The sequence below is a fragment of the Solanum verrucosum genome, unplaced genomic scaffold (assembly GCF_900185275.1).
Source record: "Solanum verrucosum unplaced genomic scaffold, falcon-dt-bn FXZP01000236.1, whole genome shotgun sequence".
Lineage (NCBI taxonomy): Eukaryota > Viridiplantae > Streptophyta > Magnoliopsida > Solanales > Solanaceae > Solanum > Solanum verrucosum.
In genome coordinates this window covers 439416-568495 of record NW_026020806.1, presented here as the reverse complement: position 1 = coordinate 568495, position 129080 = coordinate 439416, and the positions used below count along the sequence as shown (strand labels likewise).

The window sequence follows — 129080 nt, the reverse complement described above, 5'->3', positions numbered from 1 at the left end:
TCATATCTTTTATGACGGCAGGGCCTAATTTTTTTTATTTTTTTAAAATATGTTTAGCATTGGAATCTGATTAAATTTTAATTTATATTTTGCAGGATCTATTTTTAAAGGTGCACAAAATAAAAAAAAATTGAAAGATATAAATTTGAGATCTCAACTATTTTATTACAATTGTTAAAAGGGTTAATCACATGAGTAGCGTGTGTAAGATAATTAAACTCGATTATCTTTTAAGTCCATAAATTTATTTGGTTAATAATTAAAATTACATTATGATTACATGTACGATATTAGGGTTTTTACAAGAATTCCAATAAATTCAGAATTTTGTGAAGCACATATTTTATTAGAAAATAATCCAGACAAAAATTGATGAGAAAACGACTTAAAAAGTAGAACATTCGTGCGTTTTGACTAAGAATATTCTAATTAGTGGAGTAGGTTTAGTGATCTTATTAATTACATGTAATAATAAGCAAAAAAAAATGTCAAAAATCACAACTATCATTGACTTTGGCCCTTTCCAATTTTTATCATAAAGTATAATAAATTTTGAGCAAATATTGAACACAATTTAATTTGACAAACCTCCATAATTGTTGGATGAAGACAATCCACTCTCACAAAACATGGAATGAATTATAAAATTTGTTGACAGTCTCTACTTAATTTGTAGCTAAATAGCTTTTGCGGCAATTGATTAACGATAATAGCTTAATAACTGCTTAATATGTATTTTTAACGATAATTAGCACTCTTTATAAATGTCCTTAAAGTCTATGGCTATATTAGATCCAATAACAATTAACTAATATCGGTAAAGATTTAGCACTTTTTGTTACTGTGCATATTTATTGACGCTAAAAGTTGTTTTTGTTATATGCATGTGTCTACTTATTCAAGTTTATACAAATTTAAGTATTTACTTGTGAAACACCCAAAATCTAATATCATAAATATCAGCTAATGTCAAATTAAAAAACATGCCAAATATCAGTTAACGTCAAATAAAAAAATATGTTCATGTATTATGCTCTAATCTATCATAACTCAACTATCTATTGGTGGATTAATATTAAAGATTGACGTATACTCACAATTATAGGATGAAGACAAATGTTTTGATGACATTGAAATGACTATAGAGTATAAGCTGGAAAAGAATGAAAGCACACCATTTTTAATTATACAAAAAGGAAATATGAAAAAAAAATTATAAAAATATAGGTGAGCTGAGGTGGGCACACCCCCACCTACTGTACCATATAATCATTATCAATCATATTGACTAACCAATAGTGGTTTATTTTGTATTTGTTTTGAGTCCGATTAATTTAAATTCGCTTCGAAAAAATCACTCTGGAATAAGATTATCTTTTATAACAAATGATTTTATTCCCCTTCATTATATTTCTGAAATTTTATGAAACGTTTAATGACTATTTCTACAGATAGTTTAATTGAATTGGTGAGATTTTTTTTTTTTAATTGTTTCATATGAAAAATTTCTTTTAATGAGAATTTATATTTTTATCATGCATTTTTTAGCGAGCTAGTTCAATGTAATATGAATGAAAAAGATCATAATCCATGGCATAAATTTATCATTGATTATCGATGCAAACAATCTTTGTTTCTGATTGTAATTCTCATAGCTCGTATCAAAAACTTGTAATTAAAGATAAAATAGTATCGATCACCATCATAACTTTTTTTATAGTGATCCATTTATTTGGTAACTCAACTTATATGATACAGAAATCTGGCATTATCAAAAGTATCTTCTGTATTTGTGTTTAGGGCTCAATTAATTTAATTTCATGTTAAAAGTTTCACTTTAAGAATAAAACATATCTTATCAAAAATAATTTTATTATCAATATTTGACACGAAACTTCTAATTAAACATGGTGTTATTGTGTTCACCATGTGGTCTAATGTTCACACTAGATGTGCAAGTACGACTTTTTTCCCCAATGTTTTGACTCTTTCTTTCTCCAATATTTGACTAAACTAGTTCAATTTTTTTCAACTAAAAGACTTTATACAATAGATAGAAGTATTTATATCTACTAGTTTTTGTCACCCCAACTCTCACTCTCCATTTCATATTATTTTACAGGATTATATATAAATAGTTTTAGGATAATATTTTTTTTTGTTTATATACTTACTAAATACTTATTTTTCGAAAAACTATTTTCTTTAATAACATTTTTCTTCCTACCAAACTCATCCATATATAGGTTCTAACTAGTGGCCTTTTAATTAACAGTTACTTGTAACAAAACCACAATTATAATTGTCTTACTGGACAAACTAAGCCCATAATTTTTTAATTTTTTTTTAAAAAGCTCATAATTTTTTTTAAAAGCCCATAATTTCGATGGGTCACTCCTCGTCATCAAACTCTTAAATTAATTTCACCATTTCACTTATATATTAGCAATATACAATGAATAAAGATAAGGAATAACAACACAAAAGCCCTTAAAGTAAGCAGTTTCTGCACGAAAATCACCACATTACAACGACAACAACAATAATATATTCAGTATAATTATATTAGTAGAGTCTGAAGAGGGTGGTGTATACGCAGCCTTACAGGCTTAGTAAGCACAGTTTCCCTAGAAAGAAAGATTTCCTCTCTTAAAGATGTGTTCTTCCGCATTACCTTGTAAAGGTAGAAATGTTGTTTTCGATAGAGCATCACTCTAAATAAAATATATCAAAAATCAAGTATATATGTAAAACAGATATAATAGTGAAGAAGTCATGTTGAAAATAATAAAAGAGAGAACAACATTATCAACACAAATGAAACAAGTAATACTAATTAAATCAAAGAAAAAGATAATAAGAGAGTAATAATAACAATACTAATACATTAATCATACATCACTCAACTACTTACTAACCTTCTACCCTTATCATCGACCTTCATATCTTCATATCTATGCTCATGCCTTCAATAAACTGCAGCTACGTCATATCATATCTAATCACCTCTCTTCAATACTTTATATCATATATAATATAATAACGCATATATTATATTTATTGTATAAACAACTTCTACATAATAATTCATGCATTTTAAGTACATGAACCAAATATATACTTCTTTATGCATGTAACAAATCCACAATTAAAATTGTCTCAATATTGGACAAACTAAGCCCATAATTTCGATGGGCCAGTCCATATCATTAACTTATATAATCCTCTTAACTTTTTAAATTAAAGCATAATCCACTTGAGGGATCATTGAGGATAATGTCTCTATACATCATCAAACACTATGAAAATTACAAGTCTAAATTATTTGGCTGAAAAAAACAAACATATGTAAACAAATTATTTTTGGATTGCTACAAATTATCATGCTTCTAGTGTTCAATTATATTAATTTAGTTGACCCACCTTCGTTTAATTTGTGTCTTAATTTAACTTGATATAAATTTAAGAAAATACACTAGATTTTTAAATCTCGTGATGTTAAACTAAACATATATATATATATATATATATATATATATATATATATATATATATAACGTTTCAAAATACCCTTTAATCTTATGATCTTAAGCATGTCACGTGTGATATTGAAATTAAAGAATCATCAAATTAGAAGAAGACATTTTTTTAAATAGACTAAATTTTTTTAAAACAAATAAATTAAAACAATGATAATATGTTATTTTTAAACCAACAACCAAACACTCCGCACATAAAAATAAAACTATATTATAAAAATTAAGTGGTGTGTATTTTTCTTGAATAAAGAAATTGTAATGTGTGTCTGTGTGTACATCCAAAGTAATCAAATTCTATTAATTGATATGTACGAATTTCTCCACTCTAATTGGTTAATTATGTCCAATCAAATTGCTTGAAGATTGTACCAATCATTTGTAAATCATTCAATTTATTTACCAAAAATATTTAATAAAAACAAAAAAAGAAAGATGGCCCATTTTTAAATTGAGAGTTAAAACAAAATTAAAGTAAATATGCAAATCCATAGATAGAGAAAGCATTGATTTGGACATATATTGGTCACTGATAATAACATTGTGAAATAAAATATTCCAACTTACAATATACTACTAATTATCTTGTGATTTCACTTCATCAAATATTTTACTACTATTATACACTTTAATTAAGTTATAAAATTTGTTACGTTTTTAGAGTTAGTATATGAGTTCTATTTTTTTTTTAATTATATAGATTCCTAGCTTCCTATTGATCTTGATTAGTTCTATTTTAAATTTTCTTTCTTTTCAACTCACTATTATTTTTGTTTGTAAATATTTTTCTTGACTTTTGAAATTTCAATTCATGAAGATAATATTTATAAAACATGAGGTTCTGATTAGAATTTTTTTGGATCACCCTTTTTGTGAGTTTAATTCATCCTAACTATCAACTATTTAATTTTTGTTCGATCTATATCACCATATATTTATGTATTAAAACACACCTCGAAGCTGGTTAGACCAACTATTAGTTATTCACTTTTTCTTTTTAAAACTATCATCGCCATCTATACAACTAGGTGTGTTTTAATACAGTTCTGATTTAAAAAACGGAACAATGACTATAGTTACGGTATGAAACTCGCAATAAAGTGATATTCCATATGTTTTTTTTACTATTATCTCTCATACAAAAACATCAAGATCATCACATAATATAATACATTGAGTTGTGGGTGGATGGGTTGAGTGGGGGTGGGGGTGGGGGTGGGGGTGGGGGTGGGGGTGGGGGTGGGGACTCAATCAACAATTACATAAGGAAAATCACCATGATCATCTTTTGGTGAGTGCATCCTCTAAGTGGCTTGTGATTTTCTCAAATCTTTCTGATAAAAAGAAAGTTTGTAATTTCTTCAACTTTTTTGAAACTCTAATTTGTGTGCTGAAAATTGCCTTCACTGGTCTATGATCTGATAATTTTGATTCACCTCTATCATATAATTGTTGCTTTAACCCTTCTCCATACCAAATTATTCTATCACACCTAAAATATAATAAATAAGAAGAAAAAAGTTAGCATATATATAGATATTTACTCACAATAGATTTTTCTCTTTTTAACGACAATTGAGTTAATGTCATTGCATTCAGAGTCACTAAACGACATTTATATAGAGTGTTGGTTATAAATACTCATATTAAATATTACTACTGTTGAATATAATATAATGAAAATTATATTATTGCTACTAAATTCTTTATTTGTTGTAGCTATATATGACATATTTATTAGTGTATTATTTGAATTACAAGTAATTAAATAATACAACTTACCATGCAGGAGAACGTTTCTTTTCTCCTCTTTTGACCTCTGATCTACCATAGTATTCACTTGAATTTGGATAATATTTGTATGTAGGAGCAAAATTGATTATCCCTTCTTGCCAACCTTCAAATACTTGTCCATCCATGAGCTCCATCCTCAACTAAACATTTTTCTCATGAGATACATTTTTAAAGTATTAGTTCTAGTGCCTTAGCTTCGAATAAAGGATCGCTCAGTACACAAAGTATTTCATGTTTATATTGCGTATATTTATAAGAAATATTAGTCGTACTTTAAGGAGGTGTGACGTACACACTTTATCCATGCAAACATTAGTTACTAATTCTACACCTCAGACTTATGTCTTGTATAGGTCACACATATACAATTTTATATCATTGCTTCAAGCTAATTAAGACAGTCTATCCTGATGCAAACGTTAGTAACTAATTTTACGCCTCAGACGTATGAGTTATGACTTAGATAGGTCACACGTACAAATGCAACTTTATATCATTATATTGCACCAAGCTAATTAAGGTTTTTCTAGCTTCGAATCTCCTAAATGTTAGCCTCGTGCACAAAGCATCATACATTCATGTAGGTTTTAGCGAGTGAATGGACATCAACAAAGGTATGACTTAGGCATGCATTCTACTCTGATACTAGAATTAGTGGCTGATTTCAACTTCTATAGGTCACACGAAAATAATTTTACTTTGCTCCAATGCTCTCCTTCTGACTTCAAATTTCCTAATTATGTAATTACAAGAAAACAATAACTTTTTTTTTGGTATTTAATTCTTATAATAATAATAAGGTACCTGGTCTTTTTCCAAGAGTGCATTCCATTCTCCTTTTTCCACTAATAATCTTGTAGTTGATTCTGGTAAAGAAATTCTGTAATTCAAATCTCCAAGAAATATCACACGGCTGCAACCAATCAATTCAAATTAGGTTAAAAAATTGATGTCATAAAGATATATACATATTTATTTAATTTTTAAAAAATTAATATATTTTTTTTCTAAAACTATTAATGTAAAAATAATATTCAACTTTCTACCATTAGGCACAGAAGAAGGAGGGGAAAAAAGAAGGTATTTTTATATACAACTTGTTGTAGGTCAATTCATATTTAATTACCAAATTGCTCAAGTTGGAAATTATTGTCTTTTCTTTTGTACTATTTCACTGTTTAGCTACATATAATAACAAGATTATATAATAAAGGTGATTAAATTAATTAAGCATGAAAAGTAATTGTGATTCGATTGATGATGACTATATATAACTAACGACAAAATAATGTTTAACTCTTCAACAACCAATAATTAATTGGTTGTTAAGCTTAATTTTCTGGACTTACTCATGTCTTATTACCACAAAATATTAGTCATTGATTAGAAAATTAACTAATAAAAATTGATTAATCAAAGTAATCGTTAACTTACCGTTTCAAACATTTTAAAATAAATAAATAAATAAACGGTCTAGGGTTATGGTGCATATGACATAAATGATCCCTCAACCCTTATCAGAACTAGATGTTTCAAGTTCAAACTCTATTGATTTTCCTTTTAACGAGGTCTTGTGCAAGTTGAATCACTACCACTAGAAGCTAAATGGCTATGATATGAATTGTCGAGGAAGATATCAAACATCTGATGAAAAATTAAAATAAAAGATTAAATGACATACTCATGATCAAGAATCTTTGTTGGCAATTGAAGTGAAGGGCCTTTAGGAAAAGTTGCTCTTGAAAATATTTCACCAACATTTGAATTTCTATTTTTCTCATCTCCTTCTCTACCACCAGAAGCTAAATGGCTACACACAAAGCATAAACTTGTTTGATGTAATTGAAATCTAACTGATACTGCACCCTGCAAAAAAAAATAAAATTGAATCATAATTAATTACCAAATTAAAAGATATTAAGACTATTCATTTTCTCAAGAGAATCAAAAGAACAAACTTCCATTATTTTATGAAATATGCTAGAGTTAGCCATTTTTCATAGTAACGCTCTTTCTATTTCAATTTATGTGATCTTATTTTACGAAACACGAGTTTCAAGAAAGAAAAAAAGACTTTAAAACTTATCATTAAAAATAAAATGAATATTTTAAAGTGAAATTGTTTCCAAATATTAAAATGTATCTTTTTTAAGAATAGAAAGACATGCCATCAACATAAAACGAGACAAAAGGAGTAGAAGTTAATAATTACTCATTAAACATAAGATATCTCATTACACTACTAAAAAATGTGTGAATTTCTGAGCGACGTCTCGTCAAAAAATGGCTCATTAGATGAAAATTTGATGAAAAATTCACGATTTTTTAAGTAGTGGTAGAACTATTTCTTTCTTGGGAAGTAGGATTTTTATGATAAAAACAATATTATTGAATAAAAATTTGGAAATGAAATAATAATAATATTATTAATTAATTAATTACCTTGTTCCCTAAGCAACCCATGATACCACATCCAACACAAGAAACACTAGGGTTTTTAATAAATGATTGTAAATCATTTCTAACCCAAACTGAAATCAATATTCCAACCATTTGTTTACTAATAATACAATTAAATTCTTGTGGAAATAATTTCCCATTATTTCCAATATTATTTTCCTTTCCTTTCTTGTTCAAAGCTTCTCTTATTAAACAATTCCATTTTGCTAAAATTCTTCCACTTTCTGATCCAAGAACGTTTGTTGCTCTTAGTGGCACTACTTCTTGAAACCTTCATTTTAAAAAAAAAATAAAAAAAATCATATCAATATTATTTTTGAAATTTAAAAAATTTATATTAAAATTCATAAAATACCCGAAAACGTAGATGTCACATGATGAGGTGTGACACGTGTTAAGCAGATCATCTACATTGAAGTCATCAGTCGGTACAACTCCTCCAACATTCCATGTATTAACGAAAACCCTGTGAAATTATATATGAACTATTCAGTATTCAAAATTTACTGGCTCGATTAGTTCCAACTCCCTTCATGCATTATCATTGATCTTTTGATGAATCATATATTCATCCTAGTATCATGCCCTTTTTATTTAATATAGAATTATATAAAAATAATATAGTAATAAAATAGAATACATATGTTTCAAGAATATAATTAATTAATTAATTAATTGGTTGAGTTCTAACAACTAATATCTAATTTGTGGTTAAGATGTTAGTTCTCTATTAATTAATATAATTAATTAATTACCTGTAGTTTTGAGTTTCTTGAAGATCGTGATTGAAAATAATATCATCAGAACTTACGGATCTTTTATCAAAATGAGGGGGAATTTCTAATAAATATTCTGAATTATCACTTGGAAAATCTGCCACAAAATTTGTGCTCCCCAATCTCTTTATGACCTTACTAGCTACCAATCTTGGCCACATAACCTTGAACAGAAAATAGAGAAAAATAAAAATTAGATATTAGTAATAATAAATATATATATATATATATATATATATATATATAAGAAGACAAAGAATTCAATTATCCAATGCAAAATTAAAAACCAAGAAAATCTAATACTTCCAACATATAATTATAGAAAACATACACGGTGTGATTCTATAAGTAGGATTTGGAAAAGAAAGAGTACTACTGTATGTATGCAAACCTTACTTGTATATCTTGTAAGGTAGAAAGAATGTTTCTGATAAACCTTTGATAAGAGGTAGGATTGAAGCTACAAGTTCGATAGAATTCTATAATTTTGATCCTTACCTTGTATTTGTCTTTGAGAAACTTACTATTATAATTCAGAATTCAGTAACTTAATTAAAAAAGACTTGATCAATTCTAGAATGATAAACTTCAAATTTTGAGTCTGTCAGTTGTTATGAAATTAAGTAGATGCTCACAAAGAGTAAATGTTCAAGTTGTATATATAAGGAAGATTAAGATATATACATATACTGAAAACCACACACAAAGAGAGATAAAGAGAGAGAGAGAGAAGCATACTTCTTCTTTCATTGTTGAGAAATTGTATTGTAAGTAATTATGTGTTGAAGAGAGAGGAAGAAAGTGGTCAAGATATGTGTATATATAGTCTTATAGAGAGAGACACTAGTAAATTCTCTTATATAAGAGAGTTCACAATTTGCTTGCTTTAGCGTGTTTCGGGAAAAAAAATTGAAAATTATTTTTTTTGTTCTATTTTAATTTAAATTAGTGTATAATATTTCTTTTGTTTTACTTTATTTAATTAGTGTATTATATTTTCGATCCGTTTTAGCTATAACTTGTAGTTTTAAATTCATATTCTTTAGTTATTGCTTTATCATTTTTAATGTCGGTAATATTTGTTTATATCTTGTAACTACTTTGAGTAAAAAGTCAATGATCAATGACGAAAACTACTTTAATTATGGACATCTTAATGGACTTTTTCACATTAAATTTTCGCAAACAAAAAGTAATTAATAACTTAAAAAATCTAAAGATCATATTAAAATTTAAACAACTTTCTAAATTTTATCTATATCACATTAATTAATATTAAAAAATAATAGAGGCCCGTACTCGCACATGCACCTGTGTCTAGTAAAAGAATATAAGGGGGAGAAAGCAATATCATGCCATGGGAGGAACTAATAATAATAATAAATAATATATATATATATATATATATATATAAGATTAGGTTTAAGGAGTAGAGGCAATAGTATCATGACGTTATGATGATGATAATATACATATATAAGTACCACTCCTTTGTTTCTAACTCGATGTTCGATATTTGTATTAATAAAATTCGGGTCTTAGAATCCCCAAGAAAGTATAAGCTAACGTTATGATGATCATATCACTTTTTAATTCTTCTTTTTTATTTGATGATACCTAAATTAGGGATCGACTAAATTTAGATTTGCGCATTTGTTCATGCTCATTTATAAGGATATATAAGGCTTTCTATATGATTTTTTTTCATTTTACGAACTTAAATCTAAGATCTCCTATTAAAGATGAAAGAACCATCCCACCACAATTTCACATTAAATAACTACATATATAAATAAGATAAAGTTAATTTTACTAATAAATAAATAAGCAATGTTAATACTCCTATATTTTTGTATCTCAATTTATGCGATGTATTTTATTGGTCACAAATTGAAAGTTTTTTTTATAAAAATTATGGTCTAAAATACATTATTGATATTTGTGTGATTATAATTAAATTATATAATTAATTAGGTATAATGAACATTTTAAAATTAAATTAGATAAATTTTAAAAAATCACATACATCAAAATAGAGAGATTTAAATTGTTAACTAAACAAACAGAAAAAAAAAAATAAGACAAAAAATTCAATGCATAAGTTTAGTGTGAGAATTTTAAGGTTCTTGTGTTTACATGTGGACTGAAGATTTATTTTCTACAAAATAGAAGAGACTCATTAAAATAGAAAAATTAGACAATTACATTCAACTATATATTAATTTTTTACCCTAATCTTTGAAATTCATATCATTCTATATCTAGAATCATATCATCGATAAGTTACGTGTGTGTCGTGTTGTCTTGTAATCAACTCGATCTCATCAATACTTCTTCGGCCTACATGCATATACCTCTTCTCAAACGCAAACGCACCATAGTTAACCTCTCACGCCTCCTCACTAAGACATTTATGTATCTTCTCTTCATATTCCCAAACCATTTCAGTTTATCTCCTCTTCGTATGTCGAACATTTATCTTGTCCATCACATACGTCATTTCCACCTTATTTTGAATACCTTTGCTTCAAATTTTATAATCTCTCTTATTATATCCACACATTCATCTCAATATTCTCATTTTTCTATTTTTCTTTTCTAGACGTGTGAATTCTTGACCCATCAATACCACACTCCATACAACATAAGACATATAGTTAAACTTTATATTGTCTTTTTCTTGTCTATTTAATTTATGATAGGGCTCCACATCCTTAAACTCTTGCGTTTGTTAGTTGATTTGAAAGGTTTTCTTATTTATTTTTTTAAGAAGAAAATTACTTAGTAAAGCAGGTGGGATGGGTCCATTTTTTTTTTCCATTTTTGTAGAAAAAATTTGCAAGAAAAAAACACCCGTTATGCACCAATTATAGGAAACACAATTATGCTTACGTGTCAAGACATTATTTGTTGGAAAACACTAGGAAACTATATTTGTGCCTCGATAATGTTTAATATTCTAAGCTTCTAATTGGATATCTCGATTACATCTTTTCTCCATTTCCTCAAGTGCATATTTAGATAAGTGGCACTTGTTATATTTATAATTTAAAGGTCTAAATTAAATTAATTTAACATGTCTTTGAACCATAGTTAAAAAATAAATTAGGAAAAGAAATCATTATTTTTATGATATATGTTTTACCTCTGAATTAATATCATTTTCCTAATCTAAAGTTAAAGAATATCCTTCGTTTTTTTATTTTTTTTTATATCTGACCAAAAAATGAAGCAAAATAACTAAGGAAAAAAGAGGAGACCAACTTTATTTCTTAAAAAATAGAAAATATTCTAAATATATTTTACAATTACTATTATACAATATCTTCTTTCCTCTCCATTTTGTCTTTATTTTGGCATAATTTATTTGTCAAATACTTTTTTTTTTTTTACTAATTAAAAAATACTTAAGACTTTTTTTTCCGTGAAAGGTAGTTTACAAGATTCAATAAGAAAAATAATGGTATATGTTAAAATTAATTTAGAAAACTTGATCTAAAATGTATTTTAATACTAATTTTTTAGAGATTATCTCGAGTTATTTTTTTGTATTTTGTATCTTCTATGTATTTTTTTTATTTATTAAGGATATTCTTATTTCAATTGATTAAAGTTTTAAATAAAATTATAATTATATCAACGAGAAATCAGAAAATATAATTAAATTGATGATATAAATGAGGAGTTAAAATTAGTGGAAGATGAAAATTCTCTTATCAAAGTTGGTGAGTGTTTTCCTAATTTGTTTTTAACTATGATTAAGAGGCTTGTTAAATTAATTCAATCCAAACCTTTAAATTATAAATATGACAAATGTCACTTATCTAAATATGCACTTGAGGAAATGAAGAGAAGGTGTAATGGAGATGAGCCAAGTCCGTCCTTTTGCTTCAAATTTTATAATCTCTCTTATTATATCCACACATTCATCTCAATATTCTCATTTTTCTATTTTTCTTTTCTAGACGTGTGAATTCTTGACCCATCAATACCACGCTCCATACAACATAAGACATATAGTTAAACTTTATATTGTCTTTTTCTTGTTTATTTAATTTATGATAGGGCTCCACATCCTTAAACTCTTGCGTTTGTTAGTTGAGTTGAAAGGTTTTCTTATTTATTTTTTTACGAAGAAAATTACTTAGTAAAGCAAGTGGGATGGGTCCATTTTTTTTTTCCATTTTTGTAGAAAAAATTTGCAAGAAAAAAACACCAAGAACCGTTATGCACCAATAATAGGAAACACAATTATGCTTACGTGCCAAGACATTATTTGTTGGAAAACACTAGGAAACTATATTTGTGCCTCGATAATGTTTAATATTCTAAGCTTCTAATTGGATCATCTCCATTACATCTTTTCTCCATTTCCTCAAGTGCATATTTAAATAAGTGACACTTGTTATATTTATAATTTAATGGTCTAGATTAAATTAATTTAACATGTCTCTGAACCATAGTTAAAAAATAAATTAAAAAAAGAACTCACCAACTTTAGTAAAACAAATATCATCTTTCACTAATTTTGGCTCCTCTCCTCACTAATATCATTATTTTTATGATATATGTTTTACCTCTGAATTAATATCATTTTCCTAATCTAAAGTTACTATTATACAATATTTTTTTTTACTTTAAAGATTATACAATATCTTCTTTCCTCTCCATTTTCTCTTTATTTTGGCATAATTTATTTGTCAAATACTATTTTTTTACTAATTAAAAAATACTTAAGACTTTTTTTTCCGTCAAAGGTAGTTTACAAGATTCAATAAGAAAAACAATGGTATATGTTAAAATTAATTTAGAAAACTTGATCTAAAAAATGTATTTTAATACTAATTTTTTAGAGATTATCTCGAGTTATTTTTTTGTATTTTGTATCTTCTACGTATTTTTTTTTTTATTAAAGATATTCTTATTTCAATTGATTAAAGTTTTAAATAAAATTATAATTATATCAACGAGAAATCAGAAAATATAATTAAATTGATGATATAAATGAGGAGTTAAAATTAGTGGAAGATGAAAATTCTCTTATCAAAGCTGGTGAGTGTTTTACTAATTTGTTTTTTAACTATGATTAAGAGGCTTGCTAAATTAATTTAATTCAAACCTTTAAATTATAAATATGACAAATGTCACTTATCTAAATATGCACTTAAGGAAATGAAGAGAAGGTGTAATGGAGATGAGTCAAGTCCGTCCTTTTGCTTCATTCTATTGACTCCTAAGTCCTAATTATGGTTTTTAATTAGTTTGTTTCAAAATAATAATAAGTATTTATATTTCAAAATGATAAAATTATTGTATTTCCCCCCTAGATAATATGTGTCACGACCCAAAAATGGATGTGATGGCACTCGTCGTATCCCACCAAAACAAGTCAGCCTAAAACCCAATCATTTCCATAAAGTGCGGAAATAAAGCAAAGTTCAATAACAATTACTATTACGAAAACAAGTCAACTTAATTCAATCCCCAAAACCTGGTTGTCACGTGCACAAGCCTCTAATGTAAATACTAGAATTGAAATAAAATACGCAAGTCTCAAATGATGTTGTCTTTCAAGTAAAAACAAAATCATAAACAGGAGTAAGGAGGTTCGCTGAGATGACAAACAGCTACCTCTCAGATCTCCACAGAAAGCCTCGGAAACGAAGAGAATGGAAGGTATCACGAAGATCCGGGCTCGTAACCTACAAAAGATTGTAGAAGCAAGGGGTGAGTACCAAACCACACGGTACTCAACAAGCAAACCTCTAAACACAAGTTAAGGGTACAGAATACGGGTACTCCTTACACCCCATCCTAACCTCCATAACTACAACCTGCATAAAACCAACCCAACCTAACAATTCACAGTTTACAAAGCATACAACTCAACAATAGCACTCTAACAGATCATATATTCTCAATAACAACTCAATATTCATCAATAATTTCACAGAAAGGCACTCACAAGATCAGCAACACACAAGATCAAGTTCATTAATAATAAAAATGTGCAATGCAATGAAATGCAATGTCAAGTATAGTGATGCATGTCTGACCTAATGATACACACCCGCTGTCTCTCAGTCCGGGACCCATGGGGGACATATCTGTCCATGCATCCATCGCGGCGCGCGATACGTCCCTCGAAATATAATATCCGTCGCGGCGTGCGACACGTCCCTCGAAATATAGTATCCATCGCGGTGCGCGATACGTCCCTCGAAATGGTACATCCTCTTTAATTTCTTATTCTTTCTCAATGCACATAACACTTGTCACAACCACGTCTCAGAACAATGCAAATGACATGTTCACACAAATAATGAGGAGATGACCATTTTCATAACATTGCACAAATCACAACTTCAACGATGATTCAACAAGTCTTTCAAACAATTCTCAACACATTACACAAACAATTGATCACATTACTCCCAAACATATACCACAAGGAAATACACGAATTCCATACGCTTAACAAGGGTTTAGAAATCCACTTGCCTCAATCGATCAAGAATTCACTACAGGACTTGAGCCTTCCCTTTTCGTTGAACTTCCAACTCAAAGCAATCTATTCAAATATATAATCACAATAAGATTTCAAAACTAATCAACACCCATATTACTATCGGTTTAGCCTAGACCCGAAAACTCACTCAAATCTATAATCAAGTTCTTAAGTTTCAAACCTATGATTATGTCTCAATTTTCCAATATCAACTCTAATAGGTTTCGTATGATACACCTAATAACTGATTTCATATCTCAATATATCAAAGCTTGAATCATAATGTGATAACAATAAGAAAGATCTTAAATCGAAGTTCAATACATAATCGGTGACCTTTAACAACGAATACTTACTTTTCAAATGATAACACAGAACCAGTATTGTTCAAATCTCCCAAGAAATATGTAGAGCACTAACTAATTCCTTCAAAACATTATTTTCCAATAATTACCTCACCACTACTCATCATTAACCCTCCAAATATACATCACCAACTTGTCCCCACTTGATTTGAACGAAACTTGAACTTACCATTTTCTAAAAATTTAATATTTCTAACACTATAATATTGGTAAGGTTGTGAACAAGGTAAATCACAGTATATAAATTTTACCTGATTCTTTTGGAGCGTAGTACTCACTTTATTGGAAAACTCTAAACTTTGCAGAAGACATATGTATACATATATTTTCCCTTCCAATTATTTCCAACAACCCAACATAATGATTATTTTATCCACATAGTATATCATTAATGTTTCATGATAAAACTTCATTAAAATTTGTGCACAGTGCAACAGATATATTCCACTTACCATTCTTTTTCTTTTCCTTTTTTTTTTAAATCTCATCTATGTCTATAAAGAACCCATTGAATACAAATTACAATAAGTTATTCACTTCCAACAATCACATATACATAAACAAAGCTTGAAGTTTGATTGGAATTACCCGTATTCGTCAGTTTCTTGTTGAAGCCGCAAAAGTGAGTCTCCCTCTAGGGTTAGATTTTTATATTTTTTTCTATAAAGAATTATTAATTATGTATTAAAAGTGAAAAACAATTCACTAACTTAATTTAATTATATGGAACAAATGGTATAGGGTCTTAAATATATGATCACTTTAGCCCATTAACTATCACTTAAGTTAATTATCCACAATTCCACCTCAACTAATTAACTAAAGTCAACAAATAGTTCAAAATTCCTAAAACTGATTTTCTGGGTCATTACATTATCCACCACTAAAAATCATGTTCGTTCTCTAACATAAGGTGAAAGAAAGTACCTGAAGCTTATAAAAGCTGAGGATATCTGGCACGCATGTCAGACTCTGTCTCCCAAGTTGCCTCTCCCACTGATCGGTACTTCCATTGCACCTTCACTGAAGCAATCTCCTTGGTCCTAAGCTTTCGAACCTGCCTGTCCAATATAGCTATAGGTTCCTCCTCAAATGTCAAGTCTGGACCCAACTCCACTGAATCGAGTGAAAGCACATGTGACTCATTCGGAATATACTTCCTAAGCATAGAGACATGGAAAACAGGATGAACTGCCGACAAACTAGGTGGCAAGGCCAACTTATAGGCCACATCTCCCACTCGACTCAAAATCTCAAAAGGTCCTATGAATCTAGGGCTAAGCTTGCCCTTCTTGCCTAACCGCATCACACCCTTTATAGGTGACACTCTAAGCCAAACATGATCGCCCTCCATAAATACTAAGGCTCTAACTCTCCGATCTGCATAACTCTTCTGTCGACTCTGGGCTGTCAACAGTCTATACTGAATCCTACGGATTTGCTCCATAGCATCTCTAAGCAAGTCAGTATCCAAAGAGTCCATCTCTACCGAATCAAACCAACCAATCGGTGACCTACATCGTCTGCCATACAACGCCTCAAATGGGGCCATCTGAATACTAGAGTGATAACTGTTATTGTAGGGAAACTCTGCTAAGGGTAAATGTCGATCCCATCTAGCACCAAAATCGATCACACATGCTCGGAGCATGTCCTCCAACACCTGAATCATCCGCTCGGACTGACCATCTGTCTGAGGGTGAAAGGTTGTACTCATATCTAGCTGAGTACCCAAACCATGTTGTAATGCCTTCCAGAAGTGAGAAGTAAATAGTGAACCTCGATCTGATATAATAGAAATAGGAACCCCATGTAGTCGCACAATCTGACTGATATATAGCTCAACTAACTTCTCTGCCGTATATTTCACCCGAACCGGAATGAAGTGGGCAGACTTGGTCAGCCTGTCAACAACAACCCAAATGGAGTCATAACCACCCACTGTGGTAGGCAAACCCACAACAAAGTCTATAGTGATCCGCTCCCACTTCCAAGTAGGAATAGGCATCCTCTGAGATACACCCCCGGGACGCTGGTGCTCACACTTGACCTGTTGGCAAGTCAAACACCTAGAAACAAAGTCTGAAATATCCCTCTTCATCCCACACCACCAGTAATGCTGACTCAGATCATGATACATCTTCGCTGCTCCCGGATGGATAGAATATCGGGAACAATGGGCCTCTTCAAGAATCAGTCTAGTCAACTCTCCCGTCTTGGGCACACAAATCCTGCCTCCGATTCTCAAGACACCGTCAGAATCAAGGACAGCCTCATTGGCTTCCCCTTTCAATACTCTGTCTCGAATGAGACATAACTTCTCATCATCAAACTGGTGCGCACGGATCTGCTCGACTAAAGAAGACTGAGCCTCAATAAAAGCAATCATCCCATCACTCTCCTCTGAGATCTGCAACCGGACAAGACTATTAGCTAACCTCTGAACATCTCTAGCCAATGGCCTCTCCTCAATGCTAAGTGCTGCAAGACTTCCCATGCTAGGAGTCTTCCTACTCAGAGCATCGGCAACAACATTGGCCTTCCCCGGATGATATAAAATGGTCACATCATAGTCCTTCAACAACTCAACCCACCTACGCTGCCTCAAGTTCAGATCCCTCTGACTAAAGATATACTGAAGACTCCGATGATCAGTGAAGATCTCACAATGCACCCCATACAAATAATGACGCCATAACTTAAGTACAAATACTACAGCCGCCAACTCCAAATCATGATTAGGGTAGTTCTTTTCATGGGACTTCAATTGCCTAGAAGCATAAGCAATCACTTTCCCCTTTTGCATCAATACACCACCCAATCCGACTCCTGAAGCATCACAATACACAGTAAAGTCTACACCCTCCTCAGGTAGAGTCAACACAGGAGCCGAAGTCAACAAAGTCTTGAGCTTTTGAAAACTCTCCTCACACTCATCAGACCACTGAAAACCCACACCCTGTCGAGTCAATCTAGTCAATGGAGCTGCAATAGTAGAGAAACTCTGAACAAATCATCGGTAATACTTTCCAATCCCACAAAACTCCTAATCTCGGTAGGAGAAGTAGGTCGCGTCCAGCCTCTAACTGCCTCAATCTTGGCCGGATCTACTCTAATACCCTCCTTGGACACCACGTGTCCCAAGAATGCCACAGAATTAAGCCAGAACTCACACTTTGAGAACTTGCCATACAATCTCTCTTCCCTCAATCTCTGAAGTACAATTCTCAAGTGTCGGACATGGTCATCCTCAGTCTTGGAGTAAACCAAAATGTCATCGATGAAAACAATCACAAAAGAATCAATGTATGGTCGAAACACCCCGTTCATCAACTCCATAAAAGCTGCAGGGGCATTAGTTAACCCAAAGGACATCACTAAGAACTCATAATGCCCATACCGAGTCCGAAAAGCTGTCTTAGGGATATCTGATGCCCTAATCTTCAACTGATGATACCCAGACCTCAAATCAATCTTAAAGAACAACGATGCCCCATGTACCTGATCAAATAAGTCATCAATACGCGGAAGAGGATACTTATTTTTCACTGTTACCTTGTTTAGCTGTCTGTAATCAATACACATCCTCATAGTCCCATCCTTCTTCTTCACAAACAGCACAGGGGCACCCCAAGGTGACACATTAGGGCGAATAAACCCTTTACTCAATAAATCCTGCAACTGATCCTTCAACTCTTTCAACTCTGCTGGAGCCATACGGTAGGGAGGAATAGAAATAGGCTTAGTGCCCGGCTCCAAATCAATATCCCTATCGGGAGGAACACCTGGAAGATCAGAAGGGAATACATCGAGAAACTCCTGAACCACGGGAACAGAATCTATGGAAGGTGGTTCAACACTGGTGTCCCGAATAAAAGCTAAGTAAGACAAACACCCTCTCTCCACCAATCTCTGAGCACGAATAAAAGAAATGACTTTGCTAGGATAAGAGCCATTAGCACCCTTCCACTCAACCCTCGGAACACCAGGCATTGCTAAAGTCACAGTCTAAGCATTACAATCAAGGACAACATGATAAGGAGAAAGCCAATTCATACCCAAGATAACATCAAAGTCTACCATCCCAGAATGATTAAATCTACCCAAGTGTCATACCCCGCTAGAGAAACAAGACAAGATCGATACACTCGATCCACCACTAAGGGTTCACCCACGGGTGTAGAAACACGAATAGGTACAGTCATGCTATCACATATCATATCAAATTCAGCAGCAAAATAGGTGGACACATAAGAGAATGTAGACCCTAGATCAAACAATACAGACGCAGATCGATGGCATACTGGGATGATACTTGTAATAACAGCATCAGAAGTCTCCGCTTCGGGTCTCCCCGAAAAAGCATAACAGTGGCCCCCTCGGCCACCTCCAGCCTGGGTGGTAACTCTACCCCCACTCTGCTGAGCTGCAGAACCACTACTAGAAGCTCTACCGCCTCTACCTGACTGAACTCTGCCTCGGCCTCTACCTGGTGGTACCGGTGGTCTAGCCTGAAATGAAGAATTAGGTTGGGACCCTCCACGACCCCTCTGAGAAGTACACTGTCGCATCAGGTGATCGGGATCTCCACAAGAAAAACAAAATCTTTGTCCCGGGAACTGTTGTACGGACCCTGAAAACCCACTATAATTGCCTCGCCCCATAGGTCGTTGCTGTGAACCGTGACCCACGTTATAAGAACCCCGAGGTATCTGACCACCCTCGGATGTCGGTATAGATGCATGAACGGGTCCTCGCTGCTGAAAGGGACCACTCCCTCTGTGTGATCCCCTGCCTCCAGATGAGGCACCATGAAACTGACCTGCTGTACGGACCCTCTTAGGGTCCCCAAACTCTTCTCTCTCCATCAATTCCGCCTCTTTAGCGGCACTCACAATGGACTGGAAGGAAGCCCCCTCTCTCGATGCTCTAAACACAGCCGATCTGATGGAGAAAGTCAGCCCCCTCACGAATCTACGGATCATTTCCGTCTCGTCTGGAATAATGGCCAAAGCATGCCTAGACAACTGGCAAAAACGGCCTCATACTCTGTAACTGTTAAGCTGTCCTGTCTCAGATTCTCAAACCTCAAACGACTCTCCTCTCTCACGCTCCAAGGGATAAAACGGTCATGGAAGGCACTGGAAAACCTCTCCCAAGTCACTGGAGGAGATCCAACTGGCAAAGCCCCCGAATAAGTTCTCCACCACTCCCTCGCTGGCCCACGAAGTTGGAGTGTAGCATATCGAATCCCATGTGACTCAGCTAATCCAACAACCTCTAACAACTCTCGGCATGTAGTCAGAAACTCATGAGCGTCCTCACTCTTCCCACCCTGAAACTGAGGTGGGTCCATCTTTCGAAATTTCTCATACCTACGCTGCTCATCCTCTGTCAGAACAACCAATGGTGCACCTTGACCCCCAATTGCTGGTGCAAGATCATTATCAACCATGGGATCCTTTGGTGGCTGCCCCACCGCATCATGCATAACTGGAGCTTCCTGCTGCTCTTGGGTCTGAGCCCCCTCTCTAGTCTGAGAGTCTTGTGGTGTAGTGGTCGCACCACCACCCTGAGTAAAGCTCTCAAGCACACTTAACACCCTCAATAATGTATCCTGAAGCAAAGGTGTGACTGCAGGCTCTGGAGGAACCTGGTCCTCTCTGTCATCAATCTGAGGCTCAGGAGAGGCCTCTCTAGTACGACCTCTAACTGGTGCTGCTCCACGGCCACGACCTCTGCCTAGTGTCGTTCCACGAGCACGACCTCTAGCTCGGGCTCTACCCCTACCCCTAGCTGGGGCCTCAACAACTGCCTCGGGAAGTGCCTCCCCTCTACCACCAGTAACAGTCGCTCTAATCTCGTCATCTGTCAAAAGAGTATACAATAGCTCAGTACTAAAGAAGGTAACCACGCACGATGAGAAAGAATGAACAAAAAAGAAGTTTCCTAATAGTCTTTATAGCCTCTCAGAGATAAGTACAGACGTCTCCGTACCGATTCTTGAGACTCTATGTAGACTCGGCTTGTATGCACGTGAGACCTATGAACCTGGGGCTTTGATACCATTTTGTCACGACCCAAAAATGGATGTGATGGCACTCGTCGTATCCCACCAAGACAAGTCAGCCTAAAACCCAATCATTTCCATAAAGTGCGGAAATAAAGCAAAGTTCAATAACAATTACTATTACGAAAACAAGTCAACTTAATTCAATCCCCAAAACCTGGTTGTCACGTGCACAAGCCTCTAATGTAAATACTAGAATTGAAATAAAATACGCAAGTCTCAAATGATGTTGTCTTTCAAGTAAAAACAAAATCATAAACAGGAGTAAGGAGGTTCGCTGAGATGACAAACAGCTACCTCTCAGATCTCCACAGAAAGCCTCGGAAACGAAGAGAATGGAAGGTATCACGAAGATCCGGGCTCGTAACCTACAAAAGATTGTAGAAGCAAGGGGTGAGTACCAAACCACACGGTACTCAACAAGCAAACCTCTAAACACAAGTTAAGGGTACAGAATACGGGTACTCCTTACACCCCATCCTAACCTCCATAACTACAACCTGCATAAAACCAACCCAACCTAACAATTCACAGTTTACAAAGCATACAACTCAACAATAGCACTCTAACAGCACTCTAACAGATCATATATTCTCAATAACAACTCAATATTCATCAATAGTTTCACAGAAAGGCACTCACAAGATCAGCAACACACAAGATCAAGTTCATTAATAATAAAAATGTGCAATGCAATGAAATGCAATGTCAAGTATAGTGATGCATGTCTGACCTAATGATACACACCCGCTGTCTCTCAGTCCGGGACCCATGGGGGACATATCTGTCCATGCATCCATCGCGGCGCGCGATACGTCCCTCGAAATGGTACATCCTCTTTAATTTCTTATTCTTTCTCAATGCACATAACACTTGTCACAACCACGTCTCAGAACAATGCAAATGACATGTTCACACAAATAATGAAGAGATGACCATTTTCATAACATTGCACAAATCACAACTTCAACGATGTTTCAACAAGTCTTTCAAACAATTCTCAACACATTACACAAACAATTGATCACATTACTCCCAAACATATTCCACAAGGAAATACACGAATTCCATACGCTTAACAAGGGTTTAGAAATCCACTTGCCTCAATCGATCAAGAATTCACTACAGGACTTGAGCCTTCCCTTTTCGTTGAACTTCCAACTCAAAGCAATCTATTCAAATATATAATCACAATAAGATTTCAAAACTAATCAACACCCATATTACTATCGGTTTAGCCTAGACCCGAAAACTCACTCAAATCTATAATCAAGTTCTTAAGTTTCAAACCTAGGATTATGTCTCAATTTTCCAATATCAACTCTAATAGGTTTCGTATGATACACCTAATAACTGATTTCATATCTCAATATATCAAAGCTTGAATCATAATGTGATAACAATAAGAAAGATCTTAAATCGAAGTTCAATACATAATCGGTGACCTTTAACAACGAATACTTACTTTTCAAATGATAACACAGAACCAGTATTGTTCAAATCTCCCAAGAAATATGTAGAGCACTAACTAATTCCTTCAAAACATTATTTTCCAATAATTACCTCACCACTACTTATCATTAACCCTCCAAATATACATCACCAACTTGTCCCCACTTGATTTGAACGAAACTTGAACTTACCATTTTCTAAAAATTTAATATTTCTAACACTATAATATTGGTAAGGTTGTGAACAAGGTAAATCACAGTATATAAATTTTACCTGATTCTTTTGGAGCGTAGTACTCACTTTATTGGAAAACTCTAAACTTTGCAGAAGACATATGTATACATATATTTTCCCTTCCAATTATTTCCAACAACCCAATATAATGATTATTTTATCCACATAGTATATCATTAATGTTTCATGATAAAACTTCATTAAAATTTGTGCACAGTGCAACAGATATATTCCACTTACCATTCTTTTTCTTTTCCTTTTTTTTTTAAATCTCATCTATGTCTATAAAGAACCCATTGAATACAAATTACAATAAGTTATTCACTTCCAACAATCACATATACATAAACAAAGCTTGAAGTTTGATTGGAATTACCCGTATTCGTCAGTTTCTTGTTGAAGCCGCAAAAGTGAGTCTCCCTCTAGGGTTAGATTTTTATATTTTTTTTCTATAAAGAATTATTAATTATGTATTAAAAGTGAAAAACAATTCACTAACTTAATTTAATTATATGGAACAAATGGTATAGGGTCTTAAATATATGATCACTTTAGCCCATTAACTATCACTTAAGTTAATTATCCACAATTCCCCCTCAACTAATTAACTAAAGTCAACAAATAGTTCAAAATTCCTAAAAATGATTTTCCGGGTCATTACAATATGTTTTTACAATCTCGTGCATTTCATATTAGGTTTAAAATCACAAATTTAAAAAATCTTTTAATATTTTTTCTTAAATTATATGTTAAGTCAAAATACACCATATAATTTTTTTTTAAAAAGGACTGATATATTTCTTTGTACTTAATTATTTGGTACTTGTTGAGCTTAACTGAAAATAATTTTGAAAATTGATAAATAAATATAAAAGAACAATGTCCTTAACATATCTCAATAAGGAACTACTCACTCCGTCCACTTTTATTTATCATGTTGCGCTTTTCAAAAATCAATTTAACTAATTTTTAAAGTTAAATTAGATTACATTAATTCGATATTTTTAAAAAAAAATTAGATATTCAAAAACTACAAGAAAAGTACTATAAATGACATTTTTTTGCATATCAATATGATGAAAAAAATACTTCGTAACATGTTGGTCAAAGTTCTTATAGTTTGACTCTAAAAAAGAAAACCATGACAATTAAAAATGAACGGAGAGAGTAACGATTTTAATCATTGGCAAATAATTATGGAATTAAGTGATCGATGGTAGAGGTAATAGTAGGGAGTGAGAAAGAAAGTCGAATACAAATAATTAATAATAATTCAAAATTAGAGGAAGGTCAAATTACTATGCGAAAGAAATTCAATTTATCCTCCAATTAAAACCTTTAATCATTAATTGCAAGACATATGGCTAAAGACAAATTTAGTCTATTTTAATAATAACATATGAGAGAATATTTGACCTCAACTATTGACAAATGATAATATCGCATAGTTTACAAATAAATTTGACCATCTACCCTTAAATAAATAAAAAGAGGTTGGAGGGAGAGTTAATCAAGATCAATAATCTTTTGTGTTAATTTTGTATGATAGTGGATTATAATTTGAATAGTGTGTACGTTCATTATTTTGAAATAGTATCACCAAACCTCAAGTACTATAAAATTAAACAGAATAATTAATTTTTATAATGTAAAACTTACGTGTAGATTTAGACTAGAGTACATATGGAAATATATGATTTTATTTTTTTAATATTTTTTTCAACTATTTGTATTTATTTAATATATCTCATGACTTGTATGGTAATATTATATTTTCCATAAAACATGCACCCTCCATTATTATCTCTAGAATTTTGCAAATTGCTTTGGATTTGTTGACATGGATGAATATTAGCCACATGAACCAAATCTCAAATCTAAATTTTATAGAATTAATTTGAGGTGAGGGAGTGAAGAAGAATATAATCCAATTATATTCAACTTTAATTTATCACAAATTGCCTTTTTTTCAGATATTTTCTATTGGAAATCTAAAAGGCAGTATGTAGGTAAAATAATAAAAATGTATATAAATTAGGTAAAAGAATAAGTTTGCTTCTATCCACCTTTGTTTTGGCAACTACACAATTTTTTATTGGTTTTGGTTAAATGTGTTTTTCTTTCGGAAAGCTTTCGGCACATCTCGATTAATTTTACGGGATATCTCTCACCAACCGCCTTTCACACCAACAACAGGTATCTAGTAACTCTGTCCATCAAAGTTAGAACATATGAAAAGAATCGCTTAGTAATTTTTTTGTCTTCGCTATTAGTTAAATGTATTTTTATTGATAAATCATAAATTTAGGTGAAATAATTTCACAAATGAACAATATTATTTTTTTGATATGCTGTTTTTAAATTTAAGGAAACATTGTAGTGTACTCATTACGAATATGCTAGTTTGAAGTGGACGAGTACGTAATCGAGTTTCATGCCATCATGTCTTAGCTAGCCTTTTCTTTTTATAAAATCATATTGTCTGCCTTGACTAATTTCATAGGATACCTACTACATCCTATCAGCACGTTGTGAGACACAAGTGTTACAATTGCATAGTTGTGTTGCGTTAACCTCTATTCTGATTTATAAGGTTATTTCTCTCTATATTATGTACTCTCTTTTATACAGTGAATTGTTGCTCTTGTGGAAGTAGTTAGGTTACCCAAACCACCATACATATTTGTGTCTCCTTGATAGATTTCTCGTTTGTCTTTCGAAATTTGCTTTGCTAGTTTACTCATGACACCATATTATTCCAGTCCTAACAAGTGGTACAGATGAAAGAAATCACAATAATCAATCACAGTATCTCTCTATTGAAATATGTTTATGAAGTTAGACTAAATAATATATTCAATCCTCAAGATCTCTATATTGAAAAATATGAATATGAAGCTAGACCAAATAATATATTCAATCCTCAAGATCTCCTCCTAATGTAACACAAAAGATGGATTCATTAGTTTTCCAATGAGGTAAATGCAGAACCAATTCCTTCTGTAATTTTACAACATAACATTCCCATTCAAGAACTGCAGCTGAAAAATTATCCCAATCAAATTCATACTCCATGTCCTTCATAGGTTTCGAATGGTCAAAGAAACGTTCCACGAGTTGAAGATCCTTCAGAAACACGGACTTCAGACGATCTATTTCTGCCTTTTGTGTCTGGGAAGTCGGAGTTATATTTGGAGACGTTCCTTCGACTTTTGTCTTTAAATTGGAGAACTTCCAGAGATAGAACTGCACCATCTGCCATACAAAGAAGTCGAATATGAAATCCACCAACCAATTCATCAAGACATAATAGTCGAAAACACACTTGAAATGTCACTTTTTTGCGAGTTTCATACATGAACTATCAGGTGTTGGTGTTTGTATTTCCTACCTGAACTATCACCAACTATTTATCAAAACATATCGTGAAGCTGATCAAATTATGTGCTGAATACAATCGCCAAAAGGTGCATGACGACTTAATTTGCCCATAAAATTTCATCCACGAGGCAGCTGACACATTAATTTCAAAGTGTGTTATGATAAATAGTTAGGAAACGCAAACACCTGGTTGTTCTGGTAGGAAACTCGCAAAAAAAATGATACTTCAAGGTGTGTTTTTGACCATCATCCCGTTAATCAAGTACTAGTATATATCTTTTGAATGAGACATTTGAAACTTCGACTTCAAAAACCTTCCTATCAGGATCAAAGAATTGATGAAAAACTCAGTAGGATTTTTGAAGAATGACTAAACAGTTAGCAATTTCATTTTACATGATTTCTGATGATATAATACTGAAAAAGCCATACTAATCTTTTCAAGGACAAGATTAAAGGAAGGTACCTGAAGTGCATGCATTATATTAAGAAATTGGGGCTCGAACATTTTGCTTTCTCGTGCTATAAGTAGTGGTCCTGACAGTAACTCCAGTAAGTTGTAAGATGAATCTATTATTGCTGATAAATGGTAAATCTCCTGACATGGATAGATATCGAATCCAAGAACATGCAATCTTCCGCAGCGTATATCAAATCCGGACAAGAAACTTGAAGCTTCGTCTGGTGGAAACCAGTACATATTGATGGATCCTGGCATGGGTATATATGAATGCAACTTGCTATCCGCAACACCCAATAAATCTGGTGAGAGAGATGAGATGAGTTTAGGATCTTCATCATAAGATGCATCACGGCTGAACCATAAAGTAAGTGTAATTCGCTCCCCTTCAGTGATCTGTATGGAAGAACCAGTGAATTAGAAAAAGAGAAGGGAAGCAACAAAAGAGGGAAACTGAATCCTACTTACATCATATGCTGAAGAAAATCATATCGATGTTTTTCAGAGATATCAACGAGAAAGCTAATATGGGGAAGCGCATAAGAAGATGAAGATTCATAAAATTAATGAGAGATACATTGAGATGATTCATCAGGGAGAAAGTTGATCTAGTTACAACTAATATGGAGAAAAGAAACATCCATTTTATCTAAGGAATGATTATTGCACACTCTGTAGTTGTTTCCCAAGCCGGCCAACCTGTTAACCATATGCTTAGACAAAGTATGGCATGATCTTAGTTTTTTTGCTGAGCGGAAGCACCCTCCGTCTTTGCTCACTAGCATCACAGACTAACCAGAATTTCTTCAAGTTCACTGATTTGTCTATTTATTAGACAGACACTTCAATAAATACCATGAACCGAGGGTCTATAGGAAATAGCCCCTCTACCCCCACAAAGTAGAGGTAAGGTCTGTGTACATCCTACCCTCCCCAGACCTCACTTGTGGGATTACACCGGATATATTGTCATTTTACTTCAATAAATACCATGCAAGCAGAAGTTGAACCAATTGAGTCTCTCTCCATTGATAGTATGGACGTGGTTAAAGAATAAGATTATATCTTTTTTTCAGTGCCAATCTATAATTTTTTCAATGCTGTAAGGCTTTTCATCAGCAGAAGATGACAAGATTACCGCTTGTGTCTGGATCTGACCAGCATGTGTGTAGTGCCAGTTAAAGGCACGATGTATTTGTACAAAATTAGGAGGAGAATTTGTCTTTATCCAGAAAAAGAAAAAAAACAAACGGAAATAGTGTAAGAAAGTGCAAAAGCCCCTCGAGTTTTCTTTCTTTAGTGTACTTAGGACTACTATAAAATTAGAAATATAAGTTTGTTTCCCCTACACAGAAAATTGTGGCCTGTGGTAACTATGAAATAGACTAGTGTTCCAAATGAATGAAATTTCCTTACCAACTTTAAGCTCCTCCTTTAAAAACAAGTAATAACTTAATGTCTAAATGGTATGATAGTGAGCTCAAAATGATCAGACAACACAAAAGATTAGGCGGGTATTGAGATCAAGGAGTCTGGCTAACTGATGCACCACATAGCTGGCAGAGTATTCAGCTCTTTCGTTTATATCAGCCATAACTCCGCCTGTGTGAGCTCGTTCACATTGCTGGTCCCACTACCGGCAAAAGGAGGAGGGTTGCTGAGGGTCAACCAGAAACAACCTCTCTACCCCATATAGGTAGTGGTAAGGTTGCGTATTACATGGGATTTGTTGTTGTTGTTGGTTTGTATCAGCCATAATGGCAGTGCATTAACAATGAATACAAAGTAATGCTAACTTAAGGTAACAAGATCAACTTACAATCCACCCCAACAAAATAAAATAGGAGCGACCATTTACTTTAAGTGAAAGACAGATTTATGCAGGCCATCCAGATTGAAGGGTTAAGCAACGGAGCGTACAACATAACAAGCTGAAATCAAGTCCATAACAAAATAAAAGGGATTGGAGTCAAGTGAAAGACACACACAAAGAGGTTCTATCTTTTCTAAAAGAAGAGAGAGGATACCTCATCAACAGAATGTATATTCCGGTCATCAGCCGTGTACATGATAACATCCTAATGAGATAGAATTATCATCAGTAAGGAAGAGCAATGAAAAAAAAAAAAAGGGGGGGGGGGAGGTGGGGGGAGAGAGAGAGAGATATCAAGATAATATAATATTAACATTTGAAATATCGATCTTTACTGTAGAGCAATAAACTATAGGCAGCTAGCAAATTATAACTTGCATCAGAAGCTGACAGAACTAACAAACTTGTTCAAGATTTACATTACATTGGAACGGAAAAAGGATTTACATTGCAAGCAACCATACAAAATGCCAGAGAATGTTACATATTCTAGATGTAGCTTAAGTAGTCAAATGCACCATCAAGTCCACAAATCACTTACACCAGCCATGGGCACAATGTCTGCAGGTTCTCCATCCTTGAAGTGAAAGATACCACCTTTGAAATCTGCATCATAGCTGTTTAAATAACACACTGCCTTCAACAAAAGAATTAAACATTTTCAGTCTGAGTAAATGAATAAGGACCTCAAAAGTTCTGACGTAGCTATGATATAACAGTGACTCTAGCACCTCTCATTATTTTAGTGTTCTGCAAATATCAGATATCCTAACATCCACTAACAGACCAATATCCATAATGAACCCATTTGATTAATCGTCTCTGTTACCACATTTTGACCTTATGTATCACTACAAGGCAGAAGTTATATTCATTCAGCACACTAGACCATAAGAAGCTATAATCCAGATGGTAATAGCTTTATTTTCCTCATTTTCAAAAAAAAAATATTGACATAATATGCCACTTGATATCACGCCAACATGACATGTAAGATTTCATGTTGGATATGAGAGAAAACGGTCAACCTCTGACCAACCTTCTTAACAGCACTCATGCCACCACCAGACCATAACTAAATTCACCTATAGTCTTCTTTTATAATCCAACTCCGATGACTAATAGCATGGCCAACCTTCTGAAAGCCAACAGTGCCTTTTTAAAAATAAAAAAGGAGTGCTTGTTTTAGAGAGTTGAGGTGTTCATCCAAGCTTTTAGAGGAAAAAAAGTGTTTTTGAATAGTAGCATAAGCTGTTTTTCAGAAGCTGGAAGTATATTTTCCCAAAATGAACATTTAGAACCTTGACCAGGCACAAATTGTTGCTCTAATATTGCAAAAGTGCTTTTCAAATTGTTTAGACAAACACAACCTGCTACTCTCCAAAGTACTTTATTCGAAAAACAATTCTGACAAAAAGCACTTCAATAAGCAGATTTCGAAAGCTTGGCCAAACACAGGCTAAAATCCAATTTGATATATCTGCAATAGAACTTTTGTAGTTCCGCTACCTCACCTTCTCTATTTCTAGATCATCTTTAACTTTGTATATAAGATTCTTTGATCTCACTTGCACTAATTTTTACAAAGACGGGAAAAGAGAGCCAAGTATTGTTCATGTAGGTGGGAGGATGTCAAGATAGAAAAAAGAGAAAAACGGAAGGAACTCTCAAGGAACCAAATGAAAGAGAAAAGAAAAAGGAGGAGAAATAAAAAGGATACACTTCATAAAGGAGAATAAACAAAAGAGAACATACTTCATAAGAAATAATAAATACATATATACAATATGCCAAAAGTGCAATAAAAATAAATTGGAACTCATCACACTCCAAGATGATCACTTAACACCTTCACATTCTTATCTATTTCTCTCCAAATAACTCAAAAAAGGGCAAGGTGGAAGACAATCATCCTTAACCCCTACCAAGCCTAAGTCCAACAAAGGTTGCAACATAGAAAATAAGAGACACATCTAAACCAATGTTTTGCCCATAAAACACAAACTTACAACAATCTATTATCTACTCATAAGATTATTGCTGCTAGGATAGCATTCTAGGTTGCATACCAAGTAAAGAAAGCTAATATATTTGGTGCACACATTTTCAAGACATGCTTCCATAAGCATTATGTAGCACATCCATTTAAAAGAACTGACGAGAAATGCTTCATGTTTGACATTTTCCAAAGCATCCAATCATCTTATTAACAAAGTAAGAGCAGATGGAAATTTTCTGGAAATACTTTATCAGTTCATCCCATTCCTAATCTTGAAGAAGTATAGCAAAAACATACACTCTAGGACATCTCAGAATTGTTCATCATAAAAAGATTAGCCACCATGATTTCAGTGATTTCAGAATGCATACATCACATGTTACAAATCTCTAAATGCTGAATTCTCAGACCAGACATCATAACATAATCGAATATTGGTTACTCTCAACTACAAAGCGGACTAATATTGGGAACTCTTTCCTTTCGTGATCCCCTTCCACAAACTCACACTAAGTGGGTCTATCATTTCCTGCAAAAACCATCTGCAATCAAAAATCCATACTTTGCAACTATAACTTGTTTTCATCAAGCATCATCTGCAAAAGCAAGTCTTTATATCCAATTATCCAACTATGCATGGTTTAAAAGTGAGCTTTTGAAGGCTAAAACTACACAGAGGAACCACCTTTTCACTCAACAAGATGATATTTTTCGTCTCCATTTGTTCAATATTCCTACTACTATCTCCAACTTCTAGAAAATTGACGATAGGATCCAGAATAAGGAGGATTATATGGGTATACTTGAAAGAGCAGACGCACATCCCCTCAAAGTAACTATGGTTTCTTTCTACCTTCCAAAATCTTCAACTTTCTCAATTACCACTTGCCATAATTCAATCTCTCTAAATTCTTACCCGAAGGCATCCTCAAATATTTGTTAGGTAGTCAATCCACTATGAACGTCATGAACTAACCCAACTAGAATGAGCTCTAACTTTGCCATGTTTGATATGAAGTCCATATACCGCTTCAAACCACACAAAGTTTCTGAGGAAGCAAAACTGTCTGGAATATCATACAAAATAATGAGTGTATATCCACAAGTAAATAAGTACGAAACTGACACATGGTGTCCCTATCTGTTATCCAACCTAAATCCACTTATGCAGCTACTCTTACAGGTCTGTCACTAGTTTACTGTAAGATTCCCATGATGAAATAATACAGTAACAGAGATGATCCCCTTGCCTAATCCTCCGCCCAAAAAGTCAGCTAGTGCTTCATTAATCATGAAAAACAAAAATAAACCTAAGTGAAGAATTTAACTATATAACTCTGTTGTCAACTGCGAGGCCTTTTGGTCTTCATTTCTAGGAAGATACGACACATCTTGATGATATAGATCATATTACTATGTTATACTGGATGAATATGGGCACAAGTCAACTTTTGTTCTCCAAACCAAATGTGAATAGAGGCTGTCAGCTTTTGTCTGTCCTGCATATTCACCAACCCGAGGAAGGGGGAGAGTGTATTTTCTACATTTATTGGCTAACAATTGAAAATCAATAAACAAGTATCCATCACTAAGAATCATGTCTAGCTGGCATGAAAATGTTGTTGGTTTTATCAACAAAAACGATTTTGAGAAACATGAATACTAATAAGTAATAACAGCAATCTGCAAGACGAAGCAATACATTGTTGATATCATAAAACTAACAATATGTAGCAAATAACAACGACAGAAAAATACAACAAGAAGTAAAGAACGCACCGCAAAATCCCGTTGTTTAAGGTAAGGTCTATTATCATCACTGTGCCAACCGATGCTTGCTCCTCTACACCAGCTGTAATTCAAAAGGAACATTAGACAAATAGCTCCATAGCAGTGAAGATTTTTATTTCACTACGATCAAAAACAAGAAGGATAAAATCCTGAAGGAGAAACAATGTGATTGATGATACATTGGGGAAATATATCTTCTACTGCGACAAGAAATGGTTTAAGTTGTCCAAGAAACTCATGTTCTATTACCAAACTGACCCAAAGTCTTTTTCTTTGTTGAACAGGTCACCTCTCTATATCTAATGGCTTCTCTCAATTATCAACTCTAGAAATTGAAAAGGCATATACAACGATATCAGCTAAATAGCTGCAAAAGCCTGTATATAAATCCTATTTATTCGTTCTCCTCCATCCAAGTCCATGTAGTTAGAGGTAGACAAAGTTCACATCCTAAACTAATCATCCTCCTCTATCCATGCTTGAGACCAGAGGCAGAGCCAGGATTTTTAGATTATGGGTTCTGAATCACAATTTATTTTGCTTACCGAAGTCTGGATAGACTATTTATACATATTAAATGACTTTTTTTAATACAATACAGAGTTTGAGCCTAAGATACTTGATTCCGCCAAACCCGTAGCCACAATGTTGTCTCCGCAAAGGCTTGAGACGGACTATGTTTTACCAAGTTCAATTAGGCAGAGTTCACTATAAAAAGGATATGATCATAAGTAAGTTTAGAAGGGAAAGAAATGGAGTCTCAACCTGATCAGACCAGTGAATTCGACAAACAACTCGTACTGGCAACCAAAATACTCTTCTGCTTTCTCCCTTAGCCTCTCTACCAAACACCCATAAAGCAAAAATCAAAGATTAAGCAAAAATTATCAACTTTATACTGAAATTACACAGTAAACAGAAACTACAACAACAACATACCAAGTGTAATCCCACAAGTGAGGTCTAAGGAGATTAGAGTATACGCAAACCTTACCCCTACCTTTGTGGGGCCGGTAAAAGGTTGATTTCTCAAATAATCTCTCAACTAATACTCTCTCCGTTTCAATTTGGTTGTCCTACTTTTCTTTTATCCGTTTCAAAAGACATGCTTCTTACTTCCTTTTTTTGGCAAATCTTTAATAACTTGCATGTTTAAAACCACAAAACAAAAAAGTATTTTGATACATTTGATATATCCTTCATTTAAGACTACAAAGATTCAAACTTTACTTTCTTAAAGTCCGTGTCAACTCAAAACACGACAAACAAATTGTATTAGATAGAGTAGTTATTATCTCGAAAAGTCACATTTATTCATGATTCCAAACAAAGAAAGATACTTTATAAGATAAATAAACTTTTAGTCGAGTGACCACCTGAGAAATCAACTTCCCAATAAACAGATTAAATTTCAAGAATAGAAAAATTAGAGCAAAAAATTTAAAGAAACCTCTGATTGGAATGATTGGCATGATCAAAGGGGCGCAATTAGTTGCAATAAGATGAGATAATGTTGTAGAGAACACATTTGGCCTATACCCTACTGTACAACAACTCTTGTGTATAAACTCTAACTCCTGCCATTAACAAAAAAAAACATTAAAACATCACATATAGTATGTAAAATTATCAAAAGAACGAATCTTTTTTTTTCATATTTTTACTTTTTAAAGTTTGTAAATTTGGGAAATTGGACCTTGCAAAGATCTAGAGGAAGAAAGTTATGGAGAATGAGACGAGAGTGTTCACCATCTGCCATTATTGGAACTTCAACAACAGCTTATTTTAGGGCCACTTCTGAACTTCCCAAAACTTGTATTTTCGTTTTTACGATTGATATTTGCACCGAAATTCGATTAAATTATATATATTTTGTTACGCTAGTGTAAAATAAATATTAGTAATAAATTTTATATAATATTAAGTAAATAAAATAGGCAGACACGTCAACTGCTGCCTAAATGGTAATATTAAATTGTGTAGAAAAAATATTACTCTTACCTTAAATTATTTTTTGTTAAAAAAAGAAAAACACAACTGCAAAACCTGATTGGAACTGATCGGAGCAGGCTTCATATTCAATATCAGGTTTGTTTTATTTTATGATTGTAGTTTTATTTTTCACTAATTATTTTCTTTGTTCTAAACAAAAGATTTGATTTTTATCAGCTGGGTGTGATCTAAATTGGCTAAAATTGTATTGGGGTTTCTGTAAAAGTTTGTGGGATTAGTGTTATTGGTGGATTTTTAGATTTGGTGAAAAGATTAGATTTTTATCATCTGGGTGTGATTAAAGTACCTAAAATTGTGTTGGGGTTTATGTAAAGTTTATGGGATTAGAGTTATTGGTGGATTTTTAGGTGATTTGGGTGAAAAAGATTAGATTTTTATCATCTGGGTGTGATCAAATTACCTGAAATTGTATTGGGGTTTCTGTAAAAGTTTATGGGATTAGAGTTATTGGTGGATTTTAAGGTGATTTGTGTTTGTGAAAAGTGAAGCTGCCATAAAATAGTAGTGAATGTTGCACTAATCTTTTAGCACAGAAAATAAATCACCATGGATTCATATGAATCAACAAAAACAGTTTTATCAAGAATTCAAAGTTTGGATCCAGAAAATGCTTCAAAAATCATGGGTTATTTACTTATTCTAAACCAAGGTGATTAAGGAGATGATTAGACTAGAATTTGGTACAAAAAATCTGTTAATTTCTATTATAAATCAAGCAAAAGCTTGTTTAGGACTTTTTTCGAACTGTTCATCTGCACCTTCGACACCTCCTTTTAGTTCCGTTTCAAATGCAAATAAATTCAACCCATTTCCACAATCTTCCCCTAGAATCATGATACCGAACAATGGGTTTCATTCTTCTCCTTCTTCTTCTCCATGGTCTGGTGAACACTGCCGGTTTTCTCAAGAAGTCCTCGACCAGTGTCGTATGATGTTGTTGTGAATGGTTCTGGGTCTTCAAGCTTTTATGGGTCAAATTAAGATCAGTTGTTTTACCCAATTATGAGTCCAAGTGGAAGAAGTGATACGATGGGTTTTGTGAGGAAAATCAAGAAAAACAGTTTCATCTTAGGAGTTGTTCAGTGAATGATGTTTTTTCTTGGTGGATCTGATGACGATGGTGGCGGTAATAATGGGTTTGGTTAGAGGCCTTGCATGTATAACGCTAGAGGATTTTGGAAGAATGGAAATGGTTGTATGTTTATGTATGGTGGATTTGGTGATTTACCAGATCAGTCTGGTGGTGCTATTATTGGTTCTCCTAGCAATGTTGACTGTTTTGATGAGATTTTGCATGTGAAAGCGTTACAGCAACAAAGATTTGCTGCTGCTTCTCAGTTTATGGCTTCTGGAGGTCGTCATCTATTTGCTTACAACAGATGCATGAACATTTCTAGACACTAAGATCTTATTCATTCCTTGTCAAATGTTTACAGCCGACTTAATCTTTGGTTTACTCACTGGCAGTGTTGATTACTTAAATGCTTTTGGAGATGCCGAGCCTCCTGTCTCTTCGATATCTCTCCTTGTTTCAACTCTACTAGTTTTCACAGTTGGTTTAGGTGAATGACATTGCATTGTATATTCCATCAAAGTTGTTGTGTTCTTAAATATTGAAGTGGGGATTTTCGATATTGGAGAAGGCAATGATATGCCAGCAAGAAAGTCAATGGATAAGAAAATGATGAGATCAGAAAATGATTGTCCCCTGTATTACTTTTTGGACTGTTGGACCGACTCTTTATCTGTTCCATGGTACACTAATCTACTTCCTTTCCATGACCATGAGGATACACTATCAGCTATTCTAGTGTTCTCAACTTCTTTAAGAATCTGTTACATGGCCTTGCATTTGCACAAATCAATTGTTGTACTGAATTCCGTTGAGGAGTTGGATCAACCATTTAAATGTAATCATCAACCAATGCTCTGGCTTGGAAAGCAAAAGGGAATATTTGTGTTGCATCTTAGTTACGGAAGTGTTATCACACTACTCCCTAATGGAATTGAGATAGCGAAGCATGTTTCACTTTACGAGAGTGATAGTTTTTATCGTTGCCATTGCTGTACTTGAACCTTGAGAACAAGGTTTGTATTCAGGAGGGAGGTATTGTTATGAACGGGCCAGGACCAGTATGGGCAAACCAGCTCAACACCGAATTAAGAGACTATGTTTGGGATTCGAGTTGATAAATACAACTTGTGGGAGTAAATTAGACTTATGCAGATTGTTGAGAAAAATGTCTAGTCCTCTCATCCCCTTTCTTTGAGTCTAAGCTTTACATCTCCTTTCTAGTTATCCTCTTCAATAGTTTCTTTGTTTTACTAGTCCATTTTTGTTCTGCAATTTCCTTGTGAGTTCCATTTTCCCGTTGTAACTTTGAGTGTAGTGATTATAATATTTGAATGTTTCTATTGTGAAATAAGAGTTGTTACAGAAAATATGTTGTTGATAATGCTTGCTTATCTGGTGAATGTAGATCTGATACGTTTCCTGTAACAATAAACAAATGGAGAGAAAGGGTGAGAAATAATTTATGTGGTGAAAACCAATGGAATATTTGTGGTTGGAAAGATTCAAGCAACAAAACTAAAACACATCATCAGTTAGAAGAACATTGCTAAGATGGGGTTGGCAGTAGGTTTTAGTTCTTTCATTTTTTTCTATCTGATCTTCTGTATCCATACCGGATTTTAGTTGTTGGCTTTCATATAGTGCTCCAGAGTTTTGTTAGTTCGTTGCATCATCCAGTATTTTGTTAGTCTGGATTTAAAGTTTTTATATCTTTTTGAAAAATAATATGGAGGTCTTTGCTTTCTGTTTTCTTGCATTGACTTTGATTCTGACATAGAAAAGTAGTTTACTCTCGAAGGAATGATCACAATATCAACTAACATTGGACATCCACATAGGCCGTGAAGTTTCATGTTAACAATGCATTTGTTTGTGACTTTCTACACACTTGGCCTCTCGGCCAAAAATATTTACAACCCCTAGCTGATGTACATAAATTATACACAGCAACTCACATATATATATATATATATATATATATATATATATTATACATCTGCCGGATACTTTTTTGCATGGCGGTTATACTGTGTAAAAATCCCTTTGTTGTTTTATAGATGTAGATCAATTTGGGGTGGGGGCGGGGGTTAGAGAATAACACAGAAGCCATTTCTGTAATATTGTTAGCAAACCTTCTCCTTACAACCAAAGAATGGAAAATATTTCACTCACCTACCAACGTTGAAATTTTTTTGCCACTCTCCAACCAAAACACTGGAAAATAAGTAAGATAACCTCTTATTTTCCTTCATACCAAACACACCCTGAAAGTTTATTTAGTTGGCTTCTTAATGTTTCAGTTGTTGACTTCTATTATATGTTAATCAATGAAAAACTTTAGTCTCCTCTAGTACTCACATCAAAGTAATGCATCGCTGCAGATCCAATGAAACATATCGTGAAGATTTTGGCGTTATTGCTTGCAGTAACTGCTGTTTGGATAGGCTTGTTGCAGACATCAACTATTCCGGAGAGCTATACCTGGCTGGTGAGCTCTTATTGATTGACCATCTTTCTGTTACCTTTGTCATTGACATTTTGTTAAAGTTTCTTACTTTTCAGTGATTCTTAGTTTACTGCTATCGTTGTTGCAGTTGCCTTTATACCTCATTGTGTCCCTTGGTTGCTATGGTCTGTTAATGGTTGGCGTTGGTCTAATGAATTTTCCCACATGTCCTCAAGAGGCTCTTTTCTTACAGCAGGTAAAGTTGCACTTTTGATTCAAGAAATACTGCCTACCTCTGTTGCTCGGACTCTTCAAAAATGTTGACCGGTTGGTGCTGGATCCTCCAAAAGTGGAGAAGGGTGGTTAACATTTTTGGAGAATCCGAGCTACATAGTTGCCTACTTTTCTGCTAGCTGACAAGGTTATTGTTAGTGAAGATAGTGCCGGGGAAACAAGGGCTTCGGCTTCTTAGCATTTCATTGTGAATAAAAGGATCATATCATTGGAAAAAGGGTCCAGGGTGATGAAAATCTAACTAAAAGCATATCTTATCGTTGTTCATTTGCTGTTTCTTCTGTAGGATATTGTTGAAGCCAGGGAATTCTTGAAGAAAAAAGGGGTAGACGTTGGTTCTGATTGAATGTTGTTTAAGTCGTGATCACGGTTGTTTAACATATGGAGAAACACATACAGTGAAGATGAAGAACACAGTCAGTAGTATGCTTCAAGTATGAACATAACTATCCTAATCTTCTAATGCGGATCTACGCCATTCGACAACTGACCCTACTCGAACATGTTTTTATTTCTATTTCTTATATAATACTCTAATATCTTCTTTTTGAGTTCTGTTTTGAGATAGAACATGTACATCATGATCATGATGGAGGTACCTTTTGACCCATTAAGGCTTCAAGCTAGTAGTTGAACTCAAGACCAAAGAGAACAAGAGCCATTGACTCTGTCTTGGTTGTTTTACCAGTTTTTAATCCTCTATTTTTAGCACCTCTGTTTTGGTTAATCCAGTGTATGTTTTTAAATTTTATTTTTAAATACTTATTTGATTGAAATCCTTGAGTCGAGAGTCTATCGGAAACAGTCTCTCTATCACCTATGAGGTAGGGGTAAGCTCCTAGTGGGACTACACCGAGTATGTCATCATCGTGGGAGAGTTGCCAATATTTTAAGGGAGAGATGAGTATACATTTGGTTAAGCCCCTGTCTTTTCTTCTCATTAGGTGATATATTTCATTTGTTCAACTTAGGGTTGTGCAAAGTAATGGTTAAATCAATAACACGAACCGATAATTGGGTTATTGGGTTAATTGTATGGGTATCGGATGTAGCTTTATGTTACTGGTTTCATCTGAACTCAATACTTTTAACATGTAAATTACAACAAAGTACTTAGGCATTCCTCACTCAGGCCAGATTTGGGGGAAGGGCCATATGTTGATGTAGACAATACCCTTATGCAAGCATTAGTTGTTAATTTCACGGCTTGAACTCGTCATCATATATGTTCGATCGAAGTTTCTAAAGTTTGAAGTATCAATCTTTTATCATTGTCTATGTTCTCAAAGGCAACACCATTCTCAAAGCTTGAATTCAAGACCTCGAATACAATTTCATTTCTAACGCTCGAATTCAAGAGATGTAGTAAAGAATAAATGTGTATATTTACCACCCCACCCCACAATTGGCAAAAGATAATAATATGGTCTTTAGATTTCCAGCAGTCACAATCAGACACTTTGGATTTTTGACAAATGGTCCTCACAACATGACAAGAGAGGCCTAATAAAAACTTATAATAAGACATAATGAATAGCAACAAACATGTTTAAAGAACACACAAAAGTATAATAAATAATCTTTGTACTATTCATGCATTTATTAAAAAGTTCCACAAAAAAAGTACACAAAATCACCAACAAGTTGAATATAAATTAAAGGCCCAAACAACAAAATACATCAGCTAGAACATGGCTTGGGACCCCTATATAGGTATGACATATATACATACCCCCAACAATATATCCTTTTATATCCTCTATTCACATGTGAAAATAACAAAACCTCAAATGATCATCATCATGTGACTATATAGAGAAAAACTCAAGGCATTGGGTTTTTTTTACATAAAGGATACATCATCATCCTCCTTCAACTTTGATCAGCTCCGGCGGTGTTGTTTCCCGTGATGGTGGTGGGATCCTCCAAATGTAACGGGGTCAAAGGCTCGGAGTCGTTCAGCTTCCTTAGGATCAATCACACACTCAGGAGGAGGGACCTTGTACCGAGTCTTGTCGTAGCAGTATGAATATTGCATTTGCTTCTTTCTGAAATTCTCCATCTTTCGTCTTTGGTCAAGGGTGATACCGGTAGGGATCGATGGAGTTTTTGGCGTAGCATTGTCACATTTGGATGATAGTTCGATTGGATCGACTGCACATCCGTGGAGGAGGAAATCGGAGAACTCAGCGATATACGGGGCGTATTTGTAATTGACTTTGTATTTTCCACCATTTGTTGCCCAATTAGAACCATCCCATATTGTAGCTATTAAAGACATTGGCTTAGATGGGAAGTCACCACCCATGGCTTTTGTCCTCTTGATCTCTCTTATGGGGACATTATCTACATAAAAGCTGCAACAAGATAAAAAACAACACAAATACAAACAAAACAGAATCAGGGTGGCATTTTTGAAGAGTCCACAAAGTACATGACAGCTATGTTGCTCGGACTCTCCAAAAATGTTGCCGCATCCGTGTCTGATCCTTCCGAATATACACTACTTTTGGAGGATCAGACACACAATAGGCTGCATTTTTGAAGAGTCCGAACAAACCCAATGCAATCCCATACGTGGGGTTTGGCGAGAGTAATGTGTACGCAGACCTTACCCCCATTCCTTGTTGATGTTGGCATCACATGAGCCTGACCAGCCCAAAAGGGCACAGCCAAGTCCAAGACGAGCACAACCGTCATAATAGGGAATTTACCATCTCAAGCAAAATAATAAAAAGAAACAAACAAAAGATTCCCATAGTCCCATGCCAACAAAAGGGTATGTTAAGAAAGGCCTTGTCACTCATGTACATTCATTGACACAAAAAATCAATCCAAAATCTTGTGACAATATATCAGAACAATATTTCTAGTCACACATTGTTCTATTAATTTGATTCTTCAGCTTAACTATGAAAAACTTGGTAATGATTCTCGTACTTCATACAAAATTGGTTAAAAACAGAAACATGTGTATCACAAAACACAGACATCTAAATGAACCTTTACTCATAAAGGAAACCATTTTAACATCATATCAGACAAGAGATCACAGCTCAGAGGACTAAAGATTGTTCAGAACAATAGCTGGATGTGAAAACTCATGGTATGAAAAGCAAAAAAGTTGTTACAACCTAACTCTCTAAAAATGTTGTCGTACTCGTACCCCCTGTCAAATCCTCCAAAAATCCACTACATTTCGAGTCCGAGCAACATAGGTTACAAACCACACCAGTGGCAGAACCAAGATATTCACCAAGGGGGTTCAATATCTATGATATATGGTGTAATTTTTCGACCTAGCTCCGCCCATAGACCACATACATGATCAAAATTAGGAATAAAACATTAAAAGGGCAGAGCTATTAACTACTAGTGTAACTTACATGATCAAATTCTCAGTCCAAAGGATACTGTATTGATGAAAATCTTCAGAAGGATCAAACCAAAGTCCATATCTTTCTTCTCTGCCAACACTTGTGCTACCATTCCCATAAATATTAGTCTGAATTCTCCAATCTTTGCCTCTAATATTTCCCAAAAACTCAAAATCAATTTCATCATGGTTCTTCTCAAACATGTCCCCATTAGACATCTGTCATCAACCAAATTTAGTAAAAATTCAACAAAAAAATCAAGATTTTAGTTTTCATTATCAACACAACTTGAAAATTACCAATTCCCATTAGATGGTTAAAAAACCATTCAAAAGGAGAAATTTACAAAATTAATTAACACGTTAAAAATCATCAAGAAAAGTGTGAAAAGATCAGAACTTTCACCTCTGGGAAGCAAAAGCTACTGATAATTTATTATAAACACAATTTGAAAATTACCAATTTCCATTAGATGATTAAAAATCCATTCTTTAAAGGTAAAAATGTTAAAAACTGAGGAAAAAGGTGATAAATCTATTAGCATGCAAAAAATCATCAAGAATCCATGTGGGTATGAAACAAAAATCTAAAAAGATCAAAACTTTCGCTCATGGGAAGCAAAAACTTCTACTACTTTACATAATGAAAAATATAACTTTTAGCTCATTTCATTAACATAACACAGACTGAAAATTTACAAATTAACATCAGCGGGAGGTTAAAAATCCAATCTTTACACAAGAAAATTTTACAAAATAAATTAACACATGAAAAAATCATCAAGAATCCATATAGGTGTGAAAACAAAAAACTGAAAAAATCAAAACTTTCACTCATGACAGGCAAAAAACTTCTAATTTATATAAAAAAAAAAAAAATCATTAGTGAGTTAATAATAACTTACATAAAATGCAACAACAACACCAGCTGTATAATCTGCAGGTAACTTAATAGAAGCACTAAAAAATCCATGAAAATAAAGGTCTTGAGACACAAATCCAGCCCCTGTAAAATAAATCATCCATTAAAAAACACAAAAAATAAATAAATTCTCCTCAATAATATTTATTTTTTTTAGAAAAAAAAAAAAGAACAAACCTGTTCTTTTATCAAGAGAAATATGAACTGATTTTCCATCTTTAAGGATCATAAGATTATTATCACCAAATAAATGAGAGTAGCCTTCATCAAAAGCTAAAATTGGCAAATTTCTTGAAAACCCAGAAACCAAAACAAGAATACAAGATAAAAATATGAAAAAAAACATATAATAGTTCACCATTTTTATTTTTTATTTTGTTGGGTATTATTTTGTTTTACCCCTTTTATCAGTTATGGACACCCAAAGTTTAGTTCTTTTTTGTTGTATTTTTCTATAGAGTTGTAATGCATGAGAAGTGGAAAAAAAAAATGAAGTCTCAGTCTCTACAGAGGAGAGGAAGAAGAAGAGAAAAAAAAGGACTAATTTTGATTGAGAAGAAAGACCAAAAAAAAAAATGGAAGAGAGGGTATATTATATGGGGTGGTGAGACTTTTTTAGGTATGAGGTATTCACAACATTTTGACCCAAAAAATAAAAAAATTAGTAATAAAAAAGTTTGGAATTTTGAGTTTTTGGTTATAAAAAAAACTATTAGGGAGTATTTTTCTTTTAAATAGAGTTGTAAGCAGCGTTTACGGCAAATCAATAGATGCATGATTTCATTTAATTATATGTTACTATTATTTGTCGATAGAAAATCTTAATAGTTTAGTTGATTAATTATTATTATTATTATATATAGTGATAGTTTGGAATCTTTAAAAAAAAAAGAGGAGCCCCTTTTATAGTTTTATTAGATTCCTATTAAATATGTTTTTTTTTTCTGGCTGTGAAAAATGGATTAAATTTTCTTTTGTTGATTCTCTTTGTATATTTTAAAATTAAGTGGCTATAAGAAAAAGAGATTTATATTAATTATAAAAGAAAATAAACAGAGGCAAGAAGTTGGGGAAAAAGGAAAATTAATTCATCCTTTTTTGTTTTTTACAACTAAGATAAAGAACTAGTGCCAAGCAATTAATTATTCTGGAAGTTTCTTTTTTCTTTTGGATGTTGTATTTTCAAAAACCACTAGGGTAACAAATTTTTAAATTAAAAAGTGACTTTTTTTTCTTTATTTTATAATAGTTGGCAACTGTGTTTTTCTTTTTTGACAAAATAAGAAGGAAATTTGTAATAATAAGTTTATAAAATAAAAACTGGTTTAAAAATGGACAACAAGAAAAGCATGAGAATATAGCACATAGAATTTTGGAAGATGTAAAATTATCACTAAAATGAAATGTATATTTTTTTTCATCCTTCCTTGTTTTGATAAATTGTAAGGACAAATTCAGAATTTAAAATTTTTCAATTTCTATAATTATCTTAAATTAATACAAAATAACAAATATTATTTAATACATTTTTATATATAAGTTAAATAAATCTACTAAATTCACATGAACCCGTAAATAATGCTTTATATTCACCCTGCCAAATAAACCTCCCAAATAAAGAAAAATGAAAAAAAAAATTGGTGAAATGAGGAGAAAAAGAAAAGGAAAATAAGGAAAAGGTAAACTTGGATTCTGCAAATTAATTATTACTAGCCTAACTTGGAATACTTAAACATAGAAATAAATAACTATTTAATTAAAATCACATGTTTTTTGCTGACTCATTAGATGTTTGTACCTCTAATTAAAGTGATGTGAGGAGAATGTCTTTTGGCCTAATTTTAATAATGAGAAAAGAGTGGCATTTGACTAATCAAAGATTTTCTTATTTGACTAATAAATACTTAAATATAGTCATTATACCTAATTAAGTTCTTCATAGACTAAATTTTCTTGTGCCTAGTTCATTTTTAGTAGTTAACTCTCTTAATCACATCCATGTGATGATAAATTAGTGGCTCTAATTAAGCATAGAAAATTGTAATTGGTTTAATTCTCATGTTCACTAATAATAACATATTTTGTACCGTCTCATAAGTGAAGTTTGAACAGGGTATGATCTATGTTGATCTTATCCTTATCTTTATAAGGTAGAGATGTTTTTGAAATACTCGCAATTCAAATTATAAGAATAAAAACATCAAAGTAGCAGAATGCAAAACAAATATAACAACAAATAGTTATACACATCTAGATGATGAGGCTAGACACCTCCTCTCTCCCACTCATATTTGCTACAAATAGTTATTTAAAAAATTATGAAGAAAAAAAATATTATATTTTATCCATAGTGTTAATAAAAAAAAGATTTGTATAAGTTATTTGTTTTGTTATAACTTTGTAAAAAAATATTATGTATGAATATGATAGAACATGTGACTCGATTGTTGAATAGTATTTAACTTCTTCCAAAAAGCATGTTTTTAGAAAAAGCTTCTTGCTTGATTGATTTTTCTTGTGCCCAATTCATATTTGATAATTATCACACTTAATCACATTTTAGGGATGATAAAGTAGTGGCTCCAATTAAACATAGAAATAATTTGGTTTGGCAACTAAAGTTGGCACCTAAGCTAATATAGATGAGGACATCCTTGTAGAATAAATTATTTAGAAAAATCATGAAAGAAACAAAAAAAAAAGATTTTTAAAACATAATTAGAAAAGGTAATTCCAATATCATGCTACTACTTGTTACTAAATTGAAACAGTAAAATTATAAGGACTATAGTCTATAACCAATTTTTGAACTTTTCTTATTGTAAAATTTTATTATTATTCCCAAAATCCCAACACATGATAATACCTTTGCAATTATGATTATTTTCTTTACACAAAACATGAATTATGGCATTAAGGGGCCACTTGATTCACACATGGAAAAGCTACAATTTTGCTAAGTTTATAAAATGACATTTATCGACTCTCTATTTTCAGGTCTTGAACGTGAAATGTCTCTAGTAGTTGTACGTTAAATATGCTTGATCTAAATTACAACTATCGAAATAAGCATTTTGCTAGCTATTGGACCAAAAGTGCAATTATCCATATGAGTTTTTTCCTTGGATATTTGGTACGAATTTAAATTAGTTGAGACTTTAAAACAAGTACCGGATATTGAATGAGAAACTAAAAACATTAGGTTGATAAAATGATTCATTTACTTTTAATTAGAGGTCTCAAATTTAAACTCTAGTATAAAACAATCACAGTGTGTACGAAACATTGTCTATTTTAATAAAACTTACGTAACATGAATCTAAACTAATCAAGATTCCAAAATGAATTATACCAAGTGATCAATAAAAAAAAAAAGGTCACGAGATATCCTATTCCCTAGCATTAGAACATAAACCAAGAATTACTCTTTAACCACAATAGAAGTGTTAAAAGTCAAAAAGTAATTATTCCTAATTACTAGTAATTAGCATCCATTATAACAAATATGGAATAAAGATCACAATATTTCAATTTGTCATTCAATAATTGAACCCTTTTTTTCTTCCCTTTTTGACCATTTTTTACTCTAGTAACATTTAAATTTTGTCCACTTTATCCCTCTAAGAAGCCTTTGACAGAAGTTCTAAAATTGCCACAAACGCAAAGGTATACCTTTTATACAAAAATAATAAAAATGCTCACTCAAAGATTAAGAAGTGGGGCCATCATATGATTAATTTTTTTTAAAATATTTTTTTTATAATAAGGTTGAATCATTAGCTTTAAAAATAATGATAGATAATGCTTTTTGGACTAGAAAGTGGTTTCCCTTTCTTTTCCTCAACTTATAATTTATTTAGCACCATATGTGGTTAATTATTGGCCTTTAATTTAGCAATTCTTTAATTTTTTTATTATTAAAAATTTGCCATTTGATATTTATATTATGTCCCAATTAAATCCAAATTTATAACTCTTGTAGTTTTATCTTTTTAAGTTTCTATTTTAATTATCATATTATTTTCTTTCACTTAAAACATTTTCAGGTTGCTCTATCTTGTCATGTTTAAGATTTTTGCATTTTTTTCTTCATTTATTTTTTAAATTTAATTCTACCATTATTTATGTGTTTTAATTTTTAGTATAATTGTTTTCCTATATAAAATTGGACATTTTGTCTGCAGTGTTCACCAGGTAACCGCCCCACGCGCCGACCTTTTTCGGTTGAGTGTTTACTTTCCAGAAGTACCCCTGATAGGTTAATGTAATCTCGATTCGATATTCATATTAGAACTCGATTGGATTCACGTTCATGTAAAGCGTCATTCGAGGAAAAACATTTCCTACTAAGAAATTCACAACTCGAATATGAGGCCTTCGATTAAGAAATAACAACTTCATCCAAGACATCACATCATTTGCTAGTGTATGAAACTTAGTTTGATTCCACTTTATATTGGTAACTCTTTCTTTTAGTATTCTCTCTGTTTCTATTTATGTGTCGTTCTTATTAACTATGAATGTTTCTTAATATTTGTAGACATTATTCTTTTACGTATGACTTCATAGTTAATTAGTAATATATTATCCACCGATTAAAATATTAATTGCGTATGACTTTATTTTACTCTATGTATTTGTTTTTATTTATTTAGTATTTTAACGACAAGTAAAAGTGAACGAATATGTAAATTTGTAGTGGGGTGGCGCTAGTTTAGCAAGTAGAGCAATTAGCGCCGGTGGGGCTAATGACAAGTGCCATACCCCACTTTATCAATTTTGAGATTTGACATTACTTAATGCATCTCCATGTCACCACCACTAGCCGTTGCAAAGTGGGTCCCACACTAAAATAAAATATTCGAGACGCGTATCACCAATGATTGTGATGAAGTAGTCCGTACTCATTTATCGTATAATCCAAGGTTTTAAGATTCGAGTTTTGGGTATGACAACGTCTTTGCTAGAGGAGTACTTTATCCTCTAAAGTGAGACTTTTTGATATAAATCTGAATTAATCAAAATCCGAATTGAATAACGAATACCGAGGAGGAGAAAAATGAGCCTCTAGACTAGAGAGGAGCGAAAATCATGGGGCTTTTTTTTAAGACCGAAGTTAACGGCGTCAATTTTGGGGTCAATTCTGTTAAAGGTGTGAAAGCTTTAATTAAGTTGGACTTTTAACTAATCATAGTAACGGCCGCTGAGGCTAATTTTATCTCACCTTTGCTAAGTGGGAAAGATTAGTCCTAACAAGATTTACGGCTTTGAATGTGTACAAATAGATATTTAAATTTGTATAAAATTAAATAATTCTACATGACATAATGAACATAAAATGTCGAGTAAGATGACATAAAATCATACATGTTCTACATGACATAATAAACATAAAATGTCGAGTAAGATGACGTAGAATACATGTGTCTTCTTGAAGCTCCAAAAGTACTCACTAGCTCGAAAACATGTCCTACACCGTGAAAAAAAAAACTCTAATACAGGCTTATTACTTATTAACAACTAAATATATTTATTTTACGCCAAACATCACCTTGCATAGATATACGACTTTTTGAAACTTGTACTAAACATGTCATAACATTTGAATATATTATTTTTCATTAAGAAAATATTGAAATGTATCATTTTTTATTATTATTTTATTGGTGAATTTACAAGGTTTGTGTGTGAAATATTGTTGGCTTCTATTTGTTTTCTTGTTTTTGTAATTATTCAAGAATTTGCAGCCTTAGGGAAGAAGAGGATCCATATATATTGAGATCCCAAATGCATTGTAAATGATGCTAATGTTAATTTCTCTTTTTTGATAGTGCACACGTGAGAGTTTGTATGTCCAATGTCAGAAAATGTTTTACTATATACTTTTATTCTTTTTATAAATTAAAACTCAACTAGCTAAAAGAATCCCTAAAAGTAGAAAAAGCTTTTTATGTATATTGGATATCCCAATGTTAAGGGTATAATCCCATGCATGTCCCAAAAATCTTGTTATATTATTCTTTTCATGACACAATTTTCAATTATTTCATGTTATTACAAACCATTTAACTTTAATAAGATAATGTACAATCATACGACCGTTTAGTTGGTAGAGTAGCATCAATACAATATTGTATAAATTAATTTCATCTTATGTTTAATTCTAAGATATTTATCATTTTATCTTATCAAATGTGAAATTATTTTAGTTATCTTCTAAATAAAATAAATTAATTCAGAATAATTTAATTTGCATATTAAATGATACTCAAAACTCTAATTAAGAGCGTGAATGAACTCTCTTGTTGGCGAACTTTTATATATATATATATATTTAATTGATTGATACTTGTCATTAGTCAGTTTCTCTTTGTTAGAAGCATATATAGATATCTAATATCTTAGTTATTCACGAATAATATCACTAAATATTGTGGTAATTAGATCATTAAATACTTTTTTATTCGTTACTATTCCAAACTTTTTTCAGTTTAAAATTACTTTTGATAGATAGTATTTTACTCTCTTAATAATAAAACTTTCTGGCATGAATTTGAATCACTCTAATTCTAATATGAATACTAAACACCGACTGAATTTTGTTATATTTTAATTAGAGTAAATTAACATTTAATCTTAAAATTTATTTATTAAAATATGATGCCTTTCGGTGTACATTTTCTACCGTTATAAATAATAAAAAATATAAAGAGCCGACAACAAAATCTCAAAAGAAATGATTATTCACACTAAAAAACAACTTAGTAGTTACAAGTTTGTCTCTTCAAACATCAATTGACCATCCACATTTTCCCCTCTATTATATTACTTTCAAATGTTGAAAAAAAATATTATTTGGAGTTGTTTTTGAATGTTATGTTATGTTTTTTCTATAATTTGTTAATTTATTTTTTTTTGTATTTTTCTTTGAAATTATTTAATTGTGTGTTACTTGAATTGAAGATTTGTTAAAAATAATCTTTTTATCTTTACGAGATAGAAATAAGGTCTGTTTACATTTTATACGTCTACCCTCAAACCTCACAAGTCATATATATATGAAATTACTTATACTTATGAGCTACCTAATGATTAATAGGTTAATTAAGAATTTCAGTAAACCTAAAACTACTAGTCAATTCTACCATTTGTTCCATTCTTGATTTCGGCATTTGTATTGATAGAAAATGATACACATATTTCGTAAAATTAATTAAAATGCGATAAACAGATGAAAATTATTATAAAAATAAATTCCACCGAAAAGTGTAAATTAAGAAAAAAAACGTTTTTTTTGTTATGGTGGGGGTTCATTGCCTTTGAAATTTCACCCACTACAATATTTCTTCATGGTTTTCACAAAAATAAAATCTTTGAGTCATTTCTGGGACCCATCAACGTATATATATTCCAGACAAATATCAATTGACAAGACAATCTTTAAACTCATAAAATAAAATATATTTTTTTTCTCCCAAAGGAATTGATGAGTTGGCATAAGACAGCTAGGATTTTATAAAAATGAAATTGAAAGATGCTTTAGTATATTAGTTGGTGACAGTTAAGTTATTGTTGGACTTATAAGGTTCTAGATAAGAAGAAACTTCCACAAATATGCTAGAGAAAGTACTAGACAAATTCGTTAAGGTGATCGAATTGATTGAACAAGTTATATTTCGAGGATGTCCGAGAACAACTTCTAGATTTGTACACCCTTTACGAAAAATTATATGATTTATAGAAGTTAAATATTAGCATGAGTGTGAAAATTTGCACACTCATTGTTACTTTTTTAATTACAAGAATTTGGAAAATGACTATTTTTGAACTTTGATTGTATTATTTCTTTTAATAATCCTTATATAACATGAATTTAATTTCATATGAATTTCGATACGAATATTAAATATCGGATATAAGTTTCTCTTTCTTTGAATTCATCATTGCTTTCCTAATATCTCCCAACACAAATAAAATGCATCAAACCACAAATAAGTTTCCTATTCTCTCCACACCTTCATAAGATCTAGAAATCATAGCTCTGATTTATTTATTTATTTATTATTTTTGTCATCATTACAGATATTTATTTAAATCTGTGAATATAAATTATGAAAGGAAAAGGAAATGAAATGATCACTACATATATATAGTGGATGGCAGCTAAGGTATATTATTTTTGGTTTACCATATAGTTCTCACCTTTCATAGCAATCATTTATATCCTCAAATTCTTATTCTTCTAAAATCTCAAACTTAAGTAGTTGACAGAATAATTGTTAATAATATTGTAGGGGAAATAAAAAATTCCATTCACAAGTGAATTCAGAATTTTAAATTTTATGATTTTTAGATTTTAGGACAATAGTTTTAAGTGTTTGTAAGTAATTGAGTTTTCATACGTAGGATTTGAGCTAACATTATTGAATTATGTCATATTCAAATATATTGATCACATTCACATAGTAGTTAGTATCAGGAAATTTCTATTAACCAACATCGAGCAAAGTTTTGGAGAGGGAGAAGAAGTGAGTCGTACTCTTTCAATTATGTCTATTCAGATTTTCTTGATTCAGTCAGTAAAATTTCTTAATTCTAACTCAAGGTACTTATTAAATTGAATGTAAAGAAAACATATTTTTGTTTGAAGTATGGCAAGTTCACTACAAGTTAAAAATATATATATTATAGTCTAAATAAAAAGTTTTTACACATTCAATTAGCCCTTAAAGATTAACAAAGCAATTTAGTCATCTCAATTTTCCCCCCTTCTTTTAAAGTAGTTGAGATTTAAATTCATGAAGTTACAAATTTTGACTTCTTTGATTTGGGTGTGTTCGGTGCAGAGGAAATTTTTTTATTTTTCATGTTTGGTTGGTTAGAAATTTTGAAACATATTTTCTCTAGAAAAATATGTTCGTTAAAAATAATGAAAATTACATGGAATAGAGAAAACAAGTTTAACAAGTGATAAATTATAAATTTATCAATTTCGGAACAACTTCAGGCATGTCAAGCCTAAACTTCAAACTATGACTAAAGTTCAACCATTTTTATTTAAACTTTAGTTATATGTGCCTGAAGTTCAATCATTTTTGTCTGAACTAACTTTGTTCTATCGGAAATTGTTCCGAATGGAATAGAAGTGAAAAAGTTTTAAAAATTGAATTAAAAGTTAAATAGCGGTATCTAAATAAAACCCGTCAAATTTTTACTCTCAATTACTAGAGGCCTTTAGTCCAGTCCACTTGAAACTTCTAATTCTAGCCCAATAGGATAGTTGGGCCTCAATCTCACCCATTTTCATTTGTTTATTTTTTGGAAAATTACACAATTCTTGAGCATAATTTTTTAGAAAAATGTATATTTTTTTTACGTTTGCTTATTCTTAGATCTATTTAGTATTACCTGATTATTTCTTTCACTTTGTTTATCTTAGTATCTTGTTGATATTAGTGTATGTTATACTGCTTCTTTTTTCATCTATCGACCCTTGAATTGAGAGTCTATTGAAAACAATCTCTCTATCATCATGAAGTAGAGTAAGGTCTGTATTTTTGCTACCAGACACACTTAAATAGGGAGAGAGGTGAGCAAGATGGAGAGGGAGGCAAGTGATATGGGGAGAGAGATATCGTTGTATCCTAGATGCCAAATACATGTGAATCGCACTAGATACATGTATTTGTATGTATCTAGTGTAATTCACATGTATCTAGGATATCAAATACATAGGAGAGTGGCGAGCGAGATGGGAGGGAGGCGAGCCAGATTTATCTATGTATCTCACATACATGCGAATTCATTTGGATACAATGTATCTAGAATAAATTACACCTAATTTCGACTCCATGTATCCCAAGATACACGTATTTGGACGCGCCAAAATCTGCTAATTCGTAATATTATAAATTATAGTGCATCTAAGTAATTAATTCCTAATTAACTAGTACAATTTCTGTAAGTTTCCTTTCATTTTTTGGGAAATTACACGATTCTTGAGCATAAATGTAAAAAAAATAGTATTAGTTTTATGTTTGCTTATTCTTGGATCTATTTAGTATTATCCGATTGTTTCTTTCATTTTGTTTATTTTATTATCTTGTTGATGTTTTTGTTTATTATTACTATTTATTTTTCATTTATTATTGAATATCTAAAGAATTATAGAAGGTTAAAATAGAAAAGAAATTCCTCTACGTAGTGAATTCATGCACACTTATTATTTTAATACTAATGACAAAATCTCATTTACCAAAAATTACAAACATACTTAGTACGAAAACATTATTTAAAACCATATTAAATTGAAGGTTGGAGACTCGAGATTAAAGAATATTCTTTGTAATGAGCGATTAGTTTAATTAAATTAAAGGATTATAAAACGTTGGATAATGATATGTATAAATAAAATAAAGTGCAAATGGGATTTGAAAATTAAAGAGAAAATTAAATAATAGTCATGTGACCTAATTTCCAAATATAATGATATTTCATCTTTCATCTGTTTAGAGAAAACTAAATATAATAATTAAAAGTTGCACTAAACTCTAGAAAATAGACTAAAAATAGCAAAAATATATATATGCAAATCTATAATACTAATATTATCGTTGTTTCTTTTTCTACTAGTATAATATAATATAATTATTATCGTTATTTTTTTTTTCTTTGTATGTATTTCTATTTATATTGTCATTACTTTTCTTTTTATAGTTATTTTCATCATATTCTTTTCACGCTTGGACTTCTCTAACCTATTTAAAAATTCCTTTTTTTTGATCGAGGGTTAACCTTTAAGAAAAATAACTTTTCTACTGGATAAAAGTGGGACAAAGTTCGTGTACATTCACTTTTTTTAAAACTCACTTATAAAATCTCACTGAATATGTTTTAATTATTATCTGATCCCGTCAAAATATTAAACAGTGGAGACCAATAATAATCAATTTTGTCAAACTCAAAAACCAAAATTGTTTTGTTATTTTTCTCAAATGGTTACATGAGCACGTGAAAATAGAGAAAGTTCAAAGAGGAAGTGTTTTTATGTCTTTTGAGTCTTTAATTATATCCATACGAATTGTGATGCAGTGGTGGGACTGCCTCACCTTAATCAGATATATCAGATTCGAGCTCTGAATATGAAGAAAATTTTGTTGAAAGCGTCTCCCTCGAATGATAGATTTTGCCGTGCGCGATATGAATTTAGTCGAAACTCCATTGTGGACTCCAATCCCCACACCGAGTGTGAAATCAAAATAAAAATCTTTTAAGTATTAAGTACTATGCAACATATGGAGTTGTCGGCAATTATTATTTCTAAGTTCTAACTGTAAAATAATAACATATAGTCAGGATTTTTGTATTGTATTATTGTCATAGGGGTGTTCATGGGTCGGTTTGGATCGGTTATTGGTCAAAATCAAAATCAAAATTAAATCAACTTAATCGGTTTTAAAATTATCAAAATCAAACCAAATCAAATATAATATACATTTATCGGTTTGGTGGTTATCAGTTTCGGTTTAGTTTAGTTCGGTTATTCGGTTATTAACCATACACAAAAATAAAAAAAACAATTCATTCAAAATGTGAAAAAAGTGACAACAATCCTTTCAAAACAAAAAATAATTATAATGACTTAAATTACTGAACTTCCGATCACTAAATTTACTATCAATAAAGCTTTAAATTCACTATATTGACCTAAAAGAATTGTCATAGACACTCATATACATGAAATCAATAAGATAAATATTTTCATCTTGGGCATTTTTGCTTTCAATAAATAAATTATAAAGAAACTTTAATGAATATATATATATTTATAAAATCTTTAAAATTATTTAAAAAACAATATATTAAGTATGTATATTAATAAAAATATATGTATATAATTCATCGGTTCGGTTCGATTATTTCTTCAGTTTTTTTGAATAAAACCATAACCAAACCAAATACTATCGGTTTTCAAAATCTAAAATAAAACCAAACCAAACCCAAATAAAATCGGTTTTATTTTATCGATTTAGTTCGATTTTTCGATTTGAATCAGTTTTTATCCAAACCGTGAACACCTCTAATTGTCACCTTTTATTCAACAACTTTTGAGGGTAAAATAATCATTTTATTTGTCTTTAGATAGCAAAGTGGTCATTTGGATATTTTCTACAACAAAATTTTCATTTTGTTTATGTTTTTATTTGAAGGTTGGGAAGTGAAAATTATTTCTCCCCGTCCCAATTTGAATATGATCAATCTAAATATTATATTCATTAAAGTAATATTTATAATATAATGTAACACAATACAATATAACACATATATAGTGTGTAGAGTTTGTTAACTGTATATAAATAGCTATAGGAATAAAATGATAGTAGCTCTACTAGTTAACTGTATATAAATTGTACAAAATTTCAATCTATTGGTTATTCACTTGCTACCTCTACCTTAATTATAAATTTATAGACACGTTGCTTATTATACCCTTTATTTTTCTAATTATTATTTCAATTTATTATAAATATGTAATTATTATTATTATTATTATTATTATTTATTATTATTATTTTTTATTATCATTTTCATTTATCCCTTCAGCGAATTAAGATAAACTAATTGTTTTTATTCGTTCATTCAACTGCTCATGAACTCTCAAAAACCCTCATGTTTAGTCTATAAAAATTGATATCAACTTATCTAATAAACTTATATTTTAGGCTAGATAATATATATGAATTTGTAGCATTAGATAATATACCGTCGGACATTTTTATAATATCTTTTATATAATAATATTTTATTATAATAATTTATTTATTTTTGAAATCTATATATATATTTATTGATCCATCTCCAATTTTAAATTTTCCTTGGGGTCCTCCTGTATCGCCTTTGTTCATCAGAACTTTTAGTTTTTTATCTGAAAGATCAAGGTCTTCTAATGCATAAACTAGTTCGTCTAGCATATATATATATATATATATATATATATATATATATATATATATATATATATATATATATATATTATAATTATATCTTCTATGACAATATTTTATTATAACAATCAAAATTTTTTAATCAATTTTTTAATATTTTATTACAATAGCAAAATAAAAAGAAAAAGAAAGAAGCAAATAGAAGATGCTATTGTGGAAAGGTTTAACTATATATGATGAGCATTATGGACAAAAGGAACAATAAAGTTTAATGATTGGAGTAGCATATTAGGATAATTAATTATTAAGTACCTTTTTTTTTTTATAGAAATTTGAAATGTCTAGAAGGACTTGACCAATAATATATATTTTATATATTATTATTTTGTTCTTTCCAAAATATAGTTTTATTCACTTTAGTTTGATTCCACATCTTTTAGATTTTTTTATTCAAGTAGTTTTTTAAATTAATATAGTCCAAAAATGACTTACTTCTACAACTTGCATTATGGAAGTGGTGGAACCAAATATTACAGTCAATCATTATTTGAAATTTTAAAAAAAATAAAAAAGAATTATGGCTATTAAATGACATAATTTTTTTATTTTTAAAATATAATTAAAGCTTTAGCTATCTTTTCCAAGCACAGAAGCATAAATTATGAGGGAGGAAATAATATAGGCTAAATACTTATCCGTACACAATGTTTATATCATAATTCATTATAGTTAAATATTTTAATAATGTCAGAATATATATTCACCAATTATGATTAGACAAAATAGTTTAATATGTAACAAAATGTTAAAATAGTTTAATATGTAGCGAATTATCAAAATACTTTAATATTTAGTGAAATGTCAATATAATTTAAAATGTAGCGAAATATGTAAACGAGATTGAGACAAGGGAGAAATAGACATTGCACAAAATAGGAGAGTGAAATGTCTATTAATTATTCAAGTAGTTTTTTAAATTAATATAATCCAAATATGTCTTACTTCTACAACTTGCATTATGGAAGTGGTGGAGCCAATATTAAAGGCAATCATTATTTGATATTTTTAAAAAAATAAAAAAATAAAAGAATTATGGCTATTAAGTGACATAATTTTTTATTTTAAAATATAATTAAAGCTTTAGCTATCTTTTCCAAGAACAGAGGCATAAATTATGAGGGAGGAAATAATTTAGGCTAAATACTTATCCGTTCACAATGTTTATATCATAATTCATTATAGTTAAATAATTTAATAATGTCAGAATATATATTCACCAATTATGATTAGACAAAATAGTTTAATATGTAACAAAATGTTAAAATAATTTAATATGTAGCGAATTATCAAAATACTTTAATATTTAGCGAAATGTCAATATAATTTAAAATGTAGCGAAATATCAAAATAGTAAACGAGATTGAGACAAGGGAGAAATAGACATTGCACAAAATAGGAGAGTGAAATGTCTATTAATTATTCAAAATCAGGGAGAGATATTTGATTTTTAAAACAAAGTCGAAGAAGTAAAATAACTTTCACCTTAAATTGTGATGAAGAAGAATTTCACAATCTCATTTTCTTTTCAAATGATAGGGATGGGTACCTAGCTATATATTAGCTCAATAATTTCTAAAATTGAGCTAATATAAACTTAAAACTTCATATTATAAAAAAAAAAAATATAAACTTTTAAACCTAGGAATGGAGTTGAGCACATTTTGTTGAATGGAATCTGCCAAAAAATTGTTCACACAACTTTATAGAGACTGTCTGTGGTCCATGCCCTTTTGTCTAATTGCAATTTGGCTTGTTGCCATCAAATGTGGTATGTTGCTATATGGGCTATATATGAATAATTAATGTAACTTCACATATATGATTAATTGGATGTAGGGTAGGGTTGGGGTTGCAATAACATACGGAATAAAATTTCACAAGTAGAATCTAAGGAAAATTGAGTATACACAGGTTTTATCGATGATTGAGAAACTATTTTCGAAAGATTCTCGACTCAAATGCAACAAATTCAAGTAAAAGGAGAAGAAAACAATAAAACAAGTATATAACAACTAAAATAATTAATAAAGTTTGTGATTGGATTTCTAAGTTTAGGTGTTATCATGGTTTGATGAATTTTGAGTCGTAACAATTTCAAACATGGCAAACTAAGTACTTGGTGCGACAAGCAAGTACTTAGGCACACAATTATTTTTTTAGACATTTAGTCAAATACTTACTTTGTATGGATGATATAGTCGAAAATCATATTTAGTAAGTAAGTCTTGGCCTACCTCAAAGCTACTATTTTCGATTCACAATCTACATTGTTATTAGATCTAACTAAATCAATTCTAATTTATTATACTCTATTCAATTAGGTGTTCTTGATAAACCTAAAAGTAGGGAGGAGTCTAAATAATGTATGTAACCTCACATCTACGATTAATTGGATGTAGGGTGGGGGGTGGGGTGGAATTGGGGTTGCAACAACAGTTGCAAATCCCAACAACATACAGAGTAAAATTTCACAAGTGAAATCTAAGGGAAATTGAGTGTACACATGTCTTATCACTGATAGAGAGATTGTTTTTGAAAAATTCTCGACTCAAATGCAACAAATTCAAATAAAAGAAGAAGTAAACAATAAAGAAAGTATGATATAATAAAAATCATTTTGTATACATTTAGTCAATTACTTACTTTGTAAGTATGATATAATCAAAAATCATTCTTAATAAGTAAGTTTCAACGTACCTCAAAGCTACTAAGCCCTAAACTCGACTTCTTATGTTCTTCCGATCATTTTTGATTCACAACCTACTTTATTATTGGATTTAACTAAATCAATACGGGTCCACTATATTTAATTAGGTGTTCTTGATAACCTTAAAGTAGGGAGGAGGTTAAAAACTTTAATGTAAATTCATGTTAATAAATACTAGGATTAATAAAGTGAAATCATCTCATTTAAAAAATATATATAGGTAGTCCCAACTCTCTAGTCTCTAGCCAACTCATACATGACACACATGTATAAAAAATTTTGAAAACGATATTTAAAAGTTGAATCTATACGTATTTCACTTGAAAAAAAGTCAGGTATTTTGTTTATTGAAGTGTATATTAATTATAGAAATTGAAAATTTTATAAGTAAATAAATAATTTTTATTTTTTTATTTTTTATTTTTGGAAAAAGAAAATGAAAGAAGAGGACAAGAGGGGATGTTATGGGTTTCCATTCAACAAGTAAAATGAAAAAAGTTGAACAGAATCTTATGCTCTTTTAACTTGATTGATGTAAATGGATTCTGTTTTCTTCTCTCTTTTTCTGTAGGGACCTTTTAAGTAACACTTAAATCAGGTTTGTTTTAGTGGGTGGAATAAAGATAATAATTGTAAAATATTTTATAAAATTATTTTATTTTATAAGTTCTTATTATTTAGTCTTTAATTAGAACTATTTTAAGTATAAATGAAGAAATAAGTTATTTCATATAGAAGTTAATTACTAAGAGCATAAGGTTTTTTAAAATTGCAAATCAATGAGAAATATGTGTTATAAAGTATAATTTTGTCACTGAATCAACTCATTGTAAAAACGCATGATAAAAAAATAGATTCTCATTAAAATAATAAAAAGTTTTCTAATTCACTTCTTTTTTCACTGTTCAATCAAAATATTTATAGGAATAGTCATTGAACATTTTCATTGAAAAAAAATAGTGATTGAATAAAATAATGTCATTAAATACTCTAACACAAGATATATCCTTGTCCATGAATAATGTTCACCTTTTTCTCAATATTATTTCGAAGAACTATTTGAACATAAAATTATTATAATTTTTTGATATTTAAAATATTGTCACTACATAAAAAATTATCTTTAGCAACAATTTAACGATAATAGCTTAATTATCGTTAAATAAATATTTTTAGCGGCAATTAATTTTATGTCCAAACAAATACAAACTTATTTTCCTAACCAACACTATTTCCCCACCCCACCCCACCCACCCAACCCCACACCTCTTTCCTCTGTCTTTATTGTTAAATGCCTTTTTCAGCTATGATTATGAACAACAAAAATAGTGTATAGTACTTACTAATGTACTAGTTATGTATTATATCTCATTTCTTTTCTGACTTTCTCTGACATCCCACCATTTTTTTTTCTCTATTTCTCTCTCTATATCTAATGATCTTATCTCCTTCTATTTTTTTTTTCTCTTTTCTGTTATCTCTTATAATTCTGCCTCACCATATTTAGTAAGAGCTAAAAATACACACAAAGAACAACAACAAGAAGACTTGACATATCATTGAAAAATTCATCAATAAAATTAAAAAAGAAAAAAAAAAAGGTATGTTTTTTTTTTCAAGATTTGATATTTCCCTTTTATTTTCTTGATTTTTTCCCCCTAGAAGTGTATATACTTGTTTTGACTTTAATATTAATTTGTTTGTAAAATTTGGATTTTTTTTTTTTGCTTAATTTTTGTGGATATGACATATGTAGTTGTTTCTAGTTTGTATATGGTTCTTGTTTATATGATTTTAATCAATTTGGGATCTTATATATGTTATTACTAGTTCTTTAGACTTCGTCTATCGAAAACAATATCTCTACTTGGGATAAGGTCTGTGTACACGTTACTCTCATACACTATTTGTGTTTGTGGGCAAATTCTGTTTTTACAAATATTCAGCAAAGGGGGAAAAATGAACTATTGTTTTTATTTTCATTAAATTCTTCATTTTTGTACTGAATTTTGAACTCTGATATAGTTAACTTGAGCTTATTATATGTACTTTGATAAGATCCCACTAGAATGAAAACAAAATTGATTGGATTGAAGAAGACAATTGAGCCAGTAAAGTTTCTAACCTTTTTTGAAAATTTTTAGTCAATAATAGAAGTTTTTAGATTCTTTGTAATATTGAGATTAGATTAGTTGATTTGTTGTACTTGAACTGAGAGTCTTTCGGAAATAACCTCTCTACCTCTACGAGGTAAGAGTAAGTCTGTGTTCATTTTGGGATGAGGTACATTCCTCCCGGACGGGGTTTGATTGAATCGGTGTTAGCCACCAACCTACCGTTATCCTTAAACTTTCATGCTTAAAGCAAATAGTTTACAGATCGTTATGCATCTCGTTTAATTTCTTGAGTAAAACAAAACAAGTGGATGCAGTTCCGCTGGAATTTTGACCGAAATATTTTTTAGTGTCGTTGGATCGTTTTAGAAGGTTCAAGATGCATCATTGTAAGGTTCGTTCGTTGTCTTGGCAATTTTTTGAAATCTTTCTTCGAAAAGTAGAACTAACGAGATTTGCTTACTAATGAGCTCACAGTTGGTTGGAGTTCAAGAATATTTGCAGTATTTATCGGAGTGAATTTCATGCTATTAATATATTAAGCTTATGACAAAGCATAGGTAACTTTCAGGCCTTCTGTAATGTTATGTTAACATCATAACCTTAACATTGAACGCTGAAAGTGGATTGTTTTTTTTTTCTTTTTCTGATATGTAGGGAACTTGTCCGCTTCTATTTCGTGCATTCTTGAAGATTTGAGTAGAGTGTGATAATCTAAAAACACGTCTTTAAGCTTTGTTTGAGTTCTCGTAAACTGTAGTCTAGGACATCGATAAACATTTTGTTGCTAGTTCCGACTTCAGAGAGGTGATGATTAAAGAAAAAGATGAGAATGAACAAGTTTTCTGGCTTTGGTCGTCGGAGCACCTTTCTAACCTTCTAGGTACTAGTCTGAATTGAAATACATGTTTTACTTATCCGAGCTTGGAACTTGATTACATTATAATTTACTTATACTCTTGTCTTTGGTTTGCTTAAGTACCTCGTGAATACTCTTGTGTACTTCTTATTTGAATTTCACTCAGACTAGTGCATGATTTGAGCATGTACAAATCATGGTAAAAAATCTTTTTACTAGAAAGCTAGGGCGGAGCCAGGTAGGGCTAAGGTGTCTGAAGGCAACAAAATTGCATTATTTATACATGGTTAAAATTATCTTTTATGTATATATAGTAGATGTTGAATCTCCTTGGACTTCTTCGCGTGTTTACTTTTTCGTATGTTGAACTCTATTGGTAAATTCCAGCTCCGCCATGAGTTCTGCTAACCAACACATGGCAGAGGAGGTTATTTTGTCAATTCAGAAAATGATTTACTTCACTGTATACCTGCAGGTTAGTCAAGGACCGGAAGTCATCATCGCGTAATTATTTTTCGACCTGTTGTTACCTAAGTATCAAATTTGCCCTGCGTTTTTTCCGGAGCAGCATGAAGCCACCAAATTTCAATCTTGAATCTGAAGACGAGTCCGAAGTCAGCAGCAGCCAAGTTGCCTCCAACAATTCTGCCCAAGAAATTTCTCCTGATCCTAACAAGGACAGCACGACCAATTCGTCCTGTCTGACGAACTCTCTCAATCTTCAGCAGGAGTCAAAACCTGTTACACTTGACTTGACTCTTGGCTTCAACAGCGGTGCTGATACCGAGTCGAAGGGAAATCCCGAGGCTGGCAGTGAAGTAGTGCCTCATCCTCCAGCTGCACAAGTATCGAGGATATTCTCGTGCAACTTTTGTAGGCGCAAGTTTTACAGTTCACAAGCTTTGGGAGGACATCAAAATGCACATAAGAGGGAGAGGACTCTAGCAAAGAGGGCGATGCGGATGGGAATGCTATCAGAGAGGTACGCTAGCTTGGCATCGCTCCCCCTTCACGGCTCCCCATATCGATCTCTTGGCATCGAAGCTCATGGCTCCGTGCATCAACGTGCCTCACAACAACAAGAAAGGCATATGCATGCTATTAGAGGCGGGGCAAGATTTGAACAGGGCTATTTCGGGGTGCCAGTATACATGGAGGATGATGACATGGAGATGTTTTGGCCCGGGAGCTTCCGTCAAGTTGACGGGGTCGGTAGCAACGTCGTGCTTAATTCAGGTCAGAGGTCCAACATAAATTTTGTACCAATGGCTCCACCACCTAAAACACAACCATCATTGCCTGACCTTAATTTGAAACTGTGACACTCTTGCCATTCACATTTCTATATCTATTTCAACATCCTCCTGTTCCGAAAAAAGAAAAATGCGATGTTACGTTGTGTTACATCCGCGTTGTATTGTACAGGGAGATTGATTGAATGTCTTAGATTGAATTGAGATTTCGAGTTTTATCGCGTTAGACTCTTTTTATTCCTGAAATGTGCTTAATTCATAGTAACTTTGTTTATATATAAACTTGTACAAGATCATAAGGAAATTTTTCACATTTTTGGGATACTATTGATACCTTATATCCTCTGTATATACTTACTTTCTTGTTAGTCCAATCAGGGGCGGAGCTATAGCGACAAAAGGTGGTTCATGCGACCCCGTTAATAGGAAAATTATACTGTATATATAAGGTTAGAATTATTTTTATGTATATAACATGAATGTTGATTAATGTACCCTCAAACAAATTTGACCATTCATATGCATAAAACAATTTCTTTTTTCCTCTTAGTGAAACAACAATAATGACGATGTATTTTTGCGAACAAACAACTTATTCTTAAAAATTATGTAATACATTTAATTTTAAATATGACAAATTACACAACCAATAAGCAATAATCTCAATAATCTTAAAGGTGAATGCCTTGTAAAGATTGAGTAATGGTCTTGATGATCATCAAATTTAACTCCTTGTGGAGATTGAACAATCTGCATCTCATCATCTTGATCATTATAATTATTATTATTATCATTATCATTTGTATTACATTTTCGTTTCTGATTCTTAAACATCATGTCAAATATAACGCCTTTTTTCTCAACGTTGCATTGAAAATTAATTTTAGGCACGACATAATATTCTCTCATATGCCACTCACTCTTTCTCATCCTCTTCTTCTTTTCACCACAATAATAGTACCACCATGAAATTTTAATCGTACCCCATAAATCTCTTGTTAGGATCGAAAATTGGATCGATTTTTCAGTTCTTCCATAGATTGAAAAATTTGCGATGGAGTAAACATTGTAATTCCATAAATATCATCGACTTTCATAATAGTATGCTTATGAGGAAAAGGCTTATTGCCAATTACGTATCGCACCAAGTAATGCATCATATTCTTGTCTGTTGCCTTCCAATACTCATTAATTTTGTCCATTATTACAAAATTGAATTTAATTACAACAATAAGAAGAACGTTAGGGATTTTTCATTGATATATATAATGGAAAATAAAAACTTTCCCATCCTTAATTGGTTACGATTAATTAGTGCAAGTCCGATTTAGTATTGGATTTAACTTATAATAAGTTTCCTTATTTAACAATGCAACTCCAACTCTGAAAGACGTGTTCGATTCAAGTTGAGACTCTACTTGGAGCCATCTCGAATATTCCGCAAATTCAAAGAATCAAATTCAAATAATCATAGTTCAAGAAATACGCCACTAATGATATTCTAATCAGTGATAAATGTTGTGAAGGAAAAATCAAGGAAGGAGCAAAATTGTACATGAACTATTTATTAATAAAATATTCTTGTTTCATCATATTTTTTTGGGATTGCAATTTATTTTCTGTCACTATAAAATTTGTTGCAAACATCAATATTAGATCAACTTATATAAGTTTCCTTATTTAATAATTTATATTATATACCATATATATATTAGAAACCAAAAAGATATCACATATAAAGTTCAATTGAGAAATATAATTGAATTTTTTTATATCTTAAATATAATGCACATTTCTATCCCTATGTTTTATGACAATGCCACAAAATCAAGTATACATAAAAGAATAAAGTAGTAGTGGAAATTAATTAGAAGAAAAAAAACTATAGAATCAATTATAAAATGGATTAATAAAAACATGCAATTTATCTATTTGGATTTTAAAAATTTTTAAAATCTTATATTTGAGTATTAGAAAACTGTTATTTTGCATTTCTAATACGAGTTTTCTTTCAATTTTACTGGATATATTTATACAGATGGAAATTGAAAAATATATATAAAAAAAAAAGTTTTTTTTAAAATTATCTATTATTCAAAGTTGAGGGATATATACCGAAATTTATGCAGAATTTTTTTTCGGATGGACAAATTTCTGAAGCTGTTCCTTCAAATCTGTAAGTTTTTTAATCTCTCTGCAAATTTTAATTTTTCTAGTTCCATAAATATAATGATTAATGAGAAGGAAAATTGAAGTGAAAACAGTGAATCTGAGGAATTTTTTTTATAGAATATAGAGAATCAAGAAAAGGGTATTCATTTTCTTGAGAAATCAGTATCAGAAAGGGAAAAGATTGAAACTTTAGGCAGTCAAGAGCTAATTCTAAGCTATCTTTGTTAAAATTCCAAGTTGGGTTTTCAAGAAAAGTACAAATTTGTTGAAAAATTGAATAGTTGTAAAATAGAGGTTGAACATGAAGTAGAAAACAGATATAAGAAGATAAAAATTGAAACTTGCCTTCTCTTTAGCAATGCCTGATGTTTCGCTCTCCTTAGCCGGTTTGAACCGGGTTCGAGAAGGTGACCTTCCAGCCAATTTATGGCCTAGGAGGAGCATACAGTTACTAGAACTATCAAAGAACAATACAAGGGGCTACTAGTTCCAATGATTTTATGGTAGTTCCTTTGTCATGCGTGTTTTCTCATCCGTTTTACAGAGAATTATGGAGTTGGAAGTAATCGATAAGTTCATAGCTGGTTAAGTCCAATTGGTGATGGTGCATTGTCAAAACCATCTTGGTGGAACTTTTAGTCTTGGCAGTCGAATGGTTAACATGTAGGGATAGTATTCAAAGGTGAAGAGGCTTGGGATATTTGAAATGTTTGGAGAGGGATGGAGGAAGAGCACATGAGCTTTCTAGGCAATGGAAAATGGCTCAGATTGTGCAATAGCTTGCTGACGAAACAGTTGAATCAACAAAAAGAATACTTGAGGAACCTAATTACAATGCTGGAAAAGGAAATATGAGTTCGTTAGCCTTCAGAAAAATGTCAAATCTTGTTTCCTATTAAGGGGTAATTTGTGTAATACTCCGTCCGACTCAAATTATCTGGCTTGTTTCTCTATTACATGCCCCTTAAGAAAACATTAATTAAGAATGTTTTTTTTTGACTATTTTACCCTCATATATGATCTCTCTTCATTACATATTTATTCGGGTGTTTGTAGCCTTTGAGAAACCTATAGTCTATGGGCAAGTTTGTTAAATTGTTAATGCTGTTTGTACTTGTCAGAATGATTTAATATCCTAGTTGCACTTTGCATATATGTTCTATTTTCCTGCTTATATGCCTGTTGAACTTTTTCATTCTCAAGAATTGCATTTCTTACAGCTTCCACTTCTTGTTTCATTGACACAAGCATACCGATTACCTTACTAATTTTGATTTTCTGTAATTAACAGGCAGCAATGGCTTGTCGGACTTTTCTCCTTTTAATTTTCCTGCAAAAGACTTCGATAATCTTGCTCGTAGTCTTCGGAAACATGCAGTTACTGATTTTCCTGCATCTACCTCCCTTATTCCCAAATTTTCCTTCTATGACGTGAGCTCTTCAAACGGACGAAAAGATATGAGGCCTGCTGATCATTGTCCCCATAATGTTAATTCTTCTTTCACACCGACCAAAACAATTGAAGATGAATGGTCCGTGAAACCATTGAAGAAAGATGATGTCGATATCTTGGAAAGTATTGTACAGATCAAAGAAGCCGAGGCATGAATGATTCAGAGTCTTGCAAATGATGCACTAGGAGAGGTAGGGAGTTTGAGGCATCTGACTAGGCCGAAGAGCGAGATACTGGAAGAAGAGAGTTCCGAATGACCCTCCAAACTGTGCTTGCTGGAAACAGAGAAAAGGAGTTGAAAAAAGTTGGAAGAGCTCAAGACTTTGGAGAATTTACATTGCGATTACAACGAGATGAAAATGCAATTGCATATGGAAATTTCAGGCTTGTTAAGTAGAAAGGAAGCAGCCAAACAGCCATTGGTATAACCTAATCTCTTCTTTGACTATTTCTCAGGTAACTGTGACAATTACTTAATTTCATTGTTGCAAGTTTTTTTACTTAATTTCATTGATTTGAAGTAAATGGTCGGTGAACTATTGTAGGTCTTTGGGATACCTTCAAGTTCATTTGTTGATACAATGTTTAGCTCTAGTTTTCTTTTCCTCGTAACTTATACCTGTATAAGATATGCAGGAATCTATTTATTATTTTACACAGGATAAAGTATGAAATAAGAATGTGGGGTTTAGTAATGCATCGAGTAACCATGCATTACTATTCCCTCCATTTATGATCTTTGCATAAATAATCCATGCAGTACTTGCTCTTAAATTAAGTGATCCTTCATATAGTTGACTATTTTCTTGTTAGCTAAGTGGCTTATTCTTGTGAAATTTGTGTTGATGTTCACTTTTGGCTTTGGGAAACCATATGCTATATTAATACAACCATGGAGCATCCAAGTGTGTAGCCTAGTGGTCAATGAAGTGGTTAAGAACCCTGAGGTCTCAGGTACGAAACTCAGTGGAGACAAAAAAACACTAGGTAATTTGTCCTAGCCTTGTTGGATAGAGTTACCATGGATACAACCATGGATAGTCTTTGGCTGAATCTTATCTTTGGCACAGTTGGAGTCTTGATGGTCAGCCATGGATAGCCTTTGGCCAAAGAGACAGATCCAAAATTTGAGGTTTATGAGTGCATTGTATATAACATATTTAGTGCACTTTTTCAAAAAATATATAGGGTTTGGATGGAAGTTATTGGGTTTTTCAAGTCCGTACTTCCCGAGCTAGCTTTGACCTTGGCTTGGATGGAGTTTAAAAAAGAAAGAAATACTTTTGAAATTTGTGCTCTAAAACAAACCATAGTTTTTTGCGTGACTTTCTTAGGTGGTCATGGGAGCACCTCCTCCGTTTGAAGGGGAATGCATGTTTTGTTTGTCCGAGCTCGGAACTTGATCACGTTATAATTCAATTATATCCTCTATGGTTTCCTAAAGTACCTAATAAATACAGTAAAACCTCTCTAAATTAATATTGTCAGGACAATGAAATATTATTATTTTGTAGAAGTATTATTTAATCGATAAATTAATATTTATTAATTTAAAAAGTGTTTTCGAGATTCAATGAAGGTTAATTTTGATTACATCGTTCAGGGATGAAGCCTTAATGAATTTAAATGAACTCTCTTGTGGAAATGATATTTATGAATTAGAGGTCATGACTAATAATCTTGCTTACCACAGTAAAATGGATGTCAATAGCCTCTTAGATTATCCGAGGTGAAAAATGATACATGTTTAGAGGTCTAGAGCTTAGAAGAAATTGTGGATACCATTGGAGAAAACAATATTGATGATGAAGTTGAAGACGATACAATATATTTGGAACTAGTTACGCATAAGGAAGCACTTATCGCGTCTAGAACTCTTAACAAAATCTTCTAGAGGTTATTTGAATCGAATTTCTTTGATAAATTTTTTCCCAATTTCTCATTGAGCTGTAGCATATATTGTTGTTCTGATTGCTGATCTATGCAATTTTATTTTAAACCCATTGATAGCTTAATGATAAGCCGAGCTGGTGCTCTTTTTGAAATTATTTGATTAACTATTACTGATTTCTTAGAGTATTTTGCAGGAGATTTTGAGGAAAATAGAGAAAATATGAAAAATAATCACAATCAGATTACATCTAACAAACTATTTTGAACTTATCCTCAGACATAACAAACCAGTTTTGTCATTTTGCTAATGTCTACCTGTAAAGACAGATAGGATTTTGCTTTTATGCTTTAGTATAAAAAAGGTGTGAAAATCTTTTTACTCAGAGAGAAAATTTAGAGGACAAATTTCTGAAGTTCTTCTTTCCAATCTGTCAGTTTTTTAACCTCTCTGCAAATTTTATTCTTCTAGATATAATGGTTAGTGGTCAGTCAGATGCTTTGAGGGGAAGAGGTTCGGGATATTTGAAGCGTTATGGAGGAAATGCACATAAGCTTACTAGGCAAGAGAATTGCGGAAAAGGAGCTATTCATTCAGTTCTTAGCAGGTTTAGGCCAATTGGTGACGGAGGTGTTGCGTTGTCAAACCATGTTGGTGGAACATGGTTTGACAGTCGAGTGGTCAATAAGGAAACATGTAGTGATCGTATTCATAGGATGACAAGCTCGGATAACAATTCAATTTTCCTATCCAACTTGTCTGCGAGACCTAGAGTTGTTGATGGTCAGTCAAGGGATTCGAGGAAAAGAGGCTCGGGATATTTGAAACGTTTGGAGAAAAGAGATGGAGGAAGAGCATATGAGCTTTCTACGCAACAGAAAATACTTAGAGGAATAGTGTCAGAGCCTATTCCTCTTATGGCTCAGATTATGCAACAGCTTGATGACGAAACAGTTGAATCAACAAAAGAATACTTGAGGAACCTAATAACAATGCCGGAAAGGATATATGAGTTTGTTAGCCTTCAGAACAGACTTGATGAGAGATCTGATCTTACCAATCAGACTCTCTTGAACTGCCATAGGATCCAACTAGAATTTTTGGTTTCAATAAGAACATGTCTTGGAAGCTTCTTATCGGAAAACACCCGCCTTCTAACATCAGAATTGGTTGAAATTTTCTTACTTGAAAGGTGTCGAAACATTAATTGCAGGAGGCTTTTGCCTATTGAGGATCACGGTTGCAATATTTGTTCAACGAAGAAGGGATTCTGCAGCGAATGCATGTGTCTTGTGTGTCTGAAATTCGATTGTGCCAATAATACTTGCAGTTGGGTAGGGTGTGATGCATGCTTGCACTGGTGTCATGCTGTTTGTGGTATTCGTCGAAATCTAATAAAGCCAGGTCCAAGTCTCAAAGGACCTTCCGGGACAACCGAGATGCAATTTTACTGTCTGGGATGTGGTCATGCCTCGGAAATGTTTGGCTTCGTTAAGGACGTGTTCATGTCTTGTGCGAAGGAATGGGGTGAGGAAACCCTGATGAAAGAGCTTGATTATGTTCGGAAAATCTTCCAAGGGAGTGAAGATTTTAAAGGCAAGGAGTTACATGAAAAGACAGATGTCTTGCATACAAAGCTAGTTACAAAGACGATTTCCCCTTCAGACGCCTGCGATTTTATATTTCAGTTTTTCAGTGGTAAGTATACAAACCAATTCATTTTTATCTTATTTGCATAAGAACAAGTCTCTATTTTACAATGTTCTGGTTTTCCTTATGTTATACTCATTCCTATTTTTTATGTTGGGTGCACAAACCACGAAAGGGAATATGAAGTTAGAAATAGTTGCTACCTAAATTGTTATATTAATTCCGTTTGAGATGGTTGTGTTGGTATATATATATACAATTAACCATGCGTTTAGATAACAACATTTGACAATAGGGACAGTGAGATGTCCATCAGATGTATCTCATTTTCTGGCTTCTGTCTTGCATTTGTTAAATTGAATATTACTGAATCCCCTTGTAGCTCGCTTACAATTACTAGAAATCTATAGTCTATGGGTGATTATAGATGGACCTTCACTAGCCTAACCCTAGAAGTTATCTCATGAGGTGAGAATTTTTTGATATCATATAAGAAGACCAATTCCACATTACGCAATCGATCTAGGACACATATCTTCCCCCAACTTGCCAACTAGAGTGTGGACCACATAATTGGGGACCCTGAAAGCTAGCGGATGAGTTGAGAGCATTGTGTAAGACCATACAAGGAAACCAATTCCACATCCCACAACCGGTATGGGACACTTAGCAATGGACAGGTTTATTAAATTGTTCATGGTTTTGTACTTCAAGAATGATTTATTTCCTAGTAGCAATTCGTGATAAATGTTCTATTTTCCTACTTATAGGCCTGATTTTTTTCTATTTTCAAGTATTGCGTTTCTTTAACCTCTATGAATTTAAAAGAATTAGAGATTATCAACGGAAACATTTTTCCCAATCTGCCTTAGTTCCTTAGCGCCCACTACATGTTTCATTGACACAAAATGTGTCATTTCTTTACTAATTATATTTTTCTTTAATTAACAGGCAGCAACGAATTGCCAAACTTAAGTACTCTAGCTATTCTTGGAAAGCTCGTAGTTACTGATTTTCCTGCCTCTACCTTCCTTATTCCCAATTCCTCATTCTATGATATGAACTTTTCAAGAGCACAAAAAGATATGAGGCCTTTTGATCCTTTTATAAATGATTTTAATGCTTCTTTCACAGCTATCAAAACAATTGAAGATGAACCGTCAATGAAACGATCGAAGAAAGATGAGGTTGATAGCTTGGGAAGCATTGTACGCATCAAAGAAGCAGAGGCACAACTGTTTCAGAGTCGTGCAGCTGATGCACGAGGAGAGGCAGTGAGTTTAAGGCGGTTGGCTCGACTGGAGAATAAGAAATTGAACGAAATGTATTATGAAAAACTCTCCAAATTGTGCTTGCAGGAAACGGAGGAAAGGAGGAGGAAAAAATTGGAAGAGCTTAAAACCTTGGAGAATGCTCATTCCGGTTATTGTGAGATGAAGATGAAATTGGATACGGAGGTTGCATGCTTATTAAACAAAATGGAAGCCGCCAAACAGCTATTGGTATAGCATAATCTCTTCCTTGTCAGTTTATCTAGTAATTGTGATAGCTTCTTAGTTTCCTTGTTGCAAATTTTTTAACAGTAAATGGTTGGTGAACTATTATAAGTCTTTGAAATACCTTTAAGTTACAATGTTTGGTTTATTTGTTATTTCCATATAAAACTTAGCGCTATTCAATACAATGCTTGGTTTTAGTTTTCTTTTCCGCATAACTAATACCTGTATAAGGTATGCTGGAATATATTTATTATTTTTTATGTGGGACAGTGTATGGAATAAGGAGGCGAGGATTAGTAATAAATCGTGCGTTATTACTAACCCTGTATAAGGTATGATGGAATCTATATATTATTTTATGCAGGATAATATATTGAATAAGAATGCGAGGATTAGTAATAACCCGTGCTTTACTAATCCCCGCATAACTTGCTTCTAAACCAAGTTATCCTTCAAATAGTTGACTGTTTCCTTTTTAGCTCAGTGGCTTATTGTTATGAAATTTGTGTTGATGTTCACTTTGGGATTTGGAAAACCATATGCTATATTAAGACAACCATGGATAGCGCCTTTGGCTAAATCTTATCTTTGGCACAGTTGGAGTTTTGATGTTCAGAAGTATTGAACTTACTATCTAACACTGCCACATTTTGTAGGAGTTTTTAGAGTTACATGTATGTTTTCCCAAAATATTACTTATTCCGTCCCAATTTATGTAATGCACTTTAACTGAGATCGGAGACGGATTCAAAATTTGATAGGTTCTGGAGTATATTATATATACATATTTAGTGATTTTTTCAACAAATATATTAGGATTGGACTGAAGTTATTAAGTTTTGTCGAGCCTGTATTTCCCATGCTAGCTCCAACCTTGACTCAGACGAAGTTTAAGAAAGAAAAAATACTTTTGAAATTTGTGGTCTAAAACAAACCATAAATATTTGTATGACTAAATTATCTCATTAAGGATAAAATAAAAAGTTTAAAAGTCAGATTTCTAAACATAGAAAAATTTCCTTCTTTTGGTATAGACTAAAAAAGAAAATATACCACATAAAGAAGCTTAAAGAAACTTAGATTCTGATTCTGATCAAAATATCTGTGCATTAGATGCATATATATATTAGTGATTACATTTCTGATTCTGATTCTGAACAACTTATCCCCGCATTCTTATTCAATACACTATCCCACATAAAATAATATATAGTTTCTAGCAAGGAAGTGATTAGGCTATACCAGTAGTTGTTTAGCTGCTTCCATTCTGTTTAATAAGCCTGCTATCTCCATATCTGTTCTCATTTACATATAATAATAATCGAAATGAGCATTCTCGAAAGGTCTTAATTGCTCCTCCTTTCCTCTGGTTCTTGCAAGCACAATTTGGAGAGTTTTTCATAATACGCTTTGTTCAGTTTCTTACTCTCCCGCCAAGCCAACCACTTTAAACTCACTGCCTCTCCTCGTGCATCATCTGCACAACTCTGAAACATTCGTGTCTCTGCTTCTTTGATGTGTACAATGCTTCCCAAGCTATTGGCCTCATCTTTCTTCGATCGTTTCACTGACCATTGATCTTCAACGTTTTCATAGTTGTGAAAGAAGTGTTAATATTATTTGGACAAGGATCAACAGGTCTCATATCTTTTTGTCCGCTTGAAGAGCTTGTGTCATAGAATTTGGATTTGGGAATAAGGGAGGTTGATGCAGTAACTGCATGTTTTCCAAGACTAGTTAGATTACTAAAGGGTGACAATCCGTCGCTGCCTGTTAATTAAAGAAAATATAAATTAGTAAAGAAATGACATGTTTTGTGTCAATGAAACATGAAGTGGACGCTGAAGAACTAAGGTGGGAAAAGTGTTTCCGTTGATACTCTCTAATTCTTCTTAATTCATAGAGGTTAAAGAAGAGCAATAATTGAAAATTGAAAAAATTCACCACGCTTATATGTGGGAAAATAGAACATTTAACACAAATTGCAACTGGGAAATAATTCCTTCTTTAAGTACAATACCATGAACAATTTAATAAACTTGCCCATTGCTAAGTGTCCCACATCGGTTGATGGATGTATAATTGGTTTACTTATAGGGTCTTGCACAATCAACTAGCTTTTGGGGTTAAATTTTTCCCAGGATCCATTTTTCTTACAAATGGATATTTCTTACAAATTGTCAAATCTTGTTTCCTATTATGGGGTAATTTTTATAATATTATCTGTGGTATGTATCTTTTACCTGCCCCTTAAGAAATCATTAATTAAAAGGTTTTTTTTTTTACTATTTTATTCTCATCCACGTCTTAAGATATAATCTCTCTTCGTTAAATATTTATTCGGGTGTTTATAGTCTTCAAGAAGCCTATAGTCTATGGGCAAGTTAATTAAATTGTTCATGGTGTTTGTATTTGTTGCCTCCACGAGGTAGTGGTAAGGTCTGCGTACACTCTACCCTCCCCAGACCCCACTTAGTGGGATTTCATTGGGTATGTTGTTGTTGTTGTTGTATGGTGTTTGTATTTGTTAGAATGATTTATATCCTAGTTGTATTTTGCATATATGTTCCATTTTCCTACTTATAAGCATGTTGAATGTTTTTCATTCTTCTTGTAGTCATACTTCTATAAACTCTTGAATGAAGAGAGGGACATAGACATTGTGCTGGGGATTTGGAGCACTCAGAGAAGCATCACAATTGTTGGTATTGTAGGCGTATAAATGTTGAGGAGGGTGCTTTTCGTAGGATGCATATTGCTAGAACGATCAGGCCGACGAGATCCCAGTGGAATTTTGGAAGAGCACAGGCTGGGTAGGTATAGTGCAGCTGTCTAAGTTGTTTTCAAGACGGCGAGGGTGCTCGATGCATGGAGTACAATGATTCCATTGTTCAAGAACAAGGGTGACATTTAGAATTTTTACAACTATAGGAGTAACAAGCTGTTAAACCACACTATGAAGGTGTGGTAGAGAGTGGTGGAGATGAGGGTGAGGAGGGATGTGGCTATTTTCGAGAACCAGATCGGATTCATGCCGGGGCACACTACTACATAAATCATTCGTCTCGTAAGGAGGGAGGAAGTAGGACTTTCATACGGTTAGAAGCTAGCTCAAGATATATTCTTTTGGAAATTGGTTTTGTGCTTCAAGGAGAGATCAATAACTGAGATAATCTGTCAGGAAAGAGTTGTAGTGACAAATTACACAGTTATACTTGCATATATTAGAAAGGTCACATTCTTGAGATGTCTACAGAAGTAATCAACTTGCTATAGGTAAAAAAAGGTTTATCTGTACGATTAGAGTCAGTTACCTCATATTTTTCTTCTTATTAGCAGAGTAGGTGAGGCTTCTGGTCTTGATATCCTTGAGTTTATATATATTCCAGTAACTAACCTCAGAGGTTCTTGGTGAGTCAGTGGTCGGTCCTTCTGATGCACTATGTTATTCCTGAGTACCACTTTCTTATGTGAGCATTAGTATAATGCTAGACTCGTGTAGATCTACTGATTTGGCACGGTGAAATTTTCTTGGTTATACAATTGTACACTCATGACTCAACTGAGCATAATTTTGGCTTCTGCACGCACACATAAAAAAAATGCTACTTTTTTTACAAATGCCTCATGCTACAACCCCTCTCTTGGCGCTGCCAATATAACTAAACTACCAATTATGTATCTTAAGACGTCTTATTGAGAGAATACAACAGTACACTTGCATAAACTTCAGACTTCTATTTTTCCCATGTATCATCTAGTCATCATTATGTGCTCAAGAACTGCTTTTAGCTGTCTTTTGATGTTGATCTGTTTTCATGTCATCAGCACATGAAAAATGCTTACCTGTGCTCCGATATGCTGGTGGTAACCTTGACAAATGGTGAGTCGAAACGTGTGGAAGTTATCTGATCAAGAGATACATTAAGAGAAGCAATGGAAGTGTTACGAAACATGTTTGGGCCTGACATTCTCGATGCCACTGACATATTAGTCCCATGTTGGTGGAATAATCGGTTTCAGCATGGTAGCTATACAGTAATTACCTCATATATGCAAATCATCAACTCGTCCATGATATTAAGGTAAGCAATCTTCATTTCTCATTTGAAAATAGTAATTTTACAGTGTCCAATCTAAACAAATTTACATAATTTTGAATTATTGACACGAGACTGTATTGACAATCTTGATTAAATTGTGCAATTGTGTCATTTGTGAGTCCTTTATGTCAAGACTACATAGAACAGGATCGTCTTCACCAGTATAGTGACCATTGTTCAGAGACTACAACTAGTATATGTGAGACTAGGAAATGCCGATGAATCGATGTGAAATCGATAGAATGAGACTTCTCATTGAGCTGTAGGCTTTAAGAAGTCCCATGTCGGTGGAGGGATGGAAAATTGATCTCCTTACATGGACATGGACAAACCTCCTGTCATGAGCTAGCTTTTGGGGTTGAGTTAGACCCAGACGCCATATCTTTACAGTAGTAGCACATATTGTTGTGTTGATTGCTGATATACACAATTTTATTTAAAATCCAATGATAATTTAAGTTCTGGACTTCAACGCGCTAAACATGTTACTGATTTCTTAGAGTATTTTGCACGAGACAATTGAGGGAAAATAGAGGAAAAAAATGAACAAAAAAATAGATACTCAAAATAAAAAATCTCTGGAGAAAATAATCACTATCAGATTACATCTAACAAACTACTTTGAAATTATCCTCAGACATAACAAACCATTTTTGTCATTTTGCTAATGTCCATCTGTAAAGACAGATAAGATTTTGCTTTAGTATAAAAAAGGTGTGAAAATATTTTTACCCAGAGAGAAAATTCAGAGGACAAATTTCTGAAGTTCTTCCTTCCAATCTGTCAGTTTTTTAACCTCTCTGCAAATTTTATTCTTCTAGATATAATGGTTAGTGGTCAATCAGATGCTTTGAGGGGAAGAGGTTCGGGATATTTGAAACGTTATGGAGGAAATGCACATAACCTTACTAGGCAAGAGAATTGTGGAAAAGGAACTATTCGATCAGTTCATAGCAGGTTTAGGCCAATTGGTGACAGTGGTGTTGCATTGTCAAACCATGTTGGTGGAACATGGTTTGACAGTCGAGTGGTCAATAAGGAAACATGTAGTGATCGTATTCATAGGACTACAAGCTCGGATAACAATTCAATTTTCCTATCTGACTTGTCTGCAAGGCCTAGAGTTGTTGACGGTCAGTCAAGGGATTCGAGGAAAACGGGCTCGGGATATTTGAAACGTTTGGAGAAAAGAGATGGAGGAAGAGCATATGAGCTTTCTAGGCAACAGAAAATACTTAGAAGAATAGTGTCAGAGCCTATTCCTCTTATGGCTCAGATTGTGCAACAGCTTGATGACAAAACAGTTGAATCAACAAAAGAATACTTGAGTAACCTAATAACAATGCCGGAAAGGATATATGAGTTCGTTAGTCTTCAAAACAGACTTGATGAGAGATCTGATCTTACCAATCAGACTCTCTTGAACTGCCATAAGATCCAACTAGAATTTTTGGTTTCAATAAGAACAGGTCTTGGAACCTTCTTATCGGAAAACATCCGCCTTCTAACATCAGAATTGGTTGAAATTTTCTTACTTGAAAGGTGTTGTAACATTAATTGCAGGAGGCTTTTGCCTATTGAATATCGCGGTTGCAAGATTTGTTCAACGAAGAAGGGATTCTGCAGCGAATGCATGTGTCTTCTGTGTCTGAAATTCGACTGTGACAATAATACTTGCAGTGGGTAGGGTGTGATGCATGCTTGCATTGGTGTCATGCTGTTTGTGGTATTCGTCGAAATCTAATAAAGCCAGGTCCAAGTCTCAAAGGACCCTCCGGGACAACCGAGATGCAATTTTACTGTCTGGGATGTGGTCATGCCTCGAAAATGTTTGGCTTCATTAAGGACGTGTTCATGTCTTGTGTGAATGAATGGGGTGAGGAAACCCTGATGAAAGAGCTTGATTATGTTCGGAAAATTTTCCAAGGGAGTGAAGATTTTAAAGGCAAGGAGTTGCATGTTAAGGCAGATGTCTTGCATACAAAGCTAGCTACGAAGATGATTTCCCCTTCAGACGCCTGCGATTTTATATTTCAGTTATTCAGCAGTAAGTATACAAACCAATTCATTTTATCTTTATTAGCATAAGAACAAGTCTCTATTTTTCAATTTCTGGTTTTCCTTATGTTATACTCATTCCTATTTCTGATTTTTGGTGCCTAAACCACGAAAGGGAATATGAAGTCAGTAATAGTAGCTACCTTAATCGTAATATTACTTCCATTTGAAATGGTTATGTTGGTATATATACAATTAACCATGTATTTAGATAACCACAATTAGCTCGCCTACAATTTCTAGAAATCTACAATCTATGGATGATAATAAATGGACCTTCGCTTGCCTAACCCTAGAAGCTAGCTCATGAGGTGAGCATATAAGAAGACCAATTCCACATTACACAATCAATGTGGGACACATATCTTTCCCCCAATCTACCAACTGGAACGTGGACAACATAATTGGGGACCTAACACTGGGTAAACCAAGAGTTTAGATGAGCTTGACTCTAATGCCATGATAAGGAAATATGGATCTTGGACAAAACTCAACCCTGAAAGCTAGCGGATGAGTTGAGCATTGTGTAAGACCATACAAAAAAACCAATTCCACATCCCACAACCGGTATGGGACACTTAGCAATGGGCAAGTTTATTAAATTGTTCATGGTTTTGTACTTCAAGAATGATTTATTTCCTAGTTGCAATTTGTTATGAATGCTCTATTTTCCTACTTGTATGCCTATGAATTTTTTCTATTTTCAAGTATTGCTCTTCTTTAACCTCATGAATTTAGAAGAATTAGAGATTATCAACGAAAACACTTTTCCCAGTTTGCCTTAGTTCCTTAGCGTCCACTACATGTTTCATTGACACAAAACATGTCATTTCTTTTCCAAGTTATATTTTCTTTAATTAACAAGCAACAACGGATTGCCAGACTTTGGTAATGTAACTATTCTTGGAAAGCATGTAGTTATTGATCTTTCTGTCTCTACCTCCTTTATTCCCAAGTCCTCATTCTATGACATGACCTTTTCAAGCGGACAAAAAGATATGAGGCATGTTGATCCTTGTCCAAATGATTTTAACACTTCTTTCACAGCTATCAAAACAATTGAAGATGAATGGCCAGTGAAACGATCGAAGAAAGATGAGGTCGATAGCTTGGGAAGCATTGTACGCATCAAAGAAGTAGAGGCACAAATGTTTCAGAGTCGTGCAGCTGATGCACAAGGAGAGGCAGTGAGTTTAAGGCGGTTGGCTCGGCTGGAGAGTATGAAACTGAACGAAGCGTATTATGAAAAACTCTCCAAATTGTGCTTGCAAGAAACGGAGGAAAGGAGGAGGAAAAAAATGGAAGATCTTAAGACCTTGGAGAACGCTCATTCCGATTATTGTGTGATGAAGATGAGATTGGATACAGAGGTTGCAGGCTTATTAAACAGAATGGAAGCCGCCAAACAGCTATTGGTATAGCATATTCTCTTCCTTGCCAGTTTTTCCAGTAATTGTGGCAGTTACTTAGTTTCCTTGTTGCAAGTTTTCTAATAGTAAATGGTTGGTGAACTAATATAAGTCTTTGGAATTCCTTTAAGTTACAATGTTTGGTTCATTTGTTTTTTTCCATATGAAACTAAACATTATTCAATACAATATTTGGTTTTAGTTTCCTTTTCTGCATAAATACCTGTATAAGGTATGCTGGAATCTATATATTATTTTATTTGCGGGATAGTATATGAAATAAGAGTGTGAGGATTAGTAATAACCCGTGCGTTATTACTAACCTTGTATAAGATATGCTGGAGTCTATATATTATTTTAGGTGGGATAGTGTATTGAATAAGAAGGTGCCCTTACTACTTACTAGTAGTTAGAGTGATGTGCTCGTAGTTTCTTGTTCTTCGATTTTGTTGATATGTTGTTTAATGTAGTTCGATGGTAGTATTGTTTGGTTGTAGTACTATTCTGCTAAGTACTATTTGTTGTTTTGTTTACTACGTGTTGTCTCTTGTACTTCCATTACGTATTTTTTAGTTTGTTTTTGTTTTGAGCCGAGGGTCTATCTTTATCAAAAACAACCCCTCTACCTCAACTCTGAGGTAAAGATAAGGTCTGCATACACTCTACTTGCGTGATGAAAATATCCAATCAATCAAAACTACGAAAGAAAGGTGATGGTCATACACTTGACACAATCAACTAAAAGAGAAACAAAAGAGTCTATTTACATAGCCATTTTAAATACAAGAAAAAAAAAATATACAAAACCAAACCACCCATACAAAAACCAAGTAATTCTTTATAACACACGAAACAACATAAAAAATAAATATTTACAACAAATTTAAATATTTGACTAATAACCACATCATCTCATTTTTTGTCGTTTTTAAATAGTCATTATCATAGAGTTTCAGTGAAGATCCATATTAACGACTATGTTTTTCAATTACGTAGATTGAAAATTGATTATTTGTGAATTTTACACGAGAACAGTAACACCAACCGAAATTCCAAAGAGGAGGATCAAAAGCCCAATGAAATTAACTATAAGTCCTTCTTGATTCCTTGTAAGGCCCAAAAATATGAATTTTTGCACCAACCCTGTCTCTGCAGCTACTATTGCCATGAAAAATATGGTGATCCCAATTAGGGCATGCCATGGTGCAACCCTTGACCTTGTCGATGATCGCGCCGCGGGGTATAAGAAGGTCAAAAAGGACAATATCCACTAGCAAAAACAACAAAAAAAAATCGTCATGGTATCTGAATTTTGAGATTCAAATGAGTCTTTCTGATTGTATATTTTTTTTACGTCTTGTAAGTATTATGACTTATAGTATGTTCTATGTAGTTTGTCAAAATTAAAAGATTGAATCAAAATTCAAACTGTGTCACGTAAATTGAGACGTACTGATTTTTACCTGCAAACCAAAGAGAATGATGGTGGAAAGACCAATCCAAGAGTGAAATGTATACATATGAGGAATTCCAGTTTCATTATGAAATTTGAAAACTGCAATTACTCCAATAATTCCAGTCAAAAGAGCTATCAAATGAAGAATCATGTGAAATAATTTATGATTTTTCCTTGATGTTGGAGTTGTTGTGTATGCCATTATTGCTGTTCAAAAAATCCAAATTAGATTGTTAATTCATATAATAATATAATAAGAGAAACAAACAAACCAACAAACAAATAAATAAAAAGGGCCCAACCCTCCTTAATATTACTTAGGACGATAACATATTCAATGTGATCTGGGGAGTATAGTGCATATATGTACGGACTTTACCAAGATAGTGAGTTTTTCGACTAACTCTTCGCTCAAGAAAAACGTTTTCAAAATCAAATTTAAAAAATACATAGAGTGAAGAAGTAATAATGAAATATGGAGAAAAAAAAGAAAGTGTCTAAAGCAAAGATAATTGAAAAACCAAAGATAATACTAGAATTAAAAAATAATTTTTTTTAAAAAAAGGTTTTTTGGTAATGTAAGAAAAAAATATCCTACCTTCTCCAGCCATTAAGACAAATCCAATAACCATAAGCAATGGATGAATCTGCAAGTACCAAAATACCCAAATAATTAGTACAAAAGCAATTTAATATATAAAAATAAAATATAGAAATAAAAAAAATAACACCCAAAAATTTCCCACAAACTACTTTTGATTTTGGAAAAAAAAAGATGGATTAGTTAGGGGAAATTTTTTAAATAGCCACTTTTCAGTCCCTATAGTTGAAAAATAGCTAATGAATATTATTTTTTGAAAAAAAGAGTCGAAAAGTGGTCAGCTGACACTATGATTTCTACAATAATTAGTACAATAAAAATAGCCGTTGTCCTGAAATTTCAAATTCTACTAGTAAAGTTTCGGTTATGAAAATTTGAAACTGTAGATCAAATTTCAGGATTGAAGATATTTCTCGAAGATACGATCTAAAAGTGACCAATGAATGCTAGTTCTATCAAAAACTTACATTGAAAATCTTGGGCTTATTGGATGAAGAGAAAGCAAGGCCTTCTCTAAAGTGCAAAAGCCAAACTAACACAAGTGTTGTTATAGCTATGAATAACAAGTGTCCAAATATTGTTATTGCTATTGGAGATTTCACTTGGTAGCTTGAACTACTAATCTTGTTTGGCATTTTAAAAAGATTTTTTTTTACTAATAATTCTTTCAATTATTTTATTTCAACACAAGAAGGATACAAGAACAAGATAAAGAAGAAAGAAGAAGTGTAAATTGGATAGTTTTGAAAAGGGCTAAAGGATAAATAGGCAAATAAAGAAGAGTTCCAAAGTGGTTGCTTGCTTATTGCCAAGTTTAATATATAATACTAATAAGATATTTGGAGTTCGGAACTAAAATGACTACTTTTTTCCTCCATAATGTAGAAAGGGTCACTCAATATTTTTTTAACCAAAAGGGATAATTCATTAACAAGAGAGCTAGATATATTGTGATTTTAACAACTATTAACCGCATAAAAAATAATGACTTCACTACACAATCAGCGAGATATGTTTTCTAATGGTTTTTATTTTTTATTTTATCACTAGTTAGACAATATCTCACATGCATATGAAATGAATTGGAGGGAACATCACATTTAATTTAATCTTTATATATACACTAAAACACATTAATAGAGTTAAATGCCTATAGTTAATGTGAGACAATGACCTTAAATATTTAGGTATAACCTATTAAGCCACACTTACGTTTGGTAGAACTTGAGTAAAATTTTGGTTAAAGACTTAAATACATAATATGTGTCTTTTAGATTAACTAATATTATTTTTTAATATATGCAATTGTGATGTTCAAACTAATTTGCGCGTCTTTAAGTTAATTTTATGAGATATTTATTATTTTTCATCTAGTAACTTTTTTTATCAGGACGTGTCCATATGAGAAGAAATTATTTAGTTTTTTTTTCCTTTGTGGTAATATTTAAATCTGAAACCCCGTTGTCCTAGATTCATCATAGACTTGTAGTTGACAAAGTAAAAGAGGAATTTAATATGCTTACGTTACGTAGAGAATTTGTAGTTTATAACAATGTCTAGATCTGTCATTATGTTTTATGTTGAAAATATTTTAGAACTTGTTAAACATAAAAAGATGCTTTTTGTGAAGTTGATTATTTAAATAATATCAATTGATCCTACTGTGTTTAGATTAGGGTTTCTGTTTAAGAAAGCTTAGCTTGTTAGCTTTGTTTTTGACTCTCATCTTAATTAACGGGCCCTTAATTGAATACTGATCGAATTGTTTGTAATTTCGAGGCTTTTCCAATAAAGGGAGTAAAGAAGAGATATGGACAATCCGTGTATAAATCATTCCTTGTTCATGCAGGGTTTGAGGTAAGGTCGCACCTCAATATGTGTGATGTAAACAACGAAAATTTTATGAATCACACAAAAACAATTTTATCGTTAATAAAAAACACTCCATCAAGTAAAGAGATAAGTCTGTCAATAATATTTAAATAAAACAATATCAGATATTGGGATTAGATATAATAATAATTATTTTAAAGAAGACTCAATAAGGGTCAAATTTTTAAAGATGGGACCAAATTATGGACCCCTTATTGGATTTTTGATTGTTACATGTTAACCCCTTTTTATGGTTCATAATAAGGTCTTAATCAAAGAAGTATGTACTAAATAAAACTGGACCAATATAATGTGAAATAATATTATTCACACAAATTTTGATGACTCATCCAATACTTTTTGTCAAGATTTTTTTGTTTCATAATTCGAACTCATTTTTTTTTTTATTAAAGATGATGAAGTTGGATGAATAGAAAAGAATGATCACAAAGTCTAATATAGTTACAACGTGGAACTCTTTAACCCAATATTTGTGGTTTTGGTTAAGTAGATAATTAACTTTTAGTAAACACTATATATATTATATAATATAATAATCCACTTGTTATGTTTATTTCAAGGCCACTTGGACTTCCTTTTTCTCTTACTTAGATAGTCACGTAAATGCATTACAAGTGACAATTATTGAATTTTTTATAAAATAATCATATGGTTTTGGCTTTACTTACCAAAAAGATTTGTAGACATTGAACTAAGGTGGGCACACATTGATAAATGATGACTACTTGTCATTTTTTGATTCACTTTCTTCTTCAATGTTTTGGATGCCTTACTTGAGTGATTAATTTGTTACTGTGGGAATATTCAAGAGAAAAATTGACAATAAAGTTTTCCTTATATTTGGGGTAGATTTAAAATAATCCATTAAATATGCTTAGAGTAATTAGCTGTGAATTGTGATGTAAACTTTTATAAGACAATTGTACCATAACCATGGGTGCAGTGAATTTAGGGTTCATTGCTAGAATGTATACGAATAAAAATATATAGTGTATTAATAATGTTTATATTAGTTATATTTGTATTAGTTATGCTGAGATTTTTCTTAAGTAGTGTTTGGTTTGATGTACTAAAAATATCACCCATTGCATAATTTTTTTTAAAAATATTTGTTTACAAAAATACCCTCCACAAATATAGTGGAGAGGATGTGGACAAGTTTTTGAGGGACAATTGTGTCTTTAATCATGCATTAGAACCCATTGCATTACTGATGCATAGAAATATATAGTACTATTAATACACTCCTCAATGCATAATTGAGTGTATTACTAATGCAAACATTAGTTACACATAAATTGAAACAGTGTACCGAACAAAGGATTAGTAATACATATTGGAGCTGTGGCGTGGTCGTGCAACCATGGTTACCTCACGAAAAAAGTCGTTGATATTATTAATAAACAACTCTATACTTCATTTGAGGTTAATTTATCAGATTGTTAGTCAACTAATAGTTATTATCTTAGAAAGTTGTATTCTTCGTTAAAAAAAATTAGAATCATGAAGAAAGATCATGACTTTCTGAGATACATCTGATTCAGTGTAGTACCACAAACTGAATCTAAAAAGGATAAAATATACGTAAATCGTATCCCTACCTTGAGAGGTATATATAGAGACTACTAATTCTGATAGACACTCAACTTATGAAGAATTACATTGGCAAAAAATTGAAATAAAAACAAACACTTCATTAAAAACAAACTTCAATTACAATTTACACAATTCAAAAGCAAAACAAATCCCCCAAAAAACAAATTATACAAAGAACATCACCCCATCAATACATCACTCCTCTAGAGTATAAAAGTACTTATTAATTGATTGATAATATGAAATTTAATTATGTTTAACAAATAATAATCATGCATAACGTCCAAGAGAAACAGAAAAATCAACAGTAACACCAAAAAGCAGGATGAAAATTGCAAGGAAATTAATCAAAATTGATTCTCCAGAAAATAATGGAAGTTGCAAAAATGTTGATTTTTGCATTAATCCAGTCAATGCTGTAACAATTATCATGTAGAATATTGCTCTACCACCAGATATGTGCCATGGTAAATTTACTGCTCTTGTTTCTCTTCTTGTGTATGGTAACATGTACATACATAGTCCAATCACCCACTGAAAAAATTAAGAATCATAATTAGAAGAAAATTAAAATTAATGAACAATGGGGGCCGGGATTACAAGCATACTCAGTGTAAATTTACAAGTGAGGTTTGAGTAGAGTTTATGTAGATTTTATCTTTACCTTATGGAGGTAAAGAAATTACGTTGTTTCTGGTAGACTCTCGGCTTAAGTTATAAAGCATTTTAAAGAAGTTCGAAAGAGTAATCAATATTTCACTATAACAATCATATTTTGTTGGAATCGATATTTCCTGTTATGTTATATTATATGTTCTCTCTAACAACATTTCACTATGCCAGTAAAATATGAGAACAAACGATGTTTTGTTATAGAGAGGTTTGATTGTACAATCAATATACTGATTATATACTTGTTATATACTGAGTATACATTGTCGACGACTACAACTACGGCTAGGCGGATAATTTTTTGTTTAACCGACTAATTGAAGTATGTTTTAATACATAGATGATGATAGTTCAAGTAGAAAAAAGGAGCAATTGATAGTTGAGGTGTGGAATTCATGAAAAACGATAGTTCAAATGCGTTTTTGACCATTAAATGTATATCTTAATTCTTAAGACATAAAATGAGGGTAAAATAGTCAAAATCCCTCTTATTTAATGTTTTCATAAAAGACGTGTAAAAGAAAAATACGACATAATTTGAAACAGAGGGAGTAACTACCTGTAAAATGTAAAGGCAGAAGGTGCCAATGCCTATCCATGAATGAAAGCTATACAAGTTTCTCAAACCCCTTCTTTCATGGTACTTGAATGCAGCATGTAATCCAACAATTCCCAGAATAATTGCACATAAATGAAGTAAAAAATGTGCAATTTTTTGTACTTTCTTCTCTGCTCTCACTGTCATGTATGCCATAAGTGCTGTACATAAAAAATAATTAAAAAAAATAAATGAAGTAATTAAAAAAAAGTTATTTATTATGCATGTACTTATGTTCTAATATATGTATCATACTCCAATTTGATTAATCGACCTGAGTTTAAGAAAGTAATGAAGAACTTTGATATTTGTGGTTCTGAAAATGATTATTTGTGTGTGATCTATAACGATTTTTTGGAACTTGTGAGTTGTGACATTAAACATGTTATAACATTTGTGTAATTATAAGATTAAACTTGTCATTAAGTGTGAAATGAGAAGCGTAAAATTAGTTATTTTAAAATTTAGAAATAGTTATTAAATTTGAAAATGATCTTCTAATTTTACCTTCAAGAGAAGATCTTATTATAGAAACATAAACTCGTATGTTTGAAAGTTTCAAAAAAAAAATTCTCTTAAAACTTCGTACCTATAAAAACTTTGTTACATAAATTGAATCGAAAAGATTAATAGTTACAACGTAATTGTTCATACACTATTTTCTACGACTTACCTATTTTGAAATGAGTTTTACTTGCACATTTTCCGTCAATATTTAAATTTTTTTAATTATTACATATTAAATATATCGATAGTGGATACCTTGACCAGACAAGAAAACCAATCCCAAGAACATCAAGAGTGGGTGGACCTGCAGAAAGTTACAATAACATTTAACAATAAAGTCTAATTAAGACATTTAATTAAACATTAAATTTCAATTAATTAAAATCAAGGTATATATATATATATATTGACTATAGTATATACTTACATTTTTTTTACAAAGGGAATTGCAAGGTGGGGGAATTGAACTCTCATAATCAACAAGGTAAACGTTCAGGTAATTAACTAACTAGGCTACTAAAATTTTCTTAGTATATACTCACATTAAAAATCTTATTAGGATCGTATGAATCGAGATCAACGCCTTCACGATAATGCAACAACCAAACAAGCATAAGAATCGCAGCTATAACGCCAAAAATGTAAGCAAAAATTGTTATCCTTGAAGCTGGTCGATAGTATCGGTGCGTTACAATGGTATCCATGGCTTCTAATTAGAGGAAAAAGAATAAATTAACAAATGGTATTATGGATGAAGAAGAAAGAAGAGAAAAAATTTAGTTAGATTTTTGTTGTGTATTTTTTTTTTTAGTTTGATATTTTTAGTGTATGATTTGATCACTATATATATAGAAAGCCTGCATATAAATATACTTTGTTAAAGGGTTTTAATTTGCTTCTTATGAAAGTTTGGTATTTATTTCTTTTTAACTTTGTGCATTGGCAAGGCATAAGAGAAAAGACAAAGCCATCACTTGTAGGCCTATTTTTTTTTTAATTATAATAAACAACTTTAATATTATAGGGAAGGGACCCAAAAAAATAATCATTTTGCTTATAATATATGTTTTTTTCTCTTTTTATGTTTTCATTTTCTTTTGTTTTAATTTAATTTCTCACTTCTTTTCTTCTCCTCTTATGTTAATCTTTTGTAATATATATCTTCGAAATGTTTTATGATCAGTAGCGTACACAATTTTTTTATATAGCATACAAAAAAATCGTGTATATTGATTTTGTTATTCCTTAATATCTATCTACTCAAAACATTTCGTTGAAGTATTATTTTATGACATCGCTTGAGACAAGGTACACAAATTTATTACAATATATAATATTTATTTGTTTGTTGAAACTGATTGAGTCAAGGTAAATCCACCATAGTTTGTGAAGAATCTTGTTTAAACATTTATAATTAAAAATTCTCTTTAATTAATGAATTAAAAAGTTGAACTGACAAGCTAACCAAAAAGTTTAAGTACGAGAGAACTATAGGGAATAAAAGCTAATTAATGTAAAAGAAGAATATGTAAGACAAAAGTATCTGTCACATATATATGAGATTAATCTTTTGTTTTTTCTGTTTTTCGTTTTTTATTGATCTTTTGATTCGAATCGTTATAAAGGTGACTCTATATCTACTAGAGATTGAATTCAAAATCTTTAATTAATAATAAATAAGTTCTTACTATTCTATCACAATTCAAAACCTCTGTTGAAACATTCTTGGCGAGGATTAATATATTTATGACAACGTGAATTTATAAGTGCTCCCATATGAATATTACAACAAAAGAAGAAGTTCGATTACAACTAATATTTTGGTGAATGATTATAGACGATAGACGATAGTCTAATCTTTTGTCTGTATTTAAGCAATATATAAGCAAATATTTTTTTCAAAAAAGAAGGCCGAACATTAACCTTTGAGTGTAACGTTATTTAAAAGAGTAATTTTCTAAGACATATTCTTACAACTTCTAAAAATAGGGACAAAATCAAACGACAACCTAAAAGAGGGACATTTGAGTAAATCAATCCTTGCAACAATCTCTAACATGATTATTTTTTAAAATTTTAAAAATATATATTTATTATAGTTAGAAGCTACACTCTTTGTTTTAATTTATTTGTCTTTTTTTTAGTTCGTCAAAGAAAATGAAAATATTTTGATACATTCTATTCTATGTATCTTTAATTTAAACCCACAAAATTCTTTAATTTCTTAAATATCATATTAACTCAAAACCAGATAAATAAATTAAAATTGAAGAATTTTCGTAAAGTATGCGTGTTAGGTTCGCGTACAAGCAGCGTAATTATATATTTACCTGAAAAACGAGTACGCGTAAACAAAACAATAAACCCAAAAAAGAAAAATAAAATAAAATTAGTGCAGTTTAGTCCTTTTATCTTTTATGTTTGACAAATAACCTCTCTAATTTTTGTAGACTTATGTTATAACCCCTTCAACTTGTCGATTGAATTGGAAACATTGAGATTATATGAAAGTTAATTATTTTAACGTATGGATTGCCAGAATTGGAGTTAGGATTTGAGGTTTATGATTTTTCTTAATTCAAATCTTTTCAAGTTGTTCAAAATTAATAATTCATACATATTTAATAAATTTTAAAGATAAATATAAGATTTGAACCAAAGCTACTGAATTCAGTCAAATCAGCAGTCAAGGTACAACCTAGCTCCGCCCTTGTGGATAGCCTAACTATTACATTATATCAAAGATAAGCCTCAAATACTCCTCTTTTATAAAAAAATCTTTCAATCTTGAAAATTGAAAAAAAAAATCATGTTTAAAAGAAGAAGTTTTCCTCTTCTAAACTAGTGCAAAAAAAAAAAAAACTATAAATATAAATGAGTTATATTAAAATAAACATGATGAAAAGGATTCACGAAATACTGATGATTAAGAGCCAGAAAATCATAAGTTGGACAAACAATATACGTATAACTAGATGTATATCATAGTTTTGAGCTCATAAACAGGATTGATGAAATTAATTATATAAGAAAATTCATACATACAATAAATACTTTGGAAATAAAGATGGACTGATATGTAATAAACAAAACTTATAGGGAAGAAAATGTAGTTATCCCAAATAAATAAAAATTGATCAAACAATAAACGTTAGTATTACTTCTCAAATCTTAGTCGGGTCACACCGACCCCGTCTTTTGACGGATTTGTTTATTCTCATTGTCTTGTCAAAAATCAAACTCATTGATTTTTTTTTTCTTCTTTTTCTTTTGATTTTCGTTATACGTTTTGATATCTTGACTAATTCAGATTTGTATTGTGTAATACTTATTAAAAGTAAGGTAATGTTCCTTATTAGGAAATATTTTATTCACATGGTTCAAACTTCAAACGCGAAATATCTGGTTAAGTGCGAGACGTACAAAAGCGGACAGAAGAGAATTCAAGATTCAAAATTTATGAATTTTTATAACGACCTCGAATAAATATACATTTACAATCAAATATTTATAGATATTTAGTGAATTTCTTACTTTCTCTATATTGAGCATAGAGAATAAAGTATAAAAGGAAAATGTTTAAATTTGACAAAAAAACTATTAAATTCATGTGAACCTGTAATATTTATACTAATTTTGCCCTAGGGGTTGAAGTGGTTCATTCGGACTCCCTTCATTTGACTCTTTTTTTCTTTTGGAAAACTAATAAATGATGAACCTCTCGAGAATAATCTATCGCTACCATTATATAAAGAAATTTTATTCATCTCATCACAACAGTGATCGGTTGTTATTTTAATCTTTTTTTGAAGGAAAAAAAATTCCTATTCCAAACTCCACGGTCTAAGCCCACCTTCTTGGTCACCATTTTTTGGGTTCACTTTTACCAAGTCAAATCTTTCATATTATATGGTCAATATTCAAGGTCCCCCCCCCCCCCCCCCACAAACCCCTAACACGTTCTTGAACGTTTTTATTATTATTGGACTAACTAATTTAAATAAACTTCAAAGTTTGAATTGAACCGCGTGATACATTCCATATTAAATCACCACTTATATTACATATATATATATATATATATAACGCATCAACATACTTGAGTCCTATCCCTAACAAAACCAAATAACCAATAAAAAAACATAATTTCTTTTCAAAATTCTAGTAAATTTTAAGTTTTTTGGGGGTTCGTTAGCTTGTATTTGTTTAGTCCTTCAGATAGTGACTTGCGTAGAGATGATTGCAACATGGAGAAAAAAGAGAACAGAGAAAAGGGTAACAAAGAGAGGATTTATGAAGAAAACAATCAAGGAGTTAGTGATACCAATCCAATTTACATGTCCAATTTCATTAGATTTAATGAAAGATCCAGTGACTTTATCGACAGGGATTACATATGATCGAGAAAACATCGAAAAATGGATTAATGAAGGTGGAAATCAAACATGTCCCATCACAAATCAACACTTGAAGTCATATGGAAGTGGCATTAGTACTATTGATCCTGTTTTGATTCCAAATCACAACATTCGAAAAATGATTCAACAATGGTGTGTTGAAAATAAGGAACATGGGATTGATAGGATTCCAACTCCAAGAATCCCCATTTCATCGTCTGATGTCTCTGAATTACTCGCGAAAATAACTAATTCGAGCAAGTTAGAGATGCAAGACTCAAGATTATGCGAAGAATTAGTCACTAGAGTGAAGAATTTAGCTAGTGAAAGTGATCGAAACAAATGTTGTTTCGTCACTAATGGCATAGGAAAGGTGTTATCATCAGCATTTCTTGAACTATCAAAGGGAAAAAACGCGAAAAATGCTTCAACAGAGGAAGTGATCTTGTCAACTTTGACACTTTTTTTGCCTTTGGATGTTAAGTCCAAGACAATTCTTGGGTCGATTTCATCGTTACGTTGCATAGCATGGTTCTTGAAGAATGGGAGTTTATCAAGTAGGAGGAATGCAGTTCTTGTCCTTAGAGATATCATGAAAATGGAAGAACAAGAAAAGGTTGAAATCTTGTTGAATATTGAAGGTGCTTTAGAAGGGCTAGTGAAGTTAGTAAAAGAGCCAATTTGTCCTAATACTACAAAAGCTTCTTTATTAACAATTTATCATATGGTTAATAATTCATCATCCCAATCATCAAGATCAAGATTTGTTGATGTGGGGTTAGTTGAATTGTTGATAGAATTACTTGTGGATTGTGACAAAAGCATATGTGAAAAGGCATTAGGTGTTTTGGATGGGATATTGAGCTATGAAGAAGGGGTGAAAAGGGCTTATAATTATGCACTTAGTGTGCCTGTTTTGGTGAAGAAATTGTTGAGAGTTTCAGATTTGGCTACTGAATTTTCAGTTTCAATTTTGTGGAAGATATGCAAGAATGAAAATAATGGAGATTGTGGTGTTTTTGTTGAAGCACTTCAAGTTGGTGCATTTCAAAAGCTTTTGTTAATGCTACAAATTGGTTGTAGTGAAATAACAAAAGAGAAAGCTAGTGAATTGTTGAAGTTGTTGAATGTGCATAGGGATAGAGCAGAGTGTGTTGATTCTTTGGACTTCAAGAGTCTCAAAAGGACATTTTGAAACGATGTCGGAGACAGAATTTACATCGAGAGAGTTCAATATCTAGTATGATTTTTTCGATGGAGGGGATTCAGATGAACCCCTTTCCGCCCCTGCTTGTTATGACTATTACTATACATGATTCATTTTTCATTGTATACAAGTAAATCCAAGAATAAGGAAAAATATATAGTTCATAGTAGACTTTTTTTTTATCATCATTCTATATACATATGCCGATAAATTAAGATGTCATATAAATTTATGTATTAAGTATCTGTATGGAGGGGTCTTCACCTCCATGTGTTGTGTGTAATTGCCATAGATTTGATGTGAGGTTTGTACTTTTGAAACTATAGTGAGTATAAAGGAATAAGTTTTATATTTGGGGTAGGTCCAAAATGGTTTCTTTAAATATATTTTTGAGCAGTTCTGGTCATTTATATTTGCAAAAGATGAGAAAACATATAGTTACACGAAATTCTAAAAATAGATGAAAAGTATCAACACCTCAAAAATTGCACACTCTAGAATTAACCAAAATAGCATAAATTAAATCCATTTTATTTCACATTTGTTGCTAAACCTAACAAGTAAGATTAGTTAAGCATTTGAAGGAGATCAAAAATGCTAAATTTGACTAATTTAAAGGATCAAAATTGTTTTGAAATAAATTAAAAGGACGATTTTGAACATGTTAAATAGACGAAATACATGCCATTATGAGTTTGATAAAGATTAGGGACTTCACATAAAAAATAATAATTAAATGAGGTAATCCTCAAAAAGAAAATAAAAAAAGAATGGAGTATAATAAAGATGACTTAGAAAAGTCTTGAGTCAATTTTCCCTACCTACAACAGCCTAAAATAAATTGAACTAGCAAAACTTTAGTCTAAAGTAATTAAGGTTTGATCAAGAATTAATAAATTTCAACAAGAATTTCTCTGTTCCCCAAGAGGGACCAAATCAATGAAATAAAAAAAAAATGGTGGTGGCTTACCCTAGTTGATATATTTTGCTGACTGACAATTCGAATTACTCCTCTTTTTCTTTTTCTTGTCCAAGAAGTAAATACTTCATCCATCTCATTTTATTTGATATTATTTGACTGAGCATAAAATTTTAAAAAGAAATATATTTTTTTAAAACTTATAGAATCTATCTGGTACGAAGAAAAAAAAATTCCAGAAAAATAAATGAACTTCTTACTTATTTAGTCTTATTAATTATACGTCTAAGTCTTTGCCCACTGATAGTTGGAGGTAGAACTAATACTAGTGCATGTAAGTGTCTTGCAAATAGAAGTTTCAAATCCCAAGTTATAGGAATAACCATTGAAAGAAGGAAAAAATCAAGTCAATGGTCGTAAATCAACTCATCAAATATAAAAAAAAAAAAGTTTAAAGTAACTCATTAAATATAAAATAAAAAGTTTAAAGTTAAATTATTCTGATATTTTTTTTGTACAATGAACACAAAGTTGGATAACCACCTATGAAATTTACTCTACGTTAGTCATATTCATATTCCTATATCAAAGGACAAGACGAGTACTTTTCCCTTTTCTTTATTATCATTGTAAAAAACTATAGTAATTTCATAGTGGTCTAGATGGTACAATGAAAATGAACATAATATATTATAATTATAATATAATATAATGGATGGGTTGTCATATGGTACTATATAATTTATTTATTTTTTAAAAAAAAACAGATATGAAGTTACAAAGTTCATGGAGAATGTCAATCTTTTCTTGAACTATCTTGTAAGCGTCGAAATTCAAATGTCATATACTTCATATTTAAACTAAAAAACTAAAGTATATGCCACAACTCATTTCATTATTCCTTAGGTTTGGCCTAGGCGCAATGATTAGTTAAATACTCTTCATCGAAAAATTATAGTGATATATAGAAAATTAAATTGTATATATAAGTATAAAAAAAATACTTTCATATGTATATATTAAATCTTGAACATTCTTAGTGAAATTCTTGATTTCGTAAAATGATTGTCTAAGGGGAGTCAATTGACACCTCTTTGTTAATAAATTACAAAGCAAACAATGTTTTTAACTATATGTTGATGCCTTGGCTTCTTTAAATTTTGAATTTTCTCAGTGAAAACTCTAGCTCTATCCCGACTCACGAGGCTCCGTCGTTGAATTCTATAACCTCAAACATAAGTACTCCTTAATATAGTTTCCCCTCATCCCCTTTCTATTCAAATCATGCATAGAAGAATCAAGAAAGTATTCACTTCCCTTAGGGAGCACACATGTGTTAGCTATGCAAAATTTGCAACCATTGGAGGCTTTTGTGACCTTGATCACATTGTTGTCAAAGCCACTTCCCCTGATGACACACCATTGCCTGATCGATATGTACTCGAAATCCTCCAAATATTTTCCATTTGTCCGTCTTCTTTTGGTCCATTCGCGTTGTCTTTTAGTCAACGTTTTGCCAACACACGATGCTGGAGAGTCGCGTTGAAATGCCTCCACCTCCTCCATCGGCTCCTTAAGGCATTGCCTCACACTAGCCCTTTTCGCGAAGAACTCATGTTGGCAAGATCAAATGGTTTGATCTCTCTCTACCCTTGTAACTTCAAGGATAGGTCTTCCTCTGCCTCTCAAGATTACACCTATTTCATTTGGTCATATGCACGTTTGCTCGATGAATCCCTCGATTGTTGTGCCACTCAAGGAAAAGAAATCGACGAATATCACACTACTAGTCATGAAAACTTTATTGACAAGATGGATGAAGTAAGGCTAATGTTAGAATTCTTGCCTCAGTTACAAAGCCTAATAGACAGAGTCATGGACTGCAGGCCAATAACAGGGCAAGCAACGCGTAACATTATAGTTCAATCTGTCATGAAACATGTAATTCGCGATAGCTTCACGTGTTACACTACTTTCAGGAAAGAGATTGTTGAGATACTAGATCATCTCATACAATTGCCATACACAAACTGTACTGCAGCATTTGAGATTTACAAGAAAGCAGCTAAACAAGCAAATGAACTTAGTGAGTTTTATGATTGGTGCAAGTCTTTAGGACTCTGTGGCATGTATGAGTGTCCATTCATTGACAAAATCCCACAAATCCAAATCATAGCTCTTGAGAACTTCCTTAATGGAATGTGGCAATCGACAGATGATCCGTCCTCTTCAACGTCTGTTTCCCCTCTAACATCAACCGAAGATAGCAACGATTGTAAACAGAAACAGACTATGACGTTGCTTGGACCCTCTAAAAATGTTGTTGCATCCGTGTCAGATACTCCAAAAATGCATAGCAACATTGATGATACTGAAGAGTCCGAGCAACATAGGAAACAGAAGAGGCAATCAAGATTTGATAGTGAAATGCAACCTTTGATACAACTTGAAGATGACAATCAAGATTGGGAGACTCTTTTGGATGCTTCTGTTTCATTTCAAAGCATAGCTTCAAGAAATAATTTTTACCTACAAAACAATGGATGGGAAATACAAGTGTATCAGCCAAATAGTGGAATATATCCAACTAACTCCATCTATCATTGAAGTTGATTTCTCATATGATCGCTCAATTAACACTTCTCGTGTTTCAATTTGTTTATCTATTTTACTTTTTAGTCTGTTTCATAAAGAATGCACTAACTTTTCACATGACATGTTTAAGACCATGAAATTAAAGATCATTTGGTACATTTTATGTATCTTTAGCTGAAAGACAACAAGATTTCAAAAATCTGTTTTACTTTCATAAACCTTGTGTCAAGTCAAAATCAAACAAACAAATTGAAAAATAGAAGATTTTTAATTTTGTTTGACCGTATAAATTTATGTGTCGTAATCCCAAACTTAACAAAATAATTAAAAAAACTTAATTCATATCTCATCTTCTACTTTATCAAAGTTTATATTCCCCTTTTACAAATTACAAAACTCATTCTCTATAAAAGCAAAACTAATTTGGATCTCACAGTGATTAACCGTTGCTTCACTATAGACCTTCAGCTCAACGGAGAAACTATCGACGGCGAAGAGCGCCGCCGTGCCGTTATTGATTAACTGCTCAATTGTACCCACCGCCGTTAAGTCTCTCCGTTACTCCACCGGGTTTCTTCTTTCTCCGGTAATATCTCTAGTTTGATTTGAATTGGTATTCTGTTTTTTTTATTTATGATGAATATATAATATATGTAATTGAGGTATGTATAGTTGTTAATTTCCTCTGTGAACGTGAAATTATTCCCAATTTATGCGGAAGAAGTATGGGAGAGAGGTGATTAGACACGGCATGGTGCAATTTCAGTTTCCATGACCTTATATTGGAGGTTACGGAGGATATGGATTAGGATAGAGGATTAACAGTTTGTTGAGCATTGTTTCGTATTTATTTACATACTAGTAGTATTACTATTATAGTTTCTAGTCCTTTGATTTCTGCTACTATCTGTTGTATTTTGTATTTTGATTATGCACTTTACTTATTTCTTTTTTCGAATGGCTTTGAATTGATTTTCCTTGAGCTAAGGTCTATTGAAAGCAACCTATACCTCCCAAAGTATGGTTTGGTCTGCGTACATTCTATCCTCCTCCTCAGACCCATTCGTGGGACTACATTGGGTATGTTGTTGTTTGTTGTTGTTGTAGTGTTCAATAAAGTGGGAGGAGGTTCTATGAGGTCTTAGGTTCAAATCTCACTGGAGCTTACAAAACTGCGGATGATTTCTTATCATTATTCGATACTTGTGCTGGTAGGAGTTAACCTTGCTGGGAAGAATGAAGGTAGCAGGTACCCAATATAGTCTAGGTGCATGAGTTAGTCCAGAACATCACCCTCGTAAAAAAGAAGTGTGCTATTTTAGAAGGTACAGAGTTTATGAAATTAGTTTGACTTATATATTATATAAGTAAGGGTGAGAAACAAATGTTGAAGTAATGGTTGAAAGAATAGTTTGAATAGAAAAAGAGAACATACTTGAAAGTTATAAAAATCATCGTCATCGACCATCATATGTATATATATGAATATATATTTTTTAATATTCATGTGGTTTCAGCAATTTATCAAACCATGATGGTTAGATGTAAAAAATCAGTTACATTTTAAATGTAGCATAATGAATAAGCCTTAATGTTTGGTACTACATTTGCTGCCATTGTATTTTGTTCTTAGCTAAAGACTATTTTGATACCGAGAAATTGTAGATCTTTTGAAACAAATTGTGGGCCTTCAATCATCATGGTGCTACACCTATTAGCTGGTGCATTTGGAGTTTTGACATAGAGCATCAACAAACCATATCGAGTTGCTTTCTCACATTCTATCCATCATGTGCTATTTGCACCCTCTCTCTGATGTCATCTTTTCTATTATTTCCTAATCTTGTATGTCCACACATCTTTAAGTATCAACGTTTCTGTGAAACTTATATTTTGAATGTATCAGTGGTTAAAGGCCTATAGTTTACTTCTGAATAATATTGTGGTTTCACAACCATCTTATGGAACTTGTCTTTCACTTTATTAGGTATCTTCCTATTGTGCAGCACTATTACAAGTACTCCTCCATTTCGGCCATCCTAATTTAATTTTATATGCTAAATCTTCATCCATCGTGCCATTTTCTTGCAATATCTAGTGCATTACATTCAAATGCTTTTGTAAATATTAAAAAAGAAATAAATATATCACATGCTTTTTTGGGAAGATTCATGAGATTTATACGATTACACTTGGACATCAAAAAGCTTCTTTAAACAATGTGCATTCCTTCAGGCTTAGATGTTTCTTTAGGATTTTTATTTTTTGGGTTCTGGCTCTATGTTGCTCGGACTCTTAAAAAATATTGAAGGTTGCGTGTCGGATTCTCCAAAAATAGTGCATTTTTGAAGAATCTGACACAGGTGCGACAATATTTTTGGAGAATTGGTTCTAATGTATTTGGTCTATGTATGTGCTTTAATGTTAGCCTTCTCTTATAAAAGGTCATATGAGTCTGCATATGTAGGTGTAAGTTAGCTATCTTGTATCATCATCATGCAATTTTGTACTAAGACATACATGTTGCTTGAAAGAGGGCCTTCTTATATCGTCTTCTGCAATAGATATTATATCACCTATCTTAGCAAAACAATCAATAGCTGAGCTGGGCATTTTGCTTTTGATGGGGCGGGAATGGCCCATTGGAATCACTTTCTGTTCCGTCTTTCACGTGCACGAGAATATAGACAAGGAATACTCTCTTGGATCCTTATGTACTTTACCCTTTATGAGCTGTTTAACAACAAAAGATCCTCACAAGAGACGTCATAAGCTATAAATGGTAGTAATAGTAAGAGTTAAGTACTTCAATTGCTACCTGGTGCGAAAAGAGTAATTTAAATTAACTCTTTAGTCCTGCTTAATAATAGTTTTTGGAAGTGTTCCTTAGCAGCATATAAGTCTTGTCGATTGATATTTCCTTCAACTGCTCTCAGGGGCTGCCAATACTCAGACCTCGCTGGCAGAATACCTCCTCCATGAGACTCAGCAAATTTTGACTAGTTTATTTGCTGCATACATCACCCTGTTTCCCAACTTATTTTTGAAAAGGTCTTTCATGCAACTATCCTAATCTAATCGTGCTAATTGATGAGAAAATTAGCCTGTATTTGATCTCTCTGCATTAATTGCGTGCAAAGTGACAAAATAGCATGTTTTTCCCCCATTGCTTTGTGGTAGATGTCATCTCAAAATTCTTTCTGCTGTACTATTTTTCTCATCTCTCGAATTTTCTGAATCCTTTCTACTATCTTATTCCTTGTGTTCTGGTTAATTCTGCAGATTCTCTATGTCAATAGAACTGAATTCTAGAGTATAATAGGTATCTCGTTTTTATCCTTTGAATCTGAGTTAACCCCAAGAACATCTAAAATTGCACAGAATAAGATGTTGGCAAATTCAACTTTAGACACATTATTTATCAAAAAAGAAAGATCTTTAGAGTTTAGACACATTCTTGTTACTGATATTTACTCCTGGAAGAAAATCTTCTTAACTAGAATTCTGCTAATTGAAAAAATGTCACTAATACTTCATTGAACATAAGACAACTACAAAGAGGGGAAATGTCATTTGTCCAGTATAATTGTTTTCAAGATTTTGGAGCGTCTGTAATCTAGTGTATGCATTGGATCTTATCTATGTTTCTGATTAGGTAAAACTTCATCTTCACATCTTCTCTGATATGCTGCACTTCTTCTAATCAACGAAATAGATAGTACTCACTTAAAGGTTTCTGACATCTCACCTGGCTGCCTTGGGGATGCGCATAAAACACTCAACACTGCTAAGTCAGCATTCAATTTGCACTGTTGCTCTTTTTCTTGTGTGTGGATAAGGTGTTTTTCATTTCTTGTCTTAGAAACGTAAAGAACAATTTCTTTTCCTGTTTTATAAACATCTCTCTTTGTTATGTTCGAAAGTATGTGTGATCTTAAACAAATTTTGATAGATAAGCTATGCATTTATCCAGAAAACTTCTTGTTGAATATGTCAATTCCGATGACTAGTATTGAAACATGCTAAAGAATGTCCCCTCACTAGACTGTATTAGTTAGAGGGACATACTCTAATTTTAAAACTAATCTGGCCTAGAATATAGTTTCATGTGCTGTTAAAAAGGACAAACCTTATGTTGGTTTGTTCGCTGTTGATTTTAAATGGTGTTGCCAAGTGGCTTTTGAAAGAACTTGTATGCCTGCATCTCTGTTCTTATGCCGAAGTACTTAATTTCTTCTTTTTCTCCAGAGAAATCTTAATAGGGAGGAGAAATCCGATCATTTAAAAAACTTAGAAATGTTAAGGGGTCAGGAAACTCTAAGAATTACTTCTTCACGACAACTTCTGTTGATAATTACTTCCTAGTATTATTTTCAAACCATGAAAAAAGTGCATATTAGGGATGAAAAGATCATTTTAGATTACAAACAGCTATAAACTATGCCTTTCTGGTAAATGCTTATAGAAGAACTTAGTACAGTTGGAATTGGATAAAGAAACTGGCCATTGAATTTCACAAACAGACTGCACATTGATACATCTTTAAGTAATATAGATAGCTTATACTTTATTTATCAACTGCTTATTCCTATAAACCATATTGTTTCAAACAACAGATAGTCTGTAATTGCGGCAATACAATCAACATTTATACTTAAAACTTCCCGTAACCTTGAGCTTGGATCATCGAGAGCAAGAAGAAGCACTTGGAATCGCTTTAGCTGCATGGAGGTGGCTGAGGATTCTTGGGTTTCATTTGATCTGCAGCAGGACTGGGGCCAAGCGTGAGTTCAAGTTCAGGTATTTGATTAATTCTTGCTGCTGCTAGTCTCTGTTTAAGCTCAGAATACAAAGCTTCGTTCTCCTGTCTGAGCCGTTGAGCAGTCTTCCTTAGCCTGTCATTCTCCTGCATAATCTGAATATTCCGCCAGTACAAGTCTAAATTCTGTTTCTCCATAACTTGCTTGAGTTGGCCTGAAACTGGAGAAACCATTAAAAATTATGAACAGTTCTGCAAGATATATTTTGAAAACATAGCCTAACAGATTATGCAAAAAGAGAAGATGATGTCATAGTAAATTTTTCTTATCTACATATGCATGACATAAGTTTATACACAGTATATTGACCAAAAGATTGCAGAAAATTTATAAAAAGTTCCATAGTGATTTATTTCTATGGGAAAAATAAGATGGAATAGTAAATGTAAAACGATGAAAAATTGGATCTGAATCTAGCCCTGCTTTGTCTCATGAAATTTGAGTCATAGAAGGCAAGAGTCAGCGGATATTTTAGAGGGTACTCTTGATACACTTAGCAAGTAACCAGCTTCAAAGAAGGGAAGCAATTTTGAGACCAATGGAAAGAAGGAAAACTAGTTTTGCAACAACACTTGAAAGTTCTTTGTGTAAGGACACTTACTTATGAATAGAGAACAGGCTCCGAACCTTAAGATTCAAAAGCTATTAGAGGGCAACTGGTTTTGGTTGGAGTCTCTTTGATATTCGTGCTTATTTATACTACTATTTTATTACTTTTATGGATGGACAAAGAAATACTAGAAGCAGCACACGAGAATGGCACTTGTAGTTCAAGAAAGGCTCCCGAAACCAATTCGCAAAGCCCCCTTTATTCCTCCTTTATTCTCACATAAAAAACACGTCACATTTTTAGTCAAGAAGACGCTTCATCGATGTTTCTGTTAGAAGGAAAGAAAATTGTTGCTCAAAGTGGTTTTTGCATGTGGATTTTGCTTGTTTAGTTATGTAAAATTAGTTATAAAGCAGCATAAAGGATGATATTCCTGAAGAAGCAAATACTTGATCAAAGGGAGAAATAGCATGGGAGACAGCGAGAACTAGGGGGGCGGGGGGGTGAATTGTGAGATTTTGATATTCATGAGAGGAACCTGAATGTAAGTAGCAAAAGAATAAGCATTCAGTGAATTTAACAGAATCAACTCATACTTTTTAAAGCTGATTTGCCTAAGCCATGAGTAGATCACAATAATTATGAGGAGTAGAATTTTGTTACTGTTAATCTGTCTAGGCTATGTTGTTTTTGGCAATTACAATACAAGAGAATCCCTCCTTTTTTGGAACATAACTGATTAATTCATTACACCTATTAAAGAAAATATTGAAGTGGTTAACATATATGGTGTATGGTAAACTCTATTGAAAGTGAATAAAAATTAAAGAAATTGAAAGAAAATCTTGAGTAGTTAGTAAGTATGGATTCAAGTATTATTTTTGTTTTGGAGAGTTACTTGAATTCATTATGTATTACTTTCTTTGTTTTTAATTTGGAGAATATTTGAAAAACAATGTTGGAACCTAATGTTTTGTGAATTTTATCTCATTGTGACCTCTGGTCATGGGTTCAAGCCGTGGAAACAACCTCTTACAGAAATGTGGGGTAAGGTTGCGTACAATAAACCCTTGTGGTTCAGCCTTTTCCCGTACCCCGCGCATATCGGGGGCTTTAGTGTACGGGGCTGCCCTTTAGATTTATCTCATTGTGATTACAGAAATGTCTAAACTTTCAAATTTTTCTTTGGTTTAATCATATGGTATTTGAAATTTGTTGGTCTGATTTATTTTGTATACGTGTTGAGTAAGCTAATTAAGGGAGGTAAAATGCTCTCTGTTAAGAAGTTCTTCATTCCTAGGGTCCGAACTTGAAACCTCTCGTTAAGGGGAGTTTTCATTACTGGTGACAATTGGCTCCTTCAGTACAGTACAAATATAAAAGTGGAGAAGTCGAGAAAATATGTGTAAATATTCACATTATAAAAGGGAATTTCATCATTATAATTTATATTGCTAATTATGTTTCGACTCATATAAGTTGTTGTCGGTTGTTATTGTTGTTTTACTCGTTATAGGGAACGGATTTCAAGGGCAACAAAGCCCCTTAGATAGGACTTCATCTATGGCTAGAAGATATTTTCTTTCTATTATTGTTTTACTCGTTATAGAGAGCGGAATTCAAGGGAAACAAAGGCCATTAGGTAGGACTTCATCTATGGCTAGAAGAGATTTTCTTTCTATTATTGTTTTACTCGTTATAGAGAGCGGAATTCAAGGGAAACAAAGGCCCTTAGATAGGACTTCATCTATGGCTAGAAGTGATTTTCTTTCTATCATTGTTTTACTCGTTATTAAGAGCGGAATTCAAGGGAAACAAAAGCCCTTAGATAGGACTTCATCTATGGCTAGAAGAGATTTTCTTTCTATTGTTGTTTTACTCGTTATAGAGAGCGGAGTTCAAGGGAAACAAAGGCCATTAGATAGGACTTCATCTATGGTTAGACGATATTTTCTTTCTATTATTGTTTTACTCGTTATAGAGAGCGGAATTCAAGGGAAACAAAGGCCCTTAGATAGGACATCATCTATGGCTAGAAGAGATTTTCTTTCTATTATTGTTTTACTCGTTATAGAGAGCGGAATTCAAGGGAAACAAAGGCCCTTAGAAAGGACATCATCTATGGCTTGAAGAGATTTTCTTTCTATTATTGTTTTACTCGTTATAGAGAGCGGAATTCAAGGGAAACAAAGGCCCTTTGACAGGACTTCATCTATGGCTAGAAGTGATTTTCTTTCTATCATTGTTTTACTCGTTATTGAGAGCGGAATTCAAGGGAAACAAAGGCCCTTAGATAGGACTTCATCTATGGCTAGAAGAGATTTTCTTTCTATTGTTGTTTTACTCGTTATAGAGAGCGGAATTCAAGGGAAACAAAGGCCCTTAGATAGGACTTCATCAATGGCTAGAAGAAATTTCCTTTCTATTGTTGTTTTACTCGTTATTGAGAACGGAATTCAAGGAAAACAAAGGCCCTTAGATAAGACTTCATCTATGGCTAGAAGAGATTTCCTTTCTATTGTTGTTTTACTCGTTATAGAGAACGGACTTTAAGGGAAACAAAGGCCCTTAGATAGTAATAGGACTTCATCTATGAATAGAAGAGATTTTCTTTCTAGTAGAACTCATCACTAAAGTTGTTAACTAATTCAAAATTTTGAGTGCTCATAGAATCACCCTGAACTATCATGAACTCATATTAAAAAAATACTCAAGAGAAGAATATAACATGATATGTGAACATAACACTCCAAAAGCTCCTTTGAAGAGTTTCAAGAGGCCGTACACGTAGATTTTTTTTTTTTTGAGCGAATACGATAAAACTCCCCCTATATTATCATCTTTTGTTAGTTTCACACCTAAACTATTGAATGTTCATAGAAACTCCCCCTTCCCTCGCCCCAAAGTCATGAACTCATTATGTCAGGTGGCATATAGTCAAGTTTGGTTCAAATTTTAAAAAATTAGATGTACTAATATTTCAAGCCATAATGATCACCTTAAAAAGGAAATGTAAGTAGTCAATGTTTAACCAATTAAAAGTTAAACTTGTAATAAATTCAATATGTAAGTATATACAGCTAGAATTAATTAAAATGCAAGATATAGAGTATCAAATCTGGATAGAGATACCTTTTAGAGAAAAACAGTAACGGATCACTACATTATCACTAAACTTAATTTTGTTAATAAATTTATTTATATCCATATAAGATGGCTCATTTTAAACTCAAAATAGAACTCAATAAACGTGTGATAATAAGACAGTTAATCTACATCTTACCATTTTGCATAATAATTATTAATAGAGGCATTTAGTTAAAGCAAAGATATGATAAGCTTGAAATATATTGATGTAATTACTATTTCTAGCAAGTTGATATGATCTTCTAGTAGAACTATGAGTTGGTTGTTTGAATTTGTAAATTTTAATGCCATGGAATCATTAATTTTCCATATTTGGAGGATTTTGTATTTATAACATTGTCTATTTAAAAGATAATATTCTCTTCATTCTTTCATCAAGTTAATTTCATTTCAAGAACATAAACATAAGTATAGAGAGACAAAATGGATATTTTTGCGATGAAAAAGCCATCTTCTTTTGAGGCTTCTAGCATATCGGCAACCTCAGAAGAATCTCATGAAGTTGTCACAAACACTAAGAAAACAAAAGAAGAAGTTGTGGAAGGCTCGCAATTGAAGCCATATGATGTATCATCTGTTGGTGTACGTCTTGATCTCAAAGATCATGATGGTTACAACAACAACATAAATACTAATTGTTCAAATCATGAACTCAATCTTTTTAGTTCTACTCCGGCTCATGCTAGTGAGTCTTCCAACGAGGCAAAGCCCAAGCAGAGGCGTTCCTCGGATGCTAAGACTTTCTCTTGTAACTTCTGTAAGAGAGAATTCTCCACTTCCCAAGCCTTAGGGGGACACCAAAATGCTCATAAACAAGAGAGGGCATTGGCTAAAAGGAGAAACGGTCTTGTTGATGTTGTTTCACCTTTTGTCCCTCACAATTATCATCCCTACTACAATCCCTACTCAAATTTCAACGCGCGCATACCATTTCATGGTTCTTTTGCTTCTCGATCATCGCTTGGTGTTCAAGGAGATTCTCCTGCTATTCTTAAGCCTACTTCCTATCAGAAATGGCCATTTTTTTCCAGCTACAATTTTCCATTTAACCCTGAGAAGTGGTCATCGTCATCATCAAGTTCATCATTTTTTAGGACAGAAAATCTCCAAGAAAATTATAACATGGGTAAGATTGGAACAGGAAGTGCTTCTTTGGAGAATTCCCCTTATTTTGAGAACAAAAAAAGTGGAAAGGGTTTCAATTTAGTGAATTCACCTATCGATGTTGATAATCTGGATGGAAAAAATTATACGAAAATGAAATTAGGAGAGGAGGAAGAAGAAAAGAATAATGAAGAAGAAGAGCTTGATTTGAATCTAAAGCTTTAATTTACTTATTGCTTTGACTTATTTTGTTATTTCATGAAGGTTTAATTTTATTTGTGCATTGTTTTTATTAGAAAACATGTGATATATGTTAATTCCCATTTTCTTGTAGTTTGATTTGAATCACTCTCTTTACTTCTTTTTTTCTTTTTGGATATATAGTTGAAGTGGCTTCGTATTTGTTGGAACAAAGAGATATGTTAAATCTTTAAATTAAGACCCATGATTGTTTAATATTAAAAACATTTATAGTATATTTCAAAAGGAAAACCAAGATTTCAAACCGCATAAGTGAGTGATGATGATCTGAATTGAGACGTAATTATTGTTGTTATATTGAGTCATGACGTGCAAAATCTTATTTCGGAATATGGCTTTAATTCCCACTTAGGATCAAAAGTATGGATCCAAGTACTATATATTATTTTTCTTTATTTTTGTTTTGGAGAGTATGTGAAAACATGAAGGAATTAGGATGTTTTGAGAATTTTAATTATAGATTAATCTGACATGCTACGTGAACATCACACTTCAAAAGCTCCTCCAAAAGTATTTTTAGTATCAGCACACATAGAAAAGAATTTGAGTGAATAAGTTAACTCTCCTATTTATAATATCACTGTTTGTGAATTTCATATCTAAAATTAGGTATCATAGAAACTCCCCATGTCTCGAACTACCATGAACTCATTATGCCATGTGGACTCATTGTTAAAACTTTTTTCATTCTCACACACCTCTCAATAAGTTATTTCAAATATTTTGTCATACAGAGGAATTTTTAATCTAAACAGAGTTAAACTTAATGTGGAACAACAAAAAAAAAAACTTAATAAAATTGGTCACCACATGACTAGGGGTGTTAAATGAGCGGGATGAATGACGAGTTAAATTAGGCGGATCAATGTCTTCCCCAGAGTTACTTGAGCTAAATGTTAATCATAACTTTAACCTGATCAATTCTTATTAAGTTTTAGTTATTTTGTTTAATTTTTTTATAGTTTGTTTAAGTATATAATAATTCAGTCCGCACAATTCAGTCTATTTAAAATTTAGGCAGTGAAAAACCTTGTTAAAATAATAGGGAAGATATCATTTTTAAAGTTGATTTAGGGTTCATATATTCACATATTGAATAACTTTATCGAGAAATATCATGAGCGAAAACTAAAAATTAAGTTATCCAATAAGCTAGGCTATTAAGGCTGAATATCTATCGATTTGTCAAGACTTACATTGCTTAAGCATTTCTACCGCTAAATTTAAGGATATTTTAGTCCGAATTTTTTTTTTCTATTAAACTTAAAAAGGTTATTTTTTAATCGTTGTTAAAATTATCAGGATATTGTATTAGTAAAATAATGCAATTCAATTGTGGAAATATCTTTGTAGAAAGAATTTGTCTATTATGTGCTTAAATATGTAAGTAATGTTTATGGTATGAGAAAAAGATATTGGCTTAATGCTGTGAGATAGCGTATAGTTAAAAGTTTGATTCAAAAATTTTAAAATCAGATTTCAAAATCATAATACTCACCTTAAAAAGGAAATGTCATTAATCAATTTCAATAGTTTAAACTTGTAAAAAAATTAATACGTATATATATACAGCTAGAATTAATTAAAATGCAAGATATAGAGTATCAAATCTTAATAGAAAAACAGTAACGCATCACTACATTCATCTAGAGATTATGCACTAAACTAATTTTAGTTAATAAATTTATTTATATCCATATAAAATGAATCATTTTAAACTCAAAATAGAACTGAATAAATGTGTGAGAATAAGACACTTAATCTCCATATTACCATTTGTATAATAATAGTGACATTTAATTATAGCAAGATATGATAGTTTGATATACATTAATGTAATTAGTATTTCTAGCAAGTTGATTTGATCCTCTAGTAGAACACCCCATTAACTATGAGTTGGTTGTTTGAATTTGTAAATTTGTAACGCCATGCAATCATTAATTTCCCATATTTGGATGATTTTGTATTTATAACATTGTCTATTTAAAAGATCTATCCTCTTCATTAATCTTTCATCAAATTAATTTTCAAGAACATGTATAGAGAGGAAAATGAATGTTTTTGCGATGAAAAAATCATGTTCTTCTGAGGCTTCTAGCATATCAGCAACCTCAGAAGAATCTCATGAAATCGTCACAAAAACGAAAAAGATGAAAGAAAAAGTTGTGGAAGGCTCACAGTTGAAGCAACATGAATCATCATGTGCTGGTGTACTTGTTGATCTTAAAGTCCACAACAACAACAACATTAATACTAATTGTTCGAATCTTGAACTCAAACTTTTCAATTCTACTCCAGCTCGTGCTAGTGAGTCTTCCAACGAAGCAACACCCAAACAGAGGTGTTCTTCGGATGCTAGGACTTTCTCTTGTAGCTTTTGCAAGAGAGAATTCTCCACCTCCCAAGCTCTAGGGGGACACCAGAACGCTCACAAACAAGAGCGGGCTTTGGCTAAAAGACGAAATGGACTTGTTGATGTTGTTTCGTCTTTTGGCCCTCCTAATTATCACCCCTACTATAATCCCTACTCGAGTTTCAACTCACACATACCATTTCATACTTCTTTTCCAACCCGATCATCTCTTGGTGTTCAAGGAGATTCTTCCATGATTCATAAGCCTACTTCCTATCCAACATGGCCATTTTTTTCGGGCTACAATTTTCGATTGAACCCTGAGAAATGGTCGTCATCATCTTCAAGCTCATCATTTTTTAGGACAGAAAATGTCCTAGGAAATAATATTCTTAGTGCTTCTTTGGAGAATTCTCATTTTGAGAACAAAATCAATTTAATGAATTCACCAATCAATCTTGACGATAGTCTTGATGGAAATAATCATACAAAGATTGGATTGGGAAAGGAGGAAGCAAAAAGGAACAATGAAGAAGAAGAAGAAGAATCTAAGCTTGATTTGAATCTTAGGCTTTAATTTAATTTGATTTGCTATTTTATAGAGGTTTAATTTTTATTTGCTTTTATTTAAATGTGTAGTATTATAATTCTTATTTTCTTGTAATTTGATTTGAATCCGTGAATCATTCTCTTTATCTTTTAAACCCCCTTTTTTTTGGAAAATTTGAAGTTTCATGTTAGACTAAAGAGATGTGTCGTTTTTATATTTGTGTCTTTTTTGTAACTAAACTTTTATAAGACGAAATAGGTCAGTTCAATTTGTGTTAAGACAAAAATCTTTAAATTCAGATTCATGACTATTAAAAACATTTTTAGACATAATTCAAAAAGGAAAGATAAGATTTTGGACAGAATAGTGAGTTATGATGACTTAGGAGTTAGGACTGAGATATAGTTATTGTTTTCAACTTTTCATATAATATATTGCACACGTCTATATAATAGATCTTGATTATCCTCTTTGCTTTTTCATACATTTACTTTTTCTATATTTTGAATCTCCTAGTGAAAATTCTGATTCCGCTACTATTCTTCCTCTTAGAAATTCTCATCGCGTGGACATATATTTGAAATCCCCAACAATTGAACCATTATCTAATGAAATTTTGTTGCATGGTGTACTACGCTTTGAACCAATTCATTCCTTTTAACTAGCAGTTTGTATATTCATACAAACGAAATTTATGTCCAAGGATAGCTTTGATGGATAAATTGGGATCAAGTTGGTTGAGTGTATATAGTAGCTTAAAGGGCCCGCGGCCACGCGTCTCTAGCTCATTGCGTGGATCGTATGGAATAGATAAGGATATCTCATAGAATTAGCTATCCTACGACCTACCTTCTTATGAGATGGATAGTCTCATCATTGTGATACAAAATGATTTCCCGAATTAATTAATACTCATAATCAAATGTGGGGTAAAATAATCCTATAGAATATTTTAATATTTTTTTTATTGACTTATCCCACCGATCAAACCACCCCTAACTTTACATTACAAGGAGAGAGTCACTTTGTGTAAATAGACCCCACTATATACAAGGTAACAATTCCTCACCTTTGATTCAAAGTTTTTTTTTTCTTGGGAAATTATTGATTTAATATATTAAACAATCTATTTAGAAGTTGAGATTCCTTTCGTTCCTCAATTTGTTTTAAAAGGAAATGAAGAAGGAATCAAGATAGGAAAATCGAACCTTCACCAATCAGCAATCACCAACCAGGCAAGTAACATTAAGATTTCCCTATTAATCCATTTATGTTGTAGTTCATGTCATATTATTACTATTAATTTATTTATTCTCAATTATTTTGCTTGCGAGTAGCACAAATTGTAGGGTTGATTTCTGAGTTATTATCTCATAAAATCGCTTTTCTTCAATAAATGAACTTTTTGAGCTAATAATTATTAGTTGAGCTAATATTCGAGAAATCAACTCACGAATTATATTATGTTACGATAAAGTAGTTAAGTACGTTTGCTTGGTGGATCAAAACCTGTACCTACCACTAGAGCCGTCAATATGGGCTAGGCCCGTTGGGCCGGCCTGGCCTAACCCGGGATTTAATAGGGCTGGGCTAAGATTTTTGGAGTCCATTTAAGAAAAGGGTTTGTTAGCCCGGCCTGAATAAGCCTGCTGATTTGTGGGGCTTGAGAAATATAGGTAGGGCCGGCCCGTGGGCCAAATAAAAATAATTTTAAAAATATAATATAATATTAAAATTTAAAATTAAAGAGAGTCCAAACTCAAAATCTATTTAATATTTAACTAATTGAAACCGCATATAAATTGCAGATGAAAATAAAGGTGTTAAGACAACCTTGCCACAAGCTGATTCAGATATGCTTGATGAAGATGATCATGAAGTGTTGGATACGCCATAGATTTCATGATGTGTTAGATACGCCATAAGTTTCATGATTTTTTTAAGGAGTTTATTTTTAACTTTTTTATGGTTGGAATATTGTCACATTTTTTGTGTTTTAATGTGACAAAACAATTATGTTAATATTCCTATTTAGATATTTATACTTTTATTTGAAAAACCTTAATAAATATTATAAAGATAATTTTATTTGTGGATTTGATTAACAAGTAGTAACATTAACACCATGTAATATTGTTTTGTCGATATTTATGATAATATTTTAAAATTATAATCTATAATTTATTTTAATAATTATAAAAAATATATAATTTTAAAAAGAGTGGGCTGGCCCGGCAAGCTTGTAGCCCACGTACTTGTGGGCTGGGCTGATTATTTTCTGGCCCACACAAAAAATGGGCTAACCCGGCCTGACCCGTAAAATGTCAAAGCCTGTATGGGTCAGCTCGAATGGGGTGGGCTAGCCCATATTGACAGCTCTACCTACCACCGGTCATGACATTAGATAGGTTTGTGACACACACCCAACACACATATAAAGTTACTCATTCTATTTCAATTTATGTGAAAGTGTTTGATTAAATATAAAATTTAAAAATAAAAATAAAACTTTAAAAATTTATGATTCTAAATAAGTTTTAGATGGTTATAAATTATATCTCAATAAGTATCATTCTTTTTTAACTGATAAAAAAATTGTCACATAAATTTCGATACAAAAGGAGTTAAAAAAATTGTGGGACCATGAAATGATAAGGCCTCTATAGGGGATTATAAAACTAGCCTATTGTTATCCAAAGTGAACTAAATAGCTATAGTATGCTCCATTTATGGACCATCACTCCTTTTAGTGGAAATTGACTAAGATGCTTTTCTATGTCTTCATGTGGAAATAATTTCATTATCTGTCTCTAAGCTATTGGTTGTTTTTTTTAATGTAAAATTGAAAGAGTTGCTTTGGGATTCCCAAAATAGTTCTCACTTTTATATTTTTTCCAAGTTTTAACAATAGTTGAAAAAGTTACATACAAAACTCTTTTATTATGTTCCTATACATAATATAGGACTTTATCTTAGTGCGATGCTATGTGTTATATGATTTTTCTTTTCAAGAGTATGAATGATTGAGAAACTACCTACAATGTGTAGCAATGCTTTTAATAGTGTGAGGTCTTTTAGAAAAAAACAATTCAAGTTTGACATAAAGCAAACAATATCAAACTTGTTAAGTCCAACTATTAATATCACAACTTATGGTTAGATAGGACGAGTATGAAGAAGAACATACATGTCAAAGGTAGCTTTGAGACGCACAAGAAGGTGCTAATCTCTGAGCTTCATTGGCCATAAATGATTGGTCATCTAAGTGGCACACGGTGAATCTCATAAATTGACTCGTGAAAATAGGCCATAAATGTAACTTAGTCAAGGGGAGACCCCACATAGCGAGAGAGAGATTTTCAAGTGTGCAAACAATATCAATTAGTAGTTGAAAAGATTGTAAAGCTATATATAAGATGTAAGAATATTTTTAAATGTTTGAGTTTGAAAAAAATGAACGATAAGTGATCAATTTACGAGTGTAATTTTACAAGTGTAATCAACAACTAATTTAATGAGTAAATAAAGGGAGAGAGAAAATATGTGTGTGAGAGAAAAAAAATTTTGACCAAAGAGAGGGAACAAGTTGAAAAAATCATAGGTGGTGTTAGAACATACCATTTTGACATAATTTCAAAGAGAAAGATAAGAATAAGCCAAGTGCCAAAAAACCATGTTTAGTGCTATTAGGAGATGAGAATCTCTACAACTTAGCAAAATTAAAGTGTCTTTGAATGTTTAAAGTGTTAAGTTAGTGATTAGTTTAATTCAATATAGTTAAAAGAACAAAAGGTGATAATATAAATTGTTATATAATGGAAAAGAGTTGACTATCAACAAATGTTATGATAAGGTAAACATAATTCTTCCACTTTAAATTAGCATTTTTGAGTTCAAATAAAAATGTTTCATTCCTTACTGGATGTTACACGACACAAATCTATATTATTCACGATACTAAAACAAGATATTAAGTGGGGAAAAAAGAAAAAAAGAAGAAGAGTTGACTACAACAATGTTTCATTGGTTTTACAAAGTCAAACCCCTTTAGTAAAAGGCAAAGGGAAAAGGGAGAGCATAAATTGCTTTTATCATAAAAGATTTGACTATTAGTGAAAAGTATTTTTTTTTAAAAATGAATAAAAATGTGTTTGTTAATTTAACGACGTTAAATTCATTTCTCACTCAAATAACTCCGGAGTAAACTGGAAACTCAAAAGATCTTTGGCCCCTCCCACCCAACACCCATTTCTCATATAAGGACCATTTCCAAGAATCTAGTGCCCAAGTTTAATACTCTTGTATTTTAGGGATGTGTGGACTTTGATTAGTACGACTTCTAAAGTCCATTCTTTTTCCACACAACGTGTAGAAGGAAAAAAAGTAAAAATTATCATTAAATTAAAGCAACTCAAAGCTAGACTTATTATATCCATATAAATTATGATGAAATTTTTAACTATACAAAGGTCCCTTTTACCCTCTAAACTATATTTTTTTTATTATTACCTCCTTAATTAATTATTAGAAAGAAAATAAGTAAATTAAAACATATCATATGCATATAAATGTATTTATACTAAATAAAAAAAGAAGAGTTTTAATATCTTATTTCATTTAATTTTTTAAGATTCAAGTCGATCAAACTTCATTGTCTCTCAAGTCTCGAACACAACAATATACAAAGTCAAGAATTTTGAGTAATATGTGCATCTCTTTAAGTTGATCAATGATTCTGCATTAACATATATTGAAATAAGTATTTGAACTTTTAAAAATTGACAAGTACTTGATTTTTTTTAGTTAAGACAAGTAAATAGGAACAAAAAGAATATTATTTCTTTTAAGTTTGGTTAGTATGTCATTTTCACTATAATTTATACTATATAATATTATCAAAAAAAACTTATACACAATATAAATAACTCATTTCATTCAAATATGGGTGAAATTCAAGTAAAATCTTTAAAATTTAGATAACAATGACTATACTCAACCACCTATAATTGAACGTTGGGCATATATACCTAAAGTTCAAAAAATATTTTTTTTTTCTATTTTAATTTAAGTAACATATTTCTTTTTTCGTTTAAAAAAAATTACATTTCTATAATTGAAGATAATTTAATTTTGAAATCCCTCATTTACTCTTATAGCAATAAATCATAGCCACAACCAACACAAATGATCAAGAAATGTTTTATATCATTGATTTAAAAGAGAAACATTTTTTCTTAAAACTTTGTATCATTTCGAACGATATCATACAAAATTAAGACAATAATATAATTAAACTTCAATTATACGTATCTAAATTTAGTCATATAAAACTTCAAACATGATAATTATATCAAAATCATGTATCTATGCACTTTGTCTTATTTGGCTATTTAGACGGATAAAAATATCCAACCCACGAGATAATACATTTTGTGGGACCCAAATAGGATAAGGTCAATGTCAGAGAGACAGCTGTGTATATCTTTGGAAGTAGGAATTATCATGTTTTTTTGCTGTTTTGTTTTGGGAATTTGCCACACTGATAGTCTGTTATTATCATGTTTTGCTTCTCGAGAGTTAATTTAATTATTTTTTATAATTTAATAATTATATAAAAAAATATTAAGGATTGTAATTTCTTTATATTGATATGAAAAAAAATATGTGATAAGTATTTATTAAAATTTAAACAATTTAATTCTCAAAAAAATGATAAATATTTTTGAACGGAGAAAATATGTTTTAATCTCTTTGAAAAATTATACATCTTTCAACCTCATTTGATATAAATTAAGAGATTTTTTTTTTTTAAAAAATAAATTAAAATAAGATATAAATATTTATATGACTATAAATTATTTTATTAATTATTATTTTTTGCTAAATATAAAGATGTTAGAGTATTTTTTTTTACATAGACTAAATAATAAAGAATATTATCACATAAACTTAATATAGAGAAAATGCTTACGTTGTTTGGAAAACAATAATTTAGTAGTTTTATTTTATATTACACATTTTCAGTTGACATTAAGTTTGAGAAATAAAAAATGTTTTTATATACAAAATACTGTAACAAAATTGATATTAGTACCAATAAATGTATGTATGATGTGAATTTTAAATTGTACTCTCACGTTTCTCTTCAATTTATTGATTGAAAATTGACTTTGTGTTTATCAATAAGTGATGTCAAATTCAATAAAAATTAAAATTATAAAGTCAAATAATTCATCAAAATATAAAAATAGTGACATACTTAAAGAAATGCATCACAGAAAGTAACACAAATAACAAAATATTCATTAATATTGCAAGCTCAATAGTCAAAATATTATGTAGGTAGAAGAATATTTGAGTTGAGAGCCTCACTTAAACAAATAAGTTTGTGAAAATTAAATATTTGTAAGTGGAAATTAATATTATCTTAGTTTTATTAATCGTATCATCTCCATGGGCAGATTTAGCTAAGGTATCGGGTGCGGATTCTCGATAACTCTGTATATATAAATAAACATTTATTGGGAACTCAATAATAAAATATTCACTTGATCCATTAATAGTAAAGAAACCTATGTAAGCGTATAACAACAATATAACACATCATAACATCCTCATCTCCTATTATATTTATTTAAAATTATAAATAATTATTTTTAATTATATATTAAAACAAAAAAAGTTAATAACAAAATTCATTAAAAATATTTCTCTTGGTACCGAACACACTTTAAATAATCTAAATATATTTAAAAGACAAATTTAACGTTGGAGTGGCACAGCCTTTTTCGTCGGATTAGTTGTCGGAATTAATAAAAGTTTCATTTGGTTCATGCAACAATGCCCCTCTAATCCGTTTGGAACACACGAGGCATATACTATTCTTCCGTCTCAAATTATTTATCGTATTTTTTTTAAAAAATATTAATAATTATTTAAAACAATAACATATTCTTTAAAATCTCATAAAATAGAATCTGAAAAGAATATAGTGTATATAATTTTTACCATTACTTTTTTAAAATAGAGAATTTATTTTTCGAAATGTCCTCGATTCAAGAAAATTAAAATAGTAACTAAAATAACGACAATAAAAAGAAACATAATAATATTGTGGAACATATAAGCAAGAAATCGTAATAACAACGATAAGGTGCAATCACCTAAATACAGTAAACCACATATAATATCAGATACCAAAATAAGCCAAATTGATGTTCTATACTACGATCAAGTCAAATACATGAATAAGCTAGTTATAGAATAACTCTCAATTACCTATTAACTTTCTATTCTTAAAATTGCGTCATGTAATATCTAATCACCTTTTCACGATACATTTTTATTAAATATTTACTCTATTGGTATGTGGATTTCGAGAACAACATGTTGAGTCTTGACCTTTTTCCCCCTCACTAATAAGCCCTTATTCACACAAATTCAGATTATTTAGATGGTGCGAATAGGGTTTAGTTGGATTCTAATATAAGTATCGAATCAAACAAAATAAAATATAGTTTTGCAATGGCCTATTTGTAATTAAATTAACTAGGAGGGCTATTTTGTTGGACCACAAGTACAGGTCCCACATGTTCTCGACTTCAACGAACGAGGTTTCCCTTGTGGATAAACTCGAAGGGTTATGATCCCATGTAACTCACCTCTATGTACTCCTATGTAATCTGAATCTCGAAATTTAATGACTCGATTAATTTATATGATTAAATTTGTGTTTGAGAAGGTATGTATTTTCGAGTATTAGCAAAAGCTAAAAAAAAATGAAAAAACAAATACAAATTGTTAAATTTTATTGAGAAACATTTTAAAACTTAGATTAAACACAAATAACTACTCTGATGTTAGCAAAGAGTATTTAAAATTGGTTAGCATACAAATTGCTAATCTATAAAAGTACTTTTCAAAACTGTTTCTAACAAAAAATATTTTTCAAAATAAAAGAAATTTAAATACTTAATCATTATGATTTAAGAAGAGAAGTTTGAACATAGTATAGAGTATACATAGATTTTAAAGGACCTTGTGAAAAACTTGATCATATTCAAATATGATCAATAATAACTATATACCTAATATAATTTTACAAGTAAAGTCTAAAAAAGATGATGTGTATGCAATTTTATTTTTATCTTGTGATTTGTGAAGATAAAAAGATGATTTATGATATGTCCTTGACGCAAATAATTCAAATCCTCATCGTATAAATCTAAAATGTACTACTTATCTGAAGCTTTTTCATTTATAATGTTCCAAAAAAATAGAAAAATTTTATCCTATCCTACTACATTCGTAGCTAGTTCTTTTAACTCTTCTATGTCCTTGTACGTACTTTGTAAGCTTGAGTTGTTGAAACTAATGTCTCAAAGCTTTATTAAACTTATGGAAATATCAAAAAGTTAGGTCAAATGGATAAACTTATTATCCATTAAAATTAAAGAGATTTGTGTCTAGACATTATTGGAAGTACCCAAAAAAAAATGTAAACAGTTCCACATGAAAGTAGTTTTAAAAATAAAATAATCCATTTGTCCTCATAGAATAGGAAGGGGACCCTTATTCATGATACCAATTTATGTTATATGATTCGATGAAGCACAATATTATTATTATTTTAAAAATATAGATTTTTAATTTAGAAAAGACTAAAATAAAAAAAGTGTCATATGAATTGAGATGGAAGAATTTTTTTTTTTTTACAGATTAGTAACTCTCAGTTTTGCATGTTTATGATATTTGTTCGAAATCTACTTGTACAACAGGTCGCATACGTCCTGATTCTGGTTATGACTGATTCATCAATGTGTCTGTTTTTGAAGAATATAAACTTTAATCTTATAAATATAGTACTTTACGTTTTTTTACTACTTGAAACTTCGATATATTTAACGATAGGAAATCTCTCTAAAGCACCAAAATTGTCCACTTCATTGTTTCAACATTGTGACGAAGAATGTGATATATTAGCAAAAGTACACTTATGTTGCAAAACTTGTGTAAGGGAAAAAGATCCCCTTGTTACATATCTATAATTTATAATAGTGGTGTATTCACTTTTTCTCTGTGTGACCTCCAACTAATTTAAATTTGAAATTTCTAATTAAAAATGATAGAATCATATTCTTTTTTTAATTTCTCACCTGATGTCCGAAGCTCACATTAGAGTCTCGACTAAGATAGAATCATATTCATCACACCACAACTCCCGTTGATCTTAGTGGTGGTGCACTCACACTCTCATGAGGTCAAGTTTGGCAAAATTATTGGCAATGTCACAACAATATTCAACATTATCTATATTGGAGTATTATAATCAATTTTTTAGAAAACTTTTAATTACAAGTTTTTATAACATAAATAAAGAACCACAAAAACATATTATTAATATTATAATATACAGTCCATCTATAACAGTGTACAGTGTATATAATATAAGCTATATAGGCAGCTTCCACCCATAATTAAAGATAACAAAAAGAAAGAAAAAACCATTGTTGTTGTAAGCTTAGCTGGCTTTTTCTCTTCAGTCTTCACACTCTACAATTTTCATTATTTTTTTTTCACTTTAGGGTTTCCACTTTTAGGAATTCAAAATGTTCAATAACTGGTAAAATTCTCTTTTCAACTTTTGTTGAAATTCCTCAGTGTACTATTTTGCTTCTTTGCATTTGCTCTATCAAATCTTTATAATATCTGGGGTTGTAGTGGTTGTAATTGTTTGGTTGTGATGTTATGTGCTTCCTGCCTAATAATTCCAAGAAAAAATGTTTTCAATATCTTAGCTGTATTTATGATTTTGAATATATTCTTATTCTCTTTCCATAAAGTTTATCTGTTTGAAATGATATATACCCTCATGTATTGCCCACCCCTAGCTTGTGATTCACTTGTCAAGTTGAAATCTTGATGTTATTTTCTTGTACCCTTTTAAGTTTTACACTTGATTCACTTGTCAAATTGAAATCTTGAGGTTGTTTTCTTGGTTCACACAATCTAAAAAAGTTTGTCACAGTTGATTCAGTTGTCAAGTTGAAATCTTGAGGTTGTTTTCTTGTATCCTTCTGAGTTTATGGTTTTTTTTTCTTGGTTCACAAAATCTAAAAAAATAATTGTTACACACCATAGATGTGTTTCACTTGTCAAAATGAAATTTTGAGGTTATTTTCTTGTACCCTTCTGATTTTTTGGGGGTTTTCTTGGCTCACACAATCTAAAAAATTTGTTATAGTTGTGATTCACTTGTCAAAATGAAGTCTTGAGGTTATTTTCTTGCACCCTTTTGCTTTTGGGGGTTTACTTGGTTCACACAATCTAAAAAGTTTGTTCTTGGGTTTTACAGGAAAGAGGAAAAAGAAAAAGGCTGAAGTTGTATCTCATTGATAGTTGATTTGGGGGAAGTTTTGTGAAGTGGGGTTGTGTTTATTTCTTTCTATGTTAGGAGCTTACTATAGAGAGTGTGTGTTTTGGTTTGGTGGACTTGGTGTTGTTAGTTAGTGAAAGGGAATTTTGTTTCAAAAAAAAATGGTGTCAAGATCCTACTCCAATCTGTTGGAGCTAGCCTCAGGTGAGGCTCCTTCGCCGTCTTTCGGGAGAATGAGCCGGAGGATTCCACGTATTATGACCGTAGCCGGGATAATGTCTGATCTGGATGATGATGGATCGGAGAGCGTTTGCTCTGATCCATCATCATCTTCAGCTCAAAAAGATAGGATAATTGTTGTAGCTAATCAGCTGCCAATTAGAGTACAAAGGAAAACTGATGGCAGTAAAGGATGGTTATTCAGCTGGGATGAGAATTCACTTCTTCTCCAGCTGAAAGATGGTTTAGGAGATGATGAAATTGAGGTTATATATGTTGGTTGTCTTAAGGAAGAAATCCACCCGAATGAGCAAGATGAAGTTTCACAAATACTTCTTGAGACATTTAAGTGTGTTCCCACTTTCGTACCACCTGATCTGTTTACTAAGTACTACCATGGATTTTGTAAGCAGCAGCTTTGGCCTTTGTTCCATTATATGTTGCCCCTTTCGCCTGATCTAGGTGGTCGATTTAATCGATTACTGTGGCAGGCTTATGTTTCTGTTAACAAAATTTTTGCTGACAGGATCATGGAAGTGATCAACCCGGAAGATGACTTTGTGTGGGTTCATGACTATCATCTCATGGTACTACCTACCTTCTTGAGGAAGAGATTCAATAGAGTAAAGCTTGGATTTTTCCTGCATAGCCCATTTCCTTCTTCCGAGATATACAAAACATTGCCTATTCGCGAAGAAATCTTACGAGCTCTCTTGAATTCGGATTTGATTGGGTTCCACACTTTTGACTATGCGAGGCACTTCCTCTCGTGTTGCAGTCGGATGTTAGGTATTTCTTATGAGTCGAAAAGGGGTTACATAGGCCTCGAGTACTATGGTAGGACTGTAAGTATTAAAATCCTGCCAGTGGGTATTCATATGGGGCAGCTTCAGCAAGTCTTGAGTCTCCCTGAGACAGAGGCGAAAGTTTCCGAGCTCGTGCAGCAGTATAATCATCAGGGAAGGACATTGTTGCTTGGAGTTGATGACATGGACATATTTAAAGGCATTAGTTTGAAGTTATTGGCAATGGAACAACTTCTATTGCAGCACCCAGAGAAGCAGGGGAAGGTTGTTTTGGTGCAGATAGCCAATCCTGCTAGAGGCAAAGGAAAAGATGTTCAAGAAGTGCAGGACGAAACAAATTCGACAGTGAAGCGAATTAATGAAGTATTTGGAAGGCCTGGGTATCAACCAGTTATATTGATTGATAAGCCACTTAAGTTTTACGAAAGGATTGCTTATTATGTTGTCGCGGAGTGTTGCCTGGTCACTGCTGTCAGGGATGGCATGAACCTTATACCATACGAGTATATAATTAGTCGTCAAGGAAATGAGAGGCTGGATAAGGTTCTGAAACTGGACTCTTCTACACCAAAGAAGAGCATGTTAGTGGTGTCTGAGTTTATTGGGTGTTCTCCCTCTTTGAGTGGAGCAATCCGAGTGAATCCATGGAACATTGATGTAGTTGCCGATGCAATGGACTCTGCTTTAGTAATGCCTGAGCCAGAGAAGCAACTTAGGCATGAGAAACATTACAGATATGTTAGCACCCATGATGTTGGATACTGGGCTCGCAGTTTCTTGCAAGATTTGGAGAGAACATGCAAGGATCATGTGAGACGAAGATGCTGGGGTATTGGATTCGGTTTAAGTTTCAGAGTTGTTGCACTTGATCCGAATTTTAGGAAGCTTTCAATGGAGCATATAGTTTCAGCATATAAAAGGACAACAACCAGGGCAATCCTTCTGGACTACGACGGAACTCTGATGCCTCAAAATGCAATTGATAAGAAGCCAAGTGCTAAAACAATTGAAATCATCAAAACTTTGTGCAGAGACAAGAACAATATGGTGTTCATCGTCAGTGCTAGAAGCCGAAAGACGCTAGCAGACTGGTTTCCAACTTGTGAGAAACTTGGTATTGCAGCTGAGCATGGCTATTTCTTGAGGTATTGCTTGATGTTTTAACATATTTCCTTGTTATATGTTTTCACAATTTACGCACAGGTTCAAATTTCAAATGGCTCTTTGAATTTACAGGATGAATCAAGATGAAGAATGGGAAACATGTATACCAGAAGTAGAATGTTGTTGGAAAGAAATTGCTGAGCCTGTTATGCAACTTTACACTGAGACTACTGATGGATCAGTTATTGAAGACAAGGAAACATCAATGGTATGGTCTTACGAGGATGCAGATCCTGATTTCGGATCATGTCAGGCTAAAGAACTTCTTGATCACCTAGAAAGTGTGCTGGCTAATGAACCAGTCACTGTCAAGAGTGGACAGAATATAGTGGAAGTTAAGCCCCAGGTATGTACCTTTCTTTCTTGACGATAGCGTTGGCTTGTAGTGGTATTTGCTCTCCTGTAGAAACGGAGGGCATTTTGCAGCAGCAGAAACACTTGTATCGCTTGCTTGCAGACCTGTGTTGCTCGGACTCTTTCAAAAAGTTGACTTGTGCATGTCGGATCCTCCATCCGGCACGAGTGCGACTGTACTTTTGTAGAGTCCAAACAACATTGTTGCAGACTGCATGAGTTAAAAACTAACTGTTGTTTTGCAAGATGGTTGCTTTTGCATATATCTCAGTTTGTTCGTTAGAGGTGGGATGATTCATTTATAAGGTGAAACACTAGGTTTCAATCTCAATGGATTCTCAGTTAGAAAAGCTTAGGAAGTTTCTTTGTTTATAACTCGAATTGGTTGCATATGATTCAATAGACTCTTACAATAGTAATGCCAGAATCCCTACTTGCAGGTATGTGACTCAACTAAAACTTAAATTAAAGACTATTGAGTGTACCAAAATGCCCTTTGAACTTGTGGTCTTAAACATACCACGTGGAAAAAATAGGATTAAAGAGTTCCCCAAGAAGGAAAGAGACGTTCTTTTTTAAACGGACTAAAAAGGAAAGTAATACAAACAATTGAAAGGAAGGGAGTACTTAGTTTAATTCCGTGTTATTTTCTATCTTCTCAGGGAAAAACTTTCTCGAAAAATGAAAAGAGAGGAGTCGAGAGGAATAAACCGTGGGACCTCATATGTGATACATTTTTCATCTTCGTTTGTGCTTTCTCTTTCGTTTCCTTTTTGGTATGATTTCTACGCCGGGGAGAGGGACCAACTGCATTGATCATATACAATTTTGTATTGCAACTCTATGTCTAAACCTCACATTTGTAAACTCAAATTTGCCCTCTAAACATTTTAATCCTTGAGATATGGTTAATGTATGGTATTTTGAATGTATGTCTTCAAAAATGTGTTCCTTCCTGGCTCCTGCAGGGTGTAAGCAAAGGGCTTGTTGCCAAGCACCTCCTTAACGAAATGCAAGAGAAAGGAATGTCACCAGATTTTGTCCTCTGCATAGGAGATGACCGATCAGATGAAGACATGTTCGAGGTGATCATGAGCTCGGTGTCTGGCCCGTCCATGGCTCCAGCAGCCGAAGTCTTTGCTTGTACTGTTGGCCGGAAGCCCAGCAAGGCCAAATACTATCTCGATGACACTACCGAGATAGTTAGGCTGATGCAGGGTTTGGCCTCTGTTGCTGACCAAATGTCACCCCAGATGTAGAGGCCAGATGAGGTCTCTCTCAGTTTTCTTGTTTCTTGAGAAGTTGTAAATTAATGGAATTATAGAGAAACTGCGTTATTAGTACTTGAATGTCTCTTTGTTTTCTTGCTTCTTGGTGAGTTGTAAATTAATGGACTATGGAGAAGCTGCATTTTGTTCGGTTCACGCTCACCACATCGGTTAAATTTGTCTCTCTACTGCCACGAGATAGTAGTAAGATTTGTATACACTATCCTTTTCAGATCCCACTTGTGGGGTACACTATGTATGTTTTTGTGGTTGTATTAGATGTTCTTGACTTGATTATCCTCTTAAGGGTGTGTTTGGTATGAAAGAAAATATTTGAATTTCAGTTCTTCAATGTTTAGTTGGTTTGATAAAAGTATTTTTTCTACGAAAATAAGTTTCTTGAAAATTAGGAAAATAATTTTTGTGGAGCGAGTATGGAAAGCAAGTTGCGTAAGTGGGATTTCACGTTAATTGTCTCCTTCTCACTTCCAACACTTGTCACCTCGTTCACACTTGAACTCCCATAATATTTGCTTAGATTACATTGGATATATATTGTTGTATTAGAAGTACTTGACTTAATTTTTCTCCAATGGTGTGTTTAGGTTCAAAAATATTTGAATTTCATTTCTTTTCGGTGTTTTATTGGTTGTGAAAAAAATTTAATTTTTAGGAAATCAAGTTTCTTGAAAGTTAGCTATACAATTTTCGTGGAGACAGTAGGAAAAACAAGTTTCATAAGTAATTCTTAGAATTTGTTTTTTCTAGAGAAAATGTTTACCATTATTTTTGACTAATCGAACATGAGAATATCACAAAATATTTCCTAAAATTCTTTTTTTTTTCTATACCAAACACACCTTTAATGATGCAAAACTTTAACCTAAATGAGATAATATTATACCATATTAAAAATATCTTTTGTACTATTTCAATTTCTTAGTGTGAAATTAGTTTTTCTCTTTCCATCTTTTCTAATTCTCATATTTGTGATCATATTTCTTGTGCTCCCACTAAAGTTTAGTCCAAGAAAATATTGCCAAAATTGTGCAAGACAACAAAGATGTAACAAACTAATGACATAAGGAGAAAATCATCTAAATCGAACGATGTACACTCCTAATTATATTCATATCTAAGCTCTAGTTTGTTCATACATAATTTTCACTTTTTTTGTAAAAACTTTTTAAAATAGTGTTTGGATACATTGAATTTATCTTTTTCGAAGATAAAATTCGAGTTAGAAAAAAGTGATTTTGACAAGCTTTTCAAGTGGTTTTTTTGCGCTCACAACATTTTAACCTTTTATTTTTTTTCAAATTGAATGATTGACAAAAATACAAATTTGATTTTTTAAATACCTTTTTTCAATTTTTTTTAAAATATCACATTTTTTAGATCCAAAAACATTTACTCAAATGTCTCTTTCCCAAAACTAACACGTCTAAATGTCTCCTTCCATAATGTGTAAATGACTCTCTGATGTGTACTTTCAATGGAAGTGTAAAAGACGAAACCTATACGTTCCCACTCGTAAGGTTTTATTCGTTTTAATTTATTTGTCTTAGTTTAACTAGATACAAAATTTAATAAAATAAAAAACAATTTTTAAATTTGTTACGCTCAAACTAAGCTCTCGTTTAATCATAGATTGTTGATAGTAGATTTTCAAAAAGTATTATTTGTTCATGAAATTTGGTCAGTTTCAAATCAGTTTTTGGGTGAAATTTCACTTTCACTCGTAAAAATTCATATCTTTCCAAGTAAAAATATACGTCCAAACACAACGTCAAACTTCAATATATTGTTTTTCAAATTTCAACTAAATTTATGACGCAACACTAACTAAAAATGTGTATAGTGTAAGGATACTTTTAATCTTGTAATATTCAATATATATGTCACATAGGATATTTGTCACATAGGATATTTGTTTTTTTAAAAAAAAATAAGACAAATAAATTGATAAGTGTAGTAATAACTATCATCAACAGTGGTGGTATAATTATTAGTTCAATAATGCTTATTATCATATTGTTGTCGTCATTCATGGATCATTTTGGACTTTATTTAATTATTGTTTTATTGAAGTTTAATTTAATTATTTTAAATGTTATGTGAAACTTTTGTCACGATTCAAATTTAATCATGACCAGCACGTATAAAGGTACTGAGATAAATAATTCATATAATAAATTAATAATATAAGATCATAAGCCTAAGTATTCTGATTTAGAACCACAATCACAAAAAAGAGAGATGAGCGTAATATTACAAATCATAAGAAAAATTAGTATTACATACAAAGTTAAATTTGAAAAGAGGATGGTCTCTAAAAATATTTCTAAAATTTATTAAAACATGAAATTATGAGAGTGGCTAATTTAATTTGTACACTGATTAGCTGGAAATTAGTAGGTAGAATATGAGGTAGCTACTAATAAATAAGATTATCAGATTGATAATTAGTATATAAAAGTAATAAGGTAAGTTACCTCAAAATTACATAAGAAAAATTATGACCAATTGTGCAATATTTTAGTATTAAGATACTAATTTGCTTATCAACATGAGTTTTGGTAGCGTTGTCCTTAATCAGAAGTTTCGAATTTGAATCCCTTGAAAAGAAAAAATTCTTCTTGAGAGCTTTGCCCCCAAAAATGAACCTTGGAATGCACAAGTCCAAATTTATCAAAAACCATGATACTATCCAGTACTCGTATTTGGAGCCCAACTAATTCAAACTTAAATCGCGTAAGATCTATTCAGGAAAAGTGTTTTCTATCAAGATTTTCCATACCTATAACTCGAAATCGAAAACTCTGAATAAGAGATGAGCAACCCCATCCGCACACCAATCCTGGTATAGTAAGAGATACTAATTTACTGCAAAGAATAAGCAAACAAGAATTGGTCATTCTACTAAATTTCAAACTTGTTTTTCTTTCCTTTTGTTTGTTTGGTCTTAGTGAACTCTCTAGGTCAAAGTCATTCCCCTTGACTTAATAGAAATAGTATTTGTAACGACCCTCTTAGTCATTTTATGAATTTTACCCATTTTTCTAAGTTAGCCCCGTTTAATAGTTTTTATAAATGATTTATGACTTGTGAGAATGAGTGATATAATTTTTAAATTTAATAAATGATTATTTTTATTGTTAATAATAAAGGAAAAGAAAATAAATGGGCCAAATCCATATATAATATAATTTAAGTTAATACCCTATATTATTTTCGATCAATCTTTTAATTTTAAAAAGAAAAGAAATCTCCAAAGAAGCACGACATAACCTCAGCCGTCGGCACAAGCATATGAGCGACGAACCTCCCGCAGGTAAACATTAATTATGCCTTAATCAATGTGTTGGTGTATATTCATAGATGTCATGTTATCATTATTTATTATTATTATTATTATAGTTGATTGTAATAGAAAAAGAAAAACAAGAAAGTGAGTTTGGATCAATAAGAAGTGGAAATTGGAATACTGTACAATGTTATTGAAATTGGAGAAATATGGGTCTAACATTTAGTTGACAATGATAATAATCATAAAGAAGGTTAGGAGGATGAATGTGATTATGAATTAAAATATAATTTCATTACTAGAGGTTATTGGGTTTTTTGTTCTTGTATCGATTTTCCAGTTGGATTTTTCGTGGTTGTCACATTATGACTCCTATCTTAACCTATTGATACATGTAGGTAAATATTATGTGTATTATATTATATGAAAGCTATTAGGGTTATAGTGTTGGAGAAATTATGACTTAACCTTAGGCATGAATTTGAGAAATATGAAAGTTGACATGTTAATGGACATCGAGCTTAAGAACTTGATTATAAACTTGGGTAAATTTTTGGGTCAAAGCTAAACACATAGTAATATGAGTGTTGTTAGTTTTGGAATCTTATTGTGGTCATTTATTTGAATAGATTGCTTTGATTTGGAAGTTCAATGAAAAGGGAAGACTTAACTCCCAGAGTGATTGTTCGACTATTTGAGGCAAGTGGATTTCTAAACCCTTGTTAAGTGTATGGAATTCATGTATTTCCTTGTAATATGTGTTTAGAGTTATGAGACTTGGTGATGGGTTGACTTGTCCACATTGATTAATTCTAATGATGAGAAAGGGATAATAAAAGGCAATGTGATCAATTGTTTGTGTGATGTGTTGAGAATTGTTTGAAAGGCTTGTTGAATCATTGTTGATGTTGTATCCTGATTGTGTTGTTGTGAATTGTGCAATGTTATGAAAATGGTCATCTCTTCATTATTTGTGTGAACATGTTATTTGCATTGTTCCGAGACATGGTTGTGACAAGTGTTATGTGCATTGAGAAAGAATAAGAAAATAAAGAGGATGTACCATTTCGAGGGACGTATCGCGCGCCGCGATGGATACTATATTTCGAGGGACGTGTCGCGCGCCGCGACGGATACTATATTTCGAGGGACGTATCGCGCGCCGCGATGGTTACTATTATCGAGGGTCGTATCGCGCGCCGCGATGGATGCATGGACAGATATGTCCCCCATGGGTCCCGGACTGAGAGACAGCGGGTGTGTATCATTAGGTCAGACATGCATCACTATACTTGACATTGCATTGCACTTCTTTATTATTGGTGAACTTGATCTTGTGTGTTGTTGATCTTGTGAGTGCCTTTCTATGTTGAGGATATGAAACTAATGTTGTTGTTGAGGATATGAAATTGTTAGAGTGTTGTGTTGAGCTATGTGTTTTGTAAACTTTGAACTGTTATGTTGGGCTGGTACTAAGCAGGTTGTAGTTGTGGAGGTGGTAATTGATGAACTTGTTGTTGAGAATATATGATTGTTAGAATGTCGTTGTTGAGATATGTGCTTGTAAATTGTGAACTGTTAGGTTGGGCTGGTTTTATACAGATTGTAGTTGTGAAGGTTCGGTTGGGGTGTAAGGAGTACTTGTATTCTATCCCCTTAGCTCGTGTTTAGAGGTTTACTTGCTGAGTACCGTGTGGTTTGGTACTCACCCCTTGCTTCTACAAATTTTTGTAGGTTACGAGCCTGGATTTTTGTGGTACTTGTCATTCTCTTCTTTTCCAAGGCTTCTGGGAGATTTGTGAGGTAGTTGTTTGTCTTCTCAGCGATCCTTCTTACTCCTGTTTATGATCTTGTTCTACTCTAGAAACAATGTCATATGAGACTTGTATTTTTCTTTTGATTCAATTGTAATACTTTAGAGGCTTGTACACGTGACAACCAGATTTTGGGGGTATATTTGAGTTTATTATAAAATTTCCGCATTTTATTGTAATGGTTGAGTTTTAGGCTGACTTGTCTTGGTGGGTTAAGACGAGTTCCATCACGTCCATTTTTGGGTCATGACAAAATGGTATCAGAGCCCCAGGTTCATAGGTCTCACGTGTATGCAAGCTGAGTCTAAGTAGAGTCTCAAGGATCGGTACGGAGACGTCTGTACTTATCTTCGAGAGGCTATAGTGACTTTTAGGAAAAATCTTCACCTCTTGAATCTCTATCGTGCGTACTTGGTCCGATTTTAATTTTTATCGCTCCATTCCATTCTCTCTCACTTATAGTGATGATTCGTGCGTGGTTCCTCATGTGAGTAGTTGATGTCGTATATGGTTTGAATGTTAGATCTGATGTTAAGATGAAAGTAATAAACTTATGAAAAGGATGGGTGGTTAGATTTAGAATGTTCAACAATTTTAAGGGGTTGTGTAAGGTTAGTCACCCTAGTAAAGTGAATAGTGCTTGTGTGGTATGTACAATATTTATAGTGGTTTAACAGTTGGAAGTGGAATGAGGCTATATAATGGATATGTAAATTTGTTAACTACAATTAGTAAAGTTATCATAACATGAATGGGTTGCTTAGAAAATTATGAGAATAATGATGCACCAATTGAGGTTAGAATTTCTACTACGATTTTATAGATTGTGTGTATATCAAAGAAGGCCATGATACAACTACTACAATAGTATTGATGCTTACTTGGTCAGAGTTATAAAGTGTGTTACTTTTGATATTGACCTGACCTACAGAAGAATACATATGGCTTGGGCTATATACAAAACGGATTTGGTAGTGTATTGCAGTTATTCAATGGATAGAAATGTGTGGGCTATTTGGGTACAATCTTCTTGAGGGGCGTGATGTGTTCTAGTGGTGGATCTAACGGACTCACATGATGTGGTACTAGTGGTACATGGAAACGAATACGTTCATTGTCAAGTGTGGATACTAACTACTTGAAGAGTTATCAGTTGTATCACATGCTCGTATAATGAGATTCGATGTTGCATTCATATTTGAGAATCCAATTAGGTTGTTACTGTAGATGTTTGGGGTTAAGCAGTGTGTATAAGGAAGATTTTAGTGGTGGATCGTTGATAGGTATTAATGTGTTAAGTTGAGAAGTGTATCATGAGGGTTTCAAATGAGGGCTGGTTATTTCATCTTAAGGTCCAAGGGAATGGATATATACTAGAATGACAAGTTTATGGGTAAAGGAAGTCCCAAATAATATATGTGTGTGAAGGTAATTGAAAATTTTAGTAAATAGTGCATATAAAAGTGGGTTAGTCCTTTGAATTTGATTGGTATAACTTGGTTTAAAATGTCATACTGATGAAAAATTTGGCTTCGTAGTGATGACAAGAG

At 32.1% G+C, this 129080-nt stretch overlaps 14 protein-coding genes and 1 pseudogene across 15 annotated transcripts; 9 read left to right on the top strand and 6 right to left on the bottom strand.

Moving 5' to 3' along the window:
• Positions 1-4776: 4776 nt before the first annotated feature.
• Positions 4777-8934, bottom strand: LOC125813174 (type IV inositol polyphosphate 5-phosphatase 9). 2 transcript variants are annotated; one of them, XM_049492659.1, is made up of 8 exons: positions 8925-8934; positions 8546-8741; positions 8146-8256; positions 7773-8061; positions 7012-7196; positions 6135-6243; positions 5319-5470; positions 4777-5028 (listed from the first exon to the last, which is right to left on the bottom strand). In XM_049492659.1, the coding sequence occupies exons 2-8, from the start codon at positions 8725-8727 to the stop codon at positions 4818-4820; spliced, it is 1239 nt and encodes a 412-aa protein (XP_049348616.1). In that variant the 5' UTR covers positions 8728-8741; positions 8925-8934; the 3' UTR covers positions 4777-4817. The 2 variants fall into 2 exon arrangements, with proteins under 2 accessions (XP_049348616.1, XP_049348615.1); XM_049492658.1 differs by lacking the exon at positions 8925-8934 and adding an exon at position 5969 and having other exon boundaries at positions 5319-5442; positions 8546-8727.
• Positions 8935-16373: 7439 nt separating this feature from the next.
• Positions 16374-20307, bottom strand: LOC125813195 (uncharacterized). The gene is made up of 2 exons (XM_049492679.1): positions 19755-20307; positions 16374-16555 (listed from the first exon to the last, which is right to left on the bottom strand). The coding sequence occupies exons 1-2, from the start codon at positions 20305-20307 to the stop codon at positions 16374-16376; spliced, it is 735 nt and encodes a 244-aa protein (XP_049348636.1).
• A 5771-nt stretch (positions 20308-26078) lies between these two features.
• On the bottom strand, positions 26079-34518 carry LOC125813196 (uncharacterized). The gene is made up of 8 exons (XM_049492680.1): positions 34396-34518; positions 34150-34276; positions 33465-33540; positions 32688-32760; positions 29451-29546; positions 29064-29114; positions 27043-27432; positions 26079-26450 (listed from the first exon to the last, which is right to left on the bottom strand). Exons 1-8 carry the CDS (start codon positions 34456-34458, stop codon positions 26112-26114), a joined length of 1215 nt encoding a protein of 404 aa, XP_049348637.1. The 5' UTR covers positions 34459-34518; the 3' UTR covers positions 26079-26111.
• Positions 34519-34656: 138 nt separating this feature from the next.
• On the top strand, positions 34657-39192 carry LOC125813145 (dolichol-phosphate mannose synthase subunit 3). Its single transcript, XM_049492632.1, has 4 exons — positions 34657-34787; positions 38169-38275; positions 38382-38489; positions 38814-39192. Exons 2-4 carry the CDS (start codon positions 38174-38176, stop codon positions 38871-38873), a joined length of 270 nt encoding a protein of 89 aa, XP_049348589.1. The 5' UTR covers positions 34657-34787; positions 38169-38173; the 3' UTR covers positions 38874-39192.
• A 904-nt stretch (positions 39193-40096) lies between these two features.
• On the bottom strand, positions 40097-43398 carry LOC125813178 (probable xyloglucan endotransglucosylase/hydrolase protein 28). The gene is made up of 4 exons (XM_049492663.1): positions 43003-43398; positions 42809-42909; positions 41914-42122; positions 40097-40884 (listed from the first exon to the last, which is right to left on the bottom strand). The coding sequence occupies exons 1-4, from the start codon at positions 43184-43186 to the stop codon at positions 40410-40412; spliced, it is 969 nt and encodes a 322-aa protein (XP_049348620.1). The 5' UTR covers positions 43187-43398; the 3' UTR covers positions 40097-40409.
• An 18589-nt stretch (positions 43399-61987) lies between these two features.
• Positions 61988-62988, top strand: LOC125813139 (zinc finger protein 4-like). The gene has a single exon (XM_049492626.1). The coding sequence runs from the start codon at positions 62079-62081 to the stop codon at positions 62829-62831; it is 753 nt and encodes a 250-aa protein (XP_049348583.1). The 5' UTR covers positions 61988-62078; the 3' UTR covers positions 62832-62988.
• Positions 62989-68741: 5753 nt separating this feature from the next.
• LOC125813199 (protein OBERON 3-like) lies at positions 68742-71436 on the top strand. The gene is made up of 2 exons (XM_049492683.1): positions 68742-69976; positions 70880-71436. The coding sequence occupies exons 1-2, from the start codon at positions 68755-68757 to the stop codon at positions 71434-71436; spliced, it is 1779 nt and encodes a 592-aa protein (XP_049348640.1). The 5' UTR covers positions 68742-68754.
• Positions 71437-76229: 4793 nt separating this feature from the next.
• Positions 76230-79009, top strand: LOC125813200 (protein OBERON 3-like; annotated as a pseudogene).
• A 727-nt stretch (positions 79010-79736) lies between these two features.
• Positions 79737-81832, bottom strand: LOC125813144 (probable ascorbate-specific transmembrane electron transporter 1). The gene is made up of 4 exons (XM_049492631.1): positions 81522-81832; positions 81052-81100; positions 80461-80660; positions 79737-80267 (listed from the first exon to the last, which is right to left on the bottom strand). Exons 1-4 carry the CDS (start codon positions 81687-81689, stop codon positions 80019-80021), a joined length of 666 nt encoding a protein of 221 aa, XP_049348588.1. The 5' UTR covers positions 81690-81832; the 3' UTR covers positions 79737-80018.
• Positions 81833-84757: 2925 nt separating this feature from the next.
• Positions 84758-87038, bottom strand: LOC125813154 (probable transmembrane ascorbate ferrireductase 3). Its single transcript, XM_049492643.1, has 4 exons — positions 86863-87038; positions 86576-86624; positions 85775-85974; positions 84758-85077 (listed from the first exon to the last, which is right to left on the bottom strand). Exons 1-4 carry the CDS (start codon positions 87022-87024, stop codon positions 84814-84816), a joined length of 675 nt encoding a protein of 224 aa, XP_049348600.1. The 5' UTR covers positions 87025-87038; the 3' UTR covers positions 84758-84813.
• Positions 87039-90457: 3419 nt separating this feature from the next.
• Positions 90458-91915, top strand: LOC125813151 (U-box domain-containing protein 21-like). The gene has a single exon (XM_049492641.1). The coding sequence runs from the start codon at positions 90557-90559 to the stop codon at positions 91910-91912; it is 1356 nt and encodes a 451-aa protein (XP_049348598.1). The 5' UTR covers positions 90458-90556; the 3' UTR covers positions 91913-91915.
• A 2212-nt stretch (positions 91916-94127) lies between these two features.
• Positions 94128-95450, top strand: LOC125813182 (putative clathrin assembly protein At2g25430). The gene has a single exon (XM_049492667.1). It carries the CDS (start codon positions 94128-94130, stop codon positions 95448-95450), a length of 1323 nt encoding a protein of 440 aa, XP_049348624.1.
• An 8538-nt stretch (positions 95451-103988) lies between these two features.
• On the top strand, positions 103989-105284 carry LOC125813197 (zinc finger protein 3-like). The gene has a single exon (XM_049492681.1). The coding sequence runs from the start codon at positions 104379-104381 to the stop codon at positions 105282-105284; it is 906 nt and encodes a 301-aa protein (XP_049348638.1). The 5' UTR covers positions 103989-104378.
• Positions 105285-107363: 2079 nt separating this feature from the next.
• Positions 107364-108266, top strand: LOC125813198 (zinc finger protein 3-like). The gene has a single exon (XM_049492682.1). It carries the CDS (start codon positions 107372-107374, stop codon positions 108248-108250), a length of 879 nt encoding a protein of 292 aa, XP_049348639.1. The 5' UTR covers positions 107364-107371; the 3' UTR covers positions 108251-108266.
• Positions 108267-117682: 9416 nt separating this feature from the next.
• Positions 117683-122703, top strand: LOC125813131 (alpha,alpha-trehalose-phosphate synthase [UDP-forming] 6-like). Its single transcript, XM_049492611.1, has 4 exons — positions 117683-117845; positions 118578-120768; positions 120860-121133; positions 122110-122703. Exons 2-4 carry the CDS (start codon positions 118760-118762, stop codon positions 122398-122400), a joined length of 2574 nt encoding a protein of 857 aa, XP_049348568.1. The 5' UTR covers positions 117683-117845; positions 118578-118759; the 3' UTR covers positions 122401-122703.
• Positions 122704-129080: the final 6377 nt, after the last annotated feature.

Excerpts from the sequence above, each read along its gene's own strand:
- LOC125813145 (XM_049492632.1), top strand. The coding sequence starts at position 38,174 with ATGAAACATATCGTGAAGATTTTGGCGTTATTGCTTGCAGTAACTGCT. Across the intron at positions 38,276-38,381 it reads CGGAGAGCTATACCTGGCTG|TTGCCTTTATACCTCATTGT; the intron begins GTGAGCTCTTAT and ends TCGTTGTTGCAG. Across the intron at positions 38,490-38,813 it reads AGGCTCTTTTCTTACAGCAG|GATATTGTTGAAGCCAGGGA; the intron begins GTAAAGTTGCAC and ends TTTCTTCTGTAG.
- LOC125813174 (XM_049492659.1), bottom strand. The coding sequence starts at position 8,727 with ATGTGGCCAAGATTGGTAGCTAGTAAGGTCATAAAGAGATTGGGGAGC. Across the intron at positions 8,062-8,145 it reads TGTGACATCTACGTTTTCGG|GTTTCAAGAAGTAGTGCCAC; the intron begins GTATTTTATGAA and ends TTTAAAATGAAG. Across the intron at positions 5,029-5,318 it reads AAGAAACGTTCTCCTGCATG|GTGTGATAGAATAATTTGGT; the intron begins GTAAGTTGTATT and ends ATTATATTTTAG.
- LOC125813199 (XM_049492683.1), top strand. The coding sequence starts at position 68,755 with ATGGTTAGTGGTCAGTCAGATGCTTTGAGGGGAAGAGGTTCGGGATAT. Across the intron at positions 69,977-70,879 it reads TATATTTCAGTTTTTCAGTG|GCAGCAACGAATTGCCAAAC; the intron begins GTAAGTATACAA and ends TTTAATTAACAG.
- LOC125813144 (XM_049492631.1), bottom strand. The coding sequence starts at position 81,689 with ATGCCAAACAAGATTAGTAGTTCAAGCTACCAAGTGAAATCTCCAATA. Across the intron at positions 81,101-81,521 it reads ATAAGCCCAAGATTTTCAAT|ATTCATCCATTGCTTATGGT; the intron begins GTAAGTTTTTGA and ends TGGTACTTGCAG. Across the intron at positions 80,661-81,051 it reads TGTCTTAATGGCTGGAGAAG|CAATAATGGCATACACAACA; the intron begins GTAGGATATTTT and ends TTTTTTGAACAG.
- LOC125813154 (XM_049492643.1), bottom strand. The coding sequence starts at position 87,024 with ATGGATACCATTGTAACGCACCGATACTATCGACCAGCTTCAAGGATA. Across the intron at positions 86,625-86,862 it reads ATCCTAATAAGATTTTTAAT|GTCCACCCACTCTTGATGTT; the intron begins GTGAGTATATAC and ends AACTTTCTGCAG. Across the intron at positions 85,975-86,575 it reads GGTTTTCTTGTCTGGTCAAG|CACTTATGGCATACATGACA; the intron begins GTATCCACTATC and ends TTTTATGTACAG.
- LOC125813178 (XM_049492663.1), bottom strand. The coding sequence starts at position 43,186 with ATGGTGAACTATTATATGTTTTTTTTCATATTTTTATCTTGTATTCTT. Across the intron at positions 42,910-43,002 it reads TTCTCTTGATAAAAGAACAG|GGGCTGGATTTGTGTCTCAA; the intron begins GTTTGTTCTTTT and ends TTTATTTTACAG. Across the intron at positions 40,885-41,913 it reads TGGACTGAGAATTTGATCAT|CTTTTATGTAGATAATGTCC; the intron begins GTAAGTTACACT and ends ATCTTGTTGCAG.
- LOC125813198 (XM_049492682.1), top strand. The coding sequence starts at position 107,372 with ATGAATGTTTTTGCGATGAAAAAATCATGTTCTTCTGAGGCTTCTAGC.
- LOC125813151 (XM_049492641.1), top strand. The coding sequence starts at position 90,557 with ATGATTGCAACATGGAGAAAAAAGAGAACAGAGAAAAGGGTAACAAAG.
- LOC125813139 (XM_049492626.1), top strand. The coding sequence starts at position 62,079 with ATGAAGCCACCAAATTTCAATCTTGAATCTGAAGACGAGTCCGAAGTC.
- LOC125813131 (XM_049492611.1), top strand. The coding sequence starts at position 118,760 with ATGGTGTCAAGATCCTACTCCAATCTGTTGGAGCTAGCCTCAGGTGAG. Across the intron at positions 120,769-120,859 it reads GAGCATGGCTATTTCTTGAG|GATGAATCAAGATGAAGAAT; the intron begins GTATTGCTTGAT and ends TTGAATTTACAG. Across the intron at positions 121,134-122,109 it reads TAGTGGAAGTTAAGCCCCAG|GGTGTAAGCAAAGGGCTTGT; the intron begins GTATGTACCTTT and ends TGGCTCCTGCAG.
- LOC125813195 (XM_049492679.1), bottom strand. The coding sequence starts at position 20,307 with ATGGAGAGAGAAGAGTTTGGGGACCCTAAGAGGGTCCGTACAGCAGGT. Across the intron at positions 16,556-19,754 it reads TTCTGATGCTGTTATTACAA|TGGAGTTGGGTCCAGACTTG; the intron begins GTATCATCCCAG and ends CACTCGATTCAG.
- LOC125813197 (XM_049492681.1), top strand. The coding sequence starts at position 104,379 with ATGGATATTTTTGCGATGAAAAAGCCATCTTCTTTTGAGGCTTCTAGC.
- LOC125813182 (XM_049492667.1), top strand. The coding sequence starts at position 94,128 with ATGCATAGAAGAATCAAGAAAGTATTCACTTCCCTTAGGGAGCACACA.
- LOC125813196 (XM_049492680.1), bottom strand. The coding sequence starts at position 34,458 with ATGGCAGATGGTGAACACTCTCGTCTCATTCTCCATAACTTTCTTCCT. Across the intron at positions 32,761-33,464 it reads GAATTCACTGGTCTGATCAG|CTGGTGTAGAGGAGCAAGCA; the intron begins GTTGAGACTCCA and ends TTTGAATTACAG. Across the intron at positions 26,451-27,042 it reads ATATAATGCATGCACTTCAG|ATGGTGCAGTTCTATCTCTG; the intron begins GTACCTTCCTTT and ends TTTGTATGGCAG.